The sequence below is a fragment of the Barbus barbus genome (genome assembly GCF_936440315.1).
Source record: "Barbus barbus genome assembly, chromosome: 1".
Lineage (NCBI taxonomy): Eukaryota > Metazoa > Chordata > Actinopteri > Cypriniformes > Cyprinidae > Barbus > Barbus barbus.
The window spans coordinates 2,711,276-2,855,454 of record NC_136729.1 but is presented as its reverse complement, the minus strand read 5'-3'; the positions used below and the strand labels follow the sequence as shown (position 1 = coordinate 2,855,454).

Sequence of the window (144,179 nt, the reverse complement as noted above, 5' to 3'; positions counted from 1 at the left end):
TGAGCAAGTGACAAGTGCTTAAAAAGGTTTGATGTGTTGTCTCTGTGGAAACGCATGATTTATAGCAACGCTTGCATACAGGTGCAGTAAGGTAAGTTCGTTCACCTTTGTCGTCTGTTTTGTATCCAAAGTAATGCCATATTTCACTTCTACTGTTCTCTTTGTTTATTAATCTCGGGTGCGTTGATAGTTTCATCTGTTTGATCCATCGCGTAGTTCTGTTGTCACACATTTACCGGTTGCGCAGCAATTTGAGAAGCACTGCCTCCTACAGGTGCATTTCGCAACTGCAGCGTATGAAATACCGAATTGAGCAAAATTATGATATCGTACCGTTTGAAATATAATATATACACCAGTATTTTTCCAGTATCGGTATACCGCGCATCCCTACTAACCGCTATGACACACATTAGGCACAAATGTCACTGGTTCTCACAATGTGGCTTCTGCAACACTAGAGGGACAATCAAGCCAGCATTGCCGTATGAGGCCTATCAGAGCTCTCACAAAGAATATAAACACAATGAGTCACAATGTACTGTTGGACTAATCAACCCCAAAAAGCCTACTTAATCATACTTGATACATGAATTAAGGGCTCTAAATGATCAAAAGTTTGCTGAAAAACCTATTGCACAATCTGCTACATGCCTTCTGCGATCTGATTGATAGTTTAGACTTTTTAATCAAGTAAAAGGCCTTTTAGTATAAATGTAAAACTGTTCATCTTCAGCTCGTCCTTCACAATGTGAAATCATTACTGATTTTCATAAAGTAAATGCAAAAATAACTATACTGTTGTGTTGATGAACACTTACTGGACTGAATCAACTTAGGTTTACTTGATTATCCTTTTTTTTTTCAGGATCATCTTCATTGTATTGCATTGCATAATGTTTTGAAACCACGGCTTTGTTTATAAAACTAAGCATTAATATCACCTTACTAAGACATATTATTGAAGATATACAGTGGCTACTATTATTTATATAATTTTATGTCAGTAGCCTGTTATACTGCTATAAAGATATTGATTTATATTACATATCAGACTTTCATATAACTTTTTGGCCATACCTGCATCTTCACCAGATTACATATTTTGTTCTTAGCCTGATCCTAAGCCTGGTGTTTTTCCCTCCAAATAGGAGCTCCATATTCTCAATATATCACCATAAAGGCCTGATGTATCAAATATGATATATATTATAAAAAAAATTAAAACATGCAAATTTTCACATTTTATCTAAAAGTTAAAAAATGAATTTCATAAGCAGATGATTTTAAGTGAATAGGGCCTTAAACTTGGCTCTGCTCCTCACATAAACTGGTATTTGCTCACAGACACTCACCCGTCCATGGCCTCTTCGATCTTCTTCTTCCTGAGCTCGATGAGCTCTGGAGTCTCCATGCCAGCAGGAACGGAGGAGAAGCCGCCCGGAGTGATCAACCCGCTGTCAAAACAACAAGAGAGAGCAGACATCTGTGAGCACTCATGTCTCAAACACACGCGAGCCAATCAGAGACAGACCCTGAGATGAACAGCACCTGTCTGCAGGTGTGAAGAAGCCCGTTTCATCTGGTTTCTCCTCCTCGCTCTCCTCCTCCTCCTCTTCCTCAGATGACTCTTCATCAGACGCCTCCAGCTCGCCCCACGTGGCTCGATCCACTTCCTCCTCCTCTGCTTTTGCCTGTCAACATTATCAGGCAAACAGAATCAAATGCTGCAGGAATGAGAAGTGTGTGTAGACAGAACTGCAAATTTCCTATTTATGTTACGTCTCCTTACAATGAATTTGACCAATTAACTGTAAAATTACACTTAATGAAAACTTTATATTTTTCCCCCCCAGAACACCAGTTTAGTAAAAGCAATGAGGCACATTTGCAGTATCTAGTATTTAAATGAGACTGTATATTCAGGACGTGATTTGGTAGTTTGCTCACATGGAAGTCTATGGCGTTGGTTCCGAACACGTCTCCATACAGCGGTCTGCCCGTCTCGTCCACAGGAGGTTTACCCCAACCGCCTGCATGATACCCAAAGGAACAGCCCTGAAAGAGAGAGACATACCTAATTAGCATGATATCACTGCTTTATATGACCACTACACTAATGAGCTTTACACTGAAGGACAGTTTTAATGAACTGAGTCTTGTTTAAGTCAGATCCCCTAATGGAGACTGATGTGCTTTTGTTAGATCATTAGATTGGCGTTACACATTACTTATTGGATCCTGGACTTTCTAACCAGAAGACCTCAGTCAGTCTGTGTCGGCCACAACACCTCGAGCACTACCACACTGAGCACAGGTGCCCCACAAGGCTGTGTGCTCAGCCCGCTGCTCTTCACACTGCTGACCCACGACTGCACTGCCAAGTTCAGCTCCAACCACATCATCAAGTTTGCTGATGACACAACAGTGGTAGGTCTCATCAGGAACAACGATGAAATGCACTACAGAGAGGAAGTGGCACAGCTGGCTGAATGGTGTGGCACTAACAATCTGTCCCTCAATGTGGAGAAGACAAAGGAGGTTGTGATGGACTTCAGATGAAACTCCGGTGACCACCCCCCACTGACCATCGACAGCTCGACTGTGGAGAGAGTCAGCAGCACTAAATTCCTGGGGGTGCACATCACAGAGGATCTCACCTGGACCACCAACACCATGTCACTCTCCAAAAAGGCACAACAGCGCCTACACTTTCTCCGCCGGCTGAAAAGAGCAAGTCTCCCTCTACCCATCCTCACTACATTCTACAGAGGCACCATTGAGAGTGTGCTGACCAGCTGCATCACTGTCTGGTACGGGAACTGCAGTGCTGCTGACCGCAAGACCCTCCAGCGGACAGTGAACACAGCTGCAAAGATCATCGGTGCCCCTCTCCCCTCCATCCTGGACATTTTCCTTACACGATGCTCCAGCAAAACCAACAGCATCGTGAAGGACTCCACCCATCCCTCCCACAGTCTCTTCCAGCTCCTACCATCAGGAAGACGGTACCTGAGCATCAGAGCCCGCTCCGCCAGACTGCTCAACAGCTTTTTCCCCCAGGCTGTGAGAGCCCTGAACTCAAACCACCCCGCCCCCCTCTGAAACCCCATGCAAACCCCTACCTCCTGTAACATGGAACACCCCCCACACCAAACACCTCCCCCCAAACCTTACCACACCAAAGAAAAAAAACTGTATGGAACTTTTTTGTGCAATTGGAAGTGTGCTACACACAGGTGAGTGGGCCTGTACAAACCACCTGTAGTAACACACTCTCCTCTATGTGCACTAGACACTTTACACACACTGCTGCGTGTACACAATCCCACAAAAAACTCAGCAATATATGTATGTTTACATGCTCATGCACAACAAATCATCCTGCTCTGTTCCCCAACCAGCTGCTGGCTCAAATGTCTCTCTTTGCACATGTACAGTATTTGTGAAGCATTCGTATAGTTTGTATTTTTTATCTTCTATTTTTTAGTTTGTATAGGGTAAATATTTATATATAGTATACCTGTCAGTAGGTTAGTTGTGTATAGGTTTATAGTGTTTTTTACTTCATTGTTGTATGTCTGTATTTATGTAGCACCGTGGTCCTGCGAGGCACAACATTTCATTTCACTGTATGTCCCCACATGCAGCAGAATGACAATAAAGCTCAACTTGACTTGATTACACAAAAGTCTCTTCCTTTAAAAAGTTCGGCGCATCACTGCTGGAAGTATTAATTGTGAAAAATTCTAATTGCATATTGCAGGCAAACTACATGGTTTGTCACTGTGAGTATGATCTCAAAATGATCATTTTAAAGTTCATTAGTCAAAAAGAATAACTTCTAGCTAAATGCACAAATAAAAATACAATATTAATGTTAAAAAGTAATATTAAAAAATGATTTGAATATATTAACTTTCTAAAAATTGCTAAAAAAGTAAATATACATATATAAAAAAATAAATAAAATTTCAGAATCTAAAACTAAGCAAATCGTAAACATGCGTATATACACACACACAGTAGTCCTACATATATTATTACCTTGTAATAATTTTATTATAGCGCAGAAAATGCATCAATTTAAGAAACATCTCTCTGATTTAAACTATTCTGCAACCTGGAAATCTGGCAACTGCAACCATGAAAGTTTGTGGAGGCTTGTTACCAATGCAACAATGCAAATGCTAAATTAAAATGAAATGTTTTCAGGATAAAAAGTGGTCAAATATTGCAGACGATTATGCTTAATAAATTGAGAGAAGCAGAAATTGTGATCATAAATAAAATGATTCATACACACACACAATCTATGTACCTTATAAAATAAAAATGCACAAAAACTTAAATTAAAATGAAGTTAGTTTTCCAATGATAAGAGCAATCATGCAAAGTGTTGCTCATAAAAGTAGCATTTCTCGACACTTTCTCTGTGTTTGAGTGTGTGTCTGACCTCAGGGATGGGGGCATTAAGGCCAGGGATCTTCAGGTTTGGATACGAGGGTGGAGGTCCGTATCTCTGCATGGCGATCAGCCATGGCGGAGGAACTTTATGAGAGTTCTGCGGAGACAAACGCATTTTAAAAGCACAGCTAAAATTACACAAAGAATTATATAGGAGTCTGAACAGCTCTCCTGCACTTTTACAGAACAAAACAAAAAGGAAATGCTTAGTTGTGTAAAGCAGAGCAGGATGAAGCACTCACAGGTCCTGTGGGCATCCCAAGAGCGACTCGCAGCTCACCGGACAGATCGCCTGGTTTCTTCTCCTTCAGCCGCGTCTCAAACTCTTTACCCTGACACATAACAACCAGACGAGAGTTACTTATGCTCCACGCAGTGTCATAACTGACATAAACACCAGGGAACACAAGCGCACCTCATAATACAGGTCCCCGTGTATCGTGATCTTCGGTTTGATCTGCCATTTGAAGAAGGCGTCGTGCAGCTTCTGGTAGTCGATGTCAATCTTCCCCATCTTGGGCCGAACTTTCTCCCTCATTTTGGTCTTCATGGTTTTGGCGTCTTCCTACAGGAATACAGAGAAGTCAGTGAAGCTGACAGCAGCGGGAAATACATCAACCCAGAATGTTAGTTTAAATGAACCCGATTCATATTAAAAATGTCACTCAAGAGCAGTCTCATATGAAAACGGCATAAGATCATGAGAGTTGAAGCACAGAAATGATCACAAATCAGAGTCAGTATTGAAGGCCTCATGAGCTCAAGCACAGACGCCAAACACTGAGCTGCTTCCCGCAAGACTGAATTTTATTAATGTCTGCAAACACTTTTTTAAACAAACCATATTTAATATAAGATGTTGTGCACACCGTTTTATGACCTTGCTCAGGAACAGAATGTGCCAAGAGTTACATAACTGTATGAATACTATCAGAAATGCATATAAAATTAAGCCCTAAATATGCATGTCTTTTTTTAAAGATTTTGAAAGACATCTCTTCTGCTCACCAAAGCTGCATTTACTTAATCAAAAACACAGTAGAAGTATTGAAAAATATTACAATTTAAAAAAAAAAAAAAATCTATCAGAATACATTTTAAAATATAATTTATTTCTTTGATCAAAGCTGAATTTTCAGCATCATTACTCCAGTCTTCAGTGTCAGAAATCATTCTAATATGCTGCTCGAGAAACATTTTTGATTATCATCAATGCTGAAAACAGTAGGGCTGCTACATATTTTTGTTAGTTTTTGTAAATGAACCCAGATTGCACCTTCTCCTGCAGGGCTTCTCTCATCTCCTGGATGCCAGTTCTCTTGATGAACTCTGGCAGCTCAAACGGAGGTTTCTCTATGCCTCTCTTGCCCTGCAGGTACTTCCTCTTGAAGCACCAGTGACGTGGCACAGGCACCGTGTTCCTGGTGGCCTTCAGGTGAACCAGCAGCTTGGGCTCCTGCGCCGTCACATCGTGCATCTCCACCACGTCAGGACGAGCAACAAGCTGACAGACAGAGGAGCACAAACATTATGATATCAGTTCTGAAAATAGCAATTGTTTCCACTCTGAAATGACCTGAACATGTTATTTTAATGCCAAGTAAATTTTTTTTAAATGCAATTATGATGAAGACAGCTCATTGTTACGCATTTCATATTAAAGGATTAGATCACCCAAAATTTGATGAAAATGTACTTTAGTGTTTGTTTCTTCCTCAGAACAGATTTGGAGAAATGTAGCATTGCATCAGTGTCTCAGCAATGGATGCTCTGCAGTGAATGGGTGCCGTCAGAATGAGTCCAAACAGCTGATAAACACATCACAATAATCCACACCACTCCAGTCCACCATCTTTAAGACATTAACTTTAACCTGTTAACCTTCGCCCCCCATTGTAGGCCTCACAGGTGAAAATAACATACCTAAATTCAAATGGTAACAGTTCCTGACAAAGTGTGCTACACAAACAAATTAGGTATCTTTGGAAAGAAGACACTCTAGGCTTTACTATCTATCATCCAGAGTTGATAAATGTTCAAAAATATAAAAATTATAGACATTGACGTGCCTTGAAAAATATTTTTCCACACTGAATGTTTTTTTTATTTCATATACAAATACATGAAATAAGTCCTGGAGCAATCCAGAAAAGTAATGGATTGAAAGCCACATGTCTCATGAGTTCATATTTCAAATTTGAAGACGATACCATGAAAAATGAGATTCCTGCAATATTTTTTCTGAAACTATTTATAGTCCCCCCCTCCCCCGTTTGAGGAAAAATAACCACCAAATGTATTGCAGAATTATACAAACTATTTTAGTCATTATACATATTCCTGCATAGTTTTTCAATTATAAAATAATAGACAGATGTATTTGAGCACTAAAAAAATACAAAAATAGAGTAATAAAAAGGAAAAAAAAATAGAAAAAATTGCTTTGTATATAGTATGTATACTGAAGTATTCTGATTGCCAGACATGAAGTGATATTGGCAGACATGGTCATAGAGTCAGTAATCACACGCTGATGTGCTTCCATTCAGATTATAATCATGCAGACACAGCCACATTCCCCACACAATACACACACACACATAAAAAATGTAGAAGAAAAAAAAACAGTTTTTTATGGATAAAGCAGATCGCTAAGTTACGCCCCGCTCCGATGACAGAAGCGTCACTGCCGGCAGGAGGGAGCGCCAAATTCAAATAATCTATATTCCGCTTTTCTGAGACTTTTTTTTCCGTGGACGGTCTCATTATGTTTGTAAAACTGTATGCTACAACACCGTGTTGTTTTTTTACCACCAAGACGCTGTTTTTGAGCGTAATTTATTCCATAACGGACGCGAACAATAACTCTCTGAAGAAATGAAACTTAAACAAAGGAATATTCATCCTTATTACAACGTTATTGTTTCGCTGGACTAAAAGTGCTCGCTGGATGTTGTTCTGTGGACCATTACCTCTCTAACTAAACTGGGATTTCAGCAGTGGAGAACAATATTGGAGAAGACTGCTGGCTTGGCAATGATCCAGAAGATGAACACTGACGCCCTCCACAAAGAGGGTAAGACACAGAGGGTCATTACTGAAAGCTGTGGCTGTTTACAGAGTGCTGTATCAAAGCATATTAAATGCAAAGTTGACTGGAAGGAAGAAATTGGGTAGGAAAAGGCGCACAAGCAACAGGGATGACCGCAAGCTTGAGAATGCTGTCAAGCAAAGCTGATTCAAACACTTGTGAGAGCTTCAGAAGGAGTGGACTGAAGCTGGAGTCAGTGCATCAAGAGTCTCCACGCTCAGACGTCTTCAGGAAAAGAGCTACCAAGCCACTTCTGAACCAGAGACAACATCAGAAGCGTCTTACCTGGGCTGTGGAGGAAAAGAACTGGACTGCTGCTCAGTGCTCCAAAGTGGTTCAGATGAAAGTAAATTTTGCATTTCATTTGGAAATCAAGGTCCCAGAGTCTGGAGGAAGAGTGGAGAGGCACAGAATCCATGTTGCTTGAAGTCCAGAGTGAAGTTTCCACAATCAGTGATGATTTGGGCTGCCATGTCATCTGCTGGTGTTGGTCCACTGTGTTTTCTGAAGTCCACAGTCAACGCAGCCATCTACCAGGAGATTTTAGAGCACTTCATGCTTCCTTCTGCTGACAAGCTTTATGGAGATGCTGATTTCCTTTTCCAGCAGGACTTGGCACCTGCCCACACTGCCAAAGGTACCAAAAGCTGGTTCAATGACCATGGTGTTACTGTGTTTGATTGGCCAGCAAACTCGCCTGACCTGAACCCCATAGAGAATCTATGAGGTATTATTGAAGATGAGACACCAGACCCAACACTGCAGATGACCTGAAGGCTGCTATCAAAGCAACCTGGGCTTCCATTACACCTGAGCAGTGCCACAGGCTGATCACCTCCATGCCACGCCGCATTGATGCAGTAATTCATGCAAAAGGAGGCCCAACCAAGTATTGAGTGCATAGAAATGAACATACTTTTCAGAAGCCTGACATTTGTTTAAAATATCCTTTTTTATTGATCTTATGTAATATTCAAATTTTCTGAGACACTGAATTTTTCATCATCTGTAAGCCATAATCATCAAAATTTCAAGAAATAAAGGCTTGAAATATTTCACTCGATGTGTAATACATCTATATGATGGCGCAGGTGATGGCGCAGTGGATAAGACACATGCCTTTGGTGTGAGAGACCCGGGTTCGAATCCACTGAGACACACCAATGTGTCCCTGAGCAAGACACTTAACCCCTAGTTGCTCCAGAGGCGTGCAACCTCTGACATATATAGCAATTGTAAGTCGCTTTGGATAAAAGCGTCAGCTAAATGAATAAATGTAAATGTATATAATATATGGGTTTCACTTTCTGAAATGAGCAACAAAAAATATTGACCTTTTTTACCATATACTAATTTTCTGAGATGTACCTGTATGTAACATAAGTTCATAATGCATTATAATGCCCTGTTTTCCTCTCACATCAAAAACAACCCACATAATTGTTTAGAGCCGTTTTGTCTTTTAAATGGTGTTTTGTCTGTGCAGATTTCTCTTCTGATTCAGACGAGATGACTTTCACTGGATAAAGTGTTATTATGGATTATGGACTCAACAGAAGCAACAGATTGAAATTAAAAATAACTTGATGAATTTGTTTTTTACAAACATGCAGCTTTATATTTAACAATATGCTAACTGATGGACTGGAGTGGTGTGGATTATTGGTGTTTTTATCAGCTGTTTGGACTCTCATTCTGACGGCACCCATTCACCTCAGAGCATCCATTGCTGAGACAGTGCCCGAGCAAATTTTCATTCAACCATTCCTTTAAGCACATTTACAGTTAAAAGATACTTAAAATGACCCTGTCTCTCCTCGTCATTTAATATACATTTTAAACTATAGTACTGAACTCAGAAATGGTTTTAAGAGTAATTTTGATAAAATGAAGAGAAAATAAACAGAAAAAGCACATTTGTTACCTGTTTGAGCTCTGCCACAGTCAGCCTGTTCATCCTCCTCAGTTTCTTTTTGGACAACTTGGGCATGTCCTTTTTGGCTTCCTGTCAAACAGGAAATGGACGGGGGTTAGATATCATCAGGAAACCACAAGATCTGGAAGTGGCCTTCAACTCACCTCGTCACTGTCATCGCTGTCTTTCCTCTCCAACTCGAACCCCTTCTTCTTAAATGAAAGGATTTCTGGCTTTTCAGGCTTCTCTGGTTCCTTTTCCTTCTCCTTTTTCACGTCATCTGTCAGCTGTGATAGAAAGCCAATGAGTGCCAGATCCATCAAAATATGAGAGTTATTTTCAGTCTTTAAAATATCAGTCTAGGTGAATGAAGCAGGGTGGATGTCAAACTGTGATGGATGAGTATGAATTATGCAGCAGATCATAAAGTTCTAAATGAAACCGCAAACAAGCTTCATTCTTTATACTTTCTCATATCAAACACAAAGTTTTGCACTTTAGTTTAAAAAAAAAATATTATTTTTGGAGTTTAGGAAATTTTGCGCTCTGAAACAGTTACAGTACTCATCTCAGAACATCAAGAAATGTAGCATTTTCTGACCTTGAAAGACTCAAAGATCCTCTTGAAGATAATATAGTTTGGGTCGTAGATCGCAGGCTCCTCCGTCACGTACTCAATCTCCACCTCGGGCTCCTTGTCACGGCTCTCCTCTTTCTTTTTCTCCTCCTCCTCCTGCTGCCTCTTCTTTTTGTTCTTCTTCTTCCTGTTCCTGCGCTTGCGGTTTTTCTGTAAGTAACCGAGGAGAGATCAGTAAGAGTTTGCAAAACAGTAAGTTAGATTAATGAGAGCCTTACAAATGCTGCTAAAAAAACACCTACATCTTTTTTAGAAAGACCACTTTCATCGTCCTCATCAGAGTATCCACGGGCAGATGAATTATTCATATCAATCACGCCGGTCTCATCGTCATTATCTTCCTCTGTGGATAAAACCAGCAACAGAAATTATTTCTACATTGTTTAAATGCAAGCACTCTTTCTGTAACAAGACAATTGCTGTTTTGATACAACAAAAAACCCAGCTACATTACAAAAGTTTTCTAGAAAGCTCCAATTTGTCAGGCAAATGTCAAATAAATAGTGCAAGAGTTCATATGACTTGTTTTAAAACAGATAAGACAGAGAACGATAGACATATGCATTAGTCATTAAATTTGCTCAAGCTAAACTATAAAAGAAAACCTACTTAATTATGACCAGCACTTATTTTCACTATTATTTCATTAATTCTCACACCCTCAGCTTACAAACTGTCTCAAAAGTAAACTCAGCGTTTCTCCCACTGATAATTATACTAGATGTGCTCAAGTGCTCTCATCTCATAAATATGATCATTATCGACATTAAGGCGGCGTTTAAGCATGAAATAAACCCTGTGGATTGGCAGTCATAGTGCTGCTCATAATGACCTGTAGGGGCGATGCTGAGCTGCTCCTGCCTCATTTCCTTCAGCTGCAGGATCTTCTCCAGAGCCTGAGGAATCTTCGGCCCGATGCCAACATCCTCACCCTGCCACGACTGAACACCAATCAAACAAGTCAAGATTTTAAAGAGACTGAGTTCATATGTCAAACCGATCATGCATTGAGGCTCTCAGGGTCTCGCACCTCTCTGGTGTCTTCTCCCGGAGGGGGCGGGACTTTCTGTCGTTGATTGGTAGATTGGAGCACCATAGAAACCCCTGGAGGGGCGGGGCCACTCTGAGTCCCAACTACAGCAGGAGAGAAAGCATGTTTAAAGTAAAAATCACCCTTATCAGTAACAGAATTGAAGGCTGCACTCATCTCAATCTAGTCTGGTTGATGAAAGGCAAGACATATTAGGTTAATTGTGTTAAAAAAAAACAAATTAACCATACTCCCTAAACTTTTTTTTTTAGTGTTGCAATTTCTGAAATGTTATGTTTAAATATACAAATGAGGCATTCTGTAAGTGAATATGCACTCAGTTGCATACATTTCCAGAAAATAAATCTGATCATTCATTTTGAGAAAACCTTTAAAAACAAGTGCTACGACTAAAATCTACAGGCACAGTGTACTAAAATATACACTTAAATGTGTATTTTGAATGTTTTCTTTCCACTAGTCTGAAACAACACGTTACGAAAAGCCAAATGTGTCCAAAATCTCAAAATAACCAGTGCCTGTAGTGTCTTGCTTATTGTATATTCTTAGTAAAATAAAAACATCCAATCAGCATATCATCATATTAGGTTGACATAATTCAATGTCAATGCATAAATTCAGAGCTGTAACAAAAAAAGCATCCTGGTGAATCAGTGTTTTGCCATATTTCTGCAGTATGAAGGCTGAGGGGTGCTGACCTCTGAGAGGCGGGATGGGGGGCAGGAGGTTGGGTCGTGGTCCCAGTTCAGGTCCTCTGGTGCCTGGTGGCGCCCCCTGCTGAATTTTAGCCAGTTCCTGCTGCCTCTCATGTTCCAGAAGCACAGCAGCCTGAGAGACACACAAACATTCACTGTTTAAGACCATCAAACTCTGTTTCAGAATAATTCATGTCAATTCACACCAGGAAAAAACTATATGTTTTGTGCAAACTTAACACATGCACAATCTACACCACAGAATACACATCAAAACACTTAGAATAACATTCAAAAGTTCGGGACCTGTAAGATTTTTGTTTTTGTGTCTTATGCTCAACATTTATTTGATATAAAATACAGTAAAAACAGCAATATTGTGAAATATTAGAAATCAGAATAACTATTTTCCTGTGTGAATATATTTTACAATGTAATTTATTCCTGTGATGCGCAGCTGTATTTTCAGCATCATTACTCCAGTCTTCAGTGTCACATGATCCTATGAATATGCTGATTTGAAACATTTAGCATCAACATTGAGAACAGTTGTGCTGCTCAATAGTTTTGTGAATCGTGATACATTTTTACCAGGATTCTTTGATGAATGGAAAATTTAAACACATTGTATTATAATAATAATGTAACATTATAAATGCCTCGACTGTCACTTTAATGTGTCCTCGCTGAATAAAACTACTAATTTCTTAAAATAATCATGCTGACCCCAAACCTTTGAACAGTAGTGCATAAATAATTCACAATCATACAGCTGAAACTGCGTGTGCGATATGAGACAAATCCTTCTGAATTTAGCAGCACGGTTGAAAACAGCAATAAGAATGAATATTTTCTCACCCGTTTCTGCTGCTCTAGGAGTTCCTGCTCCATCTGCTCATCCATCACACGCGAATCACCCTGAACACACATATCCAGCCGTAAACTAAAGCTAACCCCTTCATTTCAATAAATTCCTAATTGTGGTTCACCATTTAACCTGTTTAGCATTGCTTTTTAGTACTAAACTTTAAAAAAGTGCTTCTTATTTTGAAGCTAAACATGTGAGTTTGCATTGATTGATAATGCATATCTTTGATCGGTCATGCTCAGAACGTGTTGCAAAAATGAATAGGACTGTTTGATAGTAGTTACTGAGCAACAGAAGTGGAACTTGACAGTAAAGCCATGCATCACAGTGAAATATAAGGTTTCACACACAGAGCTGTGTCTCTCACTAGAGCCCAGCCCTGGCCCGAGACGCTCAGGCCCTAGCCCGGCCCACGTCCGACAGCTTATCAGAATTACCGACCCGAGCCCGTCTTTTTTCCCCTCTTCTCCTAAAACAGTTTATAATACTGTTTCGGCTATTAAAATAGTTCAGTTTTGTGCGTAATGGCAAAATGATTATATTTTGTTTTGTTTTTTTATTAAGTTAATTTAGAAAAACTTTGAGCATTTTTGTTCGTTAAATAGCCTATAAGTTTTTTTTTTTTTTTTTTTTTTAAGTAACGACCAAGCGGCATGAGCTGATCATAGCTGTTTGATCAATTTAGCCTTCTCATATCTTGCCCAAAATAAAATCTATAGATATACTAAAACAGTTCAAGTATATAACAATGTTTAAACGTTAAACCTGTGCTATAATAATAATGTGCGCTAGCCTATATATATATATATATATATATATATATATATATATATATATATGTAAGTTTGTGCGGAGAGTGGAAGCTAAAGCGCGCTCTGCTGGACATGGAGGCACCAGCAAACACTTGGATTGCTTTCAGTGGAAACAAATTAAAATAGCCTACGCCATCATTTTTTTAATTTATTGATAAAGGTAAGAGTAATACATCATTGGGATCTGTAAAGGGTCTACTTGTATTTGTGCGCACTCACAATACCAACAAAAGGTAGTTATTTTATAAAACAAAGAAAACAAACATGATGCGCTTTCTGCCGTCTCGTCTTGAACAGGAGCTTCAGCTGAGCGAATACATGCCTCACATACATGATAAATATATCTATAGAAAGCTTTAAATTATTACTTAACGAAATAAAAAAAACTAAAACAAAAACTCTTTTATTATAATCTTAATCATAATCAATAAAGATGCATTTCTCTCTAAAGGCGCGTCTAATGAGGAGACGGCGAGTCAGGATCAGCAGCTTCATCCTTGCGACACAGACTCAGAAAACATTAGTTTATTAGTAAATAGTTCAAATCTCTCCTTACTGTTTCCCACAGACACATTCATGGTTATGTTTGCTGGGGTTTTGCAGAAAGCTTTAGCCTATTGCGTGCATTTGAACACAGAACTATTCAGCTGCGCTGAAGTCACTTGAGCACCTGCGGGACACTAAACACCATCGAGCTGCTCTCAGTCACGGCACGGTCTCCTGTTGTTTCCACCAGCGATGTCTACAATATAAAGATAAGGAGAAACCCAAAACAGGCCCGATGCCCGGCCCGCGTCTGAATTATGACGTGGAAACTGGCCCGAAGCCCGGCCCTAGAGGCGTAAAAAAGTTGGGGCCCGTCAGGCCCGGGCCGAAATGCAGGGCTCTATCTCTCACCTGCACCGCTCTGTCGTCGTGCTGCATCATGCCGGGTGGCTCCATGCTCATGTGGATGGGTGGAGGGCCGCCCATCATGTTCATGGCCTGCATCATGTTCATGCCCGGCGGCAGGGGCATAGAGGGCATCGGGGGCATGGGCGGCAGACCTGGCATCTGAGAGACACACACAACACACTCCGGTTCTCAAACACAGATATTTGCCTTTGCTATCACAACTAATTGAAACACAAAGACAGAGAGGGAATAAACTAAACATAGCAGTACCATAGTAGTCATGACCTTGTCATCTCCTCCTTGCATTTTCGGCTTAGTTAAGATCATCCCAGACTGCAGACGAAATAAATGTTACGCTCAGACAAAGAAATCCATCTTATGAGCAGATTTGCAGTTAAAAAGCCTGCATAACTTACCTGTGCAAAAGATTTCAGTCTGTCTATGAGCTCCTCTCTGGGACCTGAAGAACAGAAAACAGATAGATGTGTGACCCTGGAGCACAAAAGCAGTCATGAGTAACACAGGTATATTTGTAGCAATACCCAACAATACATTGTATGGGTCAAAATTATACATTTCTCTTTTATGCCAAAAATCATTAGGATATTAAGTAAAGCTCATGGTCCATGAAAATATTTTGTACATTTCCTACCATAAATATATCAAAACTTAATTTTTGATTAGTAATATGCATTGCTAATAACTTCATTTGAACAACTTTAAAAGGAGATTTTCTCAATATTTAGATTTTTTTTTTTGCTCCCTCAGATTCCAGATTTTCAAATAGTTGTATCTCAGCCAAATATTGTCCTATCATAACAAACCATACATCAATGGAAATATTATTTATTTAGCTTTCAGATGATGCATAAAGCTCAATTTCAATAAAATGTAACTGGTTTTGTGCGCCAGTGTCACATATTGTAAACCACACTGGACTGAATTAAACATGTTTTATGTATCATGTTATTATGTATTAGGAGTAAAAGTGCTGTATTTAAATGAGTTTTCAGTTTTATAACATACTGCGCTCACGAGCGACTTCAGTTAAGCTTAGCTTATGTTATTCACAGTCATACGTGTTTTAATAACCCGAATAAATGCAAATACAGCTTCCCATAAGACATATTTACATGTGCGACACACTTTAGCGCGAAGTTTAGTGCAGTAAAGACATGAGCAGCAGACAGGGACATAACAGGCTAACCGGCTAACGCTAGCTAGCGAGAGAAAAACTGAGCCAAACTCCGCCACAGAGCTCGTTTACAAACGCTTTCATCTCACCCATGTTAGGTGCTCCAAACTCGGCCAGTTTGGCCTGCAGCTCGCCGTGACTCCATAAGTTAATATCTGTATTTGAATCAGCGCCCGGCGGCCCTTCGCTAGCCATGATGAAGCTCTACGGAACAAACGCGTTCAGGCGCAAAGGATCACGGGAACGCCACGCACTTCCTCATGGGGCTTGTTGTTCAAAACGTCACGCGCTTTGTACTTTAACAAATAATCAAGGTGTTTAATCTTAAGATATGGTACGGTGAACTACACAATAAATGTTTTATTTTACACGTCAACATTTGTTGTGCTTAATACTTAAAAATGCGACACTAAATGTACTGTAAGTGTCTGCAACTCTTTTAATTCACGGCCGAATGAAGCGGTGTTATTTTAACATTGAAATAGCGAACCGTTTCTGTTCCCATAAAGTTCTGCGAAGGTTAGTTTTGGGTTATAAAAAAAAAATAAAATAAAAATCATTAAGGTCATGAAGGAAAAAAAACATTCTACACTAAACGTTTCCCCCCAAAAAATATATAAAATCGGAAAATATATGGAAAAGTTAAGGAAACGTTTTGCGTTTGCTCGATTATTAGTTTGTTTGGTTTGATTTTCTTTCTCAATTTTCCGTTTTCATTATGATTTTATTAAAAATTTTAGTCAATTTGTTGTGTGATTTTATCATTTGTATTAGTTTTTCATGTTTTTATTATATATATATATATATATATATATATATATATTTATTATTAGGATATCAGTTTTAGCTTTAATTTGGTGCATCAAGGTAAACTGAGACTGCCTGGTTAAATAAAGGTAAAAAAAACTGAATTCAACTAAAAAAAAAATGTTTCCTTGGTAACTAGCTGAAAAAAATATTTTATATAGCCTGTCTAATTTATTTAACGTTAACGTTTACGTTAAGTTAACGTTTAACCGTGAAATGTGCATTTGCATTAGAAATATTAGTCTTGGTTTTATTATGGGATGCGTTTGCCATGTTCTGCCTCCAGGTGGCGCTCTTTCTAACAGCCCGCAACCGCGCTCTGTGATCGCTCCGCGGAGGCTGCAGCACGCTCGGAGACGCGTCGCGTTGTGCAGACGCGCCCGGATCCGCTGGAGGGTGAAATCAGCAGCAAGACAATAAACTGCATGAACTCCAGATGTTCGGAAACATCTGGATTATATCATCTTTGCTCAAACTCGGAAGTGCGCTGCAAATCAAGACGCGAGGTGAGTCTGAACGCTTTGGCTTCTCTGCAGACTTTGACACTTTGTTTCACTTTTCTGCTTTCCCTCCTGTGTTGTTGACAACAAACACGTTTCACGTAAATGTTGCATTATAGAAAGCTCATCAGGCAAAAGGCTTAACATCTTTTAGAGTTTAAAACGTCAAAAGTGTGTGAACTTTATTTCCTTGTTTTGCAGTTTTTTAAGGCTGCCTTTAAACTGGCCATTATTAGCTCTCAGATTGTTTGCATGCATTGCTGTTATAAAAGGGGTAAATCATCCAGTAACGTGTTTAATGTGTGTGAATGCATGTAGCTGAATCAGTTTCTACGAGATGATACTCTGTTTACATCTAGATTGAATTCACATTGACTTCTCCATAGCATCTGAATAGTTTGAGGCTGAATGCATGCATGCATGGCTTTACACACACACACACACACACACACACACACACACACACACACACACACACACACGGTCAGCTGTTGTGGTCAGGGTGTGTTTACTGAATAACACAGGAAATGATGAAAGCAAGGGCTGTTTCACCATATAACCCTAATATTTATTTTCTAAAATCCACACCCAGACCATTTTGGTAGCACCAAGGAAACTTAACTTAATATTTTAGATGCCACAGACTCTCAAATGTGATCATCCTTGCGAGAGGAACCACCATCCTACAATTTAGAAAGCATCTATAGTATTTAAAAAAAATAAAAATTAATGTTTTAAATATGTAAAATATTATTTGGAAAGTATTTAGTTAGATAATTATAATACTGTATTTGTAAGTTTGTTATTTTCAATTATTTGCTCATTTATTACTTTTAATTTAATTTGTATGTTATTATTGTTTCTACTGACCCCCTAGTGTCCCCCAGTTTGAAAACCCCTGGACCCTTCGGTTTCCTTTTAGCTGTTGTATTGTATGCTGCTTTGTATTAAAATCACACATAGGATGTACCCGGAGCCTGCGCTGCACACAGAAGTGTTGTTCTGCCACTGCTGACGTGTGATCGTATCACAGCAGAGACTAAAGCAACATTTCTCTGGGTGTAAGCATCACTGTTTACATTAGGAAGAGTGGACATGTGCCATGGCTTGCAGGAATCAAACCGCAGAGGAAAGAGTGTCATTGTATGTGTATAATAGTGAGAAGTGCAGTGGTTGTGGGGTGTTGTCTGACAGTCAATCACGCCCAAAATTACAGGAAAATCTTACCTGTAGGCTACAGTGACCTGACCTCACTAAAAAACCTCTGTTTACTCGCATTCGGAAAGAGTACAGAGTCAGTAGTTGCAAATTGTTAATTGTTGCTTACCTTTGATCAATGTTTCAATGATTCCCGGGTGCCACAGCATAAATAGCTGCCCACTGCTCCGGGTGTGTGTTCACTGCTGTGTGTGTGTGTGTTCACTGCTGTGTGTGTGTGTTCACTGCTGTGTGTGTGTGTTCACTGCTGTGTGTGTGTGTTCACTGCTGTGTGTGTGTTCACTGCTGTGTGTGTGTGTTCACTGCTGTGTGTGTGTGTTCACTGCTGTGTGTGTGTTCACTGCTGTGTGTGTGTGTTCACTGCGGTGTGTGTGTGTTCACTGCTGTGTGTGTGTGTTCACTGCTGTGTGTGTTTTTTAACTTTCCACTTTCTTTTTTTTAATTAAATTTTTAATGTAATTGTAAGTTAATTTCTGCACCATTAATTGCACCAAATGGAATTGCAAAATTATTACTAAATATTAGTGCTGTCAATCGATTAAATTTTTTAATCGCGTCAATCAAATTTTTTTTGTTTTATTTTAATCGTGATTAATCATGATTAGTCACAAATTTAAAATACTAGGATTTACCTTTAAATCTGTTGAAATAAAGAAATGCATGACAAACTAGTTAAAGGAAACAGAACTTTTCACACCTCTGCTAGGTATGAGACATAATCCTTATTATTATTAATATATTTTTTTTTCAGCCATTTTCAGCCTTTATACTGGTAATAAAACGTTTACCAAGCCACATCTCTTCAATCCCAGTATACATTTACCCAACTATTAGCTTTGGGGGGCTGCGTTACATTGTAAAAGTAGCCAAAAAAAATCGCAACCCACTTGGCTCTGTAATTTTTCATGTGACTGTATTTTCAAAATAGCCCAATTGTGTGGGAAAACTGCGACCCTGGCAACACTGGTTCGCTGTACCCTTATCACATATGAGTGTACATATCTCTCTCTCTCTCTCTCTCTCTCTCTCTCTCTCTCTCTCAATTCAGAAAGCTTTATTGGCATGACAAAAACATACATTCTGTATTGCCAAAGCATTAAAACAACATAGAAAATTTAGTAAAGCTTATAGAAAATAATAGTAATAATGAAACTAAATAAAAGCATTATTACATAAACACATGGCTAGATATAACAAAAACAAAATACAAAACAATGCTAACTGTTAATAAAATAAATAATGAATTATAATAATAAATAAAAGATTATACTACAGACATCATGTAACAACTGAACTTAGAAAACTGAACATTATATAGATGATATAGATGTGTGTAGCTGTAATGTGTGTGTGTTTGTGCTGTTTGTTTCTCTCTGGCTGTCTCTCAGGAGATGACAAGATGCTACAAATCTTGCCGCTATATTACAACATTTGGCTTCTTCACCAAGAATGAAACTGAGTTTTTGGGTTGGATTATATGTGCTAAATTGGGGGAATATTTTATTAATTTTGGGGTAGTATTGGTCTCTGATAGCTTTATATTTTGTGCATTCTGTGAGGAAGTGCAGCTCCGTCTCCGTCACTCCCAGGATGCAGTGCGAGCAGAGTCTGTCCTCACGAGAGAGCCAGGTCTGTCTGCGCCGGCCCGTCTCTACGGCCAGACTGTGTTCACTGAGTCTGTACATCGTCAGTGTTTTCCTGAGTCTCACATCACTCACGGCGCTCAGGTAGATCACAACAGTGTATTCTCCATTTAGGGCCGAATAACATTCCAGTTTGTGCTGGTTTTTAATGCTGTTTGTCCAATGGGTGATGTACTTGTCTTTTTCTGTGTTTATAATGTGTGTGAGTGTGTGTGAGTGTGTGTGTGTCCTGAGGCTGGCTGATCTCTGTGTGTGTGAGCTCAGTCAGTCTCAGCACCAGCTGAAGGAGGGGACTCTTACTTACGCTCAGCTCTTGCTGTTTTAGGGCTTTGTAATGGTATGTGTTGGGGTCGCTTGTTTTTAGGTGTTTCCAGAATTTCAGGGCTCTTTTTTGAATGTTTAGAAGCAGAGGGTATTGGCCTAATTCTGCTCTGCATCCGTTGTTTGGAGTTTTTCTTTGAACTTTAAGTATTCTTTTACAGAAATCTAAATGTAGAGTTTCGATCGGGTGTTTTTCCCAATTTAAGAAGTCAAATTTTATAGAAGGACCCCACACTTCACTGCCATATAAAACAATTGGTTCAATTATAGATTTGAAAAGTTTGAGCCAGATTTGGATTGGGATGTCAATTTTAATGGATCTTTTTATGGCATAGAAAGCCCTTTGAGCTTTCTCTTTGAGTTCATTCACAGCCAAAGCAAAGTTACCGGTTGGAGTTATTTTCAGGCCGAGGTAAGTGTATGTTTTTGTGGTTTCAATGGTTCTGTGTGATAGTGTGAATGTGTGTGTTGGTCCCTGAGATCTGGAGTGTTTCTGGAACATCATTACTCTAGTTTTTTGGAGGTTGACCGTCAGGTCCCAGGTCTGACAGTAATCCTCCAGCAGATTCAGGCTGTCCTGAAGCCCCTCTTCAGTGGGCGACAGGAGGACCAGGTCATCTGCGTAGAGAAGACACTTTATCTCTGTGTCGTGTAGAGTGAGACCTTGAAAGGGGGCGTGTTCTAATATGTTGGCCAATTGGTTGATGTAGATGTTGAAGAGGGCGGGGCTTAAACTGCATCCCTGTCTCACTCCACGCCTCTGGGGGAAGAATTCGGTTCTTTGGTTCCCAATTTTAACCGCACAATGGCTGGCTGTGTACATTGATTTGATCAAATCATAGAATTTTCCCCCTATTCCACTGTCGATAAGTTTTAGGTATAGTCCTTCATGCCAGATTGAATCGAATGCTTTCTTGAAATCAACGAAACAAGCAAAAAATTTTCCTTTGTTTTGATGTACATATTTGTCAATTAGTGTTTGTAATGTAAAAATGTGATCGGATGTGCAACATTTTGGGAGAAAGCCAGTTTGGCATTTACTCAAGGCATTGTGCTTCGTAAGGAAGTGTAACAGTCTGGTGTTTAAGATGCTACAGAACACCTTCCCCAGGTTACTGTTCACACAGATGCCTCGGTAGTTGTTGGGGTCTAGTTTATCTGCGTTCTTGTGAACGGGGCTGATGAGGCCCTTGTTCCAGATCTCAGGGAAGAACCCGACACACAGAACATCATTGAAGAGTTTGAGCATGGCCAGTTTGAAGCTTTGCTCTGTGTGTTTCAGCATCTCGTTCAGGATGCTGTCGACACCACAGGCTTTCTTGGGCTCAAGGACCCCTAATTTATCTTCCAATTCTTTCATTGTTATGGGGAAAAAAGGGGTTTTCATTCGCTTTAATCGATCTTTCTAAATGGTCTAGTTTATTAATTATTTCATTTTGATTCAAATTTTGAATTTGGGTTGGGCTATATAATTCTTGGAAATGAGTTTTCCACGTCTCCCCATCTTGGATGGCCAGAGTTTCTTGATTTGGTTTGTATAATAATTTCCATTTATCCCAAAATTTGTGTGAGTTTATAGATTTTTCAATTTCTTCAAACTGGTTTTGCAAAAACTGTGCTTTTTTCCGCCGGAGTGTGGCTTTATATAGTTTTAGTGCCTCACAGTAATGAAGGCGGAGGATTATCTGGTTGTCTGTGTTTCTGATTTGATAGATTTCTGAGGTTTTTTCTCAGAGTCTTACAGTCCAAATCAAACCATTTGTCAGTATCTAAACATTTTTTCTTTGGTTTAACAATGGTCAAATGACTCTTTTGTGCTGTTTTGTATAATATGTTGTTTAGATCTTGTACTTCCTGATTGATGCCGAATTGATTTTTAGGGTATGCCTGTGTTTGGGATGAGTGTAAGAGGGACTGTATTTCTGGAGATTCAACAGCACTGATGTAATTTGTGGCGCTGTTTTCTGTCCATTTGAATGACATAACTTTGATCATTTGATATAGTGTCCTAATTGGTGTGGGGGATGTTTCAGATTGCTGTATATAGAGTGTGATTTGGCTGTGGTCTGAGAAAGGTTTCAGGGGTTTGACTGTGAATGCTCTCAAAGAGGAAAGGTGGAGATCTGTGATGGTATAATCTACAGTGCTGTTACCGAGAGCTGAGCTGTAGGTGTATCGGCCGAGCGAGTCTCCTCGCAGTCTTCCGTTGACGATGTACAGAGCTGCAGCAGCTGCCGTCCGTGAGCGTTCACCGTCTGATCACAGTTTTCTCTGGCGGGGTAAGAAGGGTACAAGTCGTTATTGCCAGTGATGAATCTGGTACCGTGTGATTCTAAGAAATCTAATTGTTCTCCGGTTCTAGCGTTTAAATCACCCATAAGCAGCACGTTTCCCTGGGCCTGGAAATGGCTGATTTCTTGTTCGATGTTTTGAAAGGTTTCCTCTTGGAAATACGGAGACTCGAGGGGGGGTATATATATGGCACAGAGGAAAACAGGCTGAGATGCTGATATTAATCCTTTTTGTATTTTCAGCCACAGGTGGTATTGATCTCTCTTAACTAATTCTATGGCCAGTTCAGATTTAATCCAGATGATCATCCCTCCCGAGTCTCTCCCCTGTGTGACTGATGTGAGTTTGACTGATGGTAATATTATCTCTCTGTATCCCGAGGGACAGCCAGTGAACACATCTCCTCTACACCAGGTCTCCTGTAAGATGATGACATCTATGTCTTCAAGTTCTTTCATAAAGTCAGAATTTCTACTTTTTAGGCCAAAGACTGAGGAGTTTAGACCTTGAATATTCCATGTAGAAAAACTAAGTGATTTCATCTCAAACTTTTAAAATAATCGGTATGGTTTGTTTGCCATTTTGAGAAAAGAGAATGATACAAAAATACAATAGAGTAAAAGAAAATAATGAATGATGGAAGTAATGTTATGGTAGGAACTCAAACACATCAACAAATCCATTTTAAATTACATGTACACTTATACTAACAATGTGGCTTGGTAAATGGTATATTTAAGTATATATATATATATATACACATATACACACATATCTCTCGCTCTCTCGCTCTCTCTCTCTCTCTCTCTCCTCTCTCTCTCTCTCTCTCTCTCTCTCTCTCTCTCTCTCTCTCGGACACACTCGCTCTCTCTCTCTCTCTCTCTCTCTCTCTCTCTCTCTCTCTCTCTCTCTCTCTCTCTCTCTCTCTCGGACACACTCGCTCTCTCTCTCTCTCTCGCTCTCTCTCTCTCTCTCTCTCTCTCTCTCTCTCTCTCTCTCTCTCTCTCTCTCTCGGACACACTCGCTCTCTCTCTCTCTCTCGCTCTCTCTCTCTCTCTCTCTCTCTCTCTCTCTCTCTCTCTCTCTCCGCGTTCGCTTCACTGTTGTCGAGCCCGGCGCCTCATAATCACTCAATCCCTGCGTCCCAATGTGCAAACTATCCACCCTATCTGCCCTAAATAGTATTGCAAATTGAAACCTTCCGCGCTGCGATGACGGCAAGAAGTTGGGGTCAAACCTTATCAAACGATTAATTTGCATTAAAAAAATATTAACGCGTTAAGATTTTTAGATTAATCGCATGCGTTAACGTGTTAATGTTGACAGCCCTAATATATATTAGTGCCGTCCAACGATTAATCGCATCCAAAATAAAAGTTTTTGTTTACATAATATATGTGTGTACTGTGCTTAGTTATTATGCATGTATAAATACACACACATACTGTATATATTTTGAAAATATTTACATGTATATTAATTTATATATTTATATTATTATATTTTATAGTATATATAATATATTTACTGAATAAACAACATTTTTCTTAAATATATACATGTGTATGTATTTATACAGAATAAATGTACACAGTACACACACATTATTTAAACAAACTTATTTTGGATGCGATTAATCGCGATTAATTGTTTGACAGCACTAATATACATACACAAATAAATGTTATGTATATATTCTATTCAACTCACATTATATAACATGGCTGATGTTCTGGTATTGGTTTGAGCTCTTGTGGAACAGATTTTCCCTCAAACGATTTCTCAGTATGTGAACATCTTGAGTCTCTCTCTGATGAGGTTTCATGATGTGTCTTTACTTGCTTTTCATTAGTCATCTCTCATCAGCCCATCCTTCACCAGAGAGCTATGAAACTGGTGTTTACACCCCCACCAGAGACAAACTCAGTATTTACTTTGGTATTTTTGTGAGCTTCTGTCTGATAAAGTCGGCCTGAGTGCCCTTTCCAGCAGAAACGGATGATAACATGATCATATATTTCATGAGGGTGGATTTGTGGGGTTAATGTAAGAAGCTCATGAAAACTGTCAAGAAACACCCAGGACTGCATTTTCCAAAAGCATTGTAAGCAATAGCCTCTACAATCTACTTACGCTTATGATGTTTTTGGGAAGTGCAACTCTGGATATATACCCCAAAAATATAAATAATTTTCTCTTTTCCATTGTGTCATTATTTCTGTGCAAATTAAGTGCGCTGAAAAAAGCAAAAAACAGTGTAGAAACAATATTCACTCAGAAATTGCTAGTATTACAAAAAATGTCAAGGAGCACAAAAAATGTGCAATTTTGAAGGAGAAAGACAAATACTATTTTCTTTGTTCATTGTTTTATTAATAACAGAAAAAATATATATTTCCCCCTCAAATTCTCATTATTGTAGTGCTACATACATGCATGCATCTATGCATAGAGAGAGAAAGAGCACAGTAATGAGAATTTGAGTTATTCGATTATTTGAGAAATGTGCTTAATATAAATAAACAGTTTTTTTTTCTTTTGGAGGAAAATATAATGTGGGCCTTTCTACATGAGAATATATTTCTTATGCATTACTGTAACTATTCATGATATTTATGAGTCCTCTGTAAATCTGCAGATGTTTTATGGGAGATGGCTGGAGCTTTGCCATGAGCCTCTGCCATCGATTCTTAGCTTGAGATGAGCAGGACACGTTCAGAAAGAGCTGGTGTGCACAAAACAAACAACGTACGAAATGAAAACAAAGAAAATCATTGCTGAAGCAACATTTAAAAAGATATCCGGTCTTTTAGCTCAGATGCATTCATGCTAAGTCACTGTTCAAGCCCTGAACGCCCTGTTTGTTCTGCAGTTTAATACAGTCTTGGCAGCTCGTCTATGTCTTTCCATGAAATCTCACGCACCACACCCATCCACTGCTCTACTTTCTCTCATTTGTTTGAATGACACTCATGTCAGTGTGTTCACAAACACAGTACAACAAGTGACACGAGTAAGATGAGCAGACCATATTTAAATCAAACTAACAACATGTAGTTTAGAATGAAAGACACTTTTACTGAGCTCCAGACCTACATTTGAACACAGGGCACAGACTAGGCTGATATTAGTGTATAGTTTAACAAACAAAGAAGGCGTGAATCAGAACGGTGTGTAAGCAGTGCATCGTTCCTCAGGTTTACCGCAGTGTGAGAATGAACAGAAGAGGGGGAGGGTATATTAGACAGGTTTAACAAGCTCTTAGGAGGGAAAGGGAAGTTGTTCATTCACTGTTTTGGATGCATACTTGCAAGATAAAGTGGAGTTGGTTTCTTCATCAGATTTGGAGAAATATAGCATTACATCAGTGTCTCAGCAATGGATGCTCTGCAGTGAATGGGTGCCGTCAGAATGAGAGTCCAAACAGCTGATAAAAACATCACAATAATCCACACCACTCCAGTCCATCAGTTAACATCTGGAGAACACAAAAGCTGCATGTTTGTAAGAAACAAATCCATCATTAAGATGTTTTTAGGTTGTGACAGCAGGTCTCAGGCTTTGTTCGAAATGAATGTGAGTTTATTCTGCTTTCAGAGGCATGTCAGAAGTCTCATATTTAAGCACTGTGTAGTCAAAGTGTCCTGTGGGAAACTTTCTTAGGTGGAACTGTGAAAATTAAACTTCTGTTTTCACCCAAAAAGTGTCATTATTTACTCACTCTCAAGTTGTTCTAAACCTGTGGGAGTTTCAGTCAATGGCTACCGTCAACTGTTATGCGTAAATGCATATTATAAACAGTGTTGTAACTATTTTTTAAAATGTTTTTTAAAGGTTTTTAAACAGACAAAGTGTGGAAATGCACTCATTTGTGTGCTTTCCTGAGATTTGAACAGTAGTGCAGTATGGTGAACATTCATGACAACATACGCCGATAAAAACATAAGCCTTCAATGCAATGTATTTTTTTTTTTTTTTAAATGAAAGCATCTGCCAAATGCATAAATGTAAATACCCACAATGTGTAGTTCAGAAACTGACATAAATCAAAAAACTGACCTGAAAACATCATAGAAAAAATTTGTGTGCATGCATAGGCTTTTCCACAACACATGCATATTCATGACCTTAAGTTAGAAAAAGTCACAATTTCTTTTTTTCCCCCGACAACTTAAATCAAGATGGGTCAAATTGACTCACATCTTAATATAAGGGTTAAGTCCTGACTTTCGAGGAAACATGTCAAATAAAGAATAATGCTGGAGAAGAATCGATACTGAGCATGTTATAATTGCATATGTTTGCTGTATTATTTAGTTTGTGTGCATTTTGTGCCCTGTTGATTAAGAATAGTGATGAAAATTTGACTCATTAAGCTGTTGACCCATCACTTTCTGTGAGTGCACAATAATTATAAAATACATAAAGCATCAAATACTAAATTAAACATAACTGAACACAACCTTTTCTCTTTATTTTGTTGCATTTGTGCCAATGTTCTTCTTGTCCTAGTCAGACAGCAAAAACAATGAAAAGAAATGTGAAATTGTTTAAATGACCAGGTTATTTTATAATAACACAATTCATTTAAAGACTCTTTCTTCTCTTTTCCAGGATTCTGAACCTGATCTTTATCGGCAGCTGCTTAAATAAATGACATCCAGCATCATCTTCCCCTCTGATTAAGAATTAACATATTCATTCTACTCCTCGTTTCCTGTGTTGTGATTGGCTCGTCTCTTCCCATTCCTGCGTTCTCATTGGCTATCTGGGATTACGTCGTCTTTTAGTGCTGGTCCCAGTAAAGCGGGTGAGAACATGGAGCCCATTTACGCCACAGGGATGGCCGCGAAGCTGCGGAGTCAGTGGGACCGGGATGCGGGTTTGGGTCAGAACCACAATGCTGTAAAGTTCCTGGGCCAGGATTACGAGTCACTGAGGGCCCAGTGCCAACAGACCAGGACCCTGTTTGAGGACCCCTTGTTCCCAACCAGCGCTTCTTCACTGGGATTCAATGAGCTGGGTCCACGATCCTCCAAGACGCATGGTGTGCGGTGGATGAGACCGACGGTGAGCTGACCGCAAGGGTTGTGAGGGTCAGATGGGTTTGTCTTGCATTTGTTTAGCAAATACTACTACTTTTATACTCCATCACTGCTTGCTGTTCCTCTTGTTCTCTTCCATTTGCCTCAATTTATAGGAATAGTTCACCAAAAAATTCAAATGTACTCTGCCTTAGGTCAACCAAGATGTGGATGAGTTTGTTTCTTCATCAGGTTTGTAGAAATGTGTCTCTGCATCAGTGTCTCAGCAATGGATGCTCTGCAGTGAATGGGTGCCGTCAGAATGAGAGTCCAAACAGCTGATAAAAACATCACAATAATCCACACCACTCCAGTCCATCATTTAATGTCTTGTGAAATACAATTCTGTGTGTTTGTAAGAAACAAATCTATCTTCAAACCATTACTTCTGGCCAAAATATGAGTCCATAATCCATAATAATGCTTCCTGTAGTGAAAAAGTGTTCTGGTCTGAATCAGGAGAGAATTCTGCACAGATCAAGCACCGTTTACAAGCCAAAACAGCTCTAAACAAATATGTGGCTGGATTTTGATGTGAGAGACAACAGGAGATAGACCTTTTCACTGGAGGAAGCGTTATTATGGATTATGGACTCATATTTTGGCCAGAAGTAATGGTTTGGAGATGGATTTATTTCTTACAAACACAGTTTTTGGCTTCACAAGTCATTAACTGATGGACTGGAGTGGTGTGGATTATTGTGATGTTTTTATCAGCTGTTTGGACTCTCATTCTGACGGCACCCATTCACTGCAGAGCATCCATTGCTGAGACACTGATGCAATGCTATATTTCCCCAAATCTGTTCTGATGAAGAAACCCCCTCAGGCAATCCAAGATGTAGATGAGTTTGCGTAAATTGTCACTTTTGGGTGAGCTATTTCTTTACAAACACTTCACCTCACACTTCAGTCACATTAGTCCACACATTCCCTAGTTTAACCTATCGCTCTGCTTTTTACACTCTCTGAACACATTTGTAAACACTTCTGCGTGTGACAGGTCACCTCTACAGTCAACGTCCCTCAGGATTTCATGGCTTCTAGTCAGTACATTAATGCATGGCTTTATATAACCACGTCTCTCATGGGATGCTCAAGAGCTGAAATGTTTTGTCAGGAAAAATGGCTACTCATTATACATTAATTTATCCGTCCTGCCTTTATAAACTAGACATGACTTTCAATCTGAATGACATACTCTGCTGCATGTGCTCATCACTGACAAACATGATGCAGTTGTTGAAAGCAGACCAGAATATGTGTGTGTGTGTGTGTGTGTGTGAGTGTGTATTTGAATGAGAGGCACAGTGCTGTGCATCATTTCCTTCTGAAAATGCAAATCTAATTTAGCGTCACACGTGTGTTTGCAGGAGATTTGTATGCGTCCCCAGTTCATCATGGATGGAGCGACTCGTACCGACATCTGTCAGGGAGCTCTGGGTGAGTCTGCGTCATTATCAGGGACGAGAACTTCACCTCAAACAACCCTGAATTTACCACACTACAACCTCAACCAGCTGTTCATTTACTAGACCAGTGAACAACAGACTGTCAAACAGATTTCATTTTCACTATCATTCACAAGGTTTCTTAAGTTTCTGAAAGACCTTTTTATTTCCACCAAGGCTGAATTTACAGTAAAACGGTAATATTGTGAAATATTATTACAGTTAAAAATAACTGTTTTCTATGTGAATATGTGTTAAACTGTAATTTATTTCTGTGATCTGCAGCTGTATTTTCAGCATCATTACTGCAGTCTTCAGTGTCACATGATCTTCAGAAATCATAATAATATACTGATTTACTGCTCAAGACACATTTCTGATTATTATCAATGTTGAACACAGTTGTGCTGCTTCATATTTTTGAGAAAACTGTGACATTTGTTTTTTTTTCTGGATTCTTTTCATGAAAGTCAAAAGAGTTTCTTTACTGCCACTTTTGATCAATTTAATGCATTTCTTCAAAAAATACTTTTGAACAGTAGACTGTATATAAAATAAATTTCATAGTCAATATTTTAACTTTAGATAAAAAGCCTATAATGTATAAAAAAGTATGTATTTTAATTTTTTTTTGCAGTGTATACACATTCACGCATGCACAATATTTGAAATAAGTGCATTTAAATGAACGAATTAAAATAAAATTAAAGCGTTAAAACACTTAGAAACTGGAATATTAAATATAAAGTGTGCTATCTGGTGTGTGGTGTATTTCAACACACATGATGAGGAAAGCTATAGTAAAGTACAGCGATGTTTACTTTAAACACAGCTGCTGTCTCACAGCGGAGCCGCTTATGCATTATGATGACATTATAAAAGGGTACAGTGTTTAATCATGTAAAACCGCGAGGAAGCACCGTGATTGGTCAGGATGTGTGTGGCGGCCCAGTGACTGCTGGTTGTGCTTTTATAAACATGGAAACAGAATGACTGCCTGTCCCTCGTTTGTGTCAGGTTAGTTTGGGTCTGATGGCTATTTGAAGTTATTTACACATTCTCTGTGATGTAATGCATCAGATCATCTTCCAACAGCAGATGTGCGGTTTAGGGCAATACACTGTCATGTTAAAATAATCCCAGAGACTGTGGCATGGAGATGTAAAAATTAATAGATACAGAGAGGAATGTATACACACACACACACACACACACACACACACACACATATTCAATTCAAGTTTATTTGTATAGCACTTTTCATGATACAAATCGTTGCAAAGTAGCTTTACAGAAAATGTTATGTTTTTACATTATATTTAGGAGTAGGTTATTAGTGCTGACTTATTTATATTTATATATATAATAATTCTATAATATTATAATATTCTGTAATAATTCACAATATTACTGTTTGTACTGATTTTTAATAAAATATAAAAAAAATTGTTAGTTATAGTTTCTTTAGTTTTCTACACGTTTATATGGCATAAAGAATTAAGTTTTAAGGTTATTTGTACTGAAATAAAACAACAAGTCCCTCAATCTTTCATGGTGGGCCACACCACCACAGACACTGATATATTGAATAATTTGTTGGTGCACTAAATCTCATCTGTTGGTTATCTGTGGTGTGTTTTTCTCAGGTGACTGCTGGTTGCTGGCAGCCATCGCGTCTCTGACTCTAAACGATGACCTCCTGCACCGCGTGGTGCCACACGGCCAGAGCTTTGACGGCGGATACGCTGGAATATTTCACTTTCAGGTGCGTCAGTGTGACGAACGCTAGAACATGAGCGCAGATCTGGGTCTGACAGTCAGAGAGTATAACTTTATACTACACTTGGTAAAAATAAAGCTTTCAAAAGGGGTTTTTGCAGTGATGCTATGAAGAACAATTTTTAGTTTCCCAAAGAATCTTTCAGTGAACCGTTCCAAAAATAACAATTTTTTGAATTAGTGCATTTTAAATATCTAAAGAACCTTTTTCCAGTATAAAGAAGTTTGGAAAGATTCCATGGATGTTAAAGGTTCTTCATGGAACCATCGATTCCAATAAACTAAAGAAGCTTTATGTTTAAGACTGATAAGGTTAAGATGCAGTTGATCTCACCAGCACTCTTTTGTAGCTATAAACTATCCATGAACGTTGCTCTATAAACACTCTAGCATGAGCAGTGGTGTATGAGTATTATAAAATAATGAAGCGCTGCTTGGAAACAGTGTAAGACAGTCTGATCAATCTGTTCCTCGTGTGGGATATCGCGCGCGTGTGTGTCAGTAGTGAATTATGTGCTGATGCATGTGTTTCTGACTCGGTGAGGGGGAGGGCAGGACTGCTCACTGCTGTTCAAATAACTTCAATGATGTGGCAGAGAGGATTATGGGTAATGAGTTGACATAGCATGCAAAGAATCCTTTCACAATATGTACATGCGGCAAATGACAACACAATACATTTTTTCATTCTCATTTGAGAAATACCATGGTACTGAATGATTAAAATACTCATGTGCATTAGTATTTCCATATTATATTGAATGAATATGATGTTGCTATGGTATGTGTCCAAAATGCTTATTTGTACTTTTTATTTGGTAATTCTGTGCAGAATAATAAAAAAGTAAGCAATGCAGTCAAAAAGGCGCACAAAAGTTCATTAAGACTCCGAACCGCTGAAGATATCATCAAACACTCACACACACACACATGTTGGTTTTTGTGGTTTATGGGGACTCTCCATAGGCGTAATGGTTTTTATACTGAACAAACTGTGTGTGCTATTGCCCTACACCAACCCTACACCTAAACTTAGCCCTCACAGGAGACTTTGTGCATTTTTAGATTTTCAAAAAAACACCATTTAGTATGTTTTTTTAAGCCTTTTGAATTACGGGGACATAGGCAGTGTCCTCATAAACCACCTTCATATTGTAATACCTCTGTCATACCCATGTCATTATACACATTTGTGTCCTCATAAACCACATAAACATGCACACACACACACACACACACACACACACACACACACGCACACACACACACACACACAGATGCTCTAAAAATGCACATGTGTTTCATGCATGGATGAGCGTGTGAACACAGGATCCAGTTGTGTTCACTAATGCATCTCACACACACACACACACACACACACACATTAGTGTTTTTGGTGCTAGTTCTGTCTGGCTCATCTGAGACTCATTTAGATTAAATTAGCAGCAGAAATGTCCTGAGTGTGTGTAAAACCTAATTATGAGAGAGAGAGTAAATCTGAGGGCCGCAGGGAGAGACCTTCACAGGAGAAATGCTGCAGTGCATTTTAAACTATTTCCCACTGAATCTCACATGTCTGGGTCATATTTAACTCCGAAATCGTAAAGAAAATATATTTTGTGTAAAGACAATTCATGCTGTTATATGACCATTTAGATGTTTAACATTGATATGTGCTTTCATGACAATTGTATTTTTATATGAAAACATCAAATTCAGGCTGTATGAATGATAATATATTTTGTCGCAATAGTAAAATATATTCTTTATGCAATATGTACGTTATATTTAATTTGTATAATATTTCTTTTCTATAATAAACAGTATACAGAATAATGTCATTTTTGTTCAAGTTTTTTAGTTTAAGATCTAATATTTTCTTATTTTATTTTTTTTTTTCAGTTGCTGAAAATTATTTTGAACTAGTTTTAGTTAACGATAACACTGGTAAGATGATGTCTTATTATAAATATTCTAAATAGATAGAATAGTTTGGAGATTTCTTATTTTGTGGTGAAATATTGATCCAGAAACGTTCTTGACAGGCTGTGTGACTTAATCTTGTCTCTGTATGATATAAATCAAATATCCTGGGAAGAAATTCCTCAGAGATGTGCAGCTCGATTGATGATTTCATTGATGTCTCAAATCCATCTTAAGCCTTATTTGACTGGCTCTTTACAGAAGTGCACATGAAGGGTGTGTGTGTGTGTGTGTGTGTGTGTGTGTGTGTGTGTGTGTGTGTGTGTGTGTGAGATGTATGGTGGATAATGTGAACGGAAATCTGCAAGTACAGGCAATTCCTGCTGCACCAATAATTCCTGCAATATATATTTGTGAATAATTAATGAGGGTTCACTAACAGTAATGCAAAGGGTTCACTCCTCAGCTCCTCTCAGAAAGTTTCTGCTTACAGGTTCGGAAGTTGTAATTACATGATGATGTGTGGAAGCCAATTTGTTCAGTCATTTCTTTCCCTCTTTATGTCTTTCTGACAAACCCAGGAAGTTTTTCACCACTAAACAAACAGCAGAGGATGCGTGTTATCTGTGTAGTTAATGTTTTATCTGTGCATGTTATCATTTTAAGTGCAGCCACCTGTAGAGCGCTGCAGTGATGTTCTACTTTTGTGGGTTTGCATCACCCTGGTTCACTTTCCATTTGTTTTTGAATTACTGCAAAATAAACGGTCACCTACAGAAATGTACTATGCTTACACATTCCGTTCATCATGATAATCTTCACAAATAACCACAACGTTTATGAAATTTAAAGCCTAAATACAACCAGCAGAAGTAAAAAGCAAATAATTGAATCTACCGTTAAGCTTTTGGTTGCAACTCATTTCTGAGTTTTGGTCGAATGGTTTTGGCCCTACAGCATGCATGCATGCTATACCTAAGAATCATATGAATTAACAGATGTAAAGTAACAGATTGGGCTTAATTTATCAGTTATTGTAGAATATCTCCATGCTAATGGATATTCAAGTAGTGTTATCGTGATTATTGACTGACTACAGAGCTGTGTTTGTGAGATATGCTGTGTGTGTGTGTGTATGTGTATGTGTGTGTGTGTGTGTGTGTGTGTGTGTGCACCACCTGCTGGACGTACACTCTTAAAATATAAACATTTCAAAAGATGGTTTTCACAGTGATGCCATCCAACAACCATAAAACCTTTCAGTGAACAGTTAAAAAAAAATTTTTTCTTAAATTATGTATTTTGTTTTGTTTTTTATTAGGGCTGATGGTTCCATGAAGAACTTTTAACATCCCTGGAAACTTTTCATTTCACAAAAGGATGTTTACAGTAGAGGTTCTTTAGAGTATTGAAATGTTCCTTAAAGAACTGTGCACTGAAAGGTTCATTGGTGGCATTGCTTTTTCGGAACTGTTATTTTCAAATAACGATTTCATGATGAACCTATAACATTCATGGAACTTTTCCATTCCATTGAAGTTTTTTTTACACTAAGAAAAAAAAATGGTTATTTTAAGAACTGTTCACTTAAAGGTTCTTTGGAGAACCAAAAATGGTTCTTCAGTGGCAAAAATCCTCTTATTTTCTAGAGTGTGTGGTTGGTTTTTTGTGGAACCATCAATGCCAGTAAAGAAGCTTTATTCACTTTCTTCAGGAGTATATCTGAATGTCCCTCTCTCTCTGTAGTTCTGGCAGTTCGGTGAGTGGGTGGATGTGGTGATTGATGACCGGTTGCCAGTGAAGGATGGGAAGCTGTTGTTCGTTCACTCAGCAGAGGGTGGAGAGTTCTGGAGTGCTCTGCTGGAGAAGGCCTACGCCAAGTACGATCATCCTGGACTCCACATGTGAATCAAATACAGGTTATCTGCACTTCTTTAGTCTATTTATTGCTTTGTTCGTCAGGCTGAACGGCTGTTATGAGGCTCTGTCGGGCGGCAGCACGTCTGAGGGCTTTGAGGATTTCACAGGAGGAGTCACAGAGATGTACGAGTTAAAGAAAGCACCCGCCGATCTCTTCAGCATCATCGGCCGTGCCATCGAGAGAGGATCGCTGCTGGGCTGCTCTATAGACGTGAGCGCCGATCAGTGTTATTTTTAGTATAATAATCCTATTTTAAAATGTACAGTTTGAATGAGCTGTTATGTTTGTATATTTTCAGTTTTCATTTAGTAATTTTATGTGCGTTTGTCATTTTTTCTTTATTTTGCTATTTTTATTTTTACATTTCCAATGAGGTTTGTTTTTAAGTTCTAGTTGATTTGGTTTATTTATTTGGGTGCAAAGGCAACATTTCTATTTTTTCTCTACTTTTCTTTTAAGTTAAAATTTTCATCTAATATTTAATATTATCAATAGATGTTATCAATGTTATTTAATATTATCATTATTATTAAAGATGACCTATTATAGTTTAAATTTTTGTTTGTGATAACATGATTATTTGTGATTTTGTGCTTTTGCCATTTTTATTCAAATTTAGGTTTTAATTAATTTAGTTTTGGTAATTTTAGTGCTTCAACTTAAACCCAAGTTAATTGCCAGGGCAACGTTTATAATTTTAATTTAGCATGTAATATTTATATTTTATCTCAGCTTTATTTCAGTTATGATATTATTTTCAGTAGTTGTAGTTAATAATAATAATAATAATAAGGATGATTATTTTGCTCATCATATTAGTTATTAACATGTTTGTATTGGTGACGGTAATCAATATCAATGTCTGACTGCAGTATGCATCTTATTGTCCTCAAGATCACTAGTAAGTTTGACATGGAGGCGGTGACCTTCAAGAAGCTGGTCAAAGGTCACGCGTACTCAGTGACCGGAGTGGAAGAGGTGAGCCAGAGACTTAAACACAAAGACATACTAAAACACTTACTATACACATCTATCTTGCAGGTTCTAGATGCAGCATGTCTTTCTTTGAAAGCTCCCAGGGAATGTATGAACACCCTAGAAGCATCTGCCAAATGCATGAATGTTAATCTAATATGAAATCAAAATTGACTTGATTGTCTCTATAGACGTTTCTGGTCTTAGTGTGAGTGTTTAATCAATGCAAGTTATTCCAAAGGGAAATGTCTTTGTAATGAGAAATATTAATGATCTGTTGATCAGGTGGTGTACAGAGGAAACATGACTAAGCTGCTGCGCATCAGGAACCCGTGGGGTGAAGTGGAGTGGACGGGAGCCTGGAGTGACGAGTGAGAATCACACCAGTGTGCTGATTATTGATGCTCCATACTTACTGTGTTTACGGTTGTTCTGATGACTGCTCTGACGTGTGTGTGTGTGTGTAGCTCTCGGGAATGGGACAATGTGGACTGTTCTGTCCGGGGCAGATTACAGAACCGCAGTGAAGACGGAGAGTTCTGGTGAGTGGATCATGATCAGAGATGATCAGAGACCACACACACAACCTTTGCAATGACCTATAAATGCCCATAAACTCTTCGGACCAACTAAACAGCCCTAGAAGTCCTCTAGCAACAACACAAAACCATAGCATCAACCTATAAATGGCATATAAACTCTTCATAACACCTTAGCAACCACATAGCAACACCCTGGAAACCACCTAGCAACAACACATGACACCTTAGCAATGACCAATAGTTGTCCTATAAACTGTTCAGTACATCTCCGTAACTGCATAGCAATACTCTAGAAACCACACAGAAAACTGTAGCAATGACTTTTAAATGCCCTATAAACCAATTTAAAATGCAACACCCTAGCAACCACCCAACATCATGACAACAAGAAAGTGCAAATCTCCCTACCAACAACCTTTAAATTCCCTTTAAACCATTCAGAACATAACACCCCAGAAACCATTAACAACTCAGAACACTATAGCGACGACCTGTAAACCGTTCAGAACACCTTAGCAACCTTATAATTCGCCAGCACCGCTCAAGGGGATCACCGGGTCTCTCTCTCTTTCAGGATGTCGTTTAGTGATTTCCTGCGTGAGTTCACTCGGTTGGAGATTTGTAACCTGACGGCAGACGCGCTCCAGGCGAGTCAGGTGAAGAAGTGGAGCACGTCGCTCTATCAAGGCGAGTGGAGGAGAGGAAGTACGGCTGGCGGATGCAGGAACTACCCAGGTACAGCAGGGGACGGGGAACCGTGGGTCAGTCAGTGGCAGCAAAACCACCAAATCCTCATCTGCCTGTTTTTTCCCCCCATAAACTACAGCCACATTCTGGATCAACCCTCAGTTCAAGGTGACCCTGAAACACCCGGATTCTCCTGGCCAATCAGATTGCAGCTTCCTGGTGGCGCTGATGCAGAAGGACCGCAGGAAGAAGCGGAGAGAAGGACAGGACATGGAGACCATTGGATTCGCCATTTATGAGGTCAGAGAGCAGATCTCTTCTGTTTAACTCATCTAAAGTTCCTGTTCATGTGTTTTTGACTCCTTTTCTGATTGGTTGCTTTTTCACCTTTATTTTTGCAGGTGCCAAGAGAGGTACGGTGAGAGCCACCCGGGGCCTTTTAAATCCAGTGCCATTTATTTATATGTACACATTTGTGCTTTATAGAGTATCGATTGATTCAGACATTTGTAGGCCTTTAAATACTGTAGAAGAGAGTCAAATCTTGAGAAGCTTGAAGACATTAGATCCGTTTGCATGGATTGTTCGTATTTATACTCAAGGGAGAATTCTTTTTTTGCCTTATTTGTAACATACACACACATTCATTTATTTGTAACCTCATTTTAATTGTAATGACTTTAGTATTGTAAATGAGTGACAGCATGCCCAGTGTTAGTCATTTGCATAAGACACACCCACACTCTCTCCGTATAAGGTCCTTCATAGGAACAACCTATAAATGTCTTAATCCTTTGGAGCACTTTAGAAACTACAGGTAAATCTAAAAAAATGTGAATATCATGAAAAAGTTCATTTTTTCTTGTAACTTATTTCAAAAAGTGAAACTTTCATATATTTTATGTAAAGTAAAACATTTCAAAAGTTTTTTTTTTTTTTGCTTAGAGCTTACAGATCATGAAAGTCAAAAATCTGTATCTCAAAATATTACAATATTTATATTTGAGTTTCAGTTAATGACCATCCCTCCCTGTAAATTCTGGGTATCTCTTGTTCTTTGAAACCACAATATTGGAGAAGACTGCTGGCTTGGCAATGATCCAGAAGACGAACATTGACGCCCTCCACAAAGAGGGTAAGTAACAGAGGGTCATTACTGAAAGCTGTGGCTGTTTACAGAGTGCTGTATCAAAGCATATTAAATGCAAAGTTGACTGGAAGGAAGAAATTGGGTAGGAAAAGGTACACAAGCAACAGGGATGACCGCAAGCTTGAGAATACTGTCAAGCAAAGCTGATTCAAACACTTGTGAGAGCTTCACAAGGAGTGGACTGAAGCTGGAGTCAGTGCATCAAGAGTCTCCACGCTCAGACGTCTTCAGGAAAAGAGCTACCAAGCCACTTCTGAACCAGAGACAACGTCAGAAGCATCTTACCTGGGCTGTGGAGAAAAAGAACTGGACTGCTGCTCAGTGGTCCAAAGTGGTTCAGATGAAAGTAAATTTTGCTTTTCATTTGGAAATCAAGGTCTGGAGTCTGGAGGAAGACTGGAGAGGCACAGAATCCATGTTGCTTGAAGTCCAGTGTGAAGTTTCCACAGTCAGAGATGATTTGGGCTGCCATGTCATCTGCTGGTGTTGGTCCGTTGTGTTTTATCAAGTCCAGAGTCAATGCAGCCATCTACCAGGAAGTTTTGGAGCACTTTATGCTTCCATCTGCTGACAAGCTTTATGGAGATGCTTGATTGGTCAGCAAAGTCGTCTGACCTGAACCCCATAGAGAATCTATGAGGTATTATCAAGAGGAAGATGAGAGACACCAGACCCAACACTGCAGATGACCTGAAGGCCGCTATCAAAGCAACCTGTGCTTCCATTACACCTGAGCAGTGCCACAGGCTGATCACCTCCATGCCACGCCGCATTGATGCAGTAATTCATGCAAAAGGAGGCCCAACCAACTATTGAGTGCATAGAAATGAACATACTTTTCAGAAGCCTGACATTTCTGTTTAAAATATCCTTTTTTATTGATCTTATGTAATATTCTAATTTTCTGAGACACTGAATTTTGGGTTTTCATTATCTGTAAGCCATAATCATCAAAATTTCAAGAAATAAAGGCTTGAAATATTTCACTCGATGTGTAATACATCTATATAATATATGGGTTTCACTTTCTGAAACGAGTGACAAAAAATATTGACCTTTTTCATGATATTCAATTTTTTTTTAGATGTACCTGTATATAGCAATGCTCTAACAATCACACAGAACACCCTAGAAACAATCTATAAAAGCTCTATAAACTGTTCAGAACACCTTAGCAACCACATAGCAATGCCCTAGAAACCACCTACCAATCACATAGAACACACTAGAAATTACCTATAAATGGCATATAAACTGTTCATAACACCTTAGCAACCACATATCCACACCCTGGCACCCATGACAACAAGTTCTGCACTGACAAATAATGTGGAGTATCACATAGCATTATCTTAGAAACCACCTAACAACCACACAGAACACCAAAGCAACAATCTATAAATGGCCTACAAGTTGTTCTTAACACCTCAGCAACCACAAAGCAACACCCTGACAACAACCTATAAATGACCTTTAAATGGTTTAAAACTTATTAGCAACTACATAGCAACACCCTGGCAACCCATAATAAAAAGCTTTGCACTGGCAAATGGAAACTACCATAGAAACCATCTTGAAACCTTAACAATGCCCTAGAAACCACCTAAGAACCCTAGCAACACCATAGAAACCACCTATAAACAACACAGAGCACCCTAGAAACTATAATATCCTATAAACTGTTCAAAGCACCTTAGCAACCACACACAACACCTATAAATCAGAACACCTTAGCAACCACACATCCACTCCCTGGCAACAAATTTTACACTGGCAAATACCACTCACTGTTTTGTAAATTGAGAATAGATTTTAACATGAATGTTATTGATGAATTGTGCTCCTGAAAGTGTTTGTACACAGATTTCCCACTCAGATTTTTTTTTTAAAGCGGACGTGACTGAGTTAACGCTGTGTGTTTGTGCTCAGTTTATGGGGAAGTCCAATGTTCATCTGAAGCGGGATTTCTTCCTGTCTAACGCATCCAGCGCTCGCTCGGAGCTCTTCATTAACCTGCGGGAGGTGAGCTCACGCTTCCGGCTGCCCGCCGGCGAGTACATCATCGTACCCTCCACATTCGAGCCGCAGAAAGAGGCCGACTTCACGCTCAGAGTTTTCTCAGAGAAACCTGCCAACTCAGAGTAAGTTGGCTCACACTGGCCAATCCAGCTGTTAGGATTACACATGAGCTTTCTCAAAAGGCTCCAAAATGTACAGGATGGTAACAGGAGGTCATGTATAATTTTCACTGACTATGCACAAATATTTTGCATAAATTCCTCAAAATATATACACTTCATTCTGTATGCATATTGCACATAAATTCTAGAGTTGAAGTAATCTTTTAAAAAAATTTTGTGTGTTATTGTTGAGTAAAGATTCCCAATAGTGGCATTTATTTAACAGACTGATTTGTATCTTATTGGAATCGCTCATGGTGCTTATATTTGGTACAAAAAAGACTATTGACCTTACTCAGCAAATTAAACTATTATTTTGCAAATTATACTATTATTATTTCGTTCAGCTGATTAGTATCTCTTTTCTATTGTTGTATTTACATGCAAAAAAATTAAACCTTTACTAACTTTGGTGCTGCTGAGAATTAACTTGTGTACTGCACATGCTAATGGTGAATGTAAATATAAATTTTATTTGAAATATTTTAGAATATATACATTTTATCCTAATGCAAACTGTATTATTTTGCATTTTTAACTGTTGCAGAAGTTGCAAAAATGAATGCAAAAATAAATTAATAAAATTAATAACAACCACCATCTTTTGGCTTCCTTACAAAATTTAAATTGACCATTTGAATTGCATTGACTATTTTGTTAGGAAAAAACCTCAGAAGACTAAACCAAACCACTAAAGTAAACCTTTATTTTGTAATTATTTTCCAGCTGATCTCTTTCTCCTTTTCTTTCGTTTCGTTTCATTTGCTTCGTAATATATATATATATATATAGAATCGATGCTGCTGAACATTAATTTTGGACCTTGTTAAAGAAATAGTGCCACTATAGAGCTTGTTCTAATGCTGAAGCACTTCTGCTCATTCATTGAAGGCAAAGATTATTCTCGGCTCATGTTGTAATTCTCTATGTGTCCCTCAGAGAAATGGATGATAAAGTCATGGCTGATGTTCCAGAGGAGGTGAGATGATCAGATCGAGACATTTCTATAGTTCAGCAAGAAAAGATAAGAGCGGCTGTACTATACTACAAATATATATTCTCAGTTAAAGGGAGTTATTAAACACTACACACAGCTGTATGTAAATAAAGTTTAATAAAGTGAATTCAGGTTAATAGATGGTTTCTGATGGTTCAGAGCTTATTTTATCATGCAAGATGCATTTATTTATGTATAAGTATATTCTCTCTCTCGATTGCTTTAGCAACGTCTGGATGAGAGTCAGATTGACGCCGGGTTTAAGAGTCTCTTCAGACAGCTGGCTGGAGCGGTGAGAGACTGATGAACCACTGCTGTGTGCAGACATTACATATTACGATGCATTTCTATGTTAATCATGTGTGAATATGTTTTCTAGGACATGGAGATCAGCACGACGGAGCTGCAGACCATCCTGAACAGAATCATCTCTAAACGTGAGATCTTCAGGATTCAGTAGCTCTGTTTCAAAGCCGCTTCACTCTCTAGTCTCTACACAGGCAGCTCACTTCCAAGACAACATCCTACTAGTTCAATCCTGCAGAATCTATGCTATATGTGCTTCTGCAGAAGACAAAAGTCAGTTGCTTCGCTCTTGCTACACGGTCAGATTGTGTATTTGCATCTGAATATTTAGCAATAAACTTAAAATATCTTTATCTTTGTACAGATTGACTAGAAGTCATACTTTTATATTTTAGATTCAATTATGTCACAATGTTTCATGGGATGAGAACTTTTGAACTATTAAGCCTAATAGAGTTTGCACAAAAACTTTGTTGCCTCTCACTGACATTTAAATGAAGTGTCAGACAGATCACACTTAAAGAAACGAAAGTGATTAATTCTGAGAACTCATCTCTGTTTTGTGTCTTTATGCACAGATAAAGATTTAAAGACGGACGGGTTTGGGAAGGAGTCGTGCCGAAGCATGATCAACCTCATGGATGTATCCTTTCCACACAATCAGCTTTAAAAATATTCAGTCTGATAATCACTTAATGTAACGCAGCTAACAAATAGGCTACCGGTCATTGAGGGGTTTTTTTTCTTTACATTGACACTGCAGTGTTAAAATCTCAAGTCTTATTTGCGCTGCATCTTCATATCAAACATAGGCTCTCCGTTTCCGTTTGTCTTGCTCTGGTTGTCTTTGACATGCTTGCAGACGGATGGCAGCGGGAAGCTCGGGCTCACAGAGTTTCACGTGTTGTGGGAAAAGATTAAACGCTACCTGGTGAGATGATATTACATTCATGTTTTCAAAGGTAGTGTTTAGTGAAGGCTCTTCTGATGGGTTAGTCTGGGCTGGTCAACACCTAGGCTCCTATCAGCAGCTTGACCTGGACATTACTACTTATTCCACATGCAAACATTAGCCATATAGAAGTATTAAAAGTGCAGCAGAAAAAGCAGCATGAGTCAGAGAGAAGGTCAAAAGTTGTTATAAACAACCAGTGTTATAGTTTAGTAAAAAGTAAAACCATAAAAAAATTGAGTACTTGAAATAAAATAAACTTTAACTGAATAAACTAAATTCAAACGTTTTATTTGAGCTAGTTAATGACATGATTCATAAACTTTATAGACCAGGGCTGTCCAAACTCGGTCCTGGAGGCGGTGTCCTGCAGAGTTTAGCTCCAGCTTGCCTCAGCACCTGCAGGGAAGCTTCTAGTACGCCTAGTAAGAGCTTGATTAGCTGCTTCAGGTGAGTTTGATTAGGGTTGGAGCTAAACTCTGCAGGACACCGGCCCTCCAGGACCGAGTTTGGACAGCCCTGATATAGACAATTTGTTTTTGTTTTTTTAAAATTACTACATTTTTTTTAAATTAATTAAACTCTCTAAAAGTGAAAGCATCATATAAAAGTATCATTCAAAATATGAATAAAAAATATAATAATATCTCAATAAAACTAAAATAGCACCGTGAACAACTAACTGTGTTTGGTGCGGGAAAGCTTGGCTAAAATTAGAAAATGAAGAATATCAAATACAAAGTAGAGAAGTCATCATGAAATAAGAAGTTGCAAGTAATTGTAGTGCCACATTATGATGAATTTTATGAATAGACACACATGACATTTTAATTTAATAAAAAAATAAATGAATGGATAAATTGTGTGCAGTCCATGGTTTGAAGACAATGCATGAAGAAATGAAAAACAGTCAGTTCTGATTGCATGATTTATGACTTGCATATGTTTACAGCAAATCTTCAGAGACCATGACGTGGATAAATCGGGCACTATGAGCTCTTATGAGATGAGAAGAGCTCTGGAAGCAGCAGGTACACGGTCTAAAAACTCTTATTTGGTCTGTTTTGATTCATCTCTGTGTCCTGAGTCTCTGTTCGTCCCTTTTTCTCCAGGCTTTAAGCTGAACAATCATTTATTCCAGCTGATCATCCTTCGGTACACAGAGGAAGATCTGTCTGTGGATTTTGACAACTTTGTCACATGTTTAGTGCGTCTGGAGACCATGTTCAGTGAGTCAATATGTCATGGTCATAGTATTTAAGAAGTGTAGCAGTTTTTCTTTTTAAATATTAAACTTGTATTTTTTTGTAATTTAACATTGCACAAAGATAATATAGAATATATATATTTTTTAAATGTATACACTACCATTCAAAGGTTTAAGGTCACTAATATTTTTAGACACCGGCCCTCCAGGACCGAGTTTGGACAGCCCTGCATTAAATTGATAAAAAGTGACAGTAAATACATTTATAATGTTACATTTCTATTTCACATAAATGCTGTTCTTTTGAACTTTGTTTATAAAATAATCTCTATTCTTAAAAGAATCCTGAAAATAAAATATATCAGTTTCCACAAAGATATTTAGCAGTATATTTAACTGTTTTCTACATCGATAATAGTCAGAAGTGTTTCTCAAGCAGCAAATTAGAAAAAAACTGCATATTAGAATGATTTCTGAAGCATCATGTGACTCTGAAGACTGGAGTAATGATGGTTAAAAACATTTTACATTACAACAGATATTCACATAGAAATCAATGGTTTTAAATGACATCATTTCACAATATTACAGTTTTTAAAATGTATTTTTGTTTAAAGAAATGCAGCTTTGGTGAGACTTCTTTCAAAAACATTAAAAAGAAACCTTAACGACCCAAAACGTTTGAACTAAAGTGAATAGAGAATTCATGTAATTAGATATTTTGCTGTTACTGACAGAAAAGTTGGATTACAACATGCTCAATCTTTTTATAAGTACAGTAATTTTGACCTGACATGACAATCGGACTGAGACGTGTGTGTTTTTACAGAGACCTTCAAGACACTGGACACAGACGCTGATGGATTCATATCGCTCACATTCTTTCAGGTTTCACTTCAGTTCACTTACATGAGCATTTCATCACACACATGCATGTTTGAGATGAATTAGTCATGTTTAGTAGACCTCTACGATGTTTGCAGTGTCAGTCAAGCAGTTGTATTCTATAATGATCTTTCTGCTCTAATGCACTCTGATTTCTCTCTGTGTTGCAGTGGATTTCTCTGACCATGTTTGCCTGAAATGGACAGATTTTCGCTGTTCGTCTGCACTGAGACGGTCTTCTCTTCTGTAGTCCTGCCCTCTGAAGAGTGCCTTCATTTCTACACTTCTGTAAAGCATTTCTATGGGATAAACCGCCTTATAATGCAACCCTGTTTACACGCAAAACACTGTGCCAAACGCATTTCTAAAGCCAAGAGAAAACATTTACATTTCTGGATCAAGCTGCATGGATTTCTCCAGATGAAACTCGTTCACACTTTCTGTGCCAAATGAATCATTGCCATTTTCAATCATTCTTAATTTTTATGGCTATTTTATGATCATGAGCTGCATATCTCTCAGTGAATGCCATATCTGAATGTTGTACGTATAAAGACCGCTGTATTAGAAATGCATGTGCTGATGAAACTGTAGATCGAACCCAGCTTTACTTACCGAAGGGGATTTGGTTTGGACTGAATTTCATGCATGCAGCTGTTTTATGGGATAAACTGTCCAAGATGTACTGAAAAACCAAAGAGTCTTTTAACAAGCGAAAAGGGACATACACTTTTTAAAAATGCCATATGCATTCCTTTAGTTCTGTTTTTATGAACAATGCAAAACATCCATTTAATACAATCTAACAGAACTGGGAACAGATTGAATCTGATTTTCATACACAGAACCAAGACAGCACTTTTCTTTTAATAGAAAGTTGTATAGGAAAAGGTGGAGGATGTTCTTGTTTACCAATGCCAAACAACATGTTTTACAGGATGTTTTTTTTTCTCCAATATTGACTCATTTGTGGGTTTTCAATAAACTTTTTTGGGGTTCAAGGTCTTGTCGATGTGGTTTTTACCTTCTTAAGTGAGCAAATATCTGTAATAATGTAAGTTGATAGCTATCAGCATTGTCAAAAATATTAATTCTTGTACGGTTATGTATGCAGCTTTATGACCTCATTAATTTAGAGTTTACATTGGATATTTATCATTTTAAAAAAATTATTTGGTGACTATTTAACTGTAAAAAGGCTAAAAGGACATGATGTTGAAATGTTGAAAGTCACCTTAACAATTCACTTATATTTTAATCTAAACAACTAGTAATGTAGAAAAGTAAGATTGTGTTTAAATTCAAAGAGAAAATATAAAGAAATGTATTGTGTATAAAAAAATAGGAGCGTCTGTTTACACTAAGAGCAAATAGCCTGCCTTGTTGGCAGAGGCTATTTACACTAACTCCGCCCACTAACGTGTGATTGGGTTAGTCAACACTACAAAAGACAATCAGTTTCAGTTGCGCAGATGGTCGCATGCTTTTTGACGCGATCGGCCCGAGTTCGAGTCCACCTTTTGCCGAACTTTTTTCTCCCTTTTCAAATCTCATATTGCATCAGAAAGGCATTTATTTTCAAGAAAAATTAAGGATATAATCAAAAAGTTAAAAATAAAAGTATCAGGTAGGTGTAAGGGAAAACACTTTATTGTCCCAATAAGGTGGCATCTATTTAATAATTTGAATTAAAACCATACTGTTTTATAATGTACTACAGTACTGAGGTGCAGATAATTGCCACTATTTGCAACAAATAGTATAAACAGCAGAAAATCTTGCTATTTTAACAGTGTAGATATAATCTAGCTATTTGCACTTAGTGTAATAGCATCTAATTACTGCAAAAAACAAATATTCTACTTTAATACCGAGGCATATACAAACAAAACTGTGTCAAAAGTCGTTATATTGTTCGAGGTCTGTATTTCAGATTAATAAGTAATGATGTCGTAATGAATGTAATGTCGAATTTATTAGAAAAATTGTATTTTGTGAAATTAGGGTCATCATGGGTGAGCGCTAAAGCATGAAGAGGGCCTTTTATTTTGAAATTAGCTGGTGTACCAAACTTAAGGTCCCGGTTCTGTTTAGTTCCGCAGCTCGCTGAACGGAGGTCTGAATGAAGATGAACTCTCTGGCGCAGGAGATCCGGGGATTCACCGCGGCGCGTCTGAGGAAGCAGAGCACGAGAGTGACGACCGTGACGGGCGAGAGACTCGTGGAGACGCGCCGCGGAGATCGTTTCCACGCGGAGCGCGAGGGTGCCGCGGCGTTCGGGTTCGTGCAGGACTCGAGCCTCGACCTGCAAGTGGGCATCATCAGACCCTTCCTCCTGCTCTGTGCGTTATGTGTTTGATGTATATTTGCAATATTCATTAGGAAAACCTGGTACAAACACTACTGCGGTGGTGCACTGCTGAAATACCATTATTTCATGCTGATTACTGTATTTATGCACTTCAAGGTACCAACAGTGACTACATAAATGTGGCATTGTGTGGTACTTTGATGCATATCAATGATGAACAACCAAAAAAAAAAAAAAGTTTACAATGGTCACCAACAACAATACTACTACTACTACTACTAAGATAATTATCTAATTCAGTCAATCACATTAAATTTGAAAGTAAAAATAATTGTCCGGATTATTTGTTTATTTATTTAAGACCGATTCCTATTTAATAAATATGATTATCATTATATTAAAGAAAGCTTTCCATGATCAAGACGGGTTTCTATTATTAACAAATCATAATGAATTTAAACTTCAAGATTATTTTTTTATACTTTAAAACCAGATTATTTATTCATGGGTAATTCCAATTTAATATATTTATTATTATTATTGAAACATGTTGATTGAAAATGTACCATGACACATTGAGTATTAACCCTACTTGTTATATTTAACTAATTACGTGATTTTTAGCATCACAGGATGCTGCCCATGATATAGACACACTGAAGAAATTAAAGGTAATTAATATTATTATTTTTTTTTTTACTTATTTTACATATGTATATATTTTATATTATTTAATTTATCTGACTTTCTCATAAACATTCATAAAAATAAGCAAGCTAATTTATATAGTATGAAAAGTTAATAATTCAGTTGTTTGTTGTGTTTTAGGTGACTCATGTGCTGAATGTGGCGTACGGGGTTGAGAACGCGTTCCCTGATCTCTTCACATATAAAACTGTTACCGTGTTAGATCTTCCAGAGACGGACATCACCACATACTTCCCTGAATGTTTCGAGTTCATAGATGAAGCCAGTCAGCAGGTGTGTATGTGAAAGATGAATATCCAGAGATGTGTGTGTGTGTGTAACCTGTGATCTCCTCAGGGTGGAGTGGTGCTGGTCCACTGTAACGCCGGTGTTTCTCGCTCTGCTTCTGTTGTCATCGGGCTCCTCATGTCCCAGGAGAAGATGTCATTTGATGAAGCCTTCAGCGCTGTGAAAACCGCCAGGCCTCACATTCAGCCAAACCCAGGCTTTATGAGTCAGCTGAAGAAATATAACCCATGATTCCACACAAAGACTGATTTTGTAAACCATCCTGTTTTTAGAATTGAGATGTTTCTCAAACTGCTTGATTACTGCGTATGTCAGATTTCACACAGCACTTGATGAGTTAATGAGCTGATGAGTTGAAGCAGGTGTGTAAGATATGTTAAACATCAGAAATGTGGTGTTTGGGTTTGGTGACTCCAGGACCTGGGGCCTGTACTATGAAGCCAGTTTAGCTGGATAGCCAGCTAAGTTTCAGTTTAGTTTGCACCAATCCTTTGTTTTAGGTACCATGAAAGTGGCTTGGCTTTTAGCTGCTTTCATTGCCTCATTTAATTGTCCTCTTTCATGAACAAGTACTTTTTCATTGTAAATGCATTTAAATTCATCATATTCTTCAATCTCTTAACCTTTAGCAAAACCTTTAACCAAGGCTCGTTATTGGCTGTTCGCCAGTGATGTCACACATTCATGTGCATATGCTCCACAAACTCAGGATCAAAGCCTGAGTTGACAAAGAAAGTTGATGATCAGCATCATGGTACCAACAAAGCCAGATTGGATTGGTTTGGTTTTGTCAACTTGAAACTAATCCTGTAACTCAGAATGGTACAGGCCCCAGGATTGAGAAACTGTTTTAGTGCAGCTTTTATTTCATATTTATATTTAATTATATTAAAATATTTTTATGCATTTTTATGTTTATACTTGTTGCAAAAATAAAACATTTTAAATCCTCGCTCCTGATTTATTGATGGCCTTTGCATTTTCGTGAGGTTTTTAGTGGGTGACTTTTATTTTAAAATTCGTCCAGACGGGAAGCTGTTCAGTGTCCACGCGCAGGTCACAACACAGTAACTGAAAAGACTTTCACAAACAAATAAATCAGTGATATATTCACCTGTTTTATGATTGTTTAAAAGATATTTTACAGGTGTGTATAGAAGCATGTCGTGTGGAGCATCGGTCCAGGAACAAGTGCTCTTAATAATGGACAGCTTAGTCGCATCTATAGTGACAGAAATTTGTCAACTCGATATTTTTCAGTCAAAACGTCAAAATGGAAATCCAGAAACGGATATTAAAATGGTAAGTTCGTTCAAATGTATAGGCTAATGATTGACATTTTAACGTTTGTAAAGATGTAACCATTTCACTAAAAAATACCGTCGAAATATACAATAGATATGATACTACACTAATATGGAATCTCCTTCGATATATATATTTTATTTTATGTATTATTTTTATTTGTTCGATGATAGCTGGTTAATATCAGTTAATGTTTGAACTATCAGAAAAAATGCTAAAAATTTACAGTGGACCTTGAAAAAAAACATGACAAGGTTTGAATTTCCATATATTTGGTCATTTTCTTAATAAATGTAAAAGCGTCAATCCTCAACATTACATGTGTGGAAACTTAATAAAGTTAACTTGTTGTATGCAACAGTTAGGTAAGCAAAACTTTTAATTTTACCTAAACACTGATTATTTCTTGTTTGATTCACAAGAATCTGACAGCTGCTATAAGGAAAATAACAAACTCAACAGCTGAACACATCTGCAGAATCCTTCATACAGCATCAAATGGACCAAGAAAAGATCTTACACAACCAGATCAAGTCAACCATATGGTAGAGCAGCAGTTTGCTGGGAGTGGAAGACCACTTAACACTCATATCAAAGATGAGGAACATGTCAAAGGTGGTTCTTCTCATAATTAAACCATGTATTACTGTTATCTTTAATAGATTAAATAAGAAAAATGCACTGTTGTAGGAGGAAATCGGCAAGATTTCACCTCAGAAGTTGTGTTGGGAATCCAGGAAAGATTGAATTGCACCACATCTGGTGGATATCTTCTTCAGACTGTTGATGTAACCTGCATCCTTTTTGTGTTTTTGAATATACAAATGCTTTGATTTGTTGTACATCAAACTAACATAGCCCTGTCTTCATCTAGGAAGAGCCTGAGTTTAGATTTGAAGAAGTATTTGTCCACGAAGAGGAACAAGTAGAGTGCCAAACTCCTGCTGCAGATGGTGCAGACTCCCTGACATTAATGCAATTGTATATTTAGGCCTTACATTAACATATTATACCATGTTAATTCAATGTCATATCTATAAACATGCCTTGTTCATGTTACAGAATCAATAGAGCCCAATGCAGATGAATATGAATCTGTAGAGCATCAAAGAGAAGAGCAGTGGACCACTGAACCAAACTCTAAGGACGAATCAAATGACATTTTAGTACAATTAAACACACTAGGTCCACCTGATATTATCGAGACAGGATTGGACGTCCCAACAGACACCGCTGAACCTGCTGCTGCAGATGGTACAGACTCCCTGACATTAATGCATTTGGATTAACATGGTATATGCTGATGTAAGGCTTAAATATACAATATCATATCTATAAACATGCCTTGTTGATGTTACAGAATCAATAGAGCCTAATGCAGATGAATCTGAAACTGCAGAGCATCAAAGAGAAGAGCAGTGGAGCACTGAACCAAACTCTAAGTACATTTCAGTACAATTAAACACACTGGATCCACCTGACATTGAGACAGCATTGGATGTCCCAATAGACACTGCTGAAGAAGTGCAACCAAATGCAAGCGATGAGCAGAACATATGCAAAATCTGCGGAAAGACCTTCACCCACCTCAACAACCTCAGAAGACACGAGCAGAAGTTCCACAGCGGAGAAACGCCTCATGCTTGCCAAGAGTGCGGAGAGCGCTTCGGCTCCAGGCGCCTCCTCCAAATCCACCGCAGAGACCACAAGGTGGAAAAACCTCACAAATGCACGCTCTGTGGCAAGGTGTTTCGCTTGCCCAACCACTTGAGGAATCACATGATGAGTCACGGTGACCAGAGACCATTCTCCTGCGTCACATGTGGGAAGAGCTTTGCGTTGATAAGCGTCCTCAGAGCTCATGAGCGAACGCATGCTGGTGAGAAGAACTTTGTATGCTTGCAATGCGATTCCCGGTTCCTCACCAAGTCTTACTTGGACTACCACCAGCGAGTTCACACTGGAGAAAAGCCATACCTGTGCAAACACTGCGGAAAGAGCTTCGCCCAAAAGGGCAACCTAAAGGCACACGAAAGGCTTCACACAGGCGAACAGCCCTTTAGATGCGAGGACTGTGGAAAAACCTTTGTACACGCCAACACCTTCAAATCCCACAAGCAGCTTCACACGGGAGTCAAAGCTTTCTGCTGTGAGCTTTGTGGGAAGGGCTTTCGGCGAGGAACGCATCTCAAGACTCATCTACTGACGCATTCTGGAGACAAACCGTTTAGTTGCAACGTTTGTGGGAAGACTTTTGCCCTCAAAGGATCTTTGAAGACACATCAGCTTACTCATACGGGGCAGAAGAGCTACGCTTGTAACGTCTGCAGTAAGCAGTTTGCTCAGGCCAGCTTGCTAGCAAAACACAAGCGGGTTTATACAGGAGAGAAACCACACCGCTGCTGAAACTGCGACAAGTGTTTCTCTCAAAGCAGCCATCTTAACTATCACATGAAGGTTTGCCAGTCTGGGACAAAAAGTTCTGCAAACTCTAATGTGGAGGAGAACTAACTGAGCAGTCATTCCATTTGTGCCTTTCTTGAAGAAACCCAACTGTGACCAAATATTTGAGACCTCAAATACTCTTTATTTGCAAATTTGTACATTAACACTCAAATAAAATGTCTCAAAACCAAACTGAAATAAAGTAGAAATGCAATTTAAAATGTAAAAAAACGAATTTTCATGGAAATAATGTCATGCAAAAAAAAAACCAAAACAAAGTAAAATACATTTACTTTGTTTGAAATATACAGAGACACAGCGTAGGAAAATTTGATGGGAGGAAAAAAAACAAAACAAAAAAAACATTAACGCTTTGCATTCACTCACACAATTTTTGCATTCTCTCACAAAAATATTGCATTCCTCTGAGAAACTTTGCATTCACTCACAAAAAATTGTTTTCCTCCTAAGTGATATTATTTCCATCATGAGCAAAAGCATTAAAATAGTTTTTTTCTCCCATCTCAAAATTTCCCCATCACTATGTCCCTTTTGAAAAAAAGTGACATGACATTGTGACTCTGCATTTAACCCATCCAAAGTGCACGCGCACACACACGCACACACACACACGGAGCAGTGGGCAGCCATTTATGCTGCGGCGCCCGGGGAGCAGTTGGGGATTCGGTGTCTTGCTCAAGGGCACCTCAGTCGTGGTATTGAGGGTGGAGAGAGCGCTGGACATTCACTCCCCCCACCTACAATCCCTGCCGGCCGGAGACTCGAACCCACAACCTTTGGATTACGAGTCCGACTCTCTAACCATTAGGCCTTCCCCCATGACTTTTTGTGACTGTAGAAACAACCAAGTAATTTTTTTTGTAATGTGATATTAAAATTGTACACAATACTCACTTGTCCACCATAAACGAGAGGGAGACATGCATAATAAATAGTCAAATTTACTAATACATGTTAAAAAAAAACAAGATTTTATTTTTATTTCATTTACTATACATCTACTGACAAATCCTACAAAGCAATCAAAGTTTTACAGAGAATTCAAATTTTAAATTAAGACATAGTAACAAATGGTAAACGTTAACGAAGACGTTAAATAAGAAACATTAGCTTTAGCATTCAGAGGAATGTAAAAATTATTTGTATTTTTTTTTTATAAAGAGAAAAAAATAAGCACTCCTGTTGACCGGGTTTATGTACATAAGGGCAAAATATCACAGACCCAAAACTGAATGAAGGCTTTAAGAAAATTCAGCAAATATAAATAAGTGTGAACCAAGTGGAATTGACCTGTATAACAAGGTTTTTGTAACCATAACCATAATGTTTGTTCATAGATGAATCAGCGTTCTTTGGTCTGTGACTGATCTGAGAACAGTCTTAAGCGAAATTGTTGTTGTGCTCTATCCGGGTGACTATGGTGGACACCAGCCTCTCCAGCTGCTCTGCTCTCTGTTTGCCCGTCTGCAGAACTTCCTCATGATTGGCCTTTTCCTCGCTGTCGTAGTTCATCACCGCCTTATTAGTTATCAAAGACAGAGCGAAGACGCGCATCCCACAGTGCCGTGCCACGATCACCTCGTGAACCGTACTCATGCCTAAAACACATGAAGCCTGGTTATTAAACTTGTTCACATAGAAAAAAATTGCATACGTTTTAATTTCAATATTATATAAATTACATTATATAGAACAATAACTCACTGGTCACTAAACCACTGCTAATTTGCATAAAAAGTTAAATTTGGTTCAACTTATGGTGTGTTTACACCACCACTATTGTGCTAAAAATGGATACATTTTTCCTTTGTGTTTTTAAAACGTTTTGCATACAGACAACAATGTTATCAAAACAATCCCTGTTCATTTGGATCTGCAAAAACAACTAAGAGTGCTGTTTTATGCATTTCAGGCCAGCAGTGGGCGATATACATGCACATGATGATACCATTTACACAAATTTCTGTTTTTATAGTTCGATTCCGCTGTCGTAACTTGTACTTCGAAACCTGTTTTTGGAAGTTTGCATTCTCAGTCCCCGAAAACCTAGTTGTGTAAATGAATGGCCAAAAAGCATTAAAAAAAATCAGTTTTGAGTTGAAAACCGTGCCGTGTAAATGCCCATTAAGTTGCTTTGCAAAAGATTGAAAATGAATGCATTACAGCTACTTTGTTACAGTATCACTGTTCATTTGTGCTGTCCATGCCAGGCCAGTAGTGGGCGATATACATGCGCATGATGACACCTTGTACACAAATTTATGTTTTTATAGTTAAGATAAAACTCGTACTTTGAAACCCCGTTTTCAAAAGTTTGCATTCGCAGGCCCCCAAAACACTGTTGTTGTGTAAATGAATGGCCAAAACGCATTAAAATGTCCCGTTTTATTTGCCTTGCAAAAGTTTGAAAATGAATGCCTTCCAGCCTTCCATATGCTTGTTACAGCATCACTGTTCATTTGCATAAAGTTACATTTAAAACTGTCCCATTTACATTTATGCATTTGGCAGAAGCTTTTATACAAAGAGGCTTGTATTACATTTCAGCTTTACATTTAATTTGTTCATGCATTCCCCGGGAATCACACCCATGACCTATGGGAATACTAACTGTTGTCAGTTCGAATGCTCTTTTCAGCCTATCTGAGAACTGCATAATACTCTATTACAGTGATCCTCAAATCTGGCTCGCGAGATCCACTTTCCTGCAGAGTTTAGCTCCAACCCTGATCCAGATTTGAGTATCCCTGCTCTATTATATCATGTTATATCATAAAGCTAGGATAGCATGTTCTGATTGGTAAAAAGAAGTTTTAGAGCAGACGAGACTCTTACCGACAGCATCAGCTCCCAGTTTGTGCAGCATGCGGCTCTCGGCGATCGTCTCGAACGACGGTCCTCCTAGAACGCAGTACACACCCTCTCGCAGGAAGTCGCTGTAACCGAGCTCCGAACCCACATCGAGCGCCAGCTGCTGGAGTTCTCGATCGTATGCGTCAGACATGCAGGGGAAACGAACGCCAAACCTAAGAAGGTAAAGTAAGGCTTATATAATGAACAGTATTTACAGGAGCATGTTTAGAATCTCTACTTGTCAAAACAGTTCTGTGGCATAACCGTGGTGATTCAAGGAACTAAATAAACACATATAAACATGCCTTTCGTCATTGGGTCCAGCCAGAGGGTTGTTTCCAGCAAATCCAGGCATGTTGAGATGATCTTTGATGATCATTATGTCACCTACTTTATAGTCCTGGTTCAGACCGCCAGCAGCGTTGGTGAGAATCATGGTCTCCACACCCAGCAGTTTGAATATCCGCATAGGCATCGTAATCTAAAACACAACAACAATCTTAGTTTAAGATGCTTTGAACCTCATATCAGTTGCAGTTTACATCAGTTGTGTTCTATTTGTGAGCACAAAACCAGTCATAAGTAGCACAGGTATATTTGTAGCAATAGCCAACAATACACTGTATGGGTCAAAATGATTGATTTTTCTTTTATGCCAAAAATCATTATGATATTAAATAAAGATCATGTTCCATGAAGATATTTTGAAAATTTCCTACCGTAAATATATCAAAACTTCATTATTGATTAGTAATATGCATTACTAAGGACTTCATTTGGACAACTTTAAAGGTGATTTTTCTCAGTTCTCAATATCGGTTTCTGGATATTTTTATTTATTTATTGTTTTGCTCCCTCAGATTCCAGATTTTCAAATAGTTGTATCTCAGCCAAATATGGTCCTATCCTAACAAACCATACATCAATGGAAAGCTTATTTAAGTGTTCTGGTCTTTGCATTCCACAGGGTCAAAGAGTTAATGCTTCAATCAGGCACACAACACAACCAGTTAAAACTAATTCGGTTTTCAAATATAGTTAGTTCCTGGTTAAGAAGGATATTTAGGTCAGAGTCCTTCAAGTTTTTGCAATTTCAGAGATATTTAAATACACAGAAGTGAACCCTTCTTAAACCCAGAGGCTTGGATCAGCACCCAGGACAACAATACAGCCACAACTAACTTTCAGTTTAACTATCAGACTGACAAAGTGCTGTGTTGTTTACTTATTCTGGGTCATCAGAGTCCAAAACATGTATATTATAGGGTGGTCGTACCTTTTGGATAGAATATCCCTCATAGAGATGAAACCGTCCCTGCATGCAGACACAAGGTCTGCCCTTCAAAGTGCCAAACACCAGCCGTCCAGCGTGACCGTGCACTGCAGAAGAGAAAGAAACGCACAGATTCAGTAATGGTTTTTACAAGATAAGGTACACAATATCCTAAATTATACAGTAAACCACACCTGTACTTCGGGGGAAGTTGGGGATGTCCCTGTAGTTGAAGGCCACCTGGTCTTTTAAGGCATCAGCCAGCCCACCTAAACCCGAGCCGCACACGATGCCCACCAGAGGACGCACTGCAGTCTGGGACATAAGCCAGTCAGCTGTGGCCTGGCAGTCCTCATAGCTGTACCTGCAAAGAGAGAATGGAAAAAATGAGTTTATGAACGTGATTGTAACTGAACGTGTTTCCACCGCACTGAATTCACAGCACACACATCCACGTTTCCCATCCAGAAGCCACGTCCCCTGACGCACCTGAATGTCACACACAGTCGATGTTGAATACTGTAACATATTTGAATGGCTATGAAGCCAGCAAATCCCAAATAAAAATATCCAGGCAAATCTGAAACATGAGCCACTTTCTGACACATCACTACTGTAATCTGAGCGGCTGACTACTAAAATAAACTTCCTGTAACAGAGCATCTTTATGATTAGTACTATGGCTTTTCACAAAAAGTAATAATGTTTCATGTGAAAATCAGCTTAGATTTACAATTTAATATCAGCATATACACATTTAAATGCAATCAATTGTTAAACAATTGTTCTCAAAATGATGTTTTTTTTTTCCTTTTTAAATCTGTTCAAGCACTTCTCCAGAGGTAGTATGATAATGGTATTAGTGGTATTTATAAGTAGTAGGTTAATGGTTGACCAACATTATTGGCTAATTAAACATATCTAGAGGACATTCTACCAGAAGCGTACATTATCTGTCCTTGACGTCTTACAGTGAATAAAAAGTATTTCATCCAAACAATTTCTAAAACTGACCGATGGTTGATTTCTGGGAGTTGTTCTGTAAAGGAACATGTCATTCATTAGGTTCTCAGATATTTTCTTCTTTATTAAAAACACTTTTGAGAATTACAAATCCCATCAGTGTCCTTGTCCTCAGCCAAAGTAGACCTACAGCTTTCATCGTTTTGTCATGCTAACAACTGTTATTTAGAAAAGAATCTCCATCAAGAACAAGTAGTTATCATTCACATCAATTGATTAAAAACATGAAATTAAACAAATTCTAGAAATAAATGCTATTTTACAACTGTCCCCAAGTTTTCAGTCAGTCCTGTCACGTTTACATAAAATTCAACATACAATGTGTGCAATAAGCCTTTAAGGGGCTCAGAGGAAATGACATCATTTGACTGAGGTGTAGCTGTAGGTATTATATTTCCATTGAATAGAGAAGTGTAACCTGTTAATGACTGTGTAACTTTACCAGTCTAATATTACATTAACATTAAGATTATAATAATCATTTAAAATAGGAATGCGCATCAAAACTTAAGAACACAAAACATAACTTTTTCTGCATCAAAGAAATCAGTCCTGTCACACAGGAAATTATGATATAAAAATGTACTACTTGAGGAAATATTGATGAATTAATCTCTTTAACTGTGTAGATGAAGGTGGGGGTAAATATACACTGCTGTGTTTTTGTAAAAATCTCCAATGTAAAAGGTAGTTTTTTTATGACTATATGAGTGCCTGGCGGGTATTCTGTGATTTTTGTGTACTACAGTTGACCGAAAAGTTGCTTATATTTCTTATAGGAATTACAAAACCATGTTAAATACAATCAGGGACGTGTGACCAATAAGAAAAATGCTATTTGTATCAAAGAAATTTAAAAGGTGGTTACCTTTATTCTAACATATACACATTGGGGAAGTCGTGGCCTAATGGTTAGAGAGTCAAAGGTTGCAGGTTCGAGTCTCGGGCCGGCAGGGATTGTAGGTGGAGGGAGTGAATGTCCAGCGCTCTCTCCACCCTCAATACCACGACCCCCAACCCTCAATACCCCCAAAACCCCCAACTGCTCCCCGGGCGCCGCAGCATAAATGGCTGCCCACTGCTCCGGGTGTGTGTTCACGGTGTGTGTGTGTGTTCACTGCTGTGTGTGTGTGTGTGTGTACGTTGGATGGGTTAAATGCAGAGCACGAATTCCGAGTATGGGTCACTATACTTGGCTGAATGTCACTTCACTTCATTTGTCTGTAACAGGGCCTGACATTTTAGGGATGAAATGCTTATAAAAATTTATTTTATTCAATACATGCCGAGATGGCACGATATGCGTTTCTCATAGTTTTACATGTCCTCCATATGACTCAATGTTCAGATTTAATAATAAGAAAAACAATTGCCCAAGATTTTTTTTTCAAGTGGTTATGTTTCTGGTAGAATGTCCCCTAGAGAGCACGGTGTCAAGATTATATTGTGTATGTAATTTACAATTTTATTTTTGCACATTTTAACATAATGGCAATACAATCAATTCAAAGTCAAGTTTTCCCTCTAACGAAGAAGTTCTTGAAAGCGTTCTTATTGGAAACATTCGCTCAAATAATCGCTGCCAGCTGTTCAAGACGCGCGCGCCAGCACAACACCACGTGCTCGCCACTGTTAAAATGGGTTCAAATTAAATTTCACAGTGTCATTGAAAGAAGAAATGGATGAATTATTATAGGTCGACTTTAACCAGCCAACTGAACTCCCTACTACACCATTGATCGCGTAACTTACATTCACTATCGAAACAGAAACTCAACCATATACACTTCCAAAAGATCAAATAAAGACAGTACTAGAAGATTAGATTAGAAAAAATAAGAATCGTTTACCCAGTGCTGCTCTCAGGAAACATGGTTAGAATCGCTGGTCAGATCCTTCACGAATACAGAACGGAAATGTCGATGTTATTATGTAGCGATGTATGGTGACGTTACACACGAACACGCGACGAATTACCAATGAAACAAATGAAAGAGATACAAATGAAACAAAACCACAAGAACGAGACGAGACGCGAGAATGAATAAATGTTTAAAACTCCTGACGCGTCGTTCCCCGTTTTTTATAGAGCCCCCGCTTCCGCCGCTCCGCTCCGCCCCGCGTTTGACGCACTGAACGCACCTCCTGACGCACATGCCTCGACAGGGTGGGCCATTATGGGCTCCCGGTCTGTTATCGGTAAAATCTCACTAAAACTTGAGCAATAGTTGTCAGACTGAACACCTGATAACCTGGAAATGGGTTTTCCGGGATTAGATTTATGGATAGTTGAACAACACAAACGCACGTGACTAAGAGTCATCCAAATATAAACACTGTCCTGTGGGTCCATGTGTATTTGGCTTGTTCAAACTAATTCCCAATGATTCAGATAAAGAAATCATGCACTTTTACACAGATAGTCTCAACTCCCTGCTGAAAACAAAAAAACAAACAACAGACACCATCACAACATTTGTAATGGATTTGCTGGTTATAATGGGACTTGTATTGGTTTTAATGGAAACTGTAATGGACCCTGTGGGTCTCTACTGGTAATTGGTCACCTTCTATTGGTAGCTTGTTAAAACCAATAAGTCCTAATGAATTATATCCAAAAACACACTACGGGGGAAAAAATTAAGGGTTAAATGTTGATGCATGGTTTGTAATGGTATTTATAGCGGAAACCATTCGAATTTTATTTTTCAGCAGGGCTGCCTTTTTTTTTTTTGGCTTCTTGAACATCTTGAACAACAGGCGTATGATGTGTAATATTATAATTTTAGGGTGTGTATTTAAAAACATTAAGCTGGAAAACCTCTTTTGTTGAGTTTTGAACCTACAAGAACATATTTTGTCCCGCTTTGCTCTGGCTGAGAAAACATTTCAGAAATGCCAAGAAAGTTTCGTAATTCAAAGAATTCAGTCCTTCAGCATTGCCTTCATGCTAAATCAGGGGTGTCCAATCCTGCTTTGCCCTGCAGAGTTTAACTCCAGTCCTAAATAAACACACCTAAACCAACTAAACAAGGTCTTCAGATTCTCTAGAAACTTCCATGCAAGTGTGTTGAAGCTGGTTGGAGGCAAACTCCAGCAAACTGGCCCTCCCGGAGCAGGATGAGCTGGCCTTAAACTAAATGTATCCTCAATTTATCACAGAAGCTATCGAGGCATTTACATTTAGTCATTTAGCAGATGCTTTTATCCAAGCGACCAACAAAAAAAGAGCAATAATATGTAAGTGCTTTGACAAGTCTCAGTTAGCAGTACATGTTTAATGCAGTACATATAACAAGTAAAATAGAAAAAGAATAGAGAAGGCTAGATTTAGAGGCTCATTTTTTATAATAAATAAAAAACAAGTATAGAATAGAAAAAGAATAAGGAACCCTAGTGAATAAAAAATGAACCAACCCATATGTTTAAATGGTCGAGCATGCTTTATTTTAGACCTAACCTAAGAACAGGACCTACCAGGGTGACTCAGAAACAAAGTTCACGACCCCCGTTGACCTATGACCTGTTTCAAACATATCACATTAGGTAGAAGAATCCTATTCATATTAGCACCTCGTATTACACACTTCCCACACATGATCATGTCAGTCAAAACCATCTTAGGCTTACCAGTGAAGAATGATATCAATGTCACTTTTGATAACGATTCAGTTTATTTGATCACTTCTGTGACTGCCAGTTTAATGCAATATTTATCGTAACAGCACAGTTCCTATCATCATTGCAATTCATGACATCACATTTCCCTAAAAAACTTTTTTTTTTTTGTCATATCCTGTTGTTGTGAGCAGGCGAGTACTGTAGTTAAAGGTACCCACACGTGACTAAATGACTATCTGATAAGCAGAATATTTACAGCCTCACCTGTAATATAAGGCCTGATAGGGGGCCTGTTTTTGCCACGTCACTGTTGTAACTGTTTATAATCATCCTAAAAACATAGCTGAAGAGAAGAAATGGTTGTTGCTCAGTCTGTATTGATGACGTGGGTTTTCTTTGCACAAGCTGACACGCCTGTATCCTGACTAATAGTATGACCGCTTGGCTCATGATGGCACAAAACAATTTAGCCTTTTCCTCAGAGGCTACAGCTTTGTAGGGATCAATAAAAATGCTCCCAAAGCTGTCCAAGTTCATTTTACAACAAGTCCTGCAGAACAAGGTCAGGAAGCCCTTAGAATTTATCACTGGTATGATCTGAAGCATTTAAACATTGCTTGAAAGCCTCCATCTAAACAAGCAAAGTATGATTTACTTAAAAATAAATCAGTCATATTATCAACTGAGGGGTTTTCTTTCAGACTGAAGAAGCTGCGTCTGATCAACACGAGTCACATCATGAATCCTTACGCAACAAACTGCATCATAACATCTGGTAATATTGTTATCCACGTCTGATAATTGCAAAGCATACTTGCTTCAGAGCAGGAGCGTGCATGAAAGTCACATGTCTCGGTCAGCACTCGTCATCATACATAGAGACCCCATTATTCATAATGATTGAGAGTGTGTGCAGAACGTGTGAAATGCCTTTGAGTTTAACGGGTTTAGCTTGACGTCTTTGAACCTGACTAGACAAGAATATATGGTTTGGCTAATGCATGCAATAGTCCTTTTTATTTGGTCCTTATTATTGATTAAGACGACCACAAGCTCAGTTGAGACAAGTCACAAGAAAAATCTGGCAGATCTAGAATTTTCCAGGCTTCAATATTGCCCTGTCCGATTAATATCTACAAATTGACACAGGAGCATGTGACTGAGAATCTGCAGAAACGTTTCGCCCTGCACGGAAATGCTTAAAAAAAAGAGCAGCTTTTATGGCAGAATCAAGTAAAATTAAAACAGTCCAGTACCAAATGAGCCTCGACTATTACTATCATTTCCTGAACTGACAAGCACTGAGGTGTTTTAGTGAGATCTGCATGAAAAAGACCGGTCCGAACCTTCTAGTAGAACTGAGAAACATTGTTGAATTTTGTCTATAATGTTACATAATAAATGTGTGGGTTAGTTTGACTGCAGAAATTCACTGCCAAAAATATTTGGACTCGGACCAAAGCAAATGTAAACTTTAACTTGGTTTTTCTCTCACGGCATTTCATTAAACTTCATGTGCAGCAAACACTGAGCCTTAGTAAATATAGGTCCAAAAGTCATTTGTGAACTGCTTCTATTTGGCATTTTTGCTAATTTAATACAGATTATTTGACGTGAAATAGAGGTTTTCAACACCTTTCAAAGAGGAAGAACTTTGAGAAATGTATGAGGAAATTTTGGACATTATAAAAGTGATGCAATAGAAAGAGGGGGTTTAAACAGGCAGACATCAAGTTTTGTCTTTCTTATTCAATCAGGTTATCATTCTTATGAAAAAATCATCACCATGTCGTCTCGATTGTCATCAGAATGTGGACACTGTGCCAACCTTCCCCTTCTAGAACATGCCATCAGTCTGTTTTATGTAACATCTCTCTTTTCACCCTCATTAGGTAATAGTGGGTTGAAAAGAGACAAAATAAGGAAATGGGAGATAAGCCATGATAAGGCATTCTTTTGTGTCCACCATAAAACACTTTCCTTCACTTTAAGGCTTTGTCAATAACAGAAACTTGCTGGAATTTACATGTCGCAACAAACCCATTATGACACCCAATCGCAAGAATACAGGCCTCATTTAGCATTCTTAAATTTCAAATGGAGAACTCGGATAAAAGCTGCAGACATATCGTGTGCAGACACTGTTTATGTGACCAAATATTTAGGTCAAGGCCCTATACAGGTTAGTCAACACATAATAGATACATGAAGTGAAGGAACTGAGGTACATCAGTGATTGGTGCTTAGAGGGTGGTGTGATGATAAATCTCTTCTTCTGGAGAAAGTTAGTCATTGATAATGTAAAACAGACTGTCCTTAACATAGAATTACACAAATTTAGAACACAGGGTGTTCTCTGTCAATAGTGACGGGGAGGTTGACATTGGCTGTGGTTCTTGATGTCAGAGATTGTTCATGCTCTCGCTTTTCTCTCAGACATAAATCAGATCTTTGTGGAACAGAGTCGGTTATGTGAGAACGTATCTGGAGAATCTCACTGCAGTGTCATGTGTGAAACCTGTGACATTCACTTTGGTCCTCACAAGAGTAACTCGAAGGCCTTTATTGTTGTAAGCAACGTGCTCCTCCTGAAACTGAAAATTAGATGAGCTATTTGAAGGGACGTGCCGTTTCGTATTATGTCAAACTAGTTAAAATGCAAATTGCAAACCTGTCCGTGTCCTGCACATAAGAGAGATAAAGACAATTAGAAAAACAGAAAGAGATGACTTCACTAGTAAAATAAAAAAAGATCCATGAATTCAATTACACATAATACACATACATTTCTCGTCTCCTTTTGATAACATGAGATGTTTCAGTAACAGACCTTCAGGAAAAAGATGAGGTTCATAAATCCTGAATTCTCCTTCATCTTATAATTGATGAGTGCCCTCATGCCACCAATAATGTGGAGAAAGACATGGAGCAGAACAAACCTAAACAGACATATTGAATGTAAGTGATGCAGTCTGACAGTGAATGTGAGATCTTTATGAAATCAATCCAAGATGGTTTTATTTATACAGAGCTTTTCAAAACCGCTTTACTGAAAAAAATATTTCAGTATTAGTATCTGAAATGGATGCATGCAATAAAACAAGATGGCAGCTGTGAAAGTGCCGATAAAGATATTGAGATACGGTTACCTTATAAGGTTCTCAATCACTGTTTTCTGCTTGATAACAGGATAACAATCAGTCCTTAAAATCAAGGCTTTGCATGTATTGGAGACTAAAACACCAGGCTCTATAGACCATCTCTATCAGGGGTCTCTGTGACAGGACTGGATATTCCAGTCTTTCTTACGGACTGTGTGACTAAGATAGCCATAACAAAATCATTACATTAAAAGCTTTCAGATAAAGAACTTCTCATCATTTTGAATGGAAAAACGTGGTTTATTTACATTTAGCTGACGCTTTTATCCAAAGCGACTTACAATTGCTATATATGTCAGAGGTCGCACGCCTCTGGAGCAACTAGGGGTTAAGTGTCTTGCTCAGGGACACATTGGTGTCTCACAGTGGATTCGAACCCGGGTCTCTCACACCAAAGGCATGTGTCTTATCCACTGCGCCATCACCACCCCATCAACATGAAGATTTACTCATCTTCATGTTGTTCCGAACCTATATGACTTACTTTCTTCCACTGAACATAAAAGGAAATGTTTTGAAGAGTGCAGTTCTTCTGAAATACAACAGTTGGCTGAGGAACTGCAAGAAATTGAAGTCATCGTTTACTGATAATATTCCCCTCCAAGCTATTGCATTATGCGCATACTTTCATTTTCCAACCCTTTGACCCTACCTCAGGTAAAAATGGGCAAAGGTCCCTCTGACATCCAGTCATTCTGGTTCTACTTGACAAACCCTTGAAAATGTGGAGGTGAAAAGATGCACAAGACCCCTGAGACGCAACAAACTTGGTACTCATTATGTTGCATGTTAAGCACATTTTCACCATTTGTTAGTTTGGAAATAAATATGGTTATATTGCTAATTTATTTATTTAGATTTCCTCCAAATTTTCTGTAAACGTGTGTAAAATGTTTAGTGTGATTAAAAAAAAATGTGTATTTTTTGTGTGTGTGATAAAAAAAGAAAGAAAAAAAAGTTAATTAAATCAAGGTCAAATGCATTGCATTTTGGGATGCAGTAGCCTATTCAGTGCAGTGTTCTATATGTTCTAAGCATATTAAAAAAGTACATACTGTGCACTGTATACACAAGAGGCCTACATATTGCAGAAATAGTTAGTGCAGTATGTGTACAGAGTTGTCCCAGCGCTCTTGATTCTGTCCATACTGGAGATTAATTGTGCAGCACTGCCCTCTACTGGATATATTCATTCATGGATCTTTTCAATAAAAGGCAGATGATTTGGGAAGCTGTTTCAAGAAAAGAAATCCAAATCAACCAGGTTTTAGGTTAAAAAGTATATGACTTTTAAAGAAAATAATTCTTTATGCGCTGATATTGTTTTTCAGTCATACAATGCATGCACAGTTATTAGCAAAATGGTGTTTAAAATGGTTTTAGATGAACAGATGCAATAACATCACACCACAGAACGTTTATTTCCCAAAAGCATTAATACCAAGTTGTCAACTACTCTAATGTCAGAACAAAACAGACTGCAAGACAAAATATCACCCATTACTAAATAAAGTCTTTGTTTCAAAATGAAATAAAAGGGACACTTAGCAGTTGGAATGGTCTCTTTAATAGCCACAGGAGGGCTCTAGAGCGAAGGGTTCCTAAGAGACCATGCATCTGATTGCAGGAATGGAAGAACACGATGGAGAATCCCTTGTCTGAACCATGAGGCCAGCTGTGAGTTACAGGAGTTAACACAGTCAGAGCACTGATTACCCTAATAAAACTCCTCTCGCTGATTGTCCAAATAAAACTTCTCTCGCTGGGAAGGCATAAAACTTCACCGAGCGGCTCCCTTGGACAGAAAATGGGCACTATCCTAGACATAGTGGTAATGGTTTCCTCTCTTTCTTTGAATAAAAATCCTGAATGAAAGTCTCTGTGCAGTGTGTGCGTTTATGGATTGTACTATACAAAAAACACTGAAGCTCACTATAATGCTCAAGGAGGTATATGAAAAAGTTGTAGCTTGAACTGACAGAAAGGGTCTGATACTGAATTGAATGTCAACAGTTCAAAAGGGGACACTTGAGAGAGAAACAGCAAGAGGGACGGAAGTTGAGTGGGGAAAAGAACACCATGTGTTCAGTAAACAAACGAAGTGTAATGCCAGAGAAAGGGGTCAACAAAAGAGAAGAAACGGAACGGAAGAAAAAGTCTCTTCCGACAGAGCCGTCCAGCCAGAAAGAGTCCTGACCGACTTCACCTCTGCTTCCTTTTTGTGCCTCATCCTGTTCTCTTCCATCCATCCTTTCTTCTCATTTGCATTTTACATCCTTGAGTGGCAGATTAGGGTTTAACGCGCGTGTGAAAAAGCCACGCGCAAAACATCTCGGCACAAACCGGATTGAGGATGTGTCTGGTTCGTCTAGGGCACGCGGTAAATTTAACTTCCGCCACAACAAGCTTCGGTTTTATGTTGCCCAGCCTCCAGAAATAACCTTAAGAGTGTAAATAATTACATTTCATTAGTTATATGACAGCCACTTACATCTTATTCAATTTATTCACTTAAAATGTACGCCAGCGACACCAACAATGAACAAGACTTTACTTAAGCAGAAATTAAATGGCAACGTGAGCTATTTTTTATTATTATTATTTATTATTTTTTTTTACTCATGCAAGATAACTGTTGACTTTCGTTTTGTGAAGTTAGACAAATGATCACAGACAGCAACAACAAAACAATCAAATCAATCAAACTTTATGCGAATAAAAAGATGAGAGGAACAGGTTAAAAATCAATAATTCTGCTAATGCAACAGAATAAATAAACAAACGAATAAATAAACGTTTCCCGTTTTATTCGCGAAAAAAGACGAATGAAATATGACATCTATCCTACATTAAAACTAAACTAATAATAATAAATGACGCCTTATGCTTAAATTAAACTATTCATCTAGCCTATATTTTTTTCATATATTTTTATATTTAAGTTTTTAGTTTTGTTTTTAAAATTATTTTTTAGTTGTTGTAGTAGCCTAGTAGTAGTAGGCAAGCCTATATAATAACAGTGTTACATAACACGAATAGGCCTAATTCTTTCTTTGTCCCCTTTTCAAAGGTTTGCACCTGTTTTCTGCAGTTATTGAAGAGGACATGGATCGATTTCAAAGTCATGTCACTCCGAAAGTCGCAAATTCCGCTCGGATAGAGAAAAGAAAGAGGAGAAATCGCCACAGAACGCATTCAACATCCGAGGTCGTGTTTATAAATAATGCAACATACAGTTTCTTCATTTCGACATATTTAAATCAGGCAGAAAAGTTTACAGAGGCTGAGGAGCTCAACAAGGGCTCTATTTACAGACGGAGCCGCGGGGGTCTGGAGGAGGGCCGATGAATTAATGAATTAAACTGCTGAGGAGCTGAAAGTATTTCATCAACAATGAAAGGCAGGACTGAGACGAGAGGAGAACGTTTTCAGATAGTGCTGCGAACAAAACTTATTGAGGAGATCCACTTAAGACGAGACAAGAGATAGAAAGAGAGTGAGGAGGATAGAGAGAGAGAGAGAGAGAGAGGGAGAAAGAGAAAGAGAGAGAGAGAGAGGGAGAAAGAGAGAGAGAGAGAGAGAGAGAGAGAGAGGGAGAAAGAGAAAGAGAGAGAGAGAGAGCATTACATAATAAATGTAACATTCGACCGGCACTGACTGACACTTGTTGCTTAGGACATTGTTGCTAGCATCGAACCGATTATATATAGGCTATATATATATATTTTAACTTGACAGGTTTTGTATATTTGCATAAATATTTAGGCGTATAGGCTGGAGTTTTAAAATCGTATTAAATGTGTTTATTTGAGTGCTAAACATTATGAGAACTGGTCATTCTTCTGGCGCGGATGATGTTGACAAAGTTGTCTGGAAAGCGCTTCTCTCCTTTCTGAACGCCTCAGATTATCCTCTGATGCTTCCTGAAATTGGAAAACAGCAGTGACTGTTGTGAATCACAGAGAGAGAGAGCTCTGCGTTCAAGACCTCAGTAAAAGGTAAGTCTACATCTATATGCTGAAGTCACTTGTGAGGGGTCAGAGGTCGATGTGCTGAGATTGTGTTCATTTAAAATGAAGACTAATGAAGAAACTAAACCACGAGCATGTCATTCATCTGTCATGCAACAGGCCTCATCCAGTCATCAAGTCCAATATGAGTAAGATCAGGTGCATATCAGCAAGATGTATTGGGATGCAAAAACATATATCATTGTTAAATATTAGTAGACATAGAAGTAAGTATTATAGTGAAAATAGGTTGTTCTGATGTGTAGCCTGCTGTTTGTCCTGTTAAATGTCCTGTCACACGTTTAATTTGTCATTTAATTAGCTAAAATGAATAAATAATGGGCACGTTTAACTGTTTGTCAATAATAGATTGCTTCAGTTTTATTGGAGTTTGTGTCACTCTCTTTTGAGTTTCAGTATGTTTAACATTATAATGCAAAATACAAATTGAAAAAAGGAAAAAGATTTAATCAAAAATGTTTGACAGTAATATTTAACCTGCAACCTGTTTGTTTTGTTTTGTTCGCCAGGCATTGGTTTTGGGCTTTGTAAAATTCATTTGTCTGCAGTGAATACCTTTTAAATAGCTATAAAGACCATTTATAGTTTGATTTATAATTAGTGTTTAAAGCCTTCTAGTTTGCTCTATTATATAACACTGCTTCTGTTTAATGCATGAGCTGTAGAGAAACAATATTTACTGATGCAGAGATATAAAAGAGGAGGATTATCTGCTGCTATCAAAATAATTTCATAGACTCTGACTGAAACACAACATTGCGTTGGTATTCTTTTCTTTTTTTTGTTCCTTTCAACTGATCTGATATGCTCCCCGTGGCTCTTTCTGGCAAACATCAGACCTGGCAAAGTTTCTGGATTTCCTTTTTGGACTTTTCCCTTGCTTTTTCCCCCTTGTTCATTTCACCCTGGTTATTTTGGAGATCTAAACCAAGCCAGCCAATGAATTAACTGATCTGCCTATATCAGATAACTGTGCAATAGATTAATTAGAGGTTAAGGAAATGTTGATCTGTTAAGGGAGTCGATTAGTTCGCAGAGTGATCTCTTGAGCACTTTAAAATATAAAAGTCAAGTACGTTCGACAGCGACTGTAAGAAATGCTTTGGATCTGGTGAATAGAGGAAAGTCAAAGTTTGCACATCCACAGAATACTGACGAGAGAGTTTTAATATCAGCCTGTTTTCTGTCCATCTTTCCACGTCATTCCTTCCTTTCTCTCTCTCTCTCACACACATGCAGTGTTGTAATTTTCAATGGTGGCTTTTGTCTCTTTCATCTCGTCTCTAAACAAAAGGATTCTTGTGTATACAGGACAGCGAGTGAGAAAGAAAGATATCGAGGGAGGACAGAACGTGAGAGGAAGAGTGAGAAAAAAGACGAAGACAGTTTGTAAACTCTCACAGTGAAACAGCATGGCTTCGTTTTTGACGCTCTCTGAGAACTCATGTGCATCACAATACGAGTCAAAAGTTTGGATGCACCTCGTTATTCGTTATGCCTGTTTTTCTACATTGCAGAATAATAAGTCATAAAATAACACACTGATGTATGGAAATGATGATAAATTTCCCTTTAAGTATAGTACTGAATTAGTTTGCATGTATTCTTAGGCAAATATTCATGTGTAGGCACAATATATATTTGTCTCCAAAACTAATTTCATGCATTTCAAGCCTTTAAAGGTCTTTGAGAGCATGAGAAACACACATTGAGTCAAGTGCGTGTCAGCATTTGTCTGCTGTATGTACTGTATCAGTGTGCACTCGTGTGGGCCGTACTTGGCAGAGTTCAAAGGTCAGCTGTGTATACACTCTGCTTATAACACGTGCCTCGGCGAGGAACCGCCTCCTCCCTCTTGGCCGGCGTTAGTATTCAGAGCACAGAGATCCAGACAGATACCTATTCATTCTGCCAGTGTGAGTCCAGAGAGAGAGAGCGAGGTCAGAGAGGGGAGAGCGTATCACATCTCCCTGCTACTCATTCATTTCATTTTTTTATTTTATTTGGTGCAGAAGGCAGAAGCTGAGTGAGACTAAACTACCACTAGGACATTTAAACAAGAATGCAGACAGGGAGAGAAGAGAGTGAGACTGAACAGTGTGAATGAATAGAGTCACCCTTGAAAGTGATTCCTTGTGTAACGTAGCTTGGTTCTTTGTTATGTTTTCAAGTTGCTGTTTGTCTTCAAATTCACAAATGAGTCAATTGTTTGACATCAAGAGCAATTAAATTAATGTGGATAGCACCTCATGATGTTAATGTTTATAATTTCTTATTATCTTGAGTTTATAGTCACATTTAGAAGATTAGAGCTGAGTGAAAATATTGTTTACATTTTGCAACAATACAAGCAATCAAGAAGTTGAGATTTGTTATATAGTATATATATATATCGCTGTACATGAGCATGAGAGCTGGGCGATTATATAATGACATTTTGCAACACAATAAAAAAAGAAATGTTTGAGCTCATATTGAGATTTATTTTTAATTAAAGACTTGGAGCACAGTTTGAGTCACTGTTGAGATGTCTTCTGAGATTTTTTCTTTGGCGAAACACTTTTCTTCATTTTTGTCTCAATTTCTTTGAATCATCTGGTGTTTTGGTGATTTTTAGTGGATGTATGAAGTCAGTTCTCCTCAGGTTCACAGAGGAACCATGACTCTTCATTTTCAACACTACATCTATTCTTTTGTCATTTTAAACTGTACAAACTCTTCCTTTTGACAAATGTTTTGCTTGAAATTTGTGTTTATGCTATTGTGAGAACGTTTTTTTTGATTGCCCATATAGTGGAAGTCAGTGGTGTATAAAGTTATTTGGTTCCCAATGTTCTTCAAAATATCTTTTGTGTTCCTCTAAAGAAAAAAATGTTCAGATGTTTTGCTTTAAAAAAGTGTGTTTATGTATTCTTTCTGGAAAATAAGTGATTATTGCTATTTCGTTTTCTGTAATGACATTCAGACAATTTAAAGAATTACTTAAGTGTCCAAATATTTTTAGATTATTTCAAAAGACTTAAAAAAAAAAAGAGTTGTTTGTGGAGCTTAAAATGGTTCATCTATGACATCAGACTGTAAAACCATAATTGGTTCTTGAATAGTGTGTGATTTTGTAATGAAGATTTATTTCAGGACCATTTGAGATCAACAATGTCAGAAAACATATTCAGATTTTTGAGCATGGTCACTTTTTATACTTTTTCTAGCTAATGTGTGGTTTCTATACACATAAAGTTTCAGCTAAAGCTGTAGGAGAAGTGAGTGAACCAGTGATTGAAAAAACTGTCCAAGCAGCATGAAACAAAGTTTATAAAGGTGAAGGATTGAGAAGCGCCATCCTCAATGTAACAGAGGAATGCAGAGATATGGAAAACATTGTGGTGTTCTTTTCATCTCTGATTCCTTCCTGCGGTTTTGTGTTTTTGGATGGTGAATAAGTCACCCTTTTCACCACTCACCCGGGCCAACTGAGCATGGTATGTGAGTTGGTCAGTGTTGATGACCAGCCTTTAAATGAGAAAGGGCAGCTGCTTCCACTGTGTGAATGAGGGGCATTTAATGCGCTTGGGCAGCTGGAGGGTCTGAATGTAGAGTCAAAAAAGAGTAACGGACCACCAGGGTCACCCCCAAACCCAGCCCTGTACCCCTTCCTGGCACACACAAACCTCGAGAGAGAGAAGGATGAGCCCACGTGTTCACGATAAAGATCGCTGTGGAATCTACTTTGCCCATTTCAGCTTTTAGAGAAGTCGTTTTAAATACTGCTGAGGGCCACTCTTGTGTCCCTAATGTGGCTCTCTTTACTTGGACGATGCATGTCTTTCAGATAGAGCTCAGATAGAGATTCTCTTCCCATGTGCTTTTTCTTCTAAAATGCTACGAGACGACCTAGATTTTACAGAAGGAGATAAGGTGACAGGTTTCTCACACAGAAGCCTAACTGCTGGATCGGTTATTTGATTAAAAAGAACTTCTTTTTATGTCAGAGTAACAAGATACTAGTTTCTGTAACCTAAACTATGGCATGTATGAGTCCCATCTGATAACATCCACTGCTGGCCAGACAAAAATGAGGGAAATAAGTGGAATTATTAGCAAAATATAAATGGCAATGTGAAAACTTAAAATGACAGATCACAACATCATAGTTCAGTGCTGCTGCAGTTGTCACAGCAAAACCTGAACACTTAAACAAAAAGATGTCCAGGTTTCAGTGTTTGGTCAATTGAACATTAACCTAATTGCAATCTGTATATTTCTACATAACAACCAGTCTATTGTGCTTAAAGCTTTAGCAGTTTTAATAAGAGTTTTGGATGAAGAAAGCCTGGCCACCGGTGCATTTTAGAAACTGCATTAGCTTGCATTTTGAACACAAACAACTACATCAGTGGATGAGTTTTAATTCAGAAAAGATTTATGAAGCTCTTAGTTCAAAATCTCTGTTTGCAGATTTGACCTCAGAAAGTAGTGCAAATATCAGTTTAATCGTTATCAATCAATATTAGTTAATTTGTAGAGTTTAGACTGAAGAGTCAAGACATATGATGTGTTATAAATAACCCTTTTTTTTATTTTATTTCCCATGACCTGTGTACATGCACATTTTAAATCAGGGCTAGCCAACCCTGCAAACCCTGCAACCCTGGAACTCAAGTCTGCAGGAAGGTAGAAGAAATCAGACTACTTATTTTAAACCATCTCTCTCTTCCCTCCTAGCTATGACCTCAGCCACGCCCCATTCCTCCCGTAGCCCCTCCCCACAGAAGGTCTGCCACTCCCAGACACAGACAGATGTTCTAAAGCCACTCCTAGGTGCAGGAAGCGGGGCTTCGACAGGAAACGGACCTGCGGCATTGAGACGCCGTCGACGGGTGCTATCTAAAGATGGGCGGAGCAATGTACGCATCGAACACGTCAGCGGCCGAGGGACGCTTTACCTGCGTGACCTATGGACAACCTTTCTGGACATGCAGTGGCGCTACAAGCTTTTCCTGTTTTCCGCCACCTTCGCTGGCACCTGGTTTGTCTTTGGAGTGCTGTGGTACTTGGTAGCACTTGTGCATGGAGATTTGCTAGGTGAGGAGGGAAGGAGATGTTCTTCAATAGGACCTGGATATTTATTTTCATAAATATTGCAATCCTGTTACTTCTATGTCTTTGTTTCTTGTCCTTTTCTCACTAGAGTTTGACCCTCCGTCCAACCACACGCCGTGTGTGATGCAGGTCCAAACCCTGACTGGAGCTTTCCTTTTCTCCCTGGAATCACAAACCACGATTGGTTATGGCTTTCGCTGCATCACTGAGGAATGCCCACTTGCTATCATCCTGCTTATTGTCCAGCTTGTCATCACCATGGTGATGGAAATCTTTATCACTGGAACCTTCCTTGCCAAGGTACAACTAAAACTAAATTAATTTGGGTAAAAAGTTGCTACAGCACGTAGCAAGTGAACAGTTACAATATTATTATTTCTGGTTGTCTTAATATTTTGAAATGTTAAACCATCATGTGTCTATTATGGCGGAAAACCTGACATGAGCCTGTTTATAAGTGCTTCTCATAACATATTTGGGAAGAGGGCTGACATATGTTGAGTTCCTAAATGTAAAAGTGACCCAAACTCACAGCAAATACAGAGTTGGAGTTTGTGTGGAGCAGCATTTGTTGTGAACTGCTCTGCTCTGTGCTGCTCTGAGACACTGAAAACACTAGAAGTACCGAGTTTCATTGCACCTTTTTATTTAAATAAGCCTTTGCAAGTAGCGGCATTTTGGTTGTATTGTGATTAAACATGCAGCCGTACTGGAACTGGATGGAACTGGAACAATATCTGATTAAAAAAATATAATTCAGTGACCTGTACAGTTCTCTCAGATCTAATAAGGCATTTATGTTTCCATCTGGTGTATGTAGGTAGCACGGCCGAAGAAACGTGGTGAGACAGTGAAGTTCAGTCAGCATGCTGTGGTCGCCAATCATGAGGGCCGACCTTGTCTTATGATCCGTGTCGCTAACATGCGTAAGAGCCTCCTTTTGGGCTGCCAGGTAAAGACATCTGATGAAATAACATTGAATTTCATGTTCATTTCCAAGGTAGTGTATGTGCAACTTATCAAATGTCCAATTCCTGGGATTCCTCAGGTAACAGGTAAGCTTCTGCAGACGTCGCTGACTAAAGAGGGTGAGACGGTGCGTCTGGATCAGAGAAATGTAGCCTTCCAAGTGGACATGTCCAGTGACAGCCCCTTCCTCATCCTGCCCCTCACTTTCTACCACGTGATAGATGACAACAGCCCACTGCGGGCCTGGGCTGCCAAAGGTATGGAAGCCTAGGAGAACTAAGGAGGGTAAATGGAACAATAAGGTGTCATGTTGGAATTCCTAAGCCTAGAATGTTGGAAAGCCTAAGCCTAGAATTGTCTCATTCAAAAAATGTATTCATTACTTTCTACTGTAAGTTGAACTGGTATCATTGTAGCTCAACTGGAAGAGCATGGTGCGGGCTATGCCAAGGTCTTGGGTCAAGCATCTGCCAAATGGGTAAATGTAAAACAGAACAGGCACAGTTTCAGCTGGTGCAACCTTAGGTGTCTTGCTCTGTTGGCTCATGGATCGTTCTTTTCGGTGAATGAACCAGCAACCATCTGGTTACCAGCCTTAAGCTTGAACTACTAGACAACACTTCTCCATTTCCTTATATATGCACGATTCAAACCCATCACATTACAGGAATTTTGAGATCCCTGTAGCTCAAACAGTTGAGCACAGTGGTAGTAAAGCCATGGTCACGGGTTCGATTCCCAAGGAATGCATTCTTTGCGCATCAAACCCATGACAATGTGATGTAATTTGCTTTAGATAAAAACACATGCCAAAAGAAAGTGGGTTTGAGTCCCAGGGAATACATGAACTGATGTTCATGCATTCCTTGGGAATTGAACCCACATGCATTCCTTGAGAATCGAACCCATGAGCATGTGTACTATAAATGCAAATGCAACTTCAATAAAAGCATCTGTCAAACGCATTTTTCTTAGTTCTTTTCACATTGGAAAACCTACCACTAAGCTTAGCTTCTATGTGTGAGAGTGCAGAGATGGCGCTGGCTCTGGTGGCAGATGAAGACTGTCAGTAGGATACACCTGAGAACAGGGACACCATGGTTGGGCACCGACCCCCGTGGCTCCAGCAGAGTTGCTCTGAGGATAGAGTGCTATGCAAGAGAAACGTGAAACAGCAGTGTGGGGAGAGGTGTCAAAGACACCAGAGAAGCTCCGTTTCAGTGAAGAGGTCACGCTGCAGGCAGAAGGTTCAGGGAGTTCTGGCACTTTCAGCACATGCCGGTGCCCTGTTTCCACTGACACTTCACACCTGAATCAAGTGTGCGTGGCTAGACAAAGGGGCTCAATTTATGTTTCCATTTTTGCCTCTCCTTGATTAATCATGAGGATAAATGTGAATTAGATTTGTACATGTATTTTTTGCCTGCACAAAACTTGCTGCTATGATTCTAGGGTGTTTGGGTAGCTTGCTAGAGCTTTGGTTTTTAGAGAATTGCTAGTGGTTGTTAGAGTGCTCTGGGTTGTTGCTTGCTGGTCCACAACAAAATGTAATGATGTGTTTGTGTATTTATAAGTTAAACACAAATAAACACCACCACAATGTTGTAATTATAAGTGGGAAAAACTTTTTTCTTTGAGCCCTAAGTTTCAGATGTGGGAATGTGTCTTCCACTCATCGTCTGTGAATTTGAGGAGGACAGCTGTTGTCCCTCCAGTCCTTGCTTCAGTTTGAGCAATAATAATAGTACTCTACCAAACAGCAACAATTATCAGAAGTAATCATCCATCCAACCAACAGCCAATGTAGCTTGCTTTTCAATGCTTCCACAATTATTTATTGAGGTACCTCCAAATTCACTTATTATGAGACTAAATGTGAATAGATCTACCTCCATCAAGCACTAATTTAGTTTTTGTAGGTTTGCGTGTCATAATCAGAACCGTGCTGGACAAGCCACAAGGCTGGTCTGTTTTAGTGGTTTTAAGGGATTTTGAGTGCTTGACAGCTGGTCAGACTGGAAAACCAGCTTAAACCAGCTAAGACAACGTTTTTCAGCAAGGACCTCTGGTGTCAGGATTGGCATTTGGGAATCATAGAAATCCTGTGTGGGAAAGACTGCAGACGTTTAATTGAATATTGCGAGGTTAAAGGACAGAAGTGGATTTCACATTCTCTCTGGAATTTTAGTGTGAATTGTAGAAAATTTAATAAAGACTTAGGTGAGGGGGGCATGTTTACAGGAACTTGGGGTTTCTATTATTGGCAGATGAGCTGCATTTATTGTCTTCATCCTTCCTTCATCTGTTTTTCTCTCTGTTAGCCCACATTCACTTTCTCTATAGACGTAGCTTTCCCTCTTTCTTTTATAATTTCTCTCTCTTTGGCTGGAATGTGTGTATGAGAGCGTGCCAGAGCGTCTCATTAGAGGCACAAAGCAGCCCAGTTCCTGGTGCTGACACGCAGGTCATGGATCCAGTTACGGTCCCAGTCTCTACCCCATCGAGGGCCCAAATTATCAGACCCTCCGGTCCCCGCTTTTACACTTGATTCACTGAATGCAACTCTCATCTTGCACGCCTATGAGTTTTCCCTGTATATCCTCGTGTATATTTATGGTTTCTGTTGTGCTTTTTCTCTCATCTCAATGCCTCTGTCTCATCGTGTTTGTAGTCTAGCAAGATCGCCAAGTGTAATTGACTGTAGTCGGATTATATGGTATAGGGTTATATTTAATAGACGCCACTTACGCCTAATGCTACCTAATCCAAATGAAACTCGTGATGACTTCCCGTTTCATTGTGTCCTCCCAGAAATGACTCTGTTTTGTATGTTGACCGTTAAATTTTTCTTTAAAAACCTGAATATGAAGTAGAAATAGCTATTCAGAATGCTCCAATAAGCACATTTGCATGTGAATGAAGAAACTGGCACAGACCTTAAAAACGTGTCCGAAAGCGTGCCGGTGCATTACAGTGTGAATCTGTATGTGCCTGAGTGGCTGTGTGTAAACGTACGTGTATGGATGTGCGCCAGTGCACCAGTGTGTGTGAATCTATAGTAAATGAAATATTGCCAGTCTGCTGAATGTGGCATTGTGTTTGCGTAAGAGACTGAGAAGAAGAGACACGGGCCTCTGCTGGAGCCCAGTGACAACTCAGCATATAGCTATATGAACCACCAAACAAGATGTTTTCTCATGAATGTGTATTTGTGTATGTTTGTTTGAATCAAAGAATATGTTTTACTTGTGGTTTCAAACCAGTGTTGTATGATATATCGAATTATAATATTATGATAGGGCTGAATGATAGGGCAATCATCAAATCATGAAAGCTGCGATTTAATTTAATAGATATAGAGTTTTAACATCTTTGTGAGCCTTCGTTCATTTTCTGAGAATCAAGTATTACGCTGTATTGTAAGATGCACACGTGTATATATTGTCACTATATATTGCAGAAAAACAAAATATCACATTGTGAGTATTTTCCCTCAAACATTGTGTTAAAGAAACGTTCAAATGAAATTACATTTCTGTCATCCTTTCCTCACCCTCATGTCATTCCAAATTTGTATGACTTGTGTATTTTATTCTGTGGAACACAGACGATTTTTGAAGAATCTTGCCACTACTCGTGTGCATATCAAGTTTATATTATTGATAGATTGAAATGTATCTTAATAAATAGAGCTTTTAATGTTAGAAATTACTGTAGTGCAGCACCCAGAGACATTCCAAAAACCTCACCATTTATCATCTGTTGTTTCAGCATTAACAATAAAATAAATGATACTAAACTAAATATTTAATAATGTAATTCAGTAGCATTTCTAAGTGTGACTCAAGTGTCAGATACTTTTTGGGGGCACTGTAAAACATGATTGTGAGCATGATCTTGTGTGTTTGTGGGTTATGAAACCCCATGTTTTTTGCTCGCAGAATGCAGAACTAGCTCTGGGTTAAAGGAGAGACTGTTTGCACAGATGACGGTCTCTCGCTCTGAATGTGGGATGTTGATGCAGGTGTGTGTGCGATTGTGTGTGTGTGTGTGTGTGTGTGTCAGTGGGTGAATGGCATGTTTACAAGTGAAGGCATTTCTATTTCTGCTGGTATGAGCTATAAGTTTCCTTATGTACCATCGCATTATGTGAATTTTTACATAATTTGTTGATTGTCTTACTGTCTGAATCGTCTTAAACTATCTGTTTTAATCTAAAGTGTGTACATGGTGTCAAATTTTATTGTAGGGGACAAATGTTTTGAGAATTTTGTTGGTCTTTCTTAACTTTAGAATCAGAATCAGAATCAATATTTGCTTTATTCACCAATTGTTCACAAACACACAAATAAGTATGGTATGGTTTCCAGAAGCTCTAGGTACTTACATAGAATAGAAAAACTAAATAAAACCTAAATATAATATCAGTGTTATTTGTGCATTTTTTAGGCATTATTAGTATGTTTAAGTAATGTTGTGTATTTCTGTCATTTTTATTATAGTTTTTTTTCCAAATATCTTTAAAATTTTCATTAAATTATTTTTTATTTCAGGTTTAATTTGAGTTATTTTAGTTTATCAAGAAGATTAACACTTTATTTCACTGTGTCCTTGTTACACGTTACATTACTTACTATTATAATAACACTAAATTATGCATAATTATGTGCAATTAACCGTAAGCCAAACCCTAATCCTAACCCTAACCAAATTGTAAGTACATGTAGTTTTTTAATATTACTCAGTACTTAAATGTATAATTACAGTGTAACAAGGACACTATAAAATAAAGTGTAACCGTTTAGTTTATTTCAAGGAATGAAAATGTTTTTTCATGCTTTTAATTTTAGTTAACTAAAATAAGGCTTAATGAACAGATGTTCACATTATACGTAATATACTGAATAAAGTATGTATTTACATGATAAATATTCTATACTATTCTTTTAAGAATATCCAAGTTTCATTCAATAAGCGAATGTAAATGAAAATAGACAAATCCTACTCTAAATCTGTTAGATATAACACACTAGGTTTGCTTATGTTCAAGCGCGAATGAGATTTGAGAGCTGCACCGTTTCAGTTGCTATAGTGAAAAAAAAGCCATACATGTTTGGGACGACTTGGGATGAACACTATCCGCTACTGAATTTCTGTTGTGTATTTCACTGTGTATGCTTCTTTCTAAGGTGGCGGGTGGACGGATCCGGAGCTGGCTGACTTTGAGCTGCTTGTGATAATGAGCGCTACCGTGGAGCCGACCTCGGCCACCTGTCAAGTGCGCACCTCCTACCTGCCTGACGAGATCCTGTGGGGCTACGAGTTTCCTCCTGTCGTCTCCCTCTCCTCCTCCGGAAAGTATGTCGCTGATTTTGCCTTCTTTGACAAGGTTGCCAAGACCAAGACCCCGCCCCTTTTTAAACAAGCTCCGCCTCCAAACACCCAGTCTCCCCAACAACAAGGCAATAGTGGTGGAGACCAAGGGGCAGATATGGAGAAGATGCGATTGGAGGAGAGCTACCGGGAGGAAAGGGGGCATGTCCGAGACCAGCTCAGTGTCCGCATTAGTAACGTCTAGAGAGTGGAAAACAGAGATGAATGAGTGAATGGGGGATCAGATAAATTGCTTGAGTTCTTGTTTGATTCAGTGTTAGCCAACTTTTTTTTTGATGCCACTAGGCTTACCTGTTTTACAAGGTAGGGTGCCAGTAGAGTTGGCTAGCGCTGAAATGCACTGGCATACAAGCATGTAATAGAGAAGATAAAGACAGAACGGCTATGTTCGGAATAGCACACTAGCATACTTGTTGTTTCTGGTACGTATACTGTGCATAGCATGCAAGTTTTCTGTATGAACAAAACACACAGATAATCTACTATGGCAAAATTATAGGAAAACATGCCTTGACCTATATTTCTGGAAAACTCCAAAAACATACCTATACATAACTCACTGCAGTGAGCACTATGGCGGTAAAGCACCAACAACTTTTATAACTATTCACACAGATTATGATTACAAGTAATTAGGGCTGGGACAATACATCGATGCATCACGAATCAAGAAATGTTTCAGCATCGATTCTGAGATTTTCCGAATGCATCGCCATTCCTCTGGAGTCGAGCTTTGAACAACACACTTGAACCTAAAATAATCATTCATAAAATTAGAAAAGTTTGAAGTGAATTACAAGGGTGTTCACAGTGGGCTGTGTGTACATAAAAGCATTCTGAGCCGAGGTGCAGATTACAGACACAAGCGCTCTTCATGAGCATTTGAGTGTGCGGATAAAAACTAGATTAGAGCGCCATCTGCTTTTAAAATCTAGGCTCAGAATCGATTCCTGAGGAATCGCTACGCATTCTGAAAATCTCAGAATCGATCCAGAATCGATGTATCGTCCCAGCTCTACAAGTAATACATTTTGACGTTTGCACATAATAATCACATAATCAGCTCAATATGTATGACTTTCCTGACATAGTAAACTTGCTCGATAGCTCTCCCGGTACAGCACTGCACTTGCCATGAGAAACAAAGAGTGTCCTAAAATATGACTAATGATAAAAGAGCTCAAAGCAAGCAAGCAAGCTAAAACAGCATGGTTGCCTCAGCAAATGTGTTATTATCTCACAGTTGCTTTTGTTAACACTATCGGTTACTTTTAGGGTTGAATTTAATGTAGATGGTACATTATTTTCATACAAGAGACACACAATAACCTTTTAGTCCTGCAAAGTTCAGCTCCAACCCAATTAATCACACCTGAACCAGCTTACTAGGCACACTAGAAACTTCCAGGCAGGTGTGCTGAGGCAAGTTAGAGCTAAACTCTGCAGGACAGTGGTCCTCCAGGACCGAGATTGGACACCCCTGTTCTAGACGCTCAACCAGTTGTGGAACCCATTTCCCTATTTTTCTTTATTGGCTTCAAAAAGTTTTATTAAAATGTAATAACAACTGCAAAATAATGCACATTAATTTTTTGATGACAATATGAAAACAATGTCGCATAGGATTATTTGAAACTCTTATCAATGCATAATGCATATTGTTTCACATGATACTTAAAAAAAAAATAGTTTGCTACATACACATGTTAGTATGCTAGTGTTCCATTCTGGATATAGTTGGAGTTTGTAAATGAGAAATACTGTAAACTACTAAACTACTAGACCACGTGGAATCAAATGATGATTCAACATAGATCTGCTGCTTTATTCATGACAAAACAGCAACAGATGCTCTTGTGATGGACCTGCTCACTAGGAAGGACTACTTCACCACCTTGTGGCCAAGAAAAGCAGTGCCACAGATTTGAGACACTCTGAGAAGAACAACTATTCTGTAAACTCTGATGGACAACCTGATTTTATAAACATATGGATATCGATCTATTTTTGCTGAAGGATTATGGATTCCAATGGACTGGAGGGTTGCATGTCATTGACTGGAAGAAATCATAATATTTAAACCACTGTACTGTAGTTAATGATAGAGCAAAGGTACAACATTTAGAGTGAATAACTCATGCGTGTCTTCTTGAGAGACTGCGTTGGATGTGATTTTTTTATCTATATTTGTGTCTAACAGTGCCAGTATAGAGCTATTTTGGGTAAAGATCTAGTTTTTTTCCCCATAGTTGATCTTTTGTCACTGGAATAAAAATAAAGATGTTTGTTAACAATACTAAAAGCACTTTAACTTGAGGAGGAGGCTTTATTTTTGATATTTTGTTTGAGTCCAACTTAACTGTACATGGCCTTTTATATGTGAAGATTGAAAAGAATGTCATTTGAATTACAGAAATTGTAAAGTCAACGTGCCTATGAATCAACAACAACAACCACCATAATAATAATAATAATAATATTAAATAAGAGCTGTTTATGAAGTCAAGTACCACTGTTATTATATTATATTATTGCTCATCCATTGCATGATTGTTAGTCTACAAACTCCCCATAATACAAATTATTGAGGTGAATTGTAATTTTATAGAATTAATTTAATGAGAGATCATATGTAAGATTTCCAGCTTGCAAGTGATATAAACCACATTATTTATTACGCATTATTATTATTATTATTCAGATGATTTATGTTGTTGAAAAAGAATGAATTTGGTTTTATCTACTGTGGCTGTAAGGAAACATCTGTTTCTTGAATTTCCTGTTTCATAACTGGACTTTCACTTTACGTGCTAATGATCTCAGATGATTGTTTTTAATAAATGAGTAGTTTTGAAACATTTGCACAGTGGTGTTATCAATGTGTTCAGGGAACAGTGTTAAATCACAGTTTCATAACACCTGGTGTGATTCTGAGGTGAGTGTTAAAAACACCCGGCGTTTATTCCCTAGAATTCCCAGCATCATGAAAATGAAAGATGAAATTGTGATGCAGATGCATCTGTGGTGAGTTCAGGCTTAATCCGTAGTCACTCTACAGTATGCACAGTATTTGTTTTTCTTTGAGCAACTGTATGAAATCACATATACACACTGGGAATCAAAATATTTTAGATGTATGTAGTTCTCTACTTAATATGTATATCTCAATATTTATTGTGTGCCATTAATGAGGACCTTTCAAAAGGTAATATGTAGATTTTAGGGTACTAATATGTACACTTTCAGATTAATGTATTATTTTAAAGGTATACTGATATGTAATTTGAATGTGCTAATATGCACTTTAAGATACAACTATGTACTTTTAAGGCACTAACATGTACTTTAGAGAATTGATATGCACTTTTAAGGTACTGATCTACTTTAAGTACTACGTATAAGTCACTTTTAAGGTATTAATATGTAAACATAAGGTACTAAAATGCCCGTTAGGGTGGAAATATGTAATGTTAAGGTAGGCTATATAATTTTAAGGTACTAATATGCACTTTAGGATACTAATATGTACACTTTTAAAGTACTAATATGCAATTCTAAGATAATATTTACTTGTATGCACATATAAAGTACTAAGATGCACTATAGTAATATGTACACTTTAGGTACTAATATGTACCATCAGAGCTGGATAGATTACTTACAAATTGTTATCTGTTACTGATCCCAAATTACATATCAAACATTGTAGTTAGTAACGTATATCAAATGCAATCAAACTATTTATAGATTACTTTTGGCCTAGCTTGTGTATCTCATTGATTTAAATAGGATAATCTAAATACAAATAATAATAATAAATAAATAAAAACTAAATAAATAAATGAAATAATAAATAAAAATAGAAAATGAACAGTATTCCATTTGTTGTTATTAACAATTGAAGTGAATTAAACATTACATCAAGGTTTCCCAAACTGGTGATTGTAAAGGAACTGCAGAAGGTTTATAAGTTTAACGAAAAGCTAATAATTAAAAAGGTATGCCATGTAGAAATCAACAGTTTCACAGGTAATGATAATGAACAAGTTGCATGTTTATTATGCTCCGTGTCCAGATAGAAAAACTGCAAACGCATAACGATAAATTATTATAGGAAATACAACAATCTAGTTCTTTAATCAATCCCCAGCTGTAGACTACATATCTTTAAAGTTCACTGTAGACAAATTGGATAATGGATAACAGTCTGTGTTGATACTAGAGAAAGAGAGAAGGCTCTCAAAGAAAGGCTGGGACAACATTCTTGAAGAACACCAAGTATGAGAAGAAAAATTATTTTAACATTTTAACTAGTATGAAACACAGTAATCCAGCTCAGAACTTCGAAACAAAAAAAGCAAACCAAACATACAGTTACATTCCTATTGAGATTGGAATATTTTAATGGCAAATGTGTGTGAAACGTGGTGTGTGACTGTGAGTGAGAGAGAGAGACTGAGTGAGTAAGAGAATGACAGCATAAAAATGAATACGCTATATTCACTCAAAATTATTAAATACATTTAACAAATTAGAATTGAGTAATAATTAATCTAATTAATTCCTTAAAAGTTAACCATTTAAAATCAGTAAAATTTACAAAAAATGTTTTTAAACAAAAATATCTGAATTAAAAATTCTTTCTTTTTTTTATTTACATTAATGCTACTCGACGTCGCCGGCGCTGCCATACTGCACTTGCACTCCTCTGAGGTAAATGTCCCGCGCAGCAGGTGCACTGCTCTAATCTTGGTACTAGGGGCGATATTTTCAGCGCCCCCAAACCATAAAATTCGACGACGATGATTGGCAAAATATAAACTTTTTTGCGTAGCAACAGGGGAACCATTGGCTTAAATTCCAGCACTGTAGGGCTGAGCGAACTGGCGCCCAGGGAAGACAGCCTATTGGCTACTACTACACCAACATGAAGTGAATGCAAATATCATTCTGGAGAGTTCTAAACACATTCTAAAGTAAAACCATTAATAGCATGTCATTAACACGGATCATTTTTCAAAATGAGAGATTATTAAAAACTTCTTATTATTAAATAAAAAAATAAATAAAAATAAAAAACTGGCAGGGAGGTCGGCGCCCCAGCGCCCTCTATGGGCGAGCCGCTGCTGCTCCAATGTCTCTTAAGTCTGGTTCCGTCCAGCTCTCCTGTGTCTCCTAAACTCCCTGTGACTCTTAAGTGACTCCTCTTATGCCAGGCATTTCCTAAGCCTTGTCTCCGCTGGTGCCTGTCAGTCCCTCAGCTCACCCTCAGTCAGCGCCATCTGGGCGCTCTGATCCACCTCAGGCCTGACTAACACCTGACACCTGACTAATGACTGCTCTTTATGTGAACATCCACAAAACTGGAAGAGTGTATATAAGCGCAATGCTTTTTTAGAAAGGAAAAAAAATATGAGGACTTGTGTCAAATATGTGTCAACAATATGTAACCATGTAATCCATAAAAAAGTAACTGCAGTCTAATTACGAGTATTTTAAAATGTAATTTTATTTAAATGAAAATAAAATGAAAATAAAATGGCGCCGCTGATGGCAGCTATTGTGCGTTGCTCCTCAGTGTTAGTATTGTTTTTGTTTGTTTTTCCTGTTTTTTGTTTTTCAAATAAGATCAGTTTTACCAGGGATGATCTGCTGAACATTCGGCAGAACACCACAAAATCTTTTACCGGTTTTTGATTTTTCGGACGTTTTGCTGGACATTGTAGTTGGTGGAGCCATAGCTCTGGTCAAACGCTACAGGAGGACGCGCAGGCGGGGGAAGTGAGGCGGAGCGCTCGTGAAACTTCGTCAGCGCAGATTTAGAACGGCGTTACCTAGCATCCATTTGTCGAATCTCCGCTCTCTACCCAACAAAACGGACGAACTCCTTCTGCTCTCCCGGACAAACAAGGACTTTTCTAACTCTGCTGCTCTGTGTTTCACGGAAACCTGGCTGAATGGCGACATACCGGACAGCGCGATTCATCTGCCTAATTACCAGCTGATCAGAGCAGATCAGGACACGGAATCAACGGGGAAATCGCGCGGCGGCGGGACATGCTTTTACATCAATAAGAGGTGGTGTACAGATGTAACTGTGTTAAAGAAGATGTGCTGCTCAGATCTAGAAACGCTCTTCATTAACTGCAAGCCGTTCTATTCGCCGCGGGAGTTCTGCTCCTTCATTCTCGTGAGTGTTTACATTCCACCGCAAGCGCACGTGAGCACAGCTTTACAGAAACTCGCTGATCTGATCACAGAGAGTGAACAACAACACCCGGACTCTGTTTTAATCATTCTCGGGGACTTTAATAAAGCAAATCTCTCCCGTGAACTGCCAAAATACAGACAGCACATCACATGTTCCACCAGAGACAGTAATATATTGGATCACTGTTACACAACAATAAAGGACGCATATCACTCTGTCCCACGAGCAGCTTTAGGACTCTCTGATCACTGTTTGGTTCATCTTATTCCATCCTACAGGCAGAAACTGAAGTCTGCAAAGCCTGTATTAAGAACTGTTAAAAGATGGACTAACGAAACAGAGCGGGATTTACAAGCCTGTTTTGACCTGACTGATTGGACTGTTTTTGAAGCTGCGGCAAATGATCTGGACGAGCTCACAGAGACTGTAACATCTTATATCAGTTTCTGTGAGGACATGTGCATTCCTACCAGGACTCATCTATTCTACAACAATGACAAACCATGGTTCACTGCCAAACTCAGACAGCTCCGTCAGGCCAAAGAAGATGCTCACAGAAAGGGGGATAAAGTCTTGTATAAACAGGCTAAATACACACTGGAAAAGGAGATCAGAGTGGCAAAGAGGAATTATTCTGACAAGCTCAGGAACAAATTCTCTTCCAGTGATCCTGCTTCAGTGTGGTTAGGATTGAAGGACATCACCAGCTACAAAACACCACCCCCCAGCACTCTGGAGAATCAACACCTGGCAGACGACTTAAACGAGTTCTTTTGTCGTTTTGAACGATCACCCCACACCCGCCCAGAACACCCCTCCACACAACCATTCACAACTACAGCAACCCCTCTCTCCCCCACACCTACAATTCAAATCAGCGAAGACGATGTGTGCCAGGTCTTCAGGAAGAACAAAAGAAAGAAAGCACCTGGTCCAGACGGTGTGTCACCAGCCTGCCTAAAAATCTGTGCTGACCAGCTGGCCCCCATCTTCAACAGATCTTCAACAGATCACTGGAGCTGTGTGAAGTCCCCTCATGCTTCAAACGCTCCACCATCATCCCCGTCCCAAAGAAACACAAAATTACTGGACTTAATGACTACAGACCTGTGGCCCTAACGTCTGTAGCCATGAAATCATTTGAAAGACTGGTTTTGGCTCATCTGAAGGACATCACTGGTCCCTTACTGAACCCCCTGCAGTTTGCCTACAGAGCAAACAGGTCTGTGGATGATGCAGTCAACATGGGACTGCACTTCATCCTGCAGCATCTGGACAGACCAGGGACTTATGTGAGGATCCTGTTTGTGGACTTCAGCTCTGCTTTTAACACCATTATCCCGGAAACCCTTCAGAATAAACTAACTCAGCTCTCCGTCCCCACCTCCGTCTGCCAGTGGATCAACAGCTTCCTGACAGACAGACAGCAGTTAGTAAAGCTTGGCAAATTCACATCCAGCACTCGAACCATCAGCACTGGAGCTCCTCAGGGCTGCGTTCTCTCCCCACTGCTCTTCTCCCTCTACACCAACGACTGCACATCTAAAGACCCCTCTGTCAAGCTCCTGAAGTTTGCAGACGACACCACACTGATTGGCCTCATCCAGGACGGTGACGAGTCTGCTTACAGACAGGAGGTTAAGGAGCTGGCTGTCTGGTGCAGTCTTAACAACCTGGAGCTTAACATGCCCAAAACTGTGGAGATGATAGTGGACTTCAGGAGAAACCCCCCTGCTCTCCCCCCACTCACCATCATGAACAGCACTGTGACTGCAGTGGAGTCATTCAGATTCCTGGGCACCACCATCTCCCAGGACCTGAAGTGGGACAATCACATTGACTCCATTGTCAGGAAGGCCCAGCAGAGGTTGTACTTTCTTCGCCAGCTGAGGAAGTTCAACCTGCCACAGGACCTACTGAAACAGTTCTACTCTGCCATCATTGAATCCATCCTCTGCACTTCAATAACTGTCTGGTTCAGCTCAGCTACCAAATCTGACCTCAGAAGACTACGGAGGGTAGTCCGGACTGCTGAGCGAATCATTGGTACAACCCTCCCCACTCTCCAAGAGCTGTACTTATCCAGAGTGAGCAAAAGGGCTGGTAAAATCACTCTGGACCCCTCACATCCAGCACACAACCTCTTTGAACTGTTACCATCTGGTCGACGCTACAGAGCTCTGAGCACCAGAACGACCAGACACAGGAACAGTTTCTTCCCTCAGTCAATACATCTCATGAACACTCAATAAATAAACGTAGAACACACACCTAATTCATTATCCATTCACCACACTCACTTATTTTATTTTTATTTTCTCATTTCTAATTTGCATATACTTGACCTGTACATACATAGTCGCCTATATTATATATTATATATTGTGTATTTTTTATTTTTTTGCTGCTTTGTACATTGGTTATTGGCTATTTCTTGTTATTTTGTTTTTATTATCTGTGTCCTGTCCTGTTGCTGTCTTTCTGTTGCACTGTGGAGCTTCTGTCACTACAACAAATTCCTTGTATGTGTAAACATACTTGGCCAATAAAGCTCATTCTGATTCTGATTCTGATTATCTAATTACAAATAATGAATTTTTGGAATCTGATTAAATAATCCAGATTACATGTTATCCGTTACTAGCCAGCTCTGTGTACAATTTAGGGGAAAAAATAAGGTACAAACACTCCAGAGACATAGATAGATGTTGCATTACATTGCCAATTATTAATCATAGTTTCCATATGATATCATTTTCATATTATGGATCACAAAAAGAACTGAACCCGTGTCAAACATGCAAATGAACAGGAAGACTTTACTTTTGAGTTTGAGAGTGGAAACCGTTGCATCTCATCCTGTTCAAGACATTTACTACAACAGATCTTGCAGGTAAGAACCTATGCTCTAGTATGTGCTCAATCTCTTGCTTTTATACTTTTGACATGTAATTAGTAATATGTTAATGCATGCATATTCTGTTTAATTTGAATTCATATTGAAATAGACAGCATGCGCACAGCTGTTTCTGAATGTACAATGTCTGCTGCTTTGCAATTCTGGATTTGACAAGTAATATGCACTTTTGACAACATGTCAGTTTTTTTTTCGTTTACATTAGTTGAAACGACTGGTTAAAGCAAGTGTTCCCTGTTAAATAGGTTTAGCTGATTGCGGTGTAATCTGCTTATTTCTGTGTAAAAATATGGACAATCAGTTGCATGAGTTATAAGAGCACAAATTTCTGGTGTGATATTTAGGATTTTGTTTAGAATCTATAATATCTGCTTGTGGTGTTCATTGAGTATAGGTGAGATTTTAATTTTGAAATTCCATGTGAATTACTTCTATAATTGTGTATCAGAGTGTGTGTGTTGACAGAGATGAGATGAACTTTTCTGCTGTCTGTGACTCACTGTGAAAAGACTGAAGAATCATTTCAAGCTCAGAGGAGGTTCAAACTTTCCACCAGACTAGGCAAAAAGTTACGCTGATATGCTCTGCTATGCATAACTAAACACATGCGCATCCACCCACCCACAAACACCCCTAATACAGTACTTAAAGTAATTGCTCATTTTCTATTTTGTTGAGCTTTACAGAAGCACAGAAGTCTGAGACTATTGTGAAAATAAGACATTATTGGTGGACATAAAGTTGGTCTAAACGGTTGAGGTAGAATTATTCACTCATTTAGACTGCTTAATTGGTTTGGTGCTCTGTACATAATTCAACTTGTTTTGCAGAACAATTGCACTGCTGACATTTACATTTCTGTGTATTTCCTGTTTCCTGCCTGCAGGTGCTCAACAGGAACTCTGGTGTCTTATTTTCAGTCGAGTTGTCAGCTATGAAACCCATTCTGCGGTGGATCTTTTGCTTCAGTTTAGGTACATATCTACTTTATGAAGGATTTCCCAGCTCAAAACAGAGTCAAAAGATTCCCCTCACAGGTTCTTTTTAAACTTAATTATTGAAGGAATAGTTCTCAACAAAACACCCTTGTGTTGTTCCAAACCCACATGACTTTCTTTCATCTGTAGAACACAAAAGAAGATTTTTGTGAGAATTCACAGCCTGATTTTTTAAACAATGTTTCTCCAGTGACAGCTTTTATACCTTTTTTTTTCTTTTTCTCAGAGCGTAGCCTATACAGGTATAGTGCAAAAATAAGTCCATACAGCTTGTGTAATACTAAGTTTTTGGAAGTTGTATGATAGCTCTGTATGAGATATAGATCCACATATAAGAATACTTTTAACTTTTCTGTATGGGGTTTCTTCAAGCATTTTTTTTTTATACTTGTTGTTTTGTATATTATATTATTTTATATTTCCTAAGTTCTATCACTCAAACGTTTGGGGTCAGAAAGATTTTAATATTCAGCAATGATGCATTAATTTGATCAAAAGTGACAGTAAAGACAATTAAATTCTCACAATGATTTCAAATAAATGCTATTCTTTTGAACTTTCTATTCATCAAAAAATCCTGAAATAATGTATCACAGATTTCACAAAAGTATGAAGCAGCACAACTGTTTTCAACATTGAGAATAATCAGAAATGTTTCTTGAGCAGTCTCTTACAGACCCCAAACGTTTGAACTGAAATGTGTATATATAGGTGAATTACTGCAAAGTCGCAACAAAGTTTTTATTTTGGTCAATTTTAGGGAGTTTTAAGTCTTCAGTTTCACTACGATTTTAGAAAGATATCAATCTTCAATATACTGAACTGTTATGCATGACCATTGTAAATGTCTTTTCATGCAGGTTTTGTTGCTGATTGCCAAGTGAATCGTTATGGATTGAAAGGAAGCTCAATCCGTCTGAGCATCAGTCCCAGAAATCAGTCACATCAGCTAACTAAAGTTACATGGAACCGATTCAACAGGAAAGAGCTGCTTACAGACTCAGACGAAGTTTCCCCTCATTTTGTGAAAAGAATGAGCCTAAACGACTCGGACTGGTCTTTGACCATACACAACCTTAAGGAAAATGACAGTGGACTATATGAGGCCCTTCAGAAGTGGGAGAAAGAACCTCTGGCTGCATTCACACTTAAAGTGGAGAGTAAGATCTATGCATCTCATTTACACCGTATGCTTATAACATGATATATACTTCAGTATCTCAGCTCAGATGTTGCTGCTAACTCATCTGTGGTGTTTTTCCAGATACTGTCTCTGAGCCTGTCATCAAAGTGAATCAATATGACGTTAATTCGTCTGCTGGAGTGTGTTGGGCCGCAGTGAACTGTTCAGCTGATGGCACCTGGGCCACGTTTGACTGCCACCAAAATGTCTGTGCAAAGACACAAGCCTCTCTATCCTCCATTAACATCACTGTCACTGCAATGGACAGCAGCGGCATCAAATGCCACGTCAACAACCACGTGAGCAAGACTCATTCTCAGACTCTCAACATTATGTGTAAGCATGATTTTTTTTTTTAAATACTCATTGTCAATACTAATGTCATGTCTCACTCTGTTGTACTTTTCCCTGTAATCATTCATCCTTAGTCAGGTTTGTGATTTCACACTGTACACCTGTAAACCCCGAGTTAACGTATTTATGCAATTAACCCCTTAAATCCCATTTTTTTCAGACATTACATTTACATTTACATTTATTCATTTAGCTGACATGAAAATATCCAGATAATGTGTCATTAGTAACCCTTTGAAATAATCAATTCATTTTTGAATGTTTTTTGGAAAAGTGTGTGAAATGTTTTTTTATAGTCGGAATAATGACCAGTAGAATAATGCGTATACTGAATTACCATTTCTGCAGTCATAAATATAGTTATATATATTAGCCCAGCTATTCAAAACTATATTCTAGGGTTACTATTAATGCTTTAAAAACCCTTATACAACCTGAATTCCGGAAATGTTGGGACATTTTTTTTTTTTTTTTTATAAAATGAAAATGAAAAGACTTTCAAATCACATGAGCTAATATTTTATTCACAATAGATCATAGATAACAAATGTTTAAACAGAGACATTTTACAATTTTATGCACAAAATGAGCTCATTTCAAATTTAATGCCTGCTACAGGTCTCAATAGTTGGTATGGGGGCATGTTTACCATGGTGTAGCATCTCCTCTTCTTTTCAAAACAGTTTGAAGACCTCTGGGCATCGAGGTTATGAGTTTCTGGAGTTTTGGTGTTGGAATTTGTTCCCATTCTTGCCTGATACAGGTTTCCAGCTGCTGAAGAGATTGTGGTCGTCTTTGATGTATTTTTCGTTTAATGATGCACCAAATGTTCTCTATAGGTGAAGGATCTGGACTGCAGGCAGGCCAATTCAGCTCCCAGACTCTTCTACTACGAAGCCATGCTGTTGTAATAGCTGCAGTATGTGGTTCCTCTTCAGGAACTCGAGCTGCGTCAGGAGACGCTTTGGGGAAGCGTCTCCTGACGCAGTGTCTCGTTCCTTCGAGGAACTGGGGTTACATACGTAACCTAAGACGTTTTGCATTGTCCTGCTGAAATACACAAGGCCTTATAGATATAATTTGGAGGAGAGCATATATTGCTCTAAAACCTTTATATACCTTTCAGCATTCAAAGTGCTTTCCAAAACAAGCAAGCTGCCCATACCGTATGCACTTATGCACCCCATACCATCAGAGATGCTGGCTTTTGAACTGAACGCTGATAACATGGTGGAAGGTCTCCCTCCTCTTTAGCCCGGAGGACTTCCCATATGGCTGCCTTTTTGCATGATAGAGCTTTAGTTGGCATCTGCAGACGGCACGGCGGATTGTGTTTACCGACTGTGGTTTCTGGAAGTATTCCTGGGCCCATTTAGTAATGTTAATGACAGAATCATGCCGATGAGTGATTGCAGTGTCATCTGAGGGCCTGAAGACCACGGGCATCCAACAAAGGTCTTCGGCCTTGTCCCTTACACACAGAGATTTCTCCAGTTTCTCTGAATCTTTTGGTGATGTTATGCACTGTAGAGGATGAGATTTGCAAAGCCTTTGCAATTTGACGTTGAGGAACGTCGTTTTTAAAGTATTCCACAATCTTTTTATGCACTCTTTCACAGATTGGAGAGCCTCTGCCTCTCTAAGACATCCCTTTTATAGCTAATCATGTTACAGACCTGATGTCAATTGACTTAATTAGTTGCTACATGTTCTGCCAGCTGAATCTTTTTAAAATTTCTTGCTTTTTCAGCCCTTTGTTGCAAAAAAGTGCCAACTATTTTGAGACCTGTAGCAGGCATCAAATTTGAAATGAGCTCATTTAGTGGATAAAAGTGTAAAGTTTCTCCGTTTAAACATTTGTTACGTTCTCTATGTTCTATTGTGAATCAAATATTGGCTCATGTGATTTGAAAGTCTTTTAGTTTTCATTTTATTCACATTTAAAAAATGTCTCAACATTTCCGGAATTTGGGTTGTACAACGCTGAGAGTAATACTGAGATAAAAATAAAAAAAATACAACCATAAACATATTTTTAAATTATTACTTTATTGTAAAATATCATACAATTATTATATTACTGCTACCAGTATTACAACATCAATGTTGAAACTTATTTGTAACATTTGAACTTTTAATTTAGTGCAATATTTTGTGATTGCAACATTTTAGTGCACTTTTTCACTAACAACTGCTATTGGATTTATATTGTATCTGAATCAGCGACTGTATGTTTTGTTATTAGTTTAAGTAATTGCTTTTGACTGTTCAAATGCGGAGTTTTGCGCGTCGTGTGTGTGTGTGTGTGTGTGTGAGAGAGAGAGACAGGGTCACATCACAGTGTAGTCAGCTTTCTTAACCGCGGCTTGTGTACAAACAAATACGAGCTTCATCACTGTGTCTGTCCCGTGACTCTGTTCCCCTCTTGGGCTTGAACTGATGGTAAAACTAAGGACATTAACTGTCTTTGCTTTTATTTCCAAAGCTGAAGCTCATGATTATAGAAAGGGGCGTTACATTTCCGACGAGTGCTTGTGGTGTTCAGCCAATCACAATGCACTGGGTCAGTTGGCCAATCAGAGCAGACGGCGCTTGTCGGAAATAGGGACTTTGTAGAAAATGAAGCTTTTGAGAGAGGCGGGGCATAGAGGATCTACAATAATGTACAGTATTTGAAAAATAATGTGTTTTTTGAACATTAAGGCATGCCAACATATTCTGTTACACCAAATACACAAAATAATGATCTTTAAAAAAGCATCATATGACCCCTTTAAAGATAATGTGTACCAAAAATCTTTGTCATATCGTTATGTTAACATACTAGACTTTCGTTTTGAAGCGTTGATGCAGCCATCATCTTCTCAAGGTGCAATCAGGAAATAAACTGCTCTGGTCATGTGACAATTTGCACTAATCATGTGAAACTACACATATTTAATTGAGACCCTTTATTTTTTTCATATTTGGAGGAAATGCACTAAAGCATCAGTCAGTAAGGATTTTAGAGCTTTATAAATGAAAACCTTGTTACGACCGGTGGGATTATTAATAATGTTAATTGAGTAAGTGTAGTGTGCAACGAGCATGTGTTTTATTAGCTGTCACATCTGTGGATATGTGCTCATGAAAATCCCCTCTGGTTTCGTATGAAAGAACAACAGAAGGAAAAAACAGAAGGGTGCTTACATCACTGTTTGATGTTTGTAACTGTTCCCTAAAGACACAGAAAACAGAACATTTCGGTGGTTTTACCAAGTACGTGACTATCTAATAAGGCAAACATGGAGGCTCTTGATTGGTTGGCAATGTGTTTGCACCAAAAACTGCTTGATAGTATATATCATCACAATATGTAAAGAATCCTATAGCCCAGCTCTAAACTGCTAACAGTGGCAGGAGTGTTCCCAGGTAAAAATAAAATAAAAAATACTTAAATACAAGCAAGTAAATTTGTTGTAGCTACATTCTTATTTTTTTGTGCCAAAATTGTAAAAGTTATGCACTTTAAATACACTCTTTCCACTTCACTATAAATACACTTTCTACTTCAGTAGTAGCCTACTACAGTGCAATTACACAAGTATACTAAATACCACTGATATTTAGATAAAGTATAGGTTACTACCTCAAACATATACAGAGGACTTTTATTAGTGTATTTCTTAAAAGTGTCCTTTGAATGATTTAAACATTTGTTCAATGTTAGACACTATTATATAGTAATCCTAAATTTAAATTAAATTGATTTTATTTAAAATATATTAGTAATGTACTAGTTATAAGTACATTTTACCTAACTGTGCTACTTAAGTACACTTTATGTAACTGAACTAATTAGCACTAAAAGCACTAAAATTGTACTCGGATAAAGTACCAGAAGTGGTTTATAATGGTATTGCTTAAAAGATATATGCTTTAAAAATCTACTTTTAATTAGTATATTAATAGTGTATAACTTTTCCAATTTTATTTAGAACAAAAAATAAGAATGTACTACAAATGCACTTGCTTGTATTTAAGTATTTCTTGTGCATTCAGGTACACTTTATTTTTACCTGGGACATGTTATCAGTTTCACTGAACATCTTCTTTATTACTTTATGAGCTGTACAGTATTGTGTTATTGACGTCTGCCAGCTGACAGTCCCACCTGCAGAGTATGAGTGCTTTAAATCTGCAGCGACCTAAATGAATGAATGCTTTTGTGCCTTCAAAAACGAAATAGAAAAAAGCACAAGTTGTAAAGACGTGACTTTAAAGAACTTTTAACCTGACAGCGTTTTAAAGAGCAGACGAGGCAAAGACGGTTGTTTAACTCAGTATGTTTACAGCAAAACCTTTTCATCACTACTACGCTATGGCGAACAAAGTGAAAGAATTTATATCAAAAGCTACATTATTTGACGTTTATAATGCGAGTCTTCAAAAAGAGCAGCGGATTTCAACAATTCAAATCAATTCAATTCAGGTTTATTTTTATAGCGCTTTTCAAGATACAAATCATTGCAATAATCAGGGGCTAAAGCCACTGAAGCAGTACCTCACCAATTGCACAAGAGGATAGGACTGCTGTTCTTCTGAGATGTGTCTGAAGTCTGTGGTCTTTTGCTTCGGATTTAATAGTGCTCCATCTTCATAATTGTTGATGAGGAGCTTAATATGACGGCAAGGCCTGTTTGTTCATGACTCCTCTCCCATCCAGAACATTGTTTTTAGGCTATAAGCTGCTATAGGAAAGCACATCAGGCTTATTTTATTATTCTTATGTTATTTTAATTTTATTAAATCTTTAAAAATTAAACAATAAAATAACAAGACTAAATGAAATAAAATCTAGTGAAAATAGCTGTTTTTTGTTGTTTCTTTTTCTAAAATGTGTATTAATATTTGTATTTATTTTCAGGCCATGAAAAGCTGCGAAGTGATATCCACTCTTTAACATCACTCACCGTTTGGATCACTGTCACCGTTATTGGTGGTGTTTTGTTGGGTTTGGTTTTGGGTGTGATTGTGGTATTTGTCAAGAGAAGAAAATGTTCAAAAGTTCATCCACAGGTATTCAAATTGTCTCCCAGAACTTAATTATTTGTTATGACTGTATTTCTTTTCTTTAAAACTCTGTTTTTTGTCTCTGTATCAGTCCAGCCGTGTTGTGATTGAACAGCATCATGAAACAATTTACAGCACAGTTGAAAAACCGGCCGCATCCCAGACATCTCCAGTAAACAACACTGTCAGCAACAAAGTAGAAACCATCTACGACACTCCATCACGACATGTATGTAATATCTTACTGAATCACATCTGAACAGTGAGATTGTAATTTGAATCAATGTCCTTTGATCTGTTTAGATGCAGTGAAACTCTGTGTGACCTGTTTCTTTGTTGGCTTGTGTCTTGCTCAGACCAAGGCATGTCAAGTAGACAGTGCGGAGGTGATAAGAGACAATCAGGATCAACAGCAATCTGGACAAGACAGAACTATTCAAGTGAAAGCTACAGTTCACCAGGCAGCCGAACCCGATTCAGATCCAATAAACACGGTTTACTGCAAACTGGGAGAGATATGACACAAACACATATCTGAGACATCACAGACGATCTTTTTGAGAAAGAAAAAATGTGTACTTTAATGTTAATTCTAGTGAATCAGGCATCATTGATGGATACAATACACACTGTATGCTGTCTGCTATTTTGTGAAACAGTATACATTCTTAAAAATAAATGTTCTAAAAGAGTTTTTGTAGTGATGCAATAGAAGGACCATTAAAAAAACTATATATATTGTGAAGAATATTTTAATAATCACAGGAACCTTTCAGGAAAGATTCTTCATGGAAGCATCAATGACAATAAAGCACCTTTATATTTAAGAGTGTATGCAGTGATATACATTTCAAACGGTTGTCCTGTGACTTCATTGTGTAGCATGTTTAATTCAGCAAGTAGCATTGAGCTGAGTTGTCATCTCTGAAAAGTGTTTAACAAAAAACAGTCCAAGAGCGCACATCCATTAGGCAGGTGACGTTTCGAGCATGCTAAATAATTGATCACAAATGTTATGATGCTCATGCATGAATTAATTTTTTTCTGGTACAGGTTTAAATTAATCTAATTTGCTCATTACAGTATATGAATCTGTGCTGACTAGTTAGGAATGGAGATGAAATATTGTAATACTAAACAGTTGTATTTTTTTAAAATAAAGGCAATTTGCAAAGTAATTGTTTTATTCCTCTGTTATTTATTTACTGAACGCTCTCCATTTCATTTAGATCATAAGGAAGATAAACTGACATATTCAGGTAATATTAGTTCTAGAATCTAGATTTTAGTGCTAACGGTTTCCGCATGTGGTTTTTACTGGCAGTACAAACAGGAAGTTCACATTTATCTTTGATGAACAAAATAAGACACTCAAATCTAAAATAAAAAGAGAAAATTCAAAGATAAATACAAAAATAATACAAAACAGTCTTAAGTTTCTGCTACATCTTTATGTCACTGAAGATGCTTTAAGAAATACATTTTGAAACAAACACAGCAAATTATGTTATTATAATATTATTGCTCAGTGTGTCCACACTAAAGAAACACTGAAACAGTGTAACGAGATAATTAAGTGATTAATCGACTGAAGTTTGATCATTAGTGATGAACACCTCCTGTTAACAAGCAGAATCACTGAAGGAAAGAAAACCAACAACAACAGAAAAAAGAGATGAGCAGAAACACAACTATTAGAAATGTGTACAAATAAAAGAAGACTCTCAAGATCTCAGCAGAAGAGATTAAACAACTCCACAAACAGCATTACCAGCTTCACGCACTACCAACCAGTTTGACTTTATTTCTGTCAGATGTCTACAGAGAATTAACAGATGTTTACATGATGTTTCATTGAAATCTTTTGATTTTTTTTTTTGTGTTGAAAACATTAATAATGGCAAGAAAACCAAGAAACAATCTGCTCAGGTGCTGAGTATTCCCTAGTGAAAAAATAGTACACTTAAGTACAATTTAAGTACTTTAGTATAACTAAATATATTTGTGGCACACTATAAATTGGTATAAAGTCTGCTAAATTACTAATTTTGTACTAAATGTATTTTAGTTGTACAAAAGCAGTGCTGAAGTTCAACTAAAGTTGTATTAAATATACTTGTTTGAGCTAAAGTGGAACTATTCCAAGTATACTTAAGTACACTTTAAATATCCACTCTTTTATTTATGCAGAATTCATTCAGCATAAACTTCAAATGTATTTTGGTGACACTGCGATTGCAATTCAATTACACGTAAGAGTGTTGAACATACATTAATATTATACTAATAACAAACTGAGGACATACTATTCCTTACTTTTACTGACTTTAAAATGCATTGCAATTTCAAGTATACTTGAAGTGTGCTAATGGCACAATTATTGTGTGCTTCAAATGCATTAAATTAACCTTTTAAATAACACCACAGCTTAAGAAACTGCCTTTTACTAACACCCACAGCATACCAGCCAACTCATTTTTCCAGAGAACATCAGTGGAACATTGGACTCATATATTTGAACATTAGCTGAAGGAAACACCACAGACTGGATTCGAACTCGGGTCGCTGCCACACACAGGCGCTCGCTTTACTAGATGCGCCTTCAGAGAAGACATGCGCTGAGATAAACTGCAGCTACTTTCTAGTCTTTCTTTACTGTTACAAATACTACTATAAGTAAACTTTTTTTTTCCCATAAATTACATCACAAATTATATGAAAGGTCTTAATTTAGGCGCAGTAAGCGGTGCGTGTAAATAAATGTGAAACGGTCTGTGTAGAAGACGAAAGTGTATGAGGCGCCACGTAGGATTTAAATCAAACTTCGCTTATGAATACACACATCCCAGATAGTACACGTACGTCTGCAAGATGTCTGTTAAAGATCTCTTGATCTGGAATGCATCTGCTGTCTACAAACATCTGACAGACGTCTTTCAGATGTCATACATTTGCATACATTCTAAATAATAAACATCTTAAAGACATCTAATAGACGTCTATTTGACATCTAAAATGAAACGTCCTATTGACGTATTGCAGATGAGCAAACACTCTAAAAAATGCAGATGTTTAATAGACGTCTCCGAGATGTACTTGTGCTATCAGGGATAAACACGTGCATACACCTATAAATTACTCGCATATACATGTATACTATTGGATGTTCAAAATATGAAATACACATGCACATTAATATGAAATCCACACCAATACATATTATGTTAGTAATTAATGCATATACATTGTGAATTGCTTGCATATACATATAAACACGATCCATGCATATACACCCACAACAACACATGCAAATTTACAAAATATCTTCATGGAACATGATCTTTACTTAATATCCTAATGATTTTTGGCATCATTTGTTTTTATAATTTTGACCCATACAATGTATTGTTGGCTATTGCTACAAATATACCTGTGCTGCTTATGGCTGTGCTCCAGGGTCACATATGTATGTAAAGCTACTTTGCAACCATTCAAAATGTGAAAAGCACTATTTGAATTGTGGTTAAATAATTGAAAAGGTACAATTCATAACTGTACAAAGTACTGCATCATTATGAATTATTATTATAATTATTTGCAACTCAAAACATTTCTTTTTATCTAAACTATTTTTATACTCAACACGTTGAACTGAAATACAGTGTATTGTATTGTACATTTAATCATAACAGGTCAACAGAGGATTCAACTAAAATAAATTACTGAAGTATTACTTCAATATTTAACAAATTAAATAGTTTTATTTGCAATTAAATTGTTACATTTAGTCATGATCACAAAAGAAGATTCAATAGCGAATGTGAAATATAATTTATTTATGAGAGTCCAAGCAAGACATATAGCAAGAGTCAAATGAAGCATGTGCAGAATCACAGTCACTCTTGGCAGGGACGCAAATGGGCAGCTGTGTATCTCCCGGGAATCCTCCGTAACTCGAAACAGAATCCAAAGAAGACTAAGAACAGGAACAGGGAAGTCGAACACAGCGGGGACACCAAACGATCTGACAACAGAGGACAGAATGCACAGAATGCACAGATATTAAATAGCAGAGCTGATCAGCCCATCAGCAGCAATCACACACACACACACACACACACGCCCACACACACACACACACACACACACATGTTGGTTTTTGTGGTTTATGGGGACTCTCCATAGGCGTACACTGAAAAAAATGATACACTGAATTTACTAATTTTTTTAAGGTAAGTGGTTGCAATCAATTAATTTTAGCTATATTTAAATAAACAAATTGTGCTAAAAGTTAGTCAACTAAATTTGATTATTTAAATTAAGCTAAAATAGATTGATTGCAACCACTTACCTTAAAAAAAATTAGTATCATTTTTTTCAGTGTAATGGTTTTTATACTGAACAAACTGTGTGTGCTATTGCCCTACACCAACCCTACACCTAAACTTAGCCCTCACAGGAGACTTTGTGCATTTTTAGATTTTCAAAAAAAAACACCATTTAGTATGTTTTTTAAGCCTTTTGAATTACGGGGACATAGGCAGTGTCCTCATAAACCACCTTCATATTGTAATACCTCTGTCATACCCATGTCATTATACAAATTTGTGTCCTCATAAACCACATAAACATGCACACACACACACACACACACACACACACACACACACATGCACACACACACACACACACACACATACACACACACACACACACACACACACTCACGCACACACACACACACACACACACAGACAGAGCGAGAATGAGTCAGTGAACCCATAAACCGTGACACATTTGTGCTGTAGACAAAATTTGTGTTTGGAAACTCTGCCCTTACAGCACCTGTTAGCTGTAATTTTCTTTGGTTTTCCCAAAAAGAAAGTCTTCTTAGCATCATCATCATCTTAAAATAATTTCATCATTCTCAGATTTGAAATATATGATGAGACTTGTGTTTTTAGCTGTAATGAGTTTCTAGTCTCTAAACAGGGCCATATATATATTAAGCAAAATAATTTCTGACAGTTAACAATTTTAGGACTGATCTATCATCGAACTGATTAAAATAATGTTAGAATAAAATAAAATTAACATCAATGAAAAATCATAAAATTTGTCATGACTTAATTATAATACATCATCATAACGCATTAATTATGCATGGTGCATGCAGTTAAAATAGGTTTGCAATTTATGTGCTCTTAAAGGAGTAGTTAAAAAAACAACATCCCACGATTGTTCTAAGGCTGTGTAATCCTTTCCAGCAACTTGTTGGATTGGTGTTGGTGGTCTGGGCAGATGATGGAGTTTTCCCGGTGTGCTGCTGTACATTGCTATCCCCGTTGCTATATCTGAGTATATTAAAAGAAAAACAAATGTAAATGTACTTATAGGCTGTCCTTCCATTGGCCCAGGGGACTGACCCATCCAGCCTGCTTGAGTCAAAATCCTTTTACTTTATTTAGAGCAGTCAGTCTAACAGTAGTCTAACAGGGCTGGTCAAATGTTAAATTGCTTGAGATGTCAGAAGTTCTCAGAAGCTCAAGCTTCTGTAAAATGATAATGCATAGTGGATGATGCATAGAGAATGTGCCTTTGTGCATGACATAAATGCCAATAAACAGTCATGCTGGTACTGTAAAAATAAATCTGTAAAATAACAGAAAAAGTACTGGCAGCTCATTACACATAACATTATCCATTAATATTACGGACATTTCTGTTAAATCTAAAACACAATGCAATGAAGTATAAAATTCAAAATACTGGTAAAACACCTGTAAAAAAATAAATACAGAAAAATTCCTTTAAATTATACAGTATATTGTGCCCTATTTTAACAGGGTTTTTTTTAGCGTGTGGAAAACTCTGGGCCAGATGTATATGGGATGCTTGAGAAAACCCACTACACAAGTCTTCACCAACACACCCCCTGAAGCTAAGCAGACCTTCTGGGTCTCTCATCCAGGTTGCTGATGGAAGAGGTGTTAGTGAGACCAGCAGGGGGTGCTCATCCAGGGGCCTGACTGGGTCGTAATGCCCCACTGTCAATAAACTACTGTAAAAAGGCACCTGTGTGGGTAATATAAACATCAGAGTCTTTCTCAGAAAGACAAGGGGTGTAACCCTGGTGTAAAATAGTTCCTACATCACATTCCCACAGAGAATCATTAGTTAGTTTCACTTCACAAGCGATATAGTACTTTATTTAGATTTTGCAAGTGTGAAAAATACATTTGATTAATTTGATTAAGTAGCCTACAAGCAGTGCAGGTATGAAAGCAAGAGGACTAACACACAGTAAATACCATAAGAATGCACAAGTGCAAATCAAAAACTGGCACACAATAAAATGTGGATGAAACAACCAAATGGCCTATATAATGACATCTAGTGGACAACGAGAGGATAGACTAATACATTAACACAGGCCTATTGACATCTTATTGTCTTATAATATTCATAATTCTGTAATATATATTAGAAATGTAACAGTAAATGCAGTACTGCATCAGTGGTCAGAATTATGTTTAAAAATTTCACAGATTATGAACATTTGCATGTTATGATCAATAATTTAAGCGATATGATTAATAATCAGAGTAATATATATCCAACTCTTTTTTGTATTCCAGGGTTGATGAAAGTTGTCTGAGCATTCACACATTGATCCAGCAACAGCACCTGAAAGTATGCAAATTAATTCACAAGTATAAAACATTTTCTATGTATGTATTTTTTGTAATTGCTTTATATTGTGATATTTTGCATTGTTTTTAGTTTATTTCACCTTATATCTTCACTTTGGAGTAAACAGTGTCAGAACTCTCCTTTTCTAACAGATGACAAGAGTTTATCATATATTTATTATACATGCATTTATCTTAATGTGTTATGTTACAACAAACAACTGCAAAAGACACCTCAGCAGGGTTGTTGTCATACCTTCATTTTCTTTCCTTTTCTTCCTCATTTCCTTCATTGATTTCAGGTCAATTTTAACATAGGTCACACACGAAGGCCCAATTACAGTGTCTGCATTAAAAAAAATAATGAACGAGTAAGACATTTTCTTCTCTTTTTCTGGTTGTTTGTAGTTACAGAGTTTATGTTTTATTCAAAACTGATGATGGCTACTATTTTGTTGTCTATGATAAAATTTAATTAATTAAACCAAACTTCATGATTCTATACAGGTCAGATACACAAAGATAATCTATCCATCCATCCATCCATGCATGTAGCCTATCGGGTCACAAATTAATATTTTATAATTTCATTTTAAAAAAAGATCATTGCAATTCATGTAAAGATGGGGCTGACTGGAGCATGATGGGGTTGGTCCATTCCTCTTCTGGTGATCTGACGTCTGACTGATGTTTTGCAGCTGATGGTCAGTAGAGAGAGACTGAGATCCTCCACCTACTCAAACACAGAGAAACTTCAGGAATGATTCACAAATGGCTTTCCTGCCTCAGTTTATGACAGATATTTATATAAAATCATCTTTAACCATAAAATGTTTCCAAAGATCATTATAGTTAAGACTGTCTGTATGAATAGTCTGTTGATTTGAAGAGATGAGATGAACCTTTGTTGCGTTTGCAGCAGAATAGCAGGACTAGTAAGAGAATGAGCAGAAATGCGCCACTCAGTCCTGAAATCACTCCAACGATCAGAGCATTAAACGCATCTTTTGGAAATTCTGAAACTGGAGATCCCGATGTGTTAAAAGTAAGGTCAAATTAATCAAGTCAGTTAAGGGTATCTGCAATTTGATTATTACATGTTTTAACCTAAATTAAACCCATTTATTTATTAAAATTGCTTTTGTTAAAGTAATTTATCTGCAGAGTTACTACATATTATATACAGCAAATAAGTAGCAGAGGTTTACAGACATTTTTATGAATGTAGTCAGAGTGATAAACAGATATAAAGACTCTCACCTGATACGGTCAGTGTAAGTTCATCACTGGTGTGTGAGTATCGTGATCCTTGGGTCTCGTTTCCAGCACAGCTGTAATGACCCGTGTGAGATTCATTAACAGAACTGATTCGGTATTCCTGTGATTGACTGACATGAATCACTGAATCATCTTTATTCCAGCTGTATGTCCAGCTGCTGACGTCTGTCTGCTGTATGTGACATGTGAGAGTGACCGTCTGTCCTCTGAACACATGTCCATCAGGCTGCACACGCACTACAGGCTTGGGTCTCTCTGTGGGAAATTAATTTAAGACAGCACATGATACTGTTGATGCATGCTGTTCATTTTCATAATTCTACAGTAAACTCAAAATCAGATTGAAAACAGATTAAAAACAGCACTTGCCTCTTACTGTTAGCACGAGTCTTTGGCTTTGTATGCTCTCTCTTTCTACAGCACACGCATATTTTCCTCCATCAGAGACTTTTAAATTTTTCAGTGTTTTTGTTTCATCACCAGTTTTTTCTCTCATGAAGTCTTTGAACCAGATAATCGTTCGTCCAGTTAACTGTCCCACATCACAGCTCAGAGTAACTGTGTCTCCAGTGAACACTGAACTCTGGGGCTTTACAGTTAATTTGGGTTTGTCTGTAAATATTTCATGATACAGTCTTGAGTTAATAAAAAGTCTTTAGTCATCATCTATTGCTCCTTATGATTTCTGTTATTTAAATGAAAGGTTTCCTTATTTTGCCTCAACCTTCAGCTTATTTTCTTAATTGTATAGCTATTTTATGCTCTTCTAACATAGGAGGTCTCATAAAGATGACACATGAAGATACAAATCCTGTGAGACGTGGCTCCTCAAATTGGGTGCTTAACTCAGACACCAGTAGTTCAATTCAATTCAAGGTTATTTGTAATACATACTGTTTCAAAGCCACTTTACAGAAATGCAGGCATCATTGCTATAATTTAGGAAGCATTTTGTTATCAGCCAGAGATATGTATCAATGTAATGTCCATATGCAATAACATCTATAATATAATGCATGATATATGGTTAATTAATGTCATGTATTGAGATTAAGCAGACAGTTAACATTCAGTCTGTCCAATATACAGCATCTAGGATGTTTACTAGTTAGGGGGAAGTCGTGGCCTAATGGTTAGAGAGTCGGACTTGTAACCCAAAGGTTGTGAGTTCGAGTCTCAGGTCCGGCAGGAATTGTAGATGGGGGGAGTGAATGTATAGTGCTCTCTTCCACCCTCAATACCACGACTGAGGGTTTGAACCATTTGATTGGTGGCTGTGTAAGAACCGAAAAAACTGAAGTTATGGTAAAACATCCAAAGAAGCCACAATAAACTACACATATAGACATGTGGCAGTGTTAGTTTGTGTCTTTGTCCAGGAATGGTGCAATACAATGAAAACACTTGGTAACACTTTACTTGAAGGGGTGTGCATAAGACTGACATGACACCTTCATAATCATGACATCACACATCATTTACATTTATTCATTTAGCTGACGCTTTTATCCAAAGCGACTTACAATTGCTATATATGTCAGAGGTCGCACGCCTCTGGAGCAACTAGGGGGTTAAGTGTCTTGCTCAGGGACACATTGGTGTCCCACAGTGGATTCGAACCCGGGTCTCTCACACCAAAGGCATGTGTCTTATCCACTGTGTCTTCACCACCCCACACCGTCATGAATATGAAGGAGGTTTTATGCATGTTTATGACAACTGTCATTTGCTCAGTTGTGTCATTTTTAATGCAAAGATGCCATTATTTTACCTAACCCTAACCTACCCCATACCCCTACCCTTACTCCTAACCCTAGCCCATAACAAAGACATCTCAAGCAATGTCATCTTTGCATTAAAAATGACATAACATATAAATGTGCGAAGATTTTAAGAAATATAACTCACCTTGAGTTTGTCCAGGGTGGATGTTTGAAATCAGCACTGAAAACCAAAAGAGACAATTACATTGATTGATGAATTAATAGATTTAGTTGCTTCTAAATATATAGGGTTATTATATGAATATCTTTTAAACATTTCAAAAGGAATTCCACATGAGAAGCATTGTTTAAATCACCATTGATTAGTGTGTGAGAGAGCTGTTTTATAGAAGAATTAAAAATAGTAAAGTGCAAGCGGTGACAATGGTATTTAGCATATTCTATAAAATCAACTCAATGTATCTCTATTCTTTCAGATCTATCAACAATGGAGTGAGTCAATAATGAGTGACGGAGGGTGAAAGAGGAAGTGACTTGAAGACAAAATCTTTGTAGATTGCCAAGAATATCTTTGTGATGCTGTCATGATGCAGTGTGAAGGGAAACGCATGACACGATCTTATTTTGTATACCATCAGTGCTTCATGGGAAGTTGCATCACTGTGGTCAGTAACATCACACCACAAACAAAGACTATATGCACTGACTGCTAGTCGAGATCTACTGAAGAAAACAAACTTCCAAAGAGTACAGAACATGATAAACACACTGATCTCACTCAGCTACATGCAACACATGTCTTTCACACAAAGATATCACATGGAGTAGGCTATCTGCAGTATCTGCAGATGGATATATTAAGATTATTAGCAGCATGAAAGAAAGCATAAATTAAATACATAAGGGCCTGGTTTCACAGACAGGGCTTACTTCAAATGAAGTTCGTTTTCATTTTCAAAGACTGAGCGCTGATACTGTTTTCGAACATTCTGACACCCCCGCCGCGCGCTGCTGGAGGCTCAAAGGTGTTCAGGAGCCAAAACGAACTCCCCCAGAAAGCTCGCTTTGGTGAGCTATTTTGAACTGCCAAAACAAACTCAAAAAGAACTTAGTTTCGGCCTGATTTTGTTTTAAATGACATCATATCCGTTCGTTCTTCGATTTCGTTTGAAGTATATCGGACTGAGCCAGGATTAGGCCATAGTTCAATTGGGACATTTAAGTCATTTTTAGAAACGTGCCAAGAAAAAAAACATTACTAGGGTGCATCTTGAGACAAAACAAAGGCACTAATTTATTTTAAGATCAGTCATTGCAAGTTTATTTCAGTTGAAAAAGCTAAGATTTACATTTACATTTACATTAATCTAGGACTAGTCTTAAACATAGTCTGTGAAAGCGGGGGGAGATGATGAAAGATGAACACTGATTCACTACACAAAATAAGAAATTAATGCATAAATGAGAAAATGATACTCACAAAACATTAGAGGAAGTAGACTGGGGTCCATTCTGATCTATTAATGACACGCTGTCAAAAACACAGGCTGTTTTATAGACTCAACACTTCCTGTACAAACACAAGGAAGAAAATTATTCCCACGTAAATTGTGTCATCCTGTCTTCTGTGGTTTTTTTTGATAATATGGAAGATTCTTTAAGTAATTTAGTTTCATTTCTTATAGAATTTAATAATCGTACACACAAAAAGTATAATTTGCCAAAAGCATGAATGTGGTTATGACTTTTTTATACTTAATACCCCTGACAGTCCGTATTTTGTTAGTATAATGAATTTTGTACATGATTAGTAAGAACATCAATGATTCATTGTTTCTGTATAAATTATAAGAACATACAAATCTCTCATGTTCATACATGTACTTGATGATTTGTTAGGAAGGGACACAACGTTCAGACTGAATGAGAAGGGATTAAGTTCAGTGCTGCATCTAAACAAGGGCTTTATCCGGATCGTTTAAGGCACACATTATGAATTATAGTCAGACTGGTCAAATAAGGTAGTTTTGCCATATGCTGATTTGCCAGTTTCTCAGAACAAGAGAAAAGGGAAGTGTGAAGACACAAAATGTTACTAAGTATTTGTGGGTGATTTCAACTGTTCATAACAACTGTTTAAGGGTATTTAAATCATGTCTGGTCCACTGACAATTTGATCAGTTTTAATAAGTTTGGGCATCCCTGATGTATGATAATATTAGATTAGATCTTTACAATGGAGATCTTTCTATATTTCATATAGGCTATGAAACATTTATATGATATTATTCAGTTTTAAATCAATACTGGCTCAGTTCAAGGGTGGTTTCACTATTCAGTGGTTCAGGCTGTAGGTTATGATGGTATAAAGCCTGAATATATACTCACCCACTGCAACTACAATGGATACAGGTATAAGTGCGATTAGAATAGCGAAATATGTGGGAGAGCATTGCTATTGTGTGACTTTTTTTTATCTCAACAGGAATTCGGAAGATGGGTTTGGGACCGGAAAGCAAAAGTCTTTCTTGGTATTCAACTCTAAACAAGTATTTTGATTGTTTTGCCACTTGATTAAAGTGTGAATTGTCACACCCACAGAGTAGCAGTGGAAAACATGTCAAAGCACAACTGACACACATTCTCTGACAGTTGCTGTGGGCGCTGACGTGGGTTGACGTGTGCCTTAAAAAAATGACATTATGACCTCCATAAATAGAATTAGGATGAAACAAGATACGACACACATCTCTCCTTAATTTGGTCACATCAGTCAATATGAAATGGCAAAAAGGCAGATAATATACATCTTAACCATTGATAATGTCATGTTTGCTGCCTTCTTGTTGTCTGATTTGTGATGCTGTTTGAAATTGTGAAATAATGATGTAATATTTGAAGTCTTGTATGGAAAAAAATATTAATCATGCACAAAACCTCCAAAAGTCATTTGTGAATAAGTCTGTGAGTTATTTCCTAAAAAGGTAGCAACTGAAAACTTCCTGAAGCAAACTTTAATATTTCCAAACTATGTTTGCTGCTGTTGTTTCATATGCCATAATAGTAAAGCATTGGTACATACAGGTGCTGGTCATAAAATTAGAATATCATGTAAAAGTTGATTTATTTCAGTAATACCATTCAAAAAGTGAAACTTGTATATTAGATTCATTCATTACACACAGACTGATATATTTCAAATGTTTATTTCCTTTAATTTTGATGATTATAACTGACAACTAATGAAAGTCCCAAATTCAGTATCTCAGAAAATTAGAATATCAATTAAGACCAATGCAAAAAAAATGATTTTTATAAATGTTGGCCAACTGAAAAGTATGAACATGAAAAGTATGAGCATCTACAGCACTCAATATTTAGTTGGGGCTCCTTTGGCCTGGATTACTGCAGCAATGCGGCGTGGCATGGACTCGATCAGTCTGTGGCACTGCTCAGGTGTTATGAGAGCCCATGTTGCTCTGATAGTGGCCTTCAGCTCTTCTGAATTGTTGGGTCTGGCGTATTGCATCTTCCTCTTCACAATACCCCATAGGTTTTCTATGGGGTTAAGGTCAGGCGAGTTTGCTGGCCAATCAAGAACAGGGATACCATGGCCCTTAAACCAGGTACTGGTAGCTTTGGCACTGTGTGCAGGTGCCAAGTCCTGTTGGAAAATGAAATCTGCATCTCCATAAAGTTGGTCAGCAGCAGGAAGCATGAAGTGCTCTAAAACTTCCTGGTAGACGGCTGCGTTGACCTTGGACCTCAGAAAACACAATGGACCAACACCAGCAGATGACATGGCACCCCAAACCATCAATGACTGTGGAAACTTTACACTGGACCTCAAGCAACGTGGATTATGTGCCTCTCCTCTCTTCCTCCAGACTCTGGGACCTTGATTTCCAAAGGAAATGCTAAAATTTACTTTCATCAAAGAACATGACTTTGAACCACTCAGCAGCAGTCCAGTCAAGACACTTCTGACGCTGTCTCTTGTTCAAGAGTGGCTTGACACAAGGAATGCGACAGCTGAAACCCATGTCTTGCATACGTCTGTGCGTGGTGGTTCTTGAAGCACTGACTCCAGCTGCAGTCCACTCTTTGTGAATCTCCCCCACATTTTTGAATGGGTTTGTTTCACAATCCTCTCCAGGGTGCGGTTATCCTTATTGCTTGTACACTTTTCTACCACATCTTGTCCTTCCCGTCGCCTCTCTATTAATGCGCTTGGACACAGAGCTCTGAACAGCCAGCCTCTTTAGCAATGACCTTTTGTGTGTTGCCCTCCTTGTGCAAGGTGTCAATGGACGTCTTTTGGACAACTGTCAAGTCAGCAGTCTTCCCCATGACTGTGTCGCCTATACAGAACTAGACTGAGAGACCATTTAAAGGCTTTTGCAGGTGTTTTGCGTTAATTAGCTGATTAGAGTGTGGCACCAGGTGTCTTCAATATTGAACATTTTCACAATATTCTAATTTTCTGAGATACTGAATTTGGGACTTTCATTAGTTGTCAGTTATAATCATCAAAATTAAAGGAAATAAACATTTGAAATAGATCAGTCTGTGTGTAATGAATTAATCTAATATACAAGTTTCACTTTTTGAATGGTATTACTGAAATAAATCAACTTTTTCATGATATTCTAATTTTATGACCAGCACCTGTATGTGAAAAAAATAAATGTGCATTTCCCTTCCAGCTTCATTTATGTTATTGTAGCAAACGCTCGCACACAAAAAAAATAATTAGCTTTATTCATCTGTTCAAAAAAAAATAAAAAATCTGGGTTAAAAACCCTATGTAATGACATATGTGATCAGGTGTTGAGTTTGAGCTTTAATCGGGGGTTTTGTATCAATAAAGCAGCGCAACAGTGCCCGGAGATGAAGGTGTGTCGTGTGCTTCAAACTGACCCAAACAACATCTGAATAAAACACTCCACAAATCCCTCCGCGAGGTTTCTTTCATTAAAGACATTGTCAAAGTGTTTGTTAAAAACACGGATGACACATTCAAATATTCACCACTGTTAACACACAAAATAACATGAAAAAGGACATGCAACCTTGTACATTACCATGCACACGCCGTGGATTTGATCTGACGGTATTAAAATAAATGTTCCCTTCAAGCAATCTTTGGTCTCTAAATAAAGTTCAGTACCTCTACTCGATGTATATGTTGGTTTTACTCGACTAAATTACTTAACGACTTCAATTTTATTCAAAATATGAAAGGAGAAAACACAAGCACCAGTCGCTCGTGGAGGAGCACAGACACTGAGCAGAGCTGGTTGAGTCTACACGGTTCTCATGCTGTAGTTAAGTGCGCAGCGCCGCTCAGCAGCGACTCATTCATTATTGTTTACAGTCAGAGTTGGAGTCCAGATAAGTTCAGAGAGATCATGGCAGAAACCGCTCCAGCAGCTGCCGCGACCAAGGCAGCCAAGAAGAAATCAGCAGCTAAACGCAAGAGGACCGGTCTGAGCGTCGGCGAGCTCATCGTGAAGGCTGTGTCCGCATCCAAGGAGAGGAGCGGTGTGTCTCTCGCCGCCCTGAAGAAAGCGCTCGCTGCCGGCGGCTACGATGTGGAGAAGAACAACTCCCGCGTCAAGATCGCCGTCAAGAGTCTGGTGACTAAAGGCACTCTGGTCCAGACCAAAGGAACCGGCGCCTCCGGCTCGTTCAAGCTCAACAAGAAACAAGCCGAGACCAAGACCAAACCCGCCAAGAAAGCCGCTTCTAAAGCCAAGAAGCCCGCAGCCAAGAAACCAGCCGCCGTTAAGAAGCCCAAAGCCGCAGCCGCTAAGAAGCCCGCCGCTAAGAAATCCCCGAAGAAGGCCAAGAAACCCGCTGCTAAAAAGGCAACGAAGAGCCCCAAAAAAGCAAAGAAGCCAGCAACTCCTAAGAAAGCAGCAAAGAGCCCTAAAAAGGCCAAAGCAGCCAAACCCAAAACGGCGAAACCTAAAGCTGCCAAGCCTAAAAAGACAGCAGCCAAAAAGAAATAAAATGCGTCTTTGAATGTTTTATCAAAACGGCTCTTTTAAGAGCCACTCACTAATTCAAAGTAGAGAGCATTATTTCCTCGGTTATCTGCCCAATAATGTCCATAATTTGGACATTATTGATAAAATAATTTAAATACAGCTTCAAGTCAAATTATTATTATTAAAACCAGACAATTAAATAAATAATAGGTAAGGCAGGGTTATTCGTGTAGCACATTTAATAAAAAAACAGTAAAGTGCTTTATACATAAAATGTCATATAAATGTCCTTAAAGATAAAAAATAATCAGAATCAAAGAAATGAAAAGAAAACGAAATAAAGGTACACATACACAAAAATAAGCTAAGACACGTTTAAACTAGAGAGTTGTAAACAGCAGAAGGGGGTTGGGTTTGGAGGGAGGTTCACTGATTGGCTTAGAATCTCTTCAAACTCCAGCCAATAGGAGACTGGCACACTTTCTTTTAAAAGTCACATCGCAGCCTTCTCTCCGATAATTCTTTGAAATAGTCTTGATCTATAATGAGTGGAAGAGGTAAAACCGGTGGAAAGGCCCGCGCTAAGGCCAAGACTCGCTCCTCCAGAGCAGGGCTGCAGTTCCCCGTCGGTCGTGTACACAGGCTTCTCCGCAAAGGCAACTATGCCGAGCGCGTCGGTGCAGGTGCTCCGGTTTATTTGGCCGCTGTGCTCGAGTATCTGACGGCTGAGATCCTGGAGCTGGCTGGAAACGCCGCTCGGGACAACAAGAAGACCCGTATCATCCCCCGTCACCTGCAGCTGGCGGTGCGCAACGACGAGGAGCTGAACAAACTCCTGGGCCGAGTGACCATCGCTCAGGGCGGCGTGCTGCCCAACATCCAGGCCGTGCTGCTGCCCAAGAAGACCGAGAAACCCGCCAAGAAATAAACCGATGCAGTTTCTTTTCAAACCAAAGGCTCTTTTAAGAGCCATCTAATCTTTTCCGTAAGAGAGATTTTGTTTTATCCAGTCTTTGAGTTTCTATAAACACGGATTAATAAAGAACAAAAAAAAAAATGTGTGTATATGTGTGATCAACTTTTTAACTGTTTCTCATTTGTTCTTTTCTCTAAAACTAAGTGAAAATATGTATATGTGGTTCCTAAACAAGCGCCACGTTCCTCTAATCTTCAATACAACACCGTTAAAAATTTAGTGTGTATTCTGAAAATACTCTTTTGACACGGCCAAAGGGACATAAGCGGGTAAACCGATATATAAAAGAGTTAACGTAGTTCCAAGTATCCAGCTCCACACATTCAGGAAGGTTTAAAAAACAATCACAGGATCTGACTTATTTCGCTATTCTGTTTTCATGTAACACAAAGAGAACAAGAATAGAGGACATTTTTTAGGCGGGAACCACCCTTGTTTGAAAATATGAGACGCGCATTCATTGGTCAACTGTCTTTTAGAAACGCCAGACAGTAACCAATCAAATATGTTTGAATCTGTGCTGTCCAATGAGCGCAACGCAGTCCAAGGCTTCAAATAAGCGTTGCCTTGTAGTCATTACTTCAGTTTATTCTCACTGTTTGAAGTGTTGCTGTGAAATAATGGCGAGAACCAAGCAAACCGCTCGTAAATCCACTGGAGGCAAAGCCCCGAGGAAGCAGCTGGCTACTAAAGCCGCTCGTAAGAGTGCACCTGCCACCGGTGGCGTTAAGAAACCTCATCGTTACAGGCCCGGTACGGTGGCTTTGAGAGAGATTCGTCGTTATCAGAAGTCCACTGAACTACTGATTCGCAAACTGCCCTTCCAGCGTCTGGTGAGAGAAATCGCTCAAGACTTCAAAACGGATCTACGTTTCCAGAGCTCCGCTGTCATGGCCCTGCAGGAGGCCAGCGAGGCTTATTTGGTCGGTCTGTTTGAGGACACCAACCTGTGCGCCATCCACGCCAAGAGGGTCACCATCATGCCCAAAGACATCCAGCTGGCCCGCCGCATCCGCGGAGAGCGCGCTTAAATCCGGCTGCTTCAGACATAAAACCCCAAAGGCTCTTTTAAGAGCCACCTAAATGTGTCTGAGAGAGGATTTCCATTGAGTTACGTGAACTACTTTCATGTGTAAAGTCTAATTAATTTAGGTGTTGCGTTTAGACGATTTAAAATATAATTTGACTTTAATTTCATGTCAATATACGAAAACATAATATGCAATGAGGAAACGACTTCAACGTTTAGAAATCAGGCAGTGTGTATTCAATCGGCATTCAAAACCATACCATTCTTTGCTTTCATTTATGGAGAAAGCCTAGCTACTATGTTGGAAACATACTTTTTCTTGATTCAAATTTGTCTTTTTATATGTAAGTTTATGACGTTCGATCTCTACTACTAATGTAAAAAAACAAAACCGAAGAAGCTTGAACTGGATGTCACTGTCTGCTTCATTTTTCACCCCCTTGCGGCCGTTTATCTGAGAGAGTATCGGGGCGAAAAGTCTAAACCTCTCTAGCCAGTTCGACAAATGTCAAAACTGGTGCTGCTAACCAGTGCACGCTCGAATTGGTGTTTTGAGCAATGTGTGCTAAACACTCAAAAGTGTTGCAGTAGATTAGTGTGTAATTCTATCGGGTCCGTGCAGAGCTTTACTAGCGAATTTGTAAATGGTCTGTGTTCATATTTGTGAAATGTAACGTAACTTCTGAAGTAACAAGATTGATTTTGCCTGATATAATTTTAACGGTAACATACCAACAACACTATTAGGCTAATCTAATTGCATTGAATGCAATTAAGTGTTGTAAATATGGTATTTGCAAAATTACACAATGTGTCGTGTGTTTTGAAGTCAATGGCCGCTTTTTAGTAACAACCTGCAGCTGTTAAAATGTTACAGTAACAGAATCTGCAGCAGTTACTTTTTGTGTTTGTGTGTCACGCAGTTACATCGAACCATGAAACTGTTAGCAATATTTCATTTATTAATACATTTCCGCAAAAAGCGGGAAAATTAAACAAAAAACCGAATCGGATGGTAGATGTGAAACATAAGGCGATGGGCGGGACTAACACTTTAAAGAAACTGATTGGCTGTACTGCGAATCAAAGAAAGTTTAATGTGGCCAATCAACACATTCTGTGGGTCAGTCCAATGGAGATACCCAATCAAAGACCCGGATTTCCCCTTTTGAAATTAGCATAGGGCAGTGCATAAAAGCCCTTGTGTTCCAGCAATAGAGTTATTCAAGATTGGTTTATTCTGAACGGAATATCATGCCTGAACCCGCGAAGTCCGCGCCCAAGAAGGGCTCAAAGAAAGCCGTCACCAAGACCGCCGGTAAAGGAGGAAAGAAGCGCAGAAAGAGCAGGAAGGAGAGCTATGCTATCTACGTGTACAAAGTGCTGAAGCAGGTTCATCCTGACACCGGGATCTCCTCCAAGGCGATGGGCATCATGAACTCTTTCGTCAACGACATCTTCGAGCGCATCGCCGGTGAATCGTCTCGTCTCGCTCACTACAACAAGCGCTCCACCATCACATCAAGAGAGATCCAGACCGCCGTGCGTCTGCTGCTGCCCGGGGAACTGGCCAAACACGCCGTGTCTGAGGGCACCAAGGCGGTGACCAAATACACCAGCTCCAAGTAAAGATCAGCTCATCTGATCAGGCACAAAGGCTCTTTTAAGAGCCACTCATACTGTCTTTAAAAGAGCTTGTTACAGAGTCTTTTTTTTCTTTTCCCGAATGTGAAAAATTATCATTACTAGTTACTTTGTATTGATTGCTTCTAAATAGACTTTATTTCTTTCTTGGACAACCCGTTTGGAAATTAAGTTATATTACTTTTTTTTTTTTTTTGTTAACTTTGACGAAACAAATTAATTGTTTAGTTTGGTACACCAGGGTTTTGTGGCTCATATCGTTTGATATAATTTGAAGCTCAAATAGGCACGATTTGGTGCAGATGCTGATGTTTCTATAATTCTGAGATATAAATATCAGTTGCCACTCTGTGTCTCCTGATGTTTTAGTAATATATTTTATTGCTGGGTTTTATGAACAAACCTCAATTTCAAAAATGCAATGCAATACGATGACTGAGAAATGAACAAACACAATTGTTCAGATAATCAGAAGTTTCCTCAGCCTGGCAAATGTTTGACTTGAAATATTACTAAGAATATTAAAACGTATTTTAAAATCAGTGAAGATTTCACAATGAAATATCATTTTTAGAGTTGTATTAACTTTTACTTCCCTTATAAAAATTTGCCATGGTTTTATTATAGTAAAAATGTAGTAACCGTGGCTTTTTGGCACATTGATTACCATTTGTATAACCATAGTTTTACCACAAATACTGTGGTTGAACTATGGTTAGTGTAGGAAGACCATGGTTAATTTGTGGTTACCACAGGGCTCGACATTAACGCTTGTCCGGGACAAGTGAATGTTTTGGACGGGCAAGTGAAAGAGAAATTTACTTAAGTAACTTGAAAAAGTCAATACCAAAAACAATTATAACTGCCTTTATTTATTATATAGCCTTTGTTATAGGGGTGTGCAATATATATCGTCTGCGATAATTTCGTAATTGTTGTTTTAACGAGTGTATTGCAAGAATCAAACAAAACACCTACATTACCTAAAGTCATCTAGGTTAGACTAACGTTAGCTCGTGCGGGTGTGTTCTTTCACTGCATGATTCAGTGAGATACATAAACTGTGTAAATACATACATCTTAATGCTATTTCAGATGCAGATTCCAGAAATGTTTTCTTATGTTGGAATGAAAGACACTAAGTACCAGATGAAGTGCTTCTTATTCTTACCCAAAAATACAAAATGGAAGAAAGAGTTCAAACTGAATACAATCTTGCTACTAAAGCTGCATGAATATATATATATATATATATATATATATATATTCATGCTTTTCCATTTTGCATTTACTTGTACTTTTACTTTCAATAAGATTTTTAAAAATACTTTTCGTACTTAAGTACAATAAATATCATATACTTTAAGACTTTTACTCCAGTAATATTCTAAACGAAGACTTCAACTTCTACCAAAGTCCTTTTTTGGTAAGATACCTGTACTTTTACTTGAGTGTGGCTTTCGGGTACTTTATACACCACTGCACACGCACACACACACACACACACACACACACACACGATGCCTTCTTATGCTTTTAAAGGTTCATCCAAGGAGTTAACAAATTTGACTAAGTAAGTTTACAGTTTATTTAATGCTATACTATGGGAAACAGTGATCATCTGATCAACAATTTATCATGTCTCTTCCCTTTCTCCCTCAAACACACAGGCACACACACAGGATGTCATAACTATATAGGCCTATAGTTTTAGGATTCATCCGTGTGGATTATAGTTTTATTATATTAATAAATTACACTTTTTAGAAGTTTTTAATGCATCAATTCTCACTCTTTTCTACCTATTATTATATGGCTTTAGTGCATTTATGGAATAGGAGCTGGTATACATATTCAAAAGCGTGCAAAGATGGGCAGTATTTTGATCGTATGTAGTGGGCCGGTCTGGGCCAAAATGCCAGGGCCGATTTTTTGTCCCAGTCCAGCCCTGATTATCCCTGTGCCTAAGAACAATAAACCCTCTTTCCTGAATGACTATCGCCCAGTTGCCCTCACATCTATAGTCATGGAGGTTTTTGAGAGACTTGTAAAGAGCCACATCTGCTCCTCCATCCCTGATACTTTGGACCCTCTTCAGACCCTCATCATCATAAAAGCCCTTGTGTTCCAGCAATAGAGTTATTCAAGATTGGTTTATTCTGAACTGAGTATCATGCCTGAACCCGCGAAGTCCGCGCCCAAGAAGGGCTCAAAGAAGGCGTCACCAAGACCGCCGGCAAAGGAGGAAAGAAGCGCAGAAAGAGCAGGAAGGAGAGCTATGCTATCTACGTGTACAAAGTGCTGAAGCAGGTTCATCCTGACACCGGGATCTCCTCCAAGGCGATGGGCATCATGAACTCTTTCGTCAACGACATCTTCGAGCGCATCGCCGGTCTCGTCTCGTCTCGCTCACTACAACAAGCGCTCCACCATCACATCGAGAGAGATCCAGACCGCCGTGCGTCTGCTGCTGCCCGGGGAACTGGCCAAACACGCCGTGTCTGAGGGCACCAAGGCCGTCACCAAGTACACCAGCTCCAAGTAAAGATCAGCTCATCTGATCAGGCACACAAAGACCACCCATACTGTCTTTAAAAGAGCTTGATATTATATTGTGCAATCTCTTTCTGCTTTTCCTAAATGAAAGTAACTATCGTTATATATCATGGTACTGATTATAGCTTTGTGTTATTTATGATGTTTGTGGCATTTTACGATGAATGTGATTTACTGATTAAATCACTGAAACATTAAAACTAAGTTATTTTATATTTACCCTTCCCCCCATAATAAGATTTAAAGTCTTTTCCACTCAAAAACCCATTTTACAATAGTCTTTCACACAGACACAATACATGTCTATAACTCAATTATTATGTATGTTCACGTAATCTTCTGTTTTCTACTGATCATTTACATTTGCAGTCATGGCAGTAGGCTATTTTATCAAATACTTATTGCAGAATGTGTGTAATAATGAGAGTTGTGTGCTTGTACAGACACTAAAGGAAGTCATTTATATAAAATTAAGAAACTGTTAGATGCAAAAATAACTATGTTTAGAAATAAATAGGAAGATGTCACAATAGTTGTGGGGAAGTCGTGGCCTAATGGTTAGAGAGTCGGACTCGTAACCCAAAGGTTACGAGGAATTGTAGGTGGGAGGAGTGAATGTCCAGCGCTCTCTCCACCCTCAATACCACGACTGAGGTGCCCTTGAGCAAGGCACCGAACCCCCAACTGCTCCCCGGGCGCCGCAGCATAAATGGCTGCCCACTGCTCCGGGGGTGTGTTCACGGTGTGTGTGTGTTCACTGCTGTGTGTGTGTGTTCACTGCTGTGTGTGTGTGTGTGTGTTCACTGCTGTGTGTGTGTGTGTGCACGTTGAATGGGTTTAATGCAGAGCACAAATTCCGAGTATGGGTCACCATACTTGGCAGTATGTCACTTCACTTCACAATAACTAGGGCTTGTAGACACAGTAGAACATGTGATATATGAATGAGAAAGTTGAGTTGAGAAGAGAAAATATATATTTAACCCTGTAAAGCCTAAAATTATGAAATTATAGTTAGACAAAATATTTAGAAATGGGATAGTTTATTGAACATTTTGACAAAAACAAAGAAAACTGTTTCATAATTAGTTCATCATTTTTTATGGCTTATAGTATGATATAGTGAGAAGCTCATGCTGGAAAAGAGGGAGAAAGAGAGAAAAATATTTATTCTGATATGCAATATGGTGCAGAAGCTGATATTTATGACTAAAATGCTGAAGCTTGTAATGCAAATCAGAGATCTTTATAACAGTATAGCAGACAACTTACATAAAATGACATCAATATCAGAAGTCACTCACTCCAATAATAAGTGTGAGTAAGATTATATTTAAATGCTTAGTTTAAATATAAAAATAGATTAGTCTTATTGGTCCCATTCCTGACATTCAATACAGTTTTATTATCAGACATTATTGGTATCTCTCTTTTATTGACAATCAAGTTAAAAATGATCATGTTTGTGAGCAGAAACATCTCAATGCTGATATTAAATCAATTTGAACATTTTTATTTAACAGGTTTTGTTTGTTGTGTCTTGTGTCTTTAAAAGGCAACTTTCATTAGCTTACAAGCACTGCACTAAATCATCCGTATGTGTGAGAGTGTGATCGTGTGTCTGTTAGTCTTGTGATGGACTGGCCATGTTCAGTGTTTCCCAGCCTTCAGCCTGAGACTCCAGCATCCTGTGACTCTATACATGCGGTTTGGAGAATTAATGAAATATCAGATTGAAGTTTGTTCCTCTGTTACGGAGTGAAACACACACACACACACACACACACACACACACACCATTTATTTCAAGTCAACACTTTCTGTTTTGTTTCCACAGCAGTTATTCCTTATGAATGACCACCATGTAAATAATGAGCTATAACACATAAGACAGAGTAAAGGTCTGTCTGTCAGTGAATGTGAATGATTTGGGAAAAGACACTCAGAGGAGAGAGATGGATCAGACAGATGTTTTACCTCTCGCTCTGTAGTATTTGAACAGCAGCACGACTGTCGACAGCAGATACGGACAAGCTGCCAGAAGAAAACTGAGGATGTTGAAGACAGAAGTCTGACCTGAGCTTGACACTGAAAAACAAGCACATTATTGAGCAATTACGAAGCATTGAAATACATAATCTCAGCTCAATATCATATTTATTCCACCACCATGCCCCCTTAGGTCTGTATTAAAGGGACAGTTTAACCTTATTTAACCATAGTCATGTCAAAGCAGTAACTAAATCAGCATACTATCATCTCAAAAACATTGCAAGAATTAGATGTTTTGTTTCCAGTCAAGACTTGGAGAAACTTGTTCATGCCTTTATCACCAGCAGGGTGGATTACTGTAATGGTCTCCTCACCGGCCTTCCCAAGAAGACCATTAGACAGCTGCAGCTCATCCAGAACGCTGCTGCCAGGATTCTGACTAGAACCAGAAAATCTGAGCATATCACACCAGTCCTCAGGTCCTTACACTGGCTTCCAGTTACATTTAGGATTGATTTTAAAGTACTTTTACTTGTTTATAAGTCACTCAATGGCCCAGGACCTAAATATATTGCTGATATGCTCACTGAATATAAACCGAACAGACCACTCAGATCATTAGGATCGAGTCAGTTAGAAATACCAAGGGTTCACACAAAACAAGGGGAGTCTGCTTTTAGCTATTATGCGGCCCGCAGTTGGAACCAGCTTCCAGAAGAGATCAGATGTGCTAAAACATTAGCCACATTTAAATCAAGACTCAAAACTCATCTGTTTAACTGTGCATTTGTTGAATGAGCACTGTGCTATATGTCCGAACTGACTGCAATGAATTTTATGTATAATCATTTTCTTTAAATTTATTTTAAATCAATTTCTATATCATTTTAAAATTCCTTGTTTTTATTATTTTTATTTCCATGTTTTTATAGATTTTTAATGTCTATTTCACTTTCTTTTATGTAAAGCACTTTGAATTCCCACTGTGTATGAAATGTGCTATATAAATAAACTTGCCTTGCCTTGCCTTGCCTTATTTTGCCATTAAATAAATACATAAATGGCAAATGGCATTAATGCACTGTAATATTATTGAATTTTAGGATGGTGGTTATGAGGTGTTGAGGATTTCACTGTATTTCGGTGTGATTTGTTAGTTACACATTTGTTCATGTGAGTTATGAGAAATAATAAACACAGCTGTCAGTAACTGATTACACATGAATCAAATCTCATCAGCTGACAGAGACTGAACTCCACTGACTCTCACCTCTGACTGAGATCCAGCTCTTGGGTGACTGTCCTCTCTCTGTTTTACAATAGTAGAAACCCTCATGTGACTTTGAGACAGTCGTGATGTTCATCTCTCCTGTCGTCTGATTCTGGACGAGTGATCCGTCTTTATAGAAATCAGCTCTGAGGATTGGAGAGTTTGTAGATCGATGTAAACAGTGTAGAGTCAGAGTATCTCCTTCAATCACAGGATCAACAGAACTCTCCAGAATCACATCACCATCTACACAACACAAGAGATTCAGGTATTTAGGAAGATTGATACATATTTTATAATTAACCAGAAACAAACATTTATTAAGATGAGGAAGCCAATATGTGCATTTTCCATTATTAATTATTTGAAACCTTGATATTTAGTGTTCAGAATAAATACAGCCCAGAATCACAGAACAATCCACAACTATTCAGAATTACAGCAGCCAATGTCTTAAACACATAACTGAATTCCTAAATATACATGAATCTAAAAACAGATCATTTATTATATTTGATCTAGTTTAAAGTATCATTTGTCTTACCATGTACAGTGATGTTGAGAGGATGACGTTTCTCTCCAGATTCAGACTGACACCAGTAAACTCCAGAGTCAGATGTGCTGAGAGAGAAGATTCGACATGATCCTGTTTGTTTTGAACAATCTTCTGTGTTTCTGTCTGTGTATCTCCTCACTGTCCATCCAGTAGAGTTACTCTGATCCTCACAGCTCAGAGAGAGAGAGTCAGACGAGAAGTGTTGACTTCTGCTGGGACGGACCTCCAGAGACACCTGGGACGATTTACCTGACAAGAAGAAAATCCCACTCAAAACTGACAGCACATGTGTCTAATAAAATCTGTAATTAAGTAACATTTAGCACTAGATTTTAAAATAAGAAGGGTTATATCATGCATATATTATGAGTGTGTATTTGATTGTGCTTTGATCTGATCTAGACTGAGAACTGGAGGGAAGTGTTTCTGATGTTTATGCCTCCCTGTTCCAGAGACTTAATGAAACACAAACACAGATGAACACAAGAATAAATGCTGTGACACAGACTCACCAGTGATCCACAGTGTCTGTGTGTTACTGTAGTTTGTGTAATAGGCCGGTTGTCCTCTCTCTGCTCTGCACGTATAAACTCCTGTGTGCTGTAGAGCAGCAGGACTGAGAGTGTAAGAGCCTCCAGCTCCTCTGCTGCTGTCTGACAGACGATCATCATCTCTGAACCAGCTGAACGTCCAGCCTGTAGAGGAGCCTGTAACCTCACAGATCAGAGCCACTGAGTCTCCTTCAGTCAGCCACGGCTGTGGAGACACTCGCACTGCTGCCTGAGCTTCAGCTGAACAAAACATGACCAGTTATAGAGAGAGAAGGTGTTCACACTGATGATAATCAACAAACACACAAACTCACCTGATACAGTCAGAGTAACAGCATCACTGCGCTGAGAGCTTTGTGTTCCCGTCTGTCCTCTACAGGTGTATTTACCTCCGTGAACGTGATCAACACTGCTGATGTTCAACTCTTGTGTTGAGATTTGGCTGACAGAGTTATTATATCGGTTGTTTGTTCCCTCTATTTCCCATCTGTAAGTCCACTCAGTGTCTCCTCCCCACTTTATATCACATCTGAGAGCGACTGTTTCTCCTCTGAACACTCGTTCATCAGGCCGGACCGTCACCACAGCTTTAGGACTCACTGTTCAAACACAGATTATTGCATTTATTTATGCATTATGCATTTATTTGTGCATATGCATTTTAAAGTTTCATACGTTTTGTAGATATTGTCTCAGATCTGTGTTTTATCACATACTCTCTTCTCTCTCACCTGTAACATTTACCCACAGTGCATCACTGTATTGTGTGTAGTAGACTGGTTTTCCTCTTCCAGCTCTACACCAGTACTGGCCTCCAGCAGACACTGATTCAATCTTCACTCTGGAGGAGTTTGTTTCTGTCTTTGTCTCAGAGTTCACTGTGTGTTTGTTCCAGTAAAAGTCCCATCCAGTGGCCGGATCCATGCGACAGGTCAAAGTCACTGTGTTTCCTGTCAGTGCAGCTCCTGCAGGATATGATGTGAGTTCAGGCTTTGGCTTCAGATCTGCAGGAGAACAAGAACACATTCAGATCCTGAAGAGAGTGTATTGGTGCATATAGCACATGGTTACACGGGACTGCAGGCTTTAAATAAGATGCAGGTCTTTTTGTGATGAATTAGTGAATTTGCTACAAAGTAGTTTATATTCTCTCCACATGTTTTCTATATAACCACTAGCTCTCTCTATTTCACTTCTATCTTTTTATTCTTTTTATTTAAAACAAACACAACACAATCTTGCTGCATGTACTGTGTTAGACTAACTTGACTTGTCATAGCACTTACATATTGTTGCTCTTTTGTTGGTTTGATTGCTCCTTTTGTCCTCATTTGTAAGTTGTTTTGGATGTGCCTGATAAATTATTAAATGTAAGTGTTTGATTTACTCACCATTAATGATGACATTTATCCGGTTGCTCTCCCGTGAGGATGATGAACTTCTATCTCTCTGTCCTCTACACCAGTACTGACCCTGATCAGACTCAGTAGCTCCTCTGATAGTGAGAGTGTCTCTGTTTACAGTGTAACGATCAGACGTCTGTAATATTACTCTGTCTTTATACCACACATATCTCCAGTCGCTGTGAAACTCAATCACACACTTCAGATTGACTGTCTCTCCAGTGAATACAGGACTCTTTGGATCTACAGTCAGTTCAGTTTTGGGTAAGTCTGTTAAGACAAAAACATAAAGTGACTCAAACAGCTTAAATAAATAATATTTTGTTTACATTACTATACACTTCTCTAGTATAACGTTTATACATAGACTTTGTCATCTTTCATAACATGTGTTGTGTTTTGTTTTTTTCCTGTCATTATTTTTCTGATCTGAGTGTTTTTGAGGAGTCTCTGGCTCTATCTCGTCCTCAGACAAACGCCTCTGACTCGTCATAGAAAGGAGAATAAAGCTCCTGCTGAAGGAGAGCTGAATACCTCCAACTACAACCTCCTGAGGAGCAACTGAACCTCAATCAACTTCAACAGACTATCTGAAGACTTTATGAACTCGTTTAACATCATTATCTGTCACTTTGTTCTATCTGATTTCAGTACAAAACTCATCTGTATTGAAGTCTATCGCTCAAGTCTATTTCTATTCTGATGATAATCATGAATATCACCTGCAACCATAGCGAGAGTGACTAAAATAAATATTAGTTAATAATATTGTGTAATGATACACTCCTGTCATGATTTGGATTGATACACGACACTGATCTCACAATATGATACTCACATGATACTTAAAACAAAAATACAGTAAAAATGGCAAGTTTTGTTTTGAATTATTACATCAGTGGCATATGATTAACAGTTAATTAATGTTCATTGAATGTTCATGTTCACTGTTACATCAGGAATGGACTTGAATAGGCTTTGGTTTGGTTTTTCTCCCTCATGCAGAGGACAATAAAGACACCAGAATAGAAACATTCATTCTGCTTATAAAAATACAGTTTTATATTAGGAACAAATGCTTTCACTCTGACTACATACTGTATATAAAAGGTTTAAATATTGTGTTGTATTAAATAATATATATTATTGAATTGATTAATAATAAATTAATAAAAATGGAAGCACAAATGTGTGACTTTCTGTGTTCATTATATTTTATGCACAATTTTTAATGCTAAATTAAATCTATTTAACCATTTGGTTCATCTATAAACAATACACTTTGTTGTCATGATTATAGTCTTCTGTTTAAGGACTTTTATGTTGAAGTATTTTTCTGTTCCCATTGTTTCTGTGTTCACTTCCTTTAGTTCCTGTTTCCCTTGTTGCCTTGCCAACCTCATTTGTTTCAGTAGTAACCGTCCTCTGTTACCATGGCTACTCCTTGCCTACACCTGTCTCTTCTTGTCTGCATGATCTCCAGTGTTTCTCTTCTTTATTGTCTGGTCTTATATGAATGTATCGTGCGCATTTGTTTAAGTTCCTGTATTTGTTTATTGCTGGATTTACTTTTGTTGTCTTTTTTAAATAAGCTTTAAACTGCACTTGGATCCAACACTGTGTTTTACTGAAACAGACCAACAGACACTCGGAGATCAGTCACATTAATTGACCTTCACCAAGAAACTCACTCGAGGAGCATTGAAGACTTACTGGACGTTTCTCATCTAACTGACCTGCCTGACATTGCTCTCATTGATTTCTTCTGTCATGGAATCAACAAGCGATACAATCCACACTGATCTGTGATGATCCTCGAGGATCTCTGAGTGAGTTTCTGCATTATTACACTCTTACGCTCTTTGTGTAACACTTGATGTTAAAGAGAGTGATGCTTTCTCCGTTTGATTCACTGCAGGTTTAATGTGATTCAACATCAGATCATCTGAAACTATTATCAGACGCACAGTGAACCAGTGTTATTTTATGTTTTATATGTTATACTGAGAATTGCAGCAGCTTGTAGATTCATGTAATAGAGTGAGGGTAACGAGTTACATTAATGGTACATTTATAATGCATCTTTATTGTGTGTTGATTGATATTTTAGTTCATGGTTTGTTAGTGCATCATTGTATTATGTCTTTAAGGTGCCCCTCATTATTATCATACTGCACTCTCCTCCACCTTTTCCTAGCATACAAATCTTCACGAACAAACTTGCTAGGAGGAGGGTGAGGCAGTGAGGTCTTCATTGTGAGCAAATGATTGTGCGTCAAAGGCTCAAAACTCTCTGGGTCATTTATTATGTTAGTGGTAAGTGGACGACTATTGACAATTGACATTGCCTCGTAGAAAAATGTCCTTAATGATGTGTCATCCAGTCTTCCTTTGACTTGGGCCAGAACAACATTTCACTTCATGGTGCAGAGACCGCCACCTTGACCCAGTTAACTGCCCGATTGGTACAGTGCTGGAGTTCCTGCAGGCCTGTTTCTCCGTAATGCACTCCGCCCTGAAGGTTTACGTGGCGGCTATACTGGCCTACCGTGCCCTTCTCGGTGGCCTTTCAGTGGGTAGGCATGCCTTAGTTACATGTTTCCTCCACAACAAAGGAACTTGTACGCCCTGCCATGAAGTGTCACTTCATGGTGCGGAGGTTGCCAGCTAGGCCCAGCTAACTGCCCGATTGGTAAAGTTCTGGAGTCCGTGCAGGCCTATGCCTACGCAGGGTTAACCCACTCCACCCTGAGGGTCTACGTGGCGGCTATACCGGCCTTTCAGTGGGTAGACAACCCCTAGTACATGTTTCCTCCAGAGGCTGAGGCCTCCGGCCAGAGAGCTTATGCTATGTGGTGGATCAGGATGCTATTCCATAGCCTCGAGTCCTTTGCTCTCCCCCTTCTTGGGGATCAAGACTCACTTCATAGAAGCTGGCCTTTGGGACGAAGGCCCCGCCTACTTTAGCCACTCGTGGCGCCTTTTTCTCTCGCCCTTGTTGTGCTGCTGAGGGATACACACAGGGCAGAGACTTGGAAGTCTGGTGGCGTGGGCATCTCATTCCTCTAGCGTTTCGACGCAGCTCGTTATGCATGTAACCCTGGTTCCCTGAAGGGAACGAGACGCTGCGTCTCGAGGCCATACTTCCAGCATCCCTGCGAGCAGTTCCTTCATTCCTAGAAGCAAACGCCGGTTCCACCGCACGTGCTTTTATGCTTCCTGGTCGATTACATCACCCACCTATGACGCTTCGCCCTTCCATTGGACAGATTACACATGTGATTCAGAGCACAGTCACGCTGAAGAGATTCCCCTAGAGTTTTGATGCAGCGTCTCGTTCTCTTCAGGGAACCAGGGTTACATAAATAACCTGAGACTTTTTTTTTTTAAGATCACGCTGCTTGTAAGAAATCACATGACCGGAAAGGCTAATGCTACTCATTTTCTCCTGCAGGTGTCACTATTGGCAACTATAATGCAAATAAAATATACAATACCCAAACAAGTTTTCAATTATTATACAACAGTTCTAATAAACAAAAAACTTTTAAGTGACCAAAATATTCAACAAGAAAATACACTTTATCTGCGACAGCTACACTATTCCTTTTAGTTAACCTCTAAACGTTGATGCATTAACTATCAGGGTAGTTCGGACTGCTGAGCGAATCATTGGTACAACCCTCCCCCACTCTCCAAGAACTGTACTTATCCAGAGTGAGCAAAAGGGCTGGTAAAATCACTCTGGACCCCTCACATCCAGCACACTCCCTCTTTGAACTGTTACCGTCTGGTCGACGCTACAGAGCTCTGAGCACCAGAACGACCAGACACAGGAACAGTTTCTTCCCTCAGGCAATACATCTCATGAACACTCAATAATAAACGTGGAACACACAACTAATTCATTATCCATTCACCACACTCACTTATTTTATTTTTATTTTTCTCATTTCTAATTTGCACATACTTGACCTGTACATACATAGTCAACTATATTATATATTTGTCACAGAATGGCCCGTCTTCCCCGTCACTCATCACTATCACCTGTTTATTTCCAATCATCACCGGCACCTGCACCTGCACCTCATTATCACCAGCCACATAAAAGCACTTCCCTCAGCTCACTAGAGGGTCCGATCTTGAAGTGACGTGACAAGCAGTGCAAAGTCCGATATCCGGATTGCTACATGGACCGTCTCTGCTTCCCATAAGCTGAGTATATCTACCTGCAAATAACTTACCTGTCCTTACTTACCTTCTGCCTTGTCCTCTTCCAGTCCTCCTCCTCGTCTGTCCCTGGTGGCTTTGTCGAATCCTCGGATGTCTCTGCCTCTCTGACGCTGCCAAACTCCAGGATCTGTCAAGACAGAGAGACTGATTGTGATTGACATTCCTATTCCTTTAACCTCACGAATTGACACTCACCAAGCCCGAAGAATCTGCACGATTGCTGTTTGCTGTTCACCCTGTAAATAAACACCTTGTGATTTCACTTACCTTCTGTGTCCGATCCGTTCCGTTACAGAAGATCGGACCTTAACCGAAAATGAGGAGGCGGCTGGTTCTGGTTCCCCGCAACAGAGGGTCGTTGCCGATCCTCCTTCCTCCTCCACCCACGGCGAAGTATGTTCCGTCAGCGGCGATGAGGAATCCGCCGCAACCGGCGATGAACGTTGCGCCGTTGGAGATGGTGATGATTCCACAGCACACGAACAATCAGGCTCCGCCAACGCAGAATGACGGGCTAATGGATGAGGCTCTTCCCCCGGAGTTCTCGGCTCCCGTTCTTTCTCCAATGTCTTCTCATCAGTGCCTTCCAGTGCCTGCTCCTCGCAAGCGCCCTCCAGTGCCAGCTCCTCGCCAGTGCCTTCCATTGCCTGCTCCTCGTCTGCGCCCACCAATTCCTGCACCTCGCAAGTGCTCACCTGAGTTCCCGCTGGTCCCGTCCAGCCCACCTGAGTTCCCGCTGGTCCCGTCCAGCCCACCTGAGTTTCCGCTGGTTCTATCCAGCTTCGCGCCTCCCGTGCGCCCTCAAGTGTTCGCGCTGCAAGAGCGCCCTCAAGTGTCTGTGCCGCAAGAGCGCCCTCACGAGTCCGCGCTGCAAGAGCGCCCTCCTGCATCTACACTGGTCCCGGTCCAGCTCTCCTTCGTCTCTGCTGTTTCCGTCCAGCTCCGCTCCTCCAGAGCGCCCTCCAGCGCCCGCTCCTCCAGAGCGCCCTCCAGCGCCCGCTCCTCCAGAGCGCCCTCCAGCGCCCGCTCCTCCAGAGCGCCCTCCAGCGCCACTCCTCCAGAGCGCCCCCAAGAACCCGCTCCTCCAATGTGGCCCCCAGAGGGGAACTTTCCCAAAGAAATTTAGGGGGGGGCCATATAGCCGCAGTTTGTGTGGCCAGGCCAAAGGCCAAGGCCACAAAGGACCCAGATCCATCATGGCCTCCCGAGGACCCCGATCCGCCAAGGCCGCCCGAGGACCCCGATCCGCCAAGGCCGCCCGAGGACCCCGATCCGCCAAGGCCGCCCGAGGACCCCGATCCGCCATGGTCTCCCGAGGACCCCGACCCGCCATGGCCGCCCGAGGATCCAGATCCGCCGAGGCCGCCCGAGGACCCCGATCCGCCGAGGCCGCCCGAGGACCCCGATCCGCCGAGGCCGCCCGAGGACCCCGATCCGCCAAGGCCGCCCGAGGACCCAGATCCGCCATGGTCGCCCGAGGCTCCTGATCCGCCATGGTCGTCCAAGGACCCAGATCCATCATGGCCTTCCAAGGCCCCTGATCCGCCATGGCTCCCCGAGTCTCCTGTCCCGCCATGGCATCCCAAGCCTCCTGATCCGCCATGGCTCCCCGAACCTCCTGATCCGCCATGGCTCCCCGAGTCTCCAGATCCGCCATGGCCCCCCGAGGCTCCTGATCCACCACGGCCTCCCGAGTCTCCGGATCCGCCATGGTCTCCCGAGCCTCCAGTCCTGCCCTGGCCTCCTAAGGCTCCTGATCCGCCCTGGAGGCTTCCCTGTCCTGTCCAGGTTCTGCTCCAGCCTCCAGGGCGCCCACCCCCCTCCCCGGTATTATTGTTGTTACGTCGCGGGACACGCCGTTCGGGAGGGGGAGGTAATGTCACAGAATGGCCCGTCTTCCCCGTCACTCATCACTATCACCTGTTTATTTCCAATCATCACCGGCACCTGCACCTCATTATCACCAGCCACATAAAAGCACTTCCCTCAGCTCACTAGAGGGTCCGATCTTGAAGTGACGTGACAAGCACTGCAAAGTCCGATATCCGGATTGCTACATGGACCGTCTCTGCTTCCCATAAGCTGAGTATATCTACCTGCAAATAACTTACCTGTCCTTACTTACCTTCTGCCTTGTCCTCTTCCAGTCCTCCTCCTCGTCTGTCCCCGGTGGCTTTGTCGAATCCTCGGATGTCTCTGCCTCTCTGACGCTGCCAAACTCCAGGATCTGTCAAGACAGAGAGACTGATTGTGATTGACATTCCTATTCCTTTAACCTCACGAATTGACACTCACCAAGTCCGACGAATCCGCACGATTGCTGTTTGCTGTTCACCCTGTAAATAAACACCTTGTGATTTCACTTACCTTCTGTGTCCGACCCGTTCCGTTACAATATTATATATTGTGTATTTTTTATTTTTTTGCTGCTTTGTACATTGGTTATTGGCTATTTCTTGTTATTTTGTTTTATTACCTGTGTCCTGTCCTGTTGCTGTCTTTCTGTTACACTGTGGAGCTTCTGTCACTATAACAAATTCCTTGTATGTGTAAACATACTTGGCCAATAAAGCTCATTCTGATTCTGATTCAGTATCAGATAGTACTGATAGTAGTATCGCTTTTTATTTAATTTTTTAATTTATATGTTTATTATTGAAATGTTGTTATATGCATGTGTCAATTTGATTTAATTTCTTTATTTTCTTAAATATGTGGGTAGATAGTATTTATAGAGTTGCAACTTTTTAGTTTTAGTTACTTTTTCTTATTTGTAAGTCGCTTTGGACAAAAGCGTCTGCTAAATGACAAAAGTAAGTAAAAGTAAGTGATTCAAACATGTACTAACATGTAGTTAAGGCTGCGTTATTCATAAATCCATATGATTTCAGTCATAGTTAAGATGCTCTACAGATTAATAATTTGCTCATGTCTTCATTAATCATGAGTCCATGTTGAAGTATGTGTTAATTCAAGTGTTAGTACATTATTAGTCATGTACATTTATTGTAAAGTGTTACCTAGAGGGAGTTCAGGAGGACAATGATATTCAACTCACCCATCACAGAGAGAGAAACCGCAAAGCTTAATTGTGATGATTGTGGTCTTTCATCTCTCTGTCCTCTACACCAGTACCAATCCTGATCAGACTCAGTAGCTCCTCTGATAGTGAGAGTGTCTCTGTTTACAGTGTAACGATCAGACGTCTGTAACATTATGCTGTCTGTGCCTTTATACCACTCATATCTCCAGTCATCTGTCAGTCCATTTCTCCATCTCCAGTCACTATGAGACTCAATCACACACTTCAGATTGACTGTCTCTCCAGTGAATACAGGACTGTCTGGAGTCACAGTCAGTGTAGATCTGGGTAAATCTGTGAAGAAAGAAGACGGAGGTTTGTTACCACAGTTACTTTTTTTTTTTGCCTCCATAGTGATTAATCAGCCTCTTGATACGCAGTGTATTTTTAACCCCAGTCTTTTCTCTTGTTCTTTGACTGCTGTTGTCTTTTATGGATGTCTTGTCTGTGCTGTGTTCAGTGCAGTCTTGCCATCTTTACCCTTTGTCTGGTTTTATTCTGTTTTTGTCTCTTTCTTGTGTTGTTAATAAATGACCCTACTCTCCCTCTACTCTGAAACACCCTACACTGAGTTATAATGTCTTTTTCTGGTCGTGTATAATGTTCTGGCAGCGATAATTATATTTTACTGCAGCAGTGCTTCCCTGTGAGTCGTTCTGTGTACAGACTAAAGTTTGTGATGGGTGACAGTGAAAAAAACAAAACAAAACAAGAAAACTACAACAACGACAAAAACTGCAATATTGTCATATCAGATCTAGCATCCATACCAATGTATCCGTTTCTGCATTTTAGCATTTGTCTCTGTTGCATGAGATTTAGGTTACTACAAGTTAAAAGTGAAATTAAATGGAATTAAATGCTCAAAAGAAAGTGTGGCATTCATATTGACCATTGAGTTTATGAGGAAAATTATATTCCACTCTATATTCCACTCACCCTTCAGAGTGAGGAAAACAGCAGAGCTTGATTGTGATGATTGTGGTATTTCATCTCTCTGTCCACTACACCAGTACTGATCCTGATCAGACTCAGTAGCTCCTCTGATAGTGAGAGTGTCTCTGTTTACAGTGTAACCATCAGACGCCTGTAACATTACACTGCCTTTATACCACTCATATCTCCAGTCACTGTGAGACTCAATCACACACTTCAGATTGACTGTCTCTCCAGTGAATACAGGACTGTCTGGAGTCACAGTCAGAGTAGATCTGGGTAAATCTGTGAAAAGAAGAAAACAAACTCTGAACTGAATATCTGACTTAATGTAGCTGATAGTGATGTAATTATGATTACAAATATATATGTTATGAAATGTTTTATTCATTTATATCTTTATTTTTTTCAATTGAATTTTGAAATGAGAAAGTTATTGAAACATTATTGAACAGTCCCTGTTCTGGTCAGTAGATAGGACTGTTTTCAGTCAGCGGTTTCAAAGAAGCATCTACATTTAATTATTTAGCAGAAGTTTCTGTCCAAAGACACTTACAAATGAGAACAATAGAAGCAATCAAACCAACAAAAGAGCATCAATGTAAGAGATGTGACAAGTCCTGGTTAGTCTAACAAGACAAGACTAACTAGAAAACAAGTAGACAGTACAGGAAAAAAAGACAACACTAGCGTTAGAGGGTTTTTTTTTTTTTTTTTTTAAGAGCTCACGAGGCAATAATACTCTTCAGAGTATTACTGGATAACTTCTAGGTGTCTGTTGTCAGCCTCCTATAATGAACACCATGAATGAATAGCAGGTTGGTGTAAAAGATCCTAACCCTTGTGTTTGTTTGGGGCCAGAGACCCCTGACATGGGAGAATATTTTCCAAAGACTACTTCATATTTATAGCAGTGTTAAAGTATATGCTTAGTACTCTTTGATGTTGGAACTTCCGTTTATTTATAATTTTTTTCTGGATTATTATTTCTTCTTCCTTTCTGTTTTAATGTTTTTACTGTAGTAATCAAATGCATCTTTTAATTATTGAAATCATAAAACGTATTTATTTATAAAACTTACTTAAGTAAACTTATTTAAACTTCTTTATTAAAACATCTTTATTTATTTATTTGTATATTATATGTAATATGTGTAACATTGGTAATTATGACTATGGGTCACGAGGTCTATGATGTACACTTAGAATGTTTTGCTGTCTTCCCACAGCCCACATTTATTTTATTTTCTGCAATATCAAACACACACACACACACACACACACACATACATATATATATATATATATATATATATATATATACTACAGCTGGTTGGTTTGAGGTATTTAATTTTGCATAAATAGAATATATTTTTGAATATGTTGATTTATTTGTTTATTTTATTTATTTATATTTTGAAGTACATTCTAACTTTCATTCATGGAGATAACATGGCCAATGAGCCTATGCTGGTTTAGTGGTCGATTTTGGACATAAAATAAAATAACATACTATAGCAACTATAGCCACTAGATGGCTCATTTAGATTCATTTAGCTTCATGTGAGACACAGGGGCGGTTCTAGACCTTTTTTACGTGGGCTTCAGCCCTCTATTTGTCGTCTCAGCCACCCTAAAACTATAATCAGCGATCTGAATGACCAGTCCAGTGTTGCTTCAAGAAAGTTTATCATTCTCACTTGTTTTATCGTCTCAATGTGGTACTCACGTGCTGTGATAGATGGTAAATGTGCGTGTACACATTTGAATGAAGCACACACTGAGAGGCACTTATGATACGCTTCCACACACCCCTAAACCTAACCATTGTGTCTCATATGCATGCCAAAGTCAGTTTTTGCCTATAAATAGCACACCAAATAGAAACAGAAAATCATGGCATTGCAACACACTTTCGGGTAAGTGTGTTGCAATAAATGCAGTAAATGCAGTTGGTTGCATCTTAAATAAGCAAACAAATTATCTCAAGTTATTTAGATGAGTTTTCCTTGTAGACTTTTAGTTGGTTTCCTGTTGTCTTTGTTCTAGTTTCCCGCTCTCTTTAGTTACACTGACAACTCATCTGATCATCATAACTGTTTGCCTTTTACTTCATAATCTGTGTAAACTTCAGTTCCCTTGTTTTCTCAGTTCATTGTCGGTTGTTGTTTTGGAAAAAAAAACTGTTGTGTTGGAACCTTGAGACTGTGACAGAGGGGAACTTTATTTCCCTTTCAAGGGAACTTCGAACTGCGTCCTCTAGAGGTCGCTATGGGGAACTCCATCTACGTGACCCGTGTCTGAAGCATATATACAAAAACACCAAATATTGGCCGGCGACAGCCTATGACGTCACTCCCTGTGCGACCACAGTATAAAAGGGCACCGGGAAAAAGCGTCATCCTCTTCTTCGTCTTCAATGACTGTTTTGTTTGAAGCGTGCATCTTACGAGGTAAGTATGGTTTACTTTTGTAATGCGAGCACTAGCAAGGCGTTAAGAGATGTGTGCATCCGTGTCCACGTTATCTGATGCTTGATGACTCACATGATCTTTGCTTCTTTTGTTTGCGCGCTGCGCGTACTGCGACCGTTTTTCTAAAAGCTCTACTCTCGTCTGTCTCTCTTTTCGAGGAAAGAGGGGCAGCCGTTTGCTTCCCGCGGTTCAGGACCCTCCGCTGCTGAAGCACGGAGGAAAATGAGCTCATGGGGTTTGCAGGTGGTTCTCGCCAATGAGTTATAGAAGGGGTTTTCCTTCTCGCGCTCGTCAGTCGCGAGCGAGGGCGAGCTGTTGGATGACAATGACGCGATTTCGCTGACGTCATCTGAAAAAAACAAACAAAAAAAAACCGCTGGAATGGCAATGCATACGCAGCAGCAGGTCAGGGTGTCGCCTCATTACACACTATGGCAGTGTTTCAGGCATACCAGGCTGATCTGTTGAAAGACCTGGATAAAAGTCAGGGTTTGTAAAAAATATATACCTGACGAGGTTGCTGAGCTGTGCCACACTGCCGATTTAGCTCTTTGAGCCACTAAGCAGGCCGCCTCTGCTATGGGCAGTTCTATGGCGGCCAGGGTGGTAATGGAGAGACATCTGTGGGTGAACCTGGCAGATATTGGGAAGAGAGAGAAGGGCTTTCTTCTCAATGCTCCGGTTTCGCCTTCTGTACTTTTTGGTCGGTGGTTGAAAAGTTTAAGGAGGCGAAGGCACGTTCAGCGGCTTTTAAAACCTTAATTTAAACGAGAAGGTCCAGGTTTGAGCCCAAACAGCGCAGGGGTCCTGGCCCATCCTGATCTGAGGATCAGAGATGGGCACAGAAGGCTAGTGTCGCGACTCGCGCCCTTCCCCGCCTGCGGGTAGGGCTTCAAGGGTGGCGCGGGTCAAAGAGAGGTAGCAAGACCTGAGGGAGGTGGTCCGGACGGGGCGTTGCAACGCTCTCGCCCAGGCCAGGGTAAGAGTTGAACATCTCTCCTTCCCTCAGGGGGCCTGTACATCTAAAGTCCTCATCTTCCCCTCTCTAATTCCCTTGCAACCTCAGTTTTCTACCACCTGACCGAGGTTAGGTGAGCACCTCCTGCGCTCTTATTTCAGCCCCTACACTGGACTGTTCTTCTGCGCGGGATCCATGGATGGGTGAGTACGATCCAATTTTATCAGATTCGCTGGTATGTGTGTTTTATACCATTCAAACTACCTTTCTTCCAGTACTAAAGCAGGCTGGTATCAGGTGTGGGGCTGAGAGACTTTATTACAATGCTTTGGCTCTGAGGAGCAGTATTTTCTAAGTCTGGCCCTTTTGTTCTTCAAACGAGGCCATGATAGGTGCATAGAGGTTTAGCTTAGAACTGCCCACCCTTATTAGGGTTTTAAGTAGCAGTTTCCCTGAGCCCTTGTTGCCTTCTGTTCAGCTACCTATTACCCTGATGCTATTTCCAGCAGCTTGTTCGGGTTGTTAGGTATCCCTCTGTTTGTAGGTCGAGCTGACTTTGCTTCCCTCGCCTAGAATGTGGAGGGTTATTTATGAGCATGCCGCTCCCTCCTGAGTGTCTGAGCTCTCATGCTGAGAGTAGATTGTCCGCTCTCTAGAGCTTTATCATGGTAGAGCTAGTTTTTGCTCCCCTCACTGATTGAGGGTCACCTTGAGTAAGATCTCACACCGAGTGTTTTGCGGTATTTTCTAAAATCCTGTGTGGTATGGGTTACGCGCTGCGACTTCGTACCCATTCTTTGAATCAGTTAGGCCCCATTTTCACCTTGGGCCCCACTCTACCTATGTATCCCCAGTGATACTACTTGAACAGGGGCTACTACCAAGTATCTGTTGATACAGTTCCTTCAGCGAGCTCTTGTAGGAGCAAGCAGTAGCCCCTGGGTGACAGACCAGGCTTAGTTACTATCCTAAGCACTTGGTCGTATCCCCTTAAAGGAATACCTTTTCTGATTCCAAGCCTTGAGCTCTATCCTGGCTCCAGGAGGTCCGGCCTCTATCATGTGAGTTCCGGGGTATGCAACTCAGGCCTTTGGCCGAAGGGGATAATGTCACTGACAGCCATCAATTCATCCCAGGGACAACTCCCTTATCCTTTTGGTAGAGTTGATGCTTAGTGCTCGCCTTTGTGGAATGGCATGCACTCCCCTCAGCATGGCGGCGTGTGTATATCGTTCCCCATAGCGACCTCTAGAGGACGCAGTTCGAAGTTCCCTTGAAAGGGAACGTCTCAGGTTACGTATGTAACCATGGTTCCCTGAGAGGGAACGAGACACTGCGTCCTCTAGACTTTAGGCCATGCTTCGAATCCAGCTTCAGACGAAGAAGCGGATGACGCTTTTTCCCGGTGCCCTTTTATACTGTGGTCGCACCGGGAGTGACGTCATAGGCTGTCGCCGGCCAATATTTGGTGTTTTTGTATATATGCTTCAGACACGGGTCACGTAGATGGAGTTCCCCATAGTGACCTCTAGAGGACGCAGTGTCTCGTTCCCTCTCAGGGAACCATGGTTACATACGTAACCTGAGACGTTATTTATCCATAATTTGGGATCTACAGTTACCCTGAACTGCACATTAGCCTTAATTGCAGACAGTCATTAATTACAGTGTACATTTTTACAACAAACTTAACATTTTAACCTACTTTTCTTTTTTTTTTCAGTGTTTTAGCAGCATGAGGAACTACACATACAGATGATTCTGGGAGAAGGTGAATGACAGAAAAATATAGACATAAATCATCAGTAAAGAGACAAATGTGGGATCCTCATATGATACATGTAGACAAATAAACTATTACAAAATTAACATTTGTTAAATAAATCAAATATACTGCAGTACAGCACAGTACCTTGAGTGAGTCCAGCGTGGATGAAGGACATCAGCACTAAAACCAGAAGAAACACAGATATGAAACATTTCCATTCATTCAGTAAAATGCAGATCACTGAAACGTGTCTAGAGTTTGAACTGAAAGAGTTTTTCTGTGTTTCCATGAGAAGCGATGCTGGAGATTCTCCATGATTTTACATCAACACACATACTGACGTCACAGGACTCATGAACCGATACGAGAGTCGATTCTCTGATGGATTCACTGCTGCCCAGAGAAGATTCACAACATACAACACATGACCATACTCTCATCAACCAATGTGACGCCAGACAGTGAAGTTCTGTCTCTGTAAGTGCTTTTGCTTGTTTTGAGTTTTGAGTATTCTTTATAAATGACACCTGAGCAATTTTCAGTCTGGTTTCTGACTGCATCACCATATAAATAATAAGATAATCATAAAGTTATGAACAATATTGAGTGAAGAGCAGTGATTAATTCTCTCCTTTTCTTTTGTTGTTTGATGAACAGATGATAACAGACAGCGTCAGGTTTATACCGTATGATGCTGTCACAGAATGCACAGATCTACTGACTAGCATTCGATTACTTTTCAAAATGTTTATTTAAAACATAACTGACTGTGTTTAGTGAAAACTCTCCAAGACAGACATTTTGACATATACATAGCGCAAAGTAGCCTATATCTGTCCGTATTTCACTCCATCTCAAATTGCGCTCACGGAAAGCGCAGAAGAGAAACCGCAGTTCAGTGCTTTGAACTCATTTCTTAGTATCGAGCAAGAATGGTAGGAGACTGTATATGATAGTCACATGACATGATTTGACTGGTTTGGATGTTACGTAGAAAGGGCGACAGTTCACCGCATTAAAATAACATTCATGTTTTCATAGCCACTGACCAAAATCAAAAACAAAACTGAAATTAAATCATCTTTGATAGGAAGGGGGCCTCCTGGTGTTTTGGGGGCCCTATGCAACATGCGTACTTTGCGTATAGGATCGGCTCTGTGCGTCTGACACTGTCGATCATAATATACTTCTAGAGAGACTGGAAAACTGGGTAGGGTTTTCTGGGATGGTCCTCAAATGGTTCAAGTCAGAAGAGAGAGGTTATTATGTAACTACATGAGAGCATAAGTCTAAGCATCAATGCACTGATGAAATTAACAGTTGGATGTGCCAATACTTTCTTTTCTAGTTAAACAAAGAGAAACCTGAAGTCATTGCATTTGGAAACTCAAGCTGAATGCATACCATAACTCAAGGGGTCAAAAAACAAGAAATCAAGTCAAGAATCTTGATGTGTTTCTGGAGTCAGACCCTAGAATGACACACCTGCACAAAAACTGCCCACACCTCCCAACGACCGGCCGCTCTGTCTGTCTCCAGCCGACGTAAGGAAGACCCTATCTAGGATTAACCCACGCAAGGCTGCGGGTCCTGACAACATACCTGGCCGTGTTCTGAGAGACTGTGCTGCACAGCTGACAGATGTCCTAACAGATATCTTCAACACCTCGCTGAGCCAGGCATTCGTCCCCATATGTCTCAAATCCACAACAATCATACTACCGTCCCATAGCACTGACTCCAATCACGATGAAGTGCTTTGAGAGGCTTGTCATGCACAACATCAAAACCAGCCTCCCCAACACACTCGACCTGCTCCAGTTTGCATACCGTTCAAACCGCTCTACGGACGATGCAATTTCCTCCACCCTCCACCTGGCTCTTACCCACCTAGAAAATAAAGACTCCTATGTTAGAATGCTGTTCATTGACTTCAGCTCGGCATTCAACACAATAATCCCACAACAGCTCATAAATAAACTAAACTGGGCCTTAACAATTCCCTGTGTAATTGGATCCTGGACTTTCTAACCGGAAGACCTCAGTCAGTCCGTGTCGGTCACAACACCTCGAGCACTACAACACTGAGCACAGGTGCCCCACAAGGCTGTGTGCTTAGCCCGCTGCTCTTCATACTGCTGACCCACGACTGCACTGCCAAGTTCAGCTCCAACCACATCATCAAGTTTGCTGATGACACAACAGTGGCAGGTCTCATCAGCAACAACGATGAAACGCACTACAGAGAGGAAGTGGCACAGCTGGCTGAATGGTGTGGCACTAACAATCTGTCCCTCAATGTGGAGAAGACAAAGGAGGTTGTGATGGACTTCAGGAGAAACTCTGTTGACTACCCCCACTGACCATCGACAGCTCGTCTGTGGAGAGAGTCAGCAGCACTAAATTCCTTGGGGTGCACATCACAGAGGATCTCACCTGGACCACCAACACCATGTCACTCTCCAAAAAGGCACAACAGCGCCTACACTTTCTCCGCCGGCTGAAAAGAGCAAGTCTCCCTCCACTCATCCTCACCACATTCTACAGAGGCACCATTGAAAGTGTGCTGACCAGCTGCATCACTGTCTGGTACGGGAACTGCAGTGCTGCTGACCGCAAGACCCTCCAGCAGACAGTGAACACAGCAGCAAAGATCATCGGTGCCCCTCTCCACTCCATCCTGGACATCTTTCTTACACAATGCACCAGCAAAACCAACAGCATCGTGAAGGACTTCCACGGTCTCTTCCAGCTCTTACCATCAGGAAGACGGTACCGGAGCTTCAGAGCCCGCTCCGCCAGACTGCTCAACAGCTTTTTCCCCCAGGCTGTGAGAGCCCTGAACTCAAATCACCCCGCACCCCTCTGAAACCCCATGCAAACCCCTACCTCCTGAAACATGGACCACAAAGCGACTTACAAATGAGGACAATAGAAGCAATCAATCAAACAGGTATAACACCGTCAAGACAAAGAGTAATCCTAGGGCAAGCGTGGGTCTTTGCTCGACGAACAATATCCAGAGGGCTTGAGAAGAGGGGTAGTCCAATAACATGAGCAATAGTCCAAGCGAAGTACAAACAGAGTTCGAACGGCGAGACAAGGGTTATTCCAAGATACACAGGCAGGAATCAGGAAACAGGAAACAAGGCAACACAAAATGACTAGAGCAGGGCTGTCCAAACTTGGTCCTGGAGGGCCGGTGTCCTGCAGAGTTTAACTCCAACCCCAATTAAACACACCTGAAGCAGCTAATCAGGCTAATCAGGCATACTAGAAACTTCCATGCAGGTGCTGAGGCAAGTTGGAGCTAAACTCTACAGGACACCGGCCCTCCATAACCGAGTTTGGACAGCCCTGGACTAGACTAACTAGAACTGGAAACTAGACTCAGTAAAGCAGCTATAACTAGGGATGGGTAGATCGACACCTAGTGTCGACACACGTCTTGAGTTTTTACAGTTTACACTAGAGGTTCGAAACATTGTTTTCCGGAGCATTACTTGAATTGAGGCTGTCACGTGACCTGTGTAAATGAAGCTTCGTTACCTCACTGACACATCACGCAGGGATCAAACACAAAGCGCGTGGAATGCTCTGTCCTATACCCGCGATCCATTTTTATCAATATAATAATTATATCCATCATGTCATGCCTATATGTATGTAGTTAATTTTTATTTATTTTATTTTTACGAGGTGTATTATTGGCAAAGGGAAAGGAAAGGGAAGTGGTGTGTGGCCAAGTATGGTGACCCATACTCAGAATTTGTGCTCTGCATTTAACCAATTCAAGTGTACACACAGTAGTGAACATACACCCAGAGCAGTGGGCAGCCAATGCTGTGGCGCCCGGGGAGCAGTTGGGGGTTCGGTGCCTTGCTCAAGGGTCTCACCTCAGTCGTGGTATTGAGGGTGGAGAGAGTGTTGGTTATTCACTCCCCCCACCTACAATCCCTACCGGACCTGAGACTCAAACCCACAACCTTCAGGTTACAAGTCCAACTCTCTATCCATTAGGCCATTGTTAATAAAAGTTAACTAAAATACACAAGTTTAATGTGATATGAAGAACAGAAAGTATTTATTGTCATGTGTAGGAATTTTTATTGACCATCAGATGGCGCAGTACAGCACTGTGTCAAAAGCTTCGGAGCATCAACGCAGTTTGTTGTAAAAGCCTCACTGCTTCAGAAGCTTCGTTCGGCACATCCCTAGCTATAACTAGGTGAGTGATAAATGCAGAACAATACTAGAGATGAAACAGAAACGCAGAATGGCTCAGTAAGGCAGCTAACACTAGGGCTGTATCCGAAATCGCCCCTTATACCCTCAGATTATTATATGTGCATTATATGAGGGGACAGCCATTTTAAGTGGTGTTCGAAACCATAGTGGATGTTCTCGAGTGCACTCATTCAATCCCACAATGCACCGCAAAAAAGAATGTACAACCGATGTACACTCAACGGCTAGAGAATCCCCAGAATGCACTGTGAGAGTCACGCGCCGAATGAATTCCCGCATCTCACCAGAAGTTTTTTAGGGGAAGTCGTGGCCTAATGGTTAGAGAGTCGGACTTGTAATCCGAAGGTTGCGGGTTCAAGTCTCCGGCCGGCAGGAATTGTAGGTGGGGGGAGTGAATGTCCAGCGCTCTCTCCACCCTCAATACCACGACTGAGGTGCCCTTGAGCAAGGCACCGAATCCCCAACTGCTCCCCGGGCGCCGCAGCATAAAATGGCTGCCCACTGCTCCGGGTGTGTGTTCACAGTGTGTGTGTGTTCACTGCTGTGTGTGTGCACATTGGATGGGTTAAATGCAGAGCACGAATTCCGAGTATGGGTCACCATACTTGGCTGAATGTCACTTCACTTCACTTCAGAAGACGGCGCCCACAGTCTTCATTTGGAGATATCTTCAACCTCATAAAGAACTAGTAAGAATGTATTTGGAGATATCTTAAGTCAAACAAATCATTACATAAACATGAGTAAACATGAGTCCTTCCGGTGCACTCAGTGTCCGAATTTACTCACTCATTTTCATTCACTCCTTCAAGTGAACTGTATGAGTAGACTAATGTAGGGAATAGTGAATGAGGGTATAGGGGGGCGATTTAGGATACAGCCTAGGAGAGTGCTAAACACGAACAATACTCGGCAATCTGAAAGAGGAAGTCCAAAGCTTATAAAGCCTGTCTGAATGGATTCAGCTGTGTGTGTGCAATCAGTGCAATGGATCATGGGAACTGTAGTCCGGAGTGACGTAAAAGTCTGTGTGGTGTGAGAGTCAATGTAAAGAGAAGACGACATCTGGTGGTGAGCAGACGGAAGGCTACGGACTGGATTCGTGACACTAACACAGTACACGTAGAAGGTTTTTTTTTGTTTGTTTTTTTAAACGAGTAGATAAAAAAAAAAAAAGTTAATTTTTTTCTATATTCTAAAGAAACAAGTAAATAGAATAGAAAAAATAAAGTTTGTGTCAGTTTTTCAAGAAAAACTAGCAGATAGAGAATAAATATGCAATTGATAGAGGGTCAAGTGTGTTCTTTTTTTTTTTTTTTTTTTTTTTTAAATAAAAAGACAGATAGATAAAATAGAAGTGTTAAGAGTTAGAGGGTCAAATAACGATAAAGATCACCAGCTCATCAGATCCACCAATGAACTGTGTTCCAGTTATACACTTTATGTGTAAAGGCAGACATATATTGTTCACATAGCTACGAGAAACGTTAAACACAGACACGCACGCAGTTGCAACTGTAACGAGCAATACTTGCTGGTAAACACTTCTTACTGTTACAAATAAAATACGTAATCATGTATTCTGCTGTATTAAAGCTTTAATCAGGACAAAACCATATATTAAAAGCTAACATAAGCAGTAGCATTTACAAATAACAGTGCATCTTAAAGTATGAGACAACAACAAACAAAAAACATACCATTCTGAAAAAAATGCCATTAAGAGCCATGCTTGCACAGGTTCTGCATGATCACTAATATTCTCTCGGTCACAATCGGCTCAAAGTGATAAGCAATATTGACGACGTCATTTTTTACAATACAACCAGAGCACATGTCGCTGAGGTGAGGGGCGGGACGTTTCTGGACTGCATTAGAGGTGGTTTAGTGAATCACAACCAAAGACTGTCAAAAAATGGACGTAGTGTCCGTGACGTCACTCGTAGGTTTCTGAAGAGCATTTTTGAAGCCTAAAGTGGGCAATCCACCTGTCACTCAAGTGGCCACGCCCTTAATTATGCAGAACTTTAAGGCTTAATAGGATGAGTTATAAAAAAAACACACCCCCCTCACAGTTATCACGAAGGGCAAAATTAGCTATATAGACCAAAACCACTTTTTGTACCAGGCTGTAAACATTTTTTTTCTGCTGTAAAGTTGGGCATTTTAACACGGGGAGTCTATGGGACTGACTCCCTGTTAGAGCCAGCCTCTAGCTGCCAGTTGATGAATTGCAGTTTTAGTCACTTTCGTGTTGGTTTCAAGAGAGGGAGCTTGATCACAAACACACTGAGCCAGCTAACCAATCTCAGCCCATTGTGTGTTTTTGACAGTGCCCTCCTGTTTTTTCGATAGCGCCCTCCTGTGCCCGCTCCTCGAAAGCGCCCTCCTACGTCTCCACTGGTCCCGTCCAGCTCTCCTTCGTCTTCTGCATCTCCGCTGGTCCCGTCCAGCTCTGTGCTGCCCGAGCGTCCTCAAGGTTCCGCACTGCCCGACCGCCCCCAAGCTTCTGCGCTTCCAGAGCGCCCCCAAGGTTCCAAGCTGCCCGAGCGCCCCCAAGGTTCCGCATCGCCCGAGCGCCCCCAAGTGTCTGCTCTGCCCAAACGCCTCCAAGAGTCCACGCTGCCCAAGCGCCCCCAAGACTCCTGGTCCCTGGAGGCCTCCAGAGCACCCACCCCCCTTCCCATTGGATGTTGCTAGTGGTGTCAGGCTTTGTCTCTCTGTCTTGTGGTGCCCTTATTTGGTCTTCCTGTTCCACAAGAACAGTTTCTTCCCCCAGGTAATCCAACTTAAATGCCCCCCCCTCCCATTATGCAATAACAATGTGCAATAACCTTATATTTATTTGCTACCACCTCCATCCTTTTACATCCCTGCTTCTCCTTGTATTCTATCCCATTCTATCATCTATTGCACAGCTGTATATACAATCATTTATGTTTCAACTATTTATTTTATTTTTTGTTTATTTATATTTATAAATGTGTATTTCTTTTATTCTCATCTTATTCTTATTGTCTGTGTGTCATTGTTGTCTCTGTGAACTGGAAGCTTATGACACTAAAACAAATTCCTTGTATGCGCAAACATACTTGACAATAAAAGCTCTTTCTGATTCTGAAATCTGACAAGCAACTTCACTGTATTCT

At 39.2% G+C, this 144,179-nt stretch overlaps 12 protein-coding genes and 1 pseudogene across 17 annotated transcripts in view; 10 read left to right on the top strand and 3 right to left on the bottom strand.

The window, feature by feature from the left end:
* The window catches only part of LOC306852669 (splicing factor 3B subunit 2-like), a 19,636-nt gene extending 3,761 nt beyond the window's left edge, over positions 1-15,875 (bottom strand). The window contains exons 1-19 of one of the 2 annotated variants that reach the window (XM_079389689.1): positions 15,715-15,875; positions 14,847-14,890; positions 14,701-14,763; positions 14,434-14,589; positions 12,715-12,774; positions 11,860-11,989; positions 11,141-11,244; positions 10,943-11,051; positions 10,353-10,453; positions 10,075-10,260; positions 9,638-9,760; positions 9,483-9,563; positions 5,744-5,971; positions 4,883-5,032; positions 4,710-4,799; positions 4,457-4,564; positions 1,951-2,058; positions 1,552-1,694; positions 1,356-1,457 (exon numbers count right to left, since the gene is read on the bottom strand). In XM_079389689.1, the coding sequence (XP_079245815.1) occupies positions 1,356-1,457; positions 1,552-1,694; positions 1,951-2,058; positions 4,457-4,564; positions 4,710-4,799; positions 4,883-5,032; positions 5,744-5,971; positions 9,483-9,563; positions 9,638-9,760; positions 10,075-10,260; positions 10,353-10,453; positions 10,943-11,051; positions 11,141-11,244; positions 11,860-11,989; positions 12,715-12,774; positions 14,434-14,589; positions 14,701-14,763; positions 14,847-14,890; positions 15,715-15,820 (2,192 nt within the window). In that variant the 5' untranslated portion in view covers positions 15,821-15,875. Of the gene's footprint in view, positions 1-1,355; positions 1,458-1,551; positions 1,695-1,950; positions 2,059-4,456; positions 4,565-4,709; positions 4,800-4,882; positions 5,033-5,743; positions 5,972-9,482; positions 9,564-9,637; positions 9,761-10,074; positions 10,261-10,352; positions 10,454-10,942; positions 11,052-11,140; positions 11,245-11,859; positions 11,990-12,714; positions 12,775-14,206; positions 14,317-14,433; positions 14,590-14,700; positions 14,764-14,846; positions 14,891-15,714 lie in introns of those variants that run through there. The other variant, XM_079389690.1, reaches the window with a different exon arrangement.
* An 891-nt stretch (positions 15,876-16,766) lies between these two features.
* On the top strand, positions 16,767-45,450 carry LOC306851148 (calpain-1 catalytic subunit-like). Of its 3 annotated transcripts, XM_079387271.1 has the most exons (22): positions 16,767-16,938; positions 27,021-27,476; positions 28,864-28,933; positions 30,588-30,706; positions 34,390-34,523; positions 34,606-34,774; positions 35,459-35,542; positions 35,825-35,910; positions 36,007-36,081; positions 36,656-36,816; positions 36,908-37,068; positions 37,170-37,181; positions 39,848-40,059; positions 41,038-41,077; positions 41,322-41,387; positions 41,475-41,532; positions 41,980-42,044; positions 42,264-42,332; positions 43,306-43,384; positions 43,466-43,582; positions 44,390-44,448; positions 44,616-45,450. In XM_079387271.1, the coding sequence occupies exons 2-22, from the start codon at positions 27,225-27,227 to the stop codon at positions 44,640-44,642; spliced, it is 2,115 nt and encodes a 704-aa protein (XP_079243397.1). In that variant the 5' UTR covers positions 16,767-16,938; positions 27,021-27,224; the 3' UTR covers positions 44,643-45,450. The 3 variants fall into 3 exon arrangements, 2 of the variants coding, with proteins under 2 accessions (XP_079243397.1, XP_079243398.1); XM_079387272.1 differs by lacking the exons at positions 16,767-16,938; positions 27,021-27,476 and adding an exon at positions 27,911-28,363; XR_013782481.1 differs by lacking the exons at positions 43,466-43,582; positions 44,390-44,448; positions 44,616-45,450 and having other exon boundaries at positions 42,165-42,332; positions 43,306-43,341.
* Positions 45,451-46,495: 1,045 nt separating this feature from the next.
* On the top strand, positions 46,496-48,704 carry LOC306874982 (dual specificity protein phosphatase 19-like). 2 transcript variants are annotated; one of them, XR_013784680.1, is made up of 5 exons: positions 46,496-46,787; positions 47,381-47,427; positions 47,585-47,737; positions 47,801-48,159; positions 48,581-48,704. XR_013784680.1 is itself a non-coding variant. In XM_079425326.1 (4 exons), the coding sequence occupies exons 1-4, from the start codon at positions 46,568-46,570 to the stop codon at positions 47,981-47,983; spliced, it is 603 nt and encodes a 200-aa protein (XP_079281452.1). In that variant the 5' UTR covers positions 46,496-46,567; the 3' UTR covers positions 47,984-48,293. The 2 variants fall into 2 exon arrangements, 1 of the variants encoding a protein (XP_079281452.1); XM_079425326.1 differs by lacking the exon at positions 48,581-48,704 and having other exon boundaries at positions 47,801-48,293.
* Positions 48,705-48,773: 69 nt separating this feature from the next.
* LOC306872909 (uncharacterized protein) lies at positions 48,774-51,760 on the top strand. The gene is made up of 6 exons (XM_079421832.1): positions 48,774-49,054; positions 49,480-49,672; positions 49,748-49,845; positions 49,932-50,010; positions 50,120-50,311; positions 50,418-51,760. Exons 1-6 carry the CDS (start codon positions 48,914-48,916, stop codon positions 51,461-51,463), a joined length of 1,749 nt encoding a protein of 582 aa, XP_079277958.1. The 5' UTR covers positions 48,774-48,913; the 3' UTR covers positions 51,464-51,760.
* Positions 51,627-58,806, bottom strand: LOC306872918 (purine nucleoside phosphorylase-like). Its single transcript, XM_079421844.1, has 6 exons — positions 58,523-58,806; positions 55,844-56,013; positions 55,653-55,756; positions 54,682-54,857; positions 54,359-54,549; positions 51,627-53,121 (listed from the first exon to the last, which is right to left on the bottom strand). Exons 1-6 carry the CDS (start codon positions 58,543-58,545, stop codon positions 52,904-52,906), a joined length of 882 nt encoding a protein of 293 aa, XP_079277970.1. The 5' UTR covers positions 58,546-58,806; the 3' UTR covers positions 51,627-52,903.
* Positions 58,807-72,209: 13,403 nt separating this feature from the next.
* LOC306866340 (ATP-sensitive inward rectifier potassium channel 10-like) lies at positions 72,210-79,132 on the top strand (the record flags this gene model as incomplete). Its single annotated transcript, XM_079411468.1, has 5 exons — positions 72,210-72,567; positions 72,674-72,885; positions 73,406-73,537; positions 73,634-73,811; positions 78,744-79,132. The coding sequence occupies 5 exons, from the start codon at positions 72,210-72,212 to the stop codon at positions 79,130-79,132; spliced, it is 1,269 nt and encodes a 422-aa protein (XP_079267594.1).
* An 8,854-nt stretch (positions 79,133-87,986) lies between these two features.
* On the top strand, positions 87,987-96,839 carry LOC306842503 (uncharacterized protein). Its single transcript, XM_079373420.1, has 7 exons — positions 87,987-88,052; positions 88,963-89,050; positions 89,935-90,234; positions 90,339-90,593; positions 95,518-95,669; positions 95,755-95,892; positions 96,020-96,839. Exons 2-7 carry the CDS (start codon positions 89,011-89,013, stop codon positions 96,182-96,184), a joined length of 1,050 nt encoding a protein of 349 aa, XP_079229546.1. The 5' UTR covers positions 87,987-88,052; positions 88,963-89,010; the 3' UTR covers positions 96,185-96,839.
* Positions 96,840-110,722: 13,883 nt separating this feature from the next.
* Positions 110,723-111,371, top strand: LOC306880899 (histone H1-like; the record flags this gene model as incomplete). The annotated part of the gene is made up of 1 exon (XM_079434705.1): positions 110,723-111,371. Exon 1 carries the CDS (start codon positions 110,769-110,771, stop codon positions 111,369-111,371), a length of 603 nt encoding a protein of 200 aa, XP_079290831.1. The 5' UTR covers positions 110,723-110,768.
* A 523-nt stretch (positions 111,372-111,894) lies between these two features.
* LOC306882466 (histone H2A-like) lies at positions 111,895-112,278 on the top strand (the record flags this gene model as incomplete). Its single annotated transcript, XM_079437090.1, has 1 exon — positions 111,895-112,278. The coding sequence occupies one exon, from the start codon at positions 111,895-111,897 to the stop codon at positions 112,276-112,278; it is 384 nt and encodes a 127-aa protein (XP_079293216.1).
* A 668-nt stretch (positions 112,279-112,946) lies between these two features.
* LOC306881683 (histone H3.2) lies at positions 112,947-113,357 on the top strand (the record flags this gene model as incomplete). The annotated part of the gene is made up of 1 exon (XM_079435883.1): positions 112,947-113,357. One exon carries the CDS (start codon positions 112,947-112,949, stop codon positions 113,355-113,357), a length of 411 nt encoding a protein of 136 aa, XP_079292009.1.
* A 1,227-nt stretch (positions 113,358-114,584) lies between these two features.
* LOC306883197 (histone H2B) lies at positions 114,585-116,061 on the top strand. The gene has a single exon (XM_079438317.1). The coding sequence runs from the start codon at positions 114,611-114,613 to the stop codon at positions 114,983-114,985; it is 375 nt and encodes a 124-aa protein (XP_079294443.1). The 5' UTR covers positions 114,585-114,610; the 3' UTR covers positions 114,986-116,061.
* A 1,112-nt stretch (positions 116,062-117,173) lies between these two features.
* Positions 117,174-117,545, top strand: LOC306883972 (histone H2B-like; annotated as a pseudogene). Its single transcript has one exon. The product of its transcript is annotated as a histone H2B-like (transcript).
* Positions 117,546-118,687: 1,142 nt separating this feature from the next.
* Positions 118,688-136,957, bottom strand: LOC306876342 (Fc receptor-like protein 5; the record flags this gene model as incomplete). Its single annotated transcript, XM_079427433.1, has 11 exons — positions 118,688-118,692; positions 119,534-119,644; positions 120,819-121,064; positions 121,363-121,623; positions 121,887-122,165; positions 122,240-122,524; positions 122,657-122,929; positions 123,317-123,598; positions 130,692-130,940; positions 131,586-131,867; positions 136,927-136,957. 11 exons carry the CDS (start codon positions 136,955-136,957, stop codon positions 118,688-118,690), a joined length of 2,304 nt encoding a protein of 767 aa, XP_079283559.1.
* Positions 136,958-144,179: the final 7,222 nt, after the last annotated feature.

Coding starts and splice junctions, on each gene's coding strand:
- LOC306874982 (XM_079425326.1), top strand. CDS start 46,568: ATGAAGATGAACTCTCTGGCGCAGGAGATCCGGGGATTCACCGCGGCG. Junction 47,428..47,584: donor ACACACTGAAGAAATTAAAG/GTAATTAATATT, acceptor GTTGTGTTTTAG/GTGACTCATGTGCTGAATGT. Junction 47,738..47,800: donor TAGATGAAGCCAGTCAGCAG/GTGTGTATGTGA, acceptor TGATCTCCTCAG/GGTGGAGTGGTGCTGGTCCA.
- LOC306872909 (XM_079421832.1), top strand. CDS start 48,914: ATGTCGTGTGGAGCATCGGTCCAGGAACAAGTGCTCTTAATAATGGAC. Junction 49,673..49,747: donor AGATGAGGAACATGTCAAAG/GTGGTTCTTCTC, acceptor GCACTGTTGTAG/GAGGAAATCGGCAAGATTTC. Junction 50,312..50,417: donor TGAACCTGCTGCTGCAGATG/GTACAGACTCCC, acceptor TTGATGTTACAG/AATCAATAGAGCCTAATGCA.
- LOC306842503 (XM_079373420.1), top strand. CDS start 89,011: ATGAAACCCATTCTGCGGTGGATCTTTTGCTTCAGTTTAG. Junction 95,670..95,754: donor GTTCAAAAGTTCATCCACAG/GTATTCAAATTG, acceptor TCTCTGTATCAG/TCCAGCCGTGTTGTGATTGA. Junction 95,893..96,019: donor ACGACACTCCATCACGACAT/GTATGTAATATC, acceptor TGTCTTGCTCAG/ACCAAGGCATGTCAAGTAGA.
- LOC306851148 (XM_079387271.1), top strand. CDS start 27,225: ATGGAGCCCATTTACGCCACAGGGATGGCCGCGAAGCTGCGGAGTCAG. Junction 35,911..36,006: donor ACGGGAGCCTGGAGTGACGA/GTGAGAATCACA, acceptor GTGTGTGTGTAG/CTCTCGGGAATGGGACAATG. Junction 41,078..41,321: donor TGGCTGATGTTCCAGAGGAG/GTGAGATGATCA, acceptor CGATTGCTTTAG/CAACGTCTGGATGAGAGTCA.
- LOC306872918 (XM_079421844.1), bottom strand. CDS start 58,545: ATGTTTCCTGAGAGCAGCACTGG. Junction 56,014..58,522: donor TTTCCTGAGAGCAGCACTGG/GTAAACGATTCT, acceptor CTCTCTTTGCAG/GTACAGCTATGAGGACTGCC. Junction 54,550..54,681: donor GCTGGACCCAATGACGAAAG/GCATGTTTATAT, acceptor TTACCTTCTTAG/GTTTGGCGTTCGTTTCCCCT.
- LOC306883197 (XM_079438317.1), top strand. CDS start 114,611: ATGCCTGAACCCGCGAAGTCCGCGCCCAAGAAGGGCTCAAAGAAAGCC.